This window comes from Mastigoproctus giganteus, chromosome 5 (genome assembly GCF_048544385.1).
Source record: "Mastigoproctus giganteus isolate SK-2022 chromosome 5, ASM4854438v1, whole genome shotgun sequence".
NCBI classification, from domain to species: domain Eukaryota; kingdom Metazoa; phylum Arthropoda; class Arachnida; order Uropygi; family Thelyphonidae; genus Mastigoproctus; species Mastigoproctus giganteus.
In genome coordinates, this window is record NC_143579.1 from 156,618,097 (window position 1) to 156,762,275 (window position 144,179).

At 38.9% G+C, this 144,179-nt stretch overlaps 1 protein-coding gene across 1 annotated transcript; it reads left to right on the forward strand.

Annotated features, from left to right (window-relative positions):
- The first annotated feature begins 328 nt into the window (after positions 1 to 328).
- On the forward strand, positions 329 to 76,082 carry LOC150085783 (cytochrome P450 3A6-like). Its single transcript, XM_090374691.1, has 14 exons — positions 329 to 468; positions 17,904 to 18,000; positions 18,928 to 18,980; positions 20,947 to 21,043; positions 24,305 to 24,421; positions 26,258 to 26,495; positions 35,978 to 36,117; positions 42,153 to 42,294; positions 44,633 to 44,711; positions 45,576 to 45,684; positions 68,659 to 68,747; positions 68,901 to 69,041; positions 74,440 to 74,605; positions 75,991 to 76,082. Exons 1-14 carry the CDS (start codon positions 329 to 331, stop codon positions 76,063 to 76,065), a joined length of 1,683 nt encoding a protein of 560 aa, XP_090230817.1. The 3' UTR covers positions 76,066 to 76,082.
- Positions 76,083 to 144,179: the final 68,097 nt, after the last annotated feature.

Below are 144,179 nucleotides of genomic sequence, written 5' to 3' on the forward strand. Positions count from 1 at the left end.
ACGACATTCCTCAATAGACCTTGATGATCTCATTAAGCAATTGCCGCTCTCTTTTTCTACTTCTAGGGGATTTCAATGGACATCATACTCTGTGGGATAGCGTTGATATCAATGGATAGGGTCGATCTACTGAGCGTATTCTCGAAGGCAATGACTTTGCCCTTTTCAATGTGGGACATAGTACCTTATTCCACATACCTACCCATACATTTACTCCGATTGATCTATATATATATATGCTCCACTTCTCTCCTTCCTGTTTGTACATGGGAGGTTGAAGACAACCTTTATGGTAGCGATCACTTCTCCGTGATATCCACACTTTGTAATGGGAGACCATGCCACCCGTTTAGGATACCACGGTGAAAGATGGTGTGCTGACTGGAATGCCTTCAAACATCTTTCATCGTTTAATATCGCCAAAGTGAGCAAAGAGCCGATTAATGACGCAGTGAATTACATCACAAAGTATTGTCTAGGCAGCGGTAATAGAAATTCCGAAGATATCGACCCGGTATTTCCAAAACCATGGTGGAATGCCGAATGCACATCATACATATATTAACAGCGTCATCCTAAGCGTGCCTCCAAGGCCGAGGCCCATTTGCACTAGTTCTCAAGGTCAAAAGACCATGTATACAGCCTTATGTATTCATAACCAGTTGAATAATAATTAAAATAAATAAATTAAAATAAACAAATGCACAACAACAAGAAAGGTTCAAAACAAGGTGTGAGGGATATTTCGTCGTTATCTCACCTCAGATCATCTAATCGCCTTCAAACGTGCACGCGCCACAGCCTGTTACATTAGACGTCAGAGTCAAAGAATCACGGATCCGCTTCGTCTTCCATCGCGGAGAATACGATCCCTAAGGTCGCCTGGGATAAAGTCCGGAAAACGAAGGACATATATTAGTCGCAAGCTACATCGATCCTGGAACATAATGGATGTGCAATTGTGAAGACTAAGGGAGACATTTGCTGAAGCATCTCCCTCCCTCTGAGTTTCTGGCGTTCAAACAAAAAGGTGAAAAACAGCATTTGAAGCTGTCCTCAAATAACTCTGAGGCATGCAATCAACTTTTCACACAGTTGTAACTGAAAACTGCACTATCTCAATCGCAGGCAAGTGCCGTCGAGCCAGATGACATCCATTATGAGATGATTAAACACCTTTCAGTTGAATCTGTGGATCAGTTGCTCATTCTGTACAACAGGATCTATCTTGAAGATCAATTTCCGGATTCCTGGCATAAGGCAATAGTACTTGCCTTCACTAAGTCAGAGAACGATCCTGAAATTTCGACCAATTACCTCCCAATTGCTCTGACAAGCTATCTGTGCAAAATCCTGGAAAGATGATCAATTTCCGCCTTACGTGGTATACTTGGAAGCAAATGACCTCCTTTCCAGAATTCAATGTGGCTTCTGCAAAAGCAGGTCAACACTCGACCATTTAATAAGATTGAAAACATCAATCCGAGGTGCTTTCCTCAAACGCGAGGAAAGCACCTCGCGATCTGGTGTCGATATTCTTTGGTATTGAAAAAGCGTATGACACGGCTTGGAAATTTGGAATTTAAAAGATATATATAACCTTGGTCTTAGGAGTCATAGAGCCCTTTTTATTAAAATTATTTTGTTAAATAGCACATTCCAAGTTCGTGTGGGGTTCTCTCTCTCTCTCTCTCTCTCTCTCTCTCTCTCTCTCTCTCTCTCGACCTTTCTGCCAAGAAGTCGTACCCGAAGGGTCAGTTTTTAGTGTTACGCCTTTTGCTATCAAAGTTAATTCCATTACTGAACAACTTCCTCCAACTGTAAACAGTGGCTTCTTCGTTGATGACTTTAGCATTTTTTTTTTGTCGTGCAACATAAGGGTTATCGGAAAGCAATTGCAAAACGCCGTTGACCATGTCAAGTCTTAGCCAATGAGTAATGTTTTCAGGTTCTCGTCTCAGAAGACCGTTTGCGTACACTTTTGTCGCAAACGGAACCTTCATCCTGAGCCAGAACTCAAACTTAGATAAAATATCATTCCAGTAGCACCCGAGTCAAATTCTTGGGGCTTATATTTGATAGTAAATTCACATTTTTACCGCACCCATCAACTACGGACAAAGTGCACAAGGGGGACTGAATCTCTTGCGTTCCATCTCCTCTAATAACCGGTGGAGCAGACCGTTCTATTTTACTGCGGTGATTAGACCCAATTCTCCATCAAGCGATCCGCACTGCAACGGAGCATTTAGAATATTCACTGTCCAGTGTTTGTATGTCGAAGCAAATGAACCACCTTTGTCGCTTCGACGAAAGCAATTGTCGCTCAAACATATTTTTAAACTGAAGCACCTGCCACACAACCCTAGGTGGACATCCGTTTTCCAATCACAATGGGAAAATCTCTATAACAGCTGTCAGACTGCTAACCGTCCCTTTGGTATTCGTGTCCAAGAGCTGCTCAGAGAACTTAACATCACGGTAGACAATGTTGCCCAGACACCAAGCAACCACTTCCACCCTGGCATGCCCACTTTCCATCAATCAACTTTTTTTTCCATCATTAAGGGGAGAAAGTCAGTCACGCCACCTTCTGTCTATCTACAACTCTGTGCTACCCATCGACCATCCTACTCTGATTTCCTGCCCGCCTTTACGGATGGTTCGAGGTCAGAGTTATCTTAGGATCAGCTGCGGTCTTCTACGCTGCACAATATCTAAGAAGATTCCCTTCGACTACAGTACATAAACAGCTGAGTTGTATGCCACAGAGCTAGATTTGTACCACATAAAAACTAATAATTATCAAAGTTGTATACGCAGATTCTTTAAGTGCATTGCAGGCTGTATTAATGATGAGATACGATCCTCATCTAGTCCTGTTCAGGGTTCACCAGATGTTGCATTCTCATACTGAATCTACATTTGACATCTGCTTCTGCTGAATCGCGAGCCACATTGGGATCAGGGGTTATGATCTGGTAGATACTGCAGCCAGATTAGCACAATCCAAAAGAAATAGCAGCTTGATGGTTCCATATACAGACTACAGGCAAGTGATATGAAACGTACTACATTCCCAATGGCAGCAATCATGGCATGGACAGGCCAATAACAAGTTGTATCAGAGTAAGCCTGTAATCCAAACATTGCAGTGTAGTCTGTGCAGGAACCATAGAGAAGTTGTTCTTGCTCGCCTCCGCATAGGACATGGCCATCTTTCACACTCTTTTCTGCTGAGGGCGGATGACCTTCCTATGTGCGAGGATTGCGATACCTTTTTAACAATTAAACATATTTTAACCGAATGTCCACATTTCAGACATGAATGGGGCATATAGTTCACAGCTTTTAACCATCTAACTGTCCCCTATACACTCAGTGATATACTATCTGACAACAACCACGTGTCGGTTCGTATTTCCTATTTCAAATTAATTCCCTTGTTTCCTTTTATTTAAAATATACCCCTTTTATTATGTATACTTTTAACTGTATTTATATATCACTTTTACTCTTATGATCATTTTATATTTTTATATATGACTTGCAAACTTTTATTGGACACAGTGACCAATTTTAATGGGTCACTAATCTTTAATTTTATTAATCTTTAATTATAATCTTTAAATGTTTATTTAATTCTGCGATCTGAGTGTTCAACAATGCTGAAGTCAAATGCAGAGCTTTGTTGAGAGTATCGAGCAAGCCAACCTAAGAAACTGAAGACGGAGGTAGCAATGAGTGCGAGAGAACGACAAAGACTATCGAGATTGCGTAAAGGACAAACAGAAAACCAAGAGTCTGATTTAGCAGTGGTTTCAACCAGTAATGCCGCTCCATCTAACAATGATGTACCCGAAGTGAGTATTAATTATGTACAATGGAACATTTCTGCAATTGAGGAGCAGATGAGTTTAAATGATCAAGTTCCTTTTATTTACACAGACTACTTACATAAGAACGCCCATCGAGAGTTTGAAAGGATATTTATGAAAAACGATTTCTGTTCTGTATGCTACATTTGCGATCATCCATGGTTCGAAAACGACACAAAGAAACCAGCTGCTAAAGATACACCATTGATGCACATTGCATTTCCCGACTTTGATGTCGACAGGATCTTGTGTGTAATAGCTGCAGAGGATCGCTTAAGAACAATACCATTCCAGCACCATCTAAGTCGAACGGCTTTGTCTACCCAGAACTTCCATCGCATTTACCGAAGTTGGATTTAGTGACAGAGAGCCTTAATTTTCCTCTCTTACCGTTCGTGCAAATAAGGCGCCTGGGACACACATACGGACAATATGGAATTCTGGGCCAAGTGCTCAATGTGCCTGTTCGTGCACTGTGCAAAGCACGTTTATACAATGATGACGATCATTGTATAAACGTGCATGTAAAGCGCAAGAAAATACACAAGTCCAGCAATTTGATCGGGTTAGTAAGAAAGCGAGTGGTTAAAGCGAGGCTTCAATATTTGGTCAACATGCCTCAATCGATTGTATTAAATCACGGTAGATCAGTCATCCTTTGGTGACGGTCACACGGAGATTAATTTGGCTAAAGAAGACAAAAGCGAAGCGGTTCCCATCGAGGAAAGTCTCATTGCGCAACAGCAAATGTTGTTGTGGAGCGAGGATAAATATCTTAGAATCGCCCCAGGAGAAACTAAAGAACCGTAGAGCATACTGTTTGACGAGCACACAGGAACTGCCCTATCCCAGCATTTATCTTGGACAATTCAGAACGTTTAGAGAGAATTTGTGCGACTCCATTCATGATGGCAACCAACGAACTTAGACGATCTGACGGACGCGGTGTTACACCATGTGATCTCCTTTACATAGCAAAGAATGAACTCAAGCTCATGAGTTGGAGTTTCCAATAGATAATATTACATTTGTCTAAGATTCTGGCTTATGGATCGAAATATTTTTGACATAAGCTTTTTAAGGTTGCGATATATATTTTTTTAAATACTCAGTTTCTTGCAACCGGTGTGTTAAATGTTGTTATTTGCTTCGAGCACTACGAACTTCTTTACGAAGGATGGTTAAATCTTGATTCCCACCAGGGGCAATATTTCGGTGTTATAATTTTCTTTTTAGTACGCTTACGAGTAGCCTTGATTAGAGAATCCTATATAAAGGAAGCAAGGTGAGTGGCAGAAAATGAAGTCAAAATATCAGTATGTTCTGGCGAAAAATCTTTAATAGTGGCCTCAAAATGTTCCCATTTCATATTCCTAATAGAAAGTATATGAGCTTGGGCAAAATAAAATGATTATTAAACAGTTTAGAGGTACCGTTGGGTTGAATTTGATTACCCTGTGATCACTCAGTCTCAAACCAACATGGTGTTTAAAAATACGAAGAGTACAACTTAAAACCCAGTTTTCTAAATTCGATGAACTTGTATTTGTTTTAAATGTAAAAGCGTTTCCTGTTTTATTTCTTCAAGTGAAAATCCAAAGTATAAATTCTTATTATATTGATATAATATCGTTCTTAGATGCTGTCTCAAGGATTACACCCTTTTTTTCTAGCTAGCCTTAAGAATTTAACTTTGACATTTTTAAAATTCTTCTTTTGAGTACTCTGAACGTGGGTACCTGTACGTGGTGAGAGGGCCTCCCAGTGACGCGGCTGATCCCCCAGATTAGCATCACTGGGATCCAACGCCGACATTCTAGGTTCCAGGCTAATAACATAGGAATCTGGGGTGTTTGCCATGCGCTGCGACTCGTGGAAATTCGGAAAGAGGGATCCTGGTGGTTGAGGGGGCCAGCTTCAACACACCACTTTTCCCCTGTTTCGACAAGACGGATGGTCCTGGATGGATCGGCCAGGATCAATCGGCTTGTGGGTTCGCCCGCGAGGGTCAACCCACTCAATGCCATGTCCTTACCCTCGTGGTCCGAGGGACAGGATTCAGCGCAACGGGTATAGTGTCTGGGTAGCCCTGGCGTCTCTCTCCCGAGCGCATTTATTGCTTGCCGAGTAGTGAGCGTCCCATTTGGGCACAGCGGTGTGTGGGGAGCCAGAATTGTGAACCAGAACAAATTCTTCATGAATACTGAAATTCTTTTCTTCTGTGGCCCCAAGCTGACAGCTAATTCTGCTATGACTGATCATTGCTCCTTGGCTGCCTGTAAAAAATTATCCACCTCCTCTGAGAAAACAACTTTTGTATTTGAAAGACGAGCTTGATATTTCACGTCCTCCTGTCATCAAATTGCTTGATCAATCACTTTCCACGGTCAGCTTCCTTAAAATTTTAGGTTACACGTCAAATCGCAAATGAAATTTTTAACGGCATGTTCTCCATGTTTATGAAAAAGTTAAGTATAATTCATGTTGCTATGAATTTCAAAACACTTCTGGGGCCATAATTAAAGAACTTTACTAAAATTTTTTATAAAGCGGTATTCTTGCCTATTTGTTCAACCCTGGAGCGTGATTTTGGTTCTGCAGTAAGATTGTCATCGGAAAGATGATTTTCTCTATACAAAGAAGCATGTTACACACACACACAATCTTTATTGCAACTAAATGAATACTGTACAATGTACATAGATTTAAGTGAAGTTGCAATTGTTCCGTCAAGGCCACGGACCTCGTATCAGAATTGATAATAGATAATGCACACTGCTGTATCTATTATGTTGACAAGACAATTACTTGTCTTGTCAGCTTGCCGAACCGATCCCACACCTGCTTTACAGGTGGTTAATGTATCTTGCTTACAGGAGACTCTACTTCTATATCCGACACGAAACTTCAGTTGGTAGTTCATATTCTGTCATTACCATTGATCCACTAAATATCTGGACCGAGCAAAAACGCTGCTGGAACCTATTATTTCAGCAATGGCAGATTGCTGGTCTGTTACATTGTTACCTCCAAATTCATTCCTTAAATTTTTATTTTACACTGTTCCGTGCAAAATGGTTTTCACCTAGTTTATTCTCAGGAACACGTAACTGGGAACATGTCCTATATCATTGTCCGTACCGCCAAGACCACCATCCGCTGGCTACTTCCTGCAATCTCTTCTCTCCTGGTCATGACGCTGCACTTCTACAATCCAAAGATGTCTTCGGCCAATTACAAATCTTGCGGATCAGCCTTTTCCAGATGACATGCACTACTGATGTCATCTGCTGCGTCTGTTCCTGCGCCTGAAATTAGCCCTCCTGTGACGCCCTCCACTGCATCTTACGATTACCACTGTTCATTGCCATTATATTAGCTGAGCTGGCTCTGAGCGCAATTTATATTTCTTCTTTGCCTCTTTTCTTTTTCTTCCTTTCTCTTTCTTTTGCTATCCTATCAAGCGTGATAGCCTATTAATTTTTGTTAGCCCTTTTGAGGACAGGTTTCTGTGGTCCATCTTCCCTTGGTGTACAGTGCATGAGCTGACTTTCCAGGTGTTTCCTTGTTGGTGGTGGCAAAGTGACCAGAACCAAAAAAAAAATAATAAATAATAATAAAGATAATAACAGACATACTGCACTAACATAGCATTATACATATTTGTAGAATCCTCTGACATCACAGTTCAACTAAGGAGGGGTTGAAGTAACGTTCTGGTGCTGCCCTACATAAGATACTATACATGCCAACCTATCCTCAAAAGGGAAACAAGAGTTGGGAATCTAGATTTGGGAAATCTCTTTATTTTTATTACTAATTTTTATATTTTTTATTTTTCTTATTTATTTTTATGTATATATTTATTTATTTTAATTTAGTTATTTATTTTATTAGTGGGAAGCAGATAGTTAAGGTTGAACATGTTAACTTCCCTATCATTACTGCCATCTATGAGCACATGTAAACTTTATTATTTTCTGTTAACTCGCCAAATCGGTATCGTTTCTACTTCTCTGGGTTGTTGTAAAATATACGTCTTGTGGCTAAACACAAACATCTGCAGAAACTGTGCCGAGATGTGAAATTTTAAGAATAATTTTCAAAATATACGTATAAATATTGACTGCAAATAGCCGATAATATTAGTGGGTGTAAAAATCATATTGGCCAACGATGGGAATCATTTTACTGTGTGAAACGGAAGACGGTACAAGAAATTTAACGAATGATGTAATCTGTGTTGCCTCTCATCGTCACCATAAACGTCCTTTCCTGTCGTGACTTGCAGATTTTAAACGTTTGTCGCTTATATATCACTGCGAATAAGTGTTTGTATGATAAGCAACTAAAAGAAAGCTGCACTATTCCGATTCGATATTATTGACATTCACTGGAACTAACCAGCAGTTTTATTCGCCGCAATGCTTTGGACTATAACGTGGTGCCTTTTCGTTATTCTTATTACTCTATGGGTAATGTGAGTAATCAATTTTTAAAATTCTTTTTGTTCATATACTGATATGGTATCGACTTAAACCTAATTTATTATACAACAATAATAATAATAAAAAAAATGGGCGCGATGGCGCAGCGGTTACGACACTAGATTACCAGCATGATTCGAACCCAGACCATTTTGCACAATGGAAAAGGTCTGGGTTCGAATCCCGCCGATAATGCGAGGAACTTTAATGGCCTTTTTTCACTCCTTGACTGAGTTAGTTGGTTTAAGGCGTATATAGCAAGGTGTTTTCGTCCAGCAAAACAGGCAAATCGATCAGAGAACACACGCAATTTATAGACACAAATACGGGTTTATGTAATCAATTACGGGTAACCCTAATATAATAATTTTTTAAAATACTGTAATTTGATCTCCACCAGAAGAGGAATCTCCGAGGAGATGCCCTTAGCCACTGTGCTTTTGTCCAGCATTCAACCAACTCAAGTACGGATATATCCTGAAGGAAGAACCTGGACACCCTCTCTCTCACCTAATGTAAATGGTTTAATCAAACTGTATGCGGCAACCTAGAATCAATTCCAATAGTTACTCCGGATCCTCGAAGAGTTCAGCATTGACATTAGGATGCAATTTAGCCTAAAAAATGGAAGACCAATGGATTACACCAGGGAAATCAAATCATCCGTAACTACCAGTTGAAGACCAGTGAAGACTGAAGCCATGACAGAGGAGAGGCCTACAAATATCTTGGGATGATGGAGGCTCACCATTTAGAATACCAGATCAAGACACACCGACTGACAAATACCATTAGATTCTAAGAAGCCTGCTCAAAGCAAAACTGAACGGCGGGAACACTGTTAAAGCCATAAACATCTTTGCAGTCCAGTGCTAAAATACTCCTTCGGGATCACAGAATAAACTAACACCGAGCTGGAAGATATTTTGAGAAAGACAAGGAGAGTAAAGGCCAAAAGTCACCAACACCATGAGAAGACAGCTGAGAGCCTGCCCATAGTTTGGAAATAAGGAGGAAGGGGATTGATAGACCTCATCTAGCAACAGAAGAAAGCGATTGAGAACATGAAGTTCACTTTCAGAAAACCACAGCGCCACTCTATCAGGCCATAATGAAGGTAGAGAAGCGTCATCCCACACTCAACCTAAGTGACAAGACCCTCTCGCCCAGACGGAAGCTAGAAAGATTGGGAAAGATGACACTCCACGGAAGACACTACAATGACTACAGATAAAATGGTTTCTAATGCATGGCTCACGAGTGGGGTGCTCTTTCCTGAGACTGAAGGATTCATGCTCTCCATCCAAGACCAGGTATTCAACTCCAGGAACTATAGAAAATGCATTGCCAAGGACCTCGTTGGGAACCCCGTGTGTCATCTGTCCGTAGGGACATACGATGATGCCACCTGCCCCCTGAAACTAGTACATTAGGGTCACCCGGAAAGTTATTTCATATAACCATGTGTATTGTGTCTGTAAAATTGCTTGTGTTCTCTGGTTGATTTGCCTGTTTTGCTGGACGAAACACCTCGTGTTCCGACGGGGAAACCTTGCTATCTACACCTGAGACCGACAAAGACGATACCACTGTGCTACCACGCAGACACCATGAACTACAGAAAATACATCGCCAAGGACCCCGGAGTAACAGATAACACATGTCGACAATGCCATAGTGTGCATAGTGTTAGGGTCGGGCGCCACCTGTGGTTTCCCACATCTGCGCCATATGTACACTGTGAAGAAATACAGAACACTGTAAATGCCAGAAAAAGTGTAGTGTGTTGAGTGTGTAGTTTTGTGTTGGGTTCTGTTGTGTGTCCTGGCATTTGGCCGCAGGGCCCCTGGTGGAACCCCACGTTGCCCGCACACACCACTAGGAGGTAGCCAGGCTGCCCATTATTCTCTGGCAGGTCTCCGTCAGGGTCGCCTGAGCTTCCTGAACGGAGACCAATTAAAAAAAAAAAAAATAATAATAATAAAAAAATAATAATAATAAAAAATAATAATAATAATAAACAATAAAAATAAAATAAAATAAAAAAGTAAATAAAAAAATAATAATAAAATATAAAAATAAAAAAAAATAATAATAACAAATAAATAAAAAAAAAAAAAAATCGATGATAATAAAAATAATAATAAAATAAATAAAAAATAAATAAATAAATAAAATAAAAAAATAATAATAAAAAAAATAATAATAAAAAAATAAATAAATAAAAATAAATAAAAAAAAAATAAAAAATAAAAAAAAAATAAATAAATAAAATAAAAAAATAATAAATAAAAAATAAAAAAAATAAATAAATAAATAATAAAAATAAATAAAAAATAAGGTAGAGTGCGGCAGTACAGGGTGTACGGAAGAAGATGGGGGATGAAAGTAAGAGTAAGGGGATGTAGGTAAGGGCATCCCGTAAATTGACAGTGGAGCATATGCCCCACCAGGAGAAAAGGGGGAGGGGTTAACTCCAGAAGGGTAGAAAAACCACTCAGCGAGAGTGCTGAGTGTGACTTATATTTTGCAGTGGAGTGGTCAAGACCACTGGAGCCTACAAAACCATATGAAAAGTTAGCAGGTAATCCTACTTTGGATGTTCCAGGGTTAGCAAGTCGATGCTGGTAAAACAGTCAAGTACAGATTTTGTACTTCAAGTTTGAGTAAGTCCTTTACAGGTTTCTACCCTGGCTTGAGTTGGTTGTAGAGTCCTGCGCCTAGAAAAGAGATTCTGTGCATACTCCGTTAATGATTTATAATATTGTTCTTCAGAAATTAGCAGGTGCTCCTGTCCTTGAGGTATGTGTTGTAGCCTGGTGTACAGTGTTCCTCGAAGATCGTTATAAATTGGGCAGTTATAAAGAAGATGGTCCCAATCTTCAATTTCTCCACATGTACAGTAGGGATTATTGATGATTCCCAAGGTAGTCAACTTATGATTTATAGAGCCGTGTCCAGTTATAATATATGTACAGTAGAGGCCAGGAGAGAACCAAGGCGGCGGCTTTGGATAAACTAGTTTGACATCCGGGATGAATTTCTTAGTTATCAGACCCTTGTCCGTCTCCTCCCATCTTGTCTGCCAGATTTGTAGTAGCATGGCAGCTAGTTTTTTCTTTTCTTGCTTGCAGTCAGTGCGGGTGTCGATGGTATGTCCAAAGATGGTAGCTGGGATTCCCCGCGACAGGCAGTAGTGCAATCCTCGACGGATAACCTCCAAGTCAAGGGGGAGGACACCTGCAAGAACCTGTAGGGCCGGAGAACTTACTGTGCAACAGGCCCTTGTAATGGCAAGCAGTATACTTCGCTGAATTGTTTCCAGTTTGCATTTATTGCGAACAATTATTGCTCTATGGTACCAAATCCCGGATCCGTATGTAATAACAGGGAGGAATATAGTGTTATACAGGAGTTTGAGTGTTCTCCGGTTCAGACCCCAGTGACACCTGCTTACTCGGACGATTAAGGCTGCATAACTTCTGATTTTTACTTGAAGGTATGAGAGGTGCGGGAAGAAGGAGAGCTTTGAATCCAGGATGATACCCAGGTGTTTTAGGGAAGTTACCAGCTTGATGGTTTTTCCTTGTACCTTGATCTGAGGTGGCCTTGATATTTGTAGGGTGCCTTTGAGAAGTATGGATTGTGTCTTCTGTGGAGAAATCCGGAGCTTGTGTAGAGTTGCCCAGTCCTGTAAGATCTGTAGTGCCTGATTTCCAGCGGCCTCGAGAGCTGCTCTGGTGTCCGCTGCGATGGAGATGGTAATATCATCTGCGAATGCTTGGATAGTAACAGGGCCCAGATCCAGACCAAGTAACTCATCAAGGACGATGTTCCAGAGGAACGGGCCGAGGACCGAACCCTGTGGGCAGCCTCTGTAGATAGATTTGGTGAGCTTCTGGTATGGTGAGGAGATGGTGATCTTTCTGTTGGAAAGGTAACTTTCTATACACCTGTATAAGTTGGCTGGTATGCGTGCCAATCTTAGCCTGCGAAGAATGCTTGGCCACCAGAGCATGTCAAAGGCCCCGGCAAAGTCAATGGTTATGAGGAGAAAGTACTTGTAATTAGTGTTGGCTGCAGCTTGGGTTATTTGGTAGAGAGCATCCTCTGTGCAACGTCCTGGGCGAAATCCATACTGTGAATTGGATTGTAGGCCAGCTTCTGTGTAGTGTGTTAGGAGTCTGGTATGGAGGAGGCGTTCAAGTAGTTTGCTCAATGTGGACAAGAGGGCAATGGGTCGGTATGAGTTAGGCTGTTCTGGAGGCTTCGATGGATTTTTCAGTATTAACTTTAATTCAGCTATTTTCCAGCTTTCTGGGAAGGATCCCTGGGTTAGGCATTTATTGAACAGGTTAAGCAGAAATTGGGGATTTATCTGGGCGACCTTTTTTAGTATTTCTGGTTCAATGCGATCTAGTCCTGGGGATTTTTTATCCTTCATTTTGCCAAGGGCTTGCTGCAGTTCTTCAGTGTTAAATTCTTCCTCCACAGAGTCAATGTGGTAATTGTCGTTATCTAGGCAAATTTGCTGCTGTTGTGTTGTGAGATGATCGGCGTCGCTGATAAAGAGAGTATCCAAGATATTCATCATGGATTGCTCCCATGACGTTGTCATGATTCCTTGTGGTGTTATTGTGGAATGGACTACTTCTCCTCTTGGCAATTTGTTGGTAGTAACTCGGTACACCACTCCCCAAGGGTCCGAGTTACCAGTGGTGGTAACCAGCCGCTCCCATGTAGTTCTTTTTCGCTGCCTGATCATGGAAGTGTATTGGTTCCTGGTCCTCTTGTAGTCTTCACGAAGGGCTTCTACATCAGTAGCTGGCCAAGAGGTGCGAGCTCTCTGAAAAGCTTTCCTCTTGTTATGAACAGTCCAGCGTAGACGTTCGAGTTCCTGAGACCACCATGGTACAGCACTTGGAAGAGGTTTTTTCTTGGGCATAGATTGATTGCAGGAGAGGGTGATGATGTTAGTTACAAGCTGTTGATGCTGCTCGGGATTCAGGGAGAGGATATCAGAAGGGTGATCCATGATTGTTGACTGGAGAGAAGTGGTGAACAGCTCCCAATTAGCTTTGCTGATGGCATAGCGGTTGATATCGTAGTGCGGAGTAGGAGTTGATTCTATATTTCTTGTGAGGCTGTATGTAATTGCTCTATGGTCGGAGGTGGTCCAGGCTTCATTTACCTGCCACCCCGACACCTTACTTGAGATTGATCTTGTAGCAATTGTTATGTCTATTGTAGACTCCCACATAGTACTGGAGAATGTTGGGAGGTTATTGGGCCTGTTTATTATATTAAATGGTGAGGTGGCTAGAAAGTCTTCCAAAAGCCGCCCATTATGGCAACCAGGTCGGTCAGCTGTGAGGCTGTGCCAAGCAGGAGAACGGCAGTTAACATCTGCCCCCAGGATGATTTTAGCGTTAGGTAGAGTAGTGGTAACAGTTCTTAGGTAGTCAATAGCTGGGCCGATGTTTTGACTGGGTCTACAATAGAGTGATATTAAATAGAAGGCACCTAAGGGGCCAATTACATGGGCACACACTGCCCAACCTGTGCAGAGAGAAGAGATTTTGGTGACCATTATGTTTGGATTCCGGATGACTATGGCAGCCCAGGGAGTATCTTCTTCTGCTTGAATTATTTTATATGTGAGAGGATAGCCTCTAACTTTCTTGGAGTGGGTGTATGGTTCTTGCAGTAGTAATATATCAATGTTTTCTTCATCTGCCTTTTTTCTTATTTCCGCTGCTACTGCACGTGCTCGCTGAGCATTAAGTTGTATAAATTTAATAACACTGTTATTGAATAGCTTAGGCCTCGCTACCATAGTCGGTCTTCAGTTGTTGGTTTCGCTTTGCCTTGATGTAAATAGGACATTTGTTGTCCCTGATTGAATGGGATGCATCCAGTTTTACTGCTTTGCAGTTTGCGCACGTCGGAGCAGATGATTTGTTTGGGCAGCTGCTATAATGATGCCCTTTTTGGGAACAATGCCCACAGGTAGGATCCGTCTGTGTGCATGTGTGGGTGGTGTGCCCAAAACGACAGCATCTGAAGCATTTAGGAACAGCCACATGTTCCTTGAAGCGGTGGCTGCTCCAACCAATAAAGATCCTGTCTTGAAGTTTTAGCTGGTTCCACGCTTGTGGAGAGAGATCCACTACCCAATTGCAAAGGTTGGGAGACTTTGACTTGGTGCAGTATTTTGGTTTTATGTGCTCCTTGTCTCTTTTTTCTTGGGTCGAGTCTCGAATGTTCCTGTGTAAAATTTCGTCAGCGATGCTGTCTTGAGTAATTTCCCGGTCCAAGTCAAAAATAAGAATTGATGGACCTTTCTTCTTGGGGTATTCTGCTGTTAGACTGTCGACAATGCCACCTGTGCTCAGAACCAATCCAACACAGCACAACAGGTTGCAGAGTGATCGCCCAGACGAAGTACACTCATAGACACCACCAGGTCGCCAGGATAGTACATCGAAGCTAGCTTGAAAACACCAGCTGAACAAAAAGTTTACCGTATTACAAGAACGAGCTTCAGGCCGTACTACAGACTCCTATTCAGAAAGTAAACTGGGACTGTACCATAATAACGAAATGGCTACTTACCTGATCGAGAAAGAGGTGCCCAATATCAGCAACCTCAAGAATACATAAGAGGAAAAAATCAGAAAGTATTAAGACCTAAGACAAGAAGTCAAAGAAATGTGGCATATGGAACAAAAACGGCCATCCCGATGACCGTGTCAATAACCGGCATAATACCGAAGAATTATGGTATTATGGCCTCCCAGAGAACATTTTAGATGGAACTCCAGTAAGCAGCAATCCTGACCACCTGCAGAATAGTGAGTGAGTTTCTCGACCAATAACAATAATAGTAATTGGATACAATCACCCCCCTCCCCCATGTGCTTGGTACCAGTACTCGTCACTGGGTAGGAAAAATCCCATAAAGGAGTAACTTTATTTTTTTATAATAATAATAATTACCTGAAATATATACTATCCGCAAAGCCATTTACTGTGCAACTGTAGCAGCCCCCAGGACAGGAGGAACAGAAACCAGAGAGCAAAACGGAAAGACGGGGAACCAGCGGCCTGGGAATGGAGAAGAGCTAAGAGTAAAGATAGGCAAACTGACCCAGTACTAACGTGGTCACGGAATTAAGAAGCTGATCGGAAAAGTCAAGACCATCTTGAAAAAAGAGAATATCCACAGCAAACCGGAAACTTATGGTCGGAGAATTGAAAAATACGTGGAACCCATCAAGCAGAAACTTCTCTCTCATCAAGAGATTTTGCCGATACAGGGAGAGAGTGCCAGGAGGAAAACTCCACGGCAGACACTAAATCTCCAATCAAGACCACGTAGATAAGTTAGCTTCGAACGCATGGATCATGAGCGGGAGTTTCTTATACAAGACTGAACGATTCATGCTCGCCATCCGAGACCAGGTAATTAACACCTGGAACTTCAGAAAATACATCGCCAAGGACTCCGTAGGGAACCCCCGATATGTGTGATTTGTCCGTAGGCACAGATGAGTCATGTTTATGATGCCACCTGTACCCTGCAAACAATCCATCACAACACTGCGGAGTGCAGGGTTATCACCCAGAAGGCGTACACTTATAGACATGACCAAGTGGCCTAAAATATATCACATGAAATTAAGGCAGCGAATTGACACAGGTAAAGAATTGTAGTTTGCTCCAACACAATCATTGCATTACCAAAGTTTACAGCTCTCACGCTGGAAAAAATTATGAGGGATGACTCATGGAGAGGAACCCTACTCATTTCTCTTTAGATTAACTAACTGTTGAAGAGGACTTTGGAAATTCATTTAGTCGACGGGAATTGAACCACACCTCTCGAGTGGCAGACCGGCGATGTATTAGGCTATAAGAAACTGGAATATATTTGATATTATTATAGTGTTTAAATGAGACGTTTTCTTCGCGGGCGATATTTATCAATAAATAAACAATTGTGCACCACGATAATTTATACCCTACGATAAATAATTTAAAAAAAAATGAGCATCACCTTACCAGTTCTTGTTTGACAATCACACGTACTGGGAAGGTTGCTTCCTAATAGCGGGCCAAGCCAAAAGGAGGTGAGCCAGAAATATACGTGTACTCTTCTTAGTGAACGAAAATGCAGCACCCTAATTAGGAGCCCAAGTCTTGTGAGTGCTAGCAAGTAACTCTCATGGCTGTAAAACATCCAGATGAAATATGTTGCCCTATTGCAGGAGCAGTTGGTCCAGATTTTCGTTTCATTGGTCCAGATTTCCTTGAAAGGAAATCTGGACCAATCTTTCCTAGTGACAGGGGAAGAGAGACATGTATAGTATCTTATGTAGGACGGCACCAGAACGAAAGTTCAACTCCGTAGGGGAAGAGAGAGAGCGCACACCCGGAACTCAACCAAATAGAGTATACCTGGAATGATTTAGGCGGAGAGGTGAGTTGAGATTCATATCAAGCCCCGCCTCCATCTCAGAAACCTCACTGAGCTTGCATCAGCCCTTATTCAAGAATGAGAAGTCATTCGTCCAGCATTGATTAGTCTTTCTCAGCATAAATAGCCAGTATGCAACGCGGGCTATTTATGCTGGGAAAAAGACTTTGGAGTTCGTCCACCTTATTAGGGTATACAGTAGTTCAATGAACTATTCACGTGCCATTTTGGGCTGCCTATAAATTAATTTGCATAATGAAATTTCAAATGAAACTTTTAGTCTTTCTGCATTATTAAAACATTAAAACAAATGCCTCCCTATCTTTTTGTCATGATCTAACGTAGATTTTTTAAGTGCCAAAACAACTAAGGCTATGAGGCGACAGTTTATGTCTGTAAGTTGTGTGTATTCTTTGGTTAATGAAGCAACTGACTGACATGGGTTTTCTGGAGAAAACCCATGCAACCTTCGCCTACGGCTGAATAACTCTGCTATTGCTGTAAAACAAAAAACCTATAAACCCTCGCGTCGTTGATGGGATTCGAACCGGGCATTTTCCACTATTGTCGGGACGACATTGATTATATTTACTTGCTACCTGCAAGGGCCATGATTTAATGAAGAGGTTTTCATTTATATACATTTCTGTGTTTGTTCCCTAACTTTTGATACCATGCCATTTTGTTACGCGCACCAAGTAGCATTTTGTAGCAGCTAAGTTTGCCAATCTGTAGTAAACTCCAATGGTTTGGTTCATAAGTGAGAGTGATCGTCGAGATAGCTGCAAAAGCATTAGTAACAGAACGTCGCTTTTGGAGGTAATGAAAAACTCATTTTTCAAAGTTAGGGCTTGCTGATTGCATTTCTGCTTTCATCTTTTGATGTGAGTGCATTGATTTAAAGATTAAGGAGTCTTGTCGGTGTTTAATATAATAGGGATTGGATCAACAAGCAAAATGAGACTTCCTTTTTCAATTTAAAACTTTTTTAAAAGAATATTTGTTGAAATTTACCAATAAAGAAGATTTTTTTTTTTAAATCTTGTTATTTTGTTACAGTTGGAGAAGAAAGAAATTATCTGTGTTTAGAGAACTAGGTATCCCTGGACCAGAACCAAGTTTCTTATTTGGGAACATGCTCGAGATAACAAAAAAGGTTGGTAATTTTGTAAAAATAATTTTTGCATATTTAATTTAATTTAATTAAATGTGAAAAAAAGCATGTGATTTGTTTAAGTTAATTTTGTTGTGTTAATAGTATTACATAATAAAATTCACAATGTCGACCTCGTTGAGTGGGATTTTTGCTGGTAGCACTGGCCATCTTCTTCTCTCTGCTTGGTGTTCCAGGATCTTTTTTTTCTCTTTTTGAGGTGAGATTCTTCTGAAGATTTGCATATTTTTTTTCTATTCTTCGCATTGAGGGATTTTGGTGATTCTCTATTTTCGCTTTGTCGCTCATGGGGGATTCAGGACATGTGGATCCCTCAGAGCATCAGCAACATGCACTTACGCTCTTCTATCCACGAAGCAACTGTCCTATAACCTTGAAGTTACAAAACTACTTTTATACACAGCCTGTAACACCTGATTCCAGCTTACGAATGCCAGTAAACGGAAGTGTCGTCACTACCTTTAGAACATCCTTCATATTATGGTATTCGAAAGGGTATTCTTAGTGGGTTGGCAAATTTTTGAATCCTAGATCCTTTCTGAAAGAGAGGAGTCCTCCAGTGTTCTGCACTTTTATTTGAAAGTACAAAACACTGAAGGTCTTGCCTTTCGCAGGTGATATTAAAACCTTTTAGGGTCAATAATCAGAAGTACTTCTGTCCCTTCAGAGAGCGATTCAGAAGTTCAATGAATATCTTGATAATTAATATGCGATGGTTTTCAGCAGAATCATTCCCAGAAATGGTCGCAGAATAATTGTTCAAGTAATGTATAAAATGAATGGAAGTAGTGTACTTTACGTTATAAAGATTAATAATTAATTTGATAATTTAGCATTATAATTCTTTTATGAATAATTTGGTTATTGAATTAAAACGAAGTTAATTCTGATTTTTTTTTTCCCTCGCAGGGAATGCTTCAGTGTCACAAAGAATGGGTGAAACGATACGGTCGTGTTGTAGGGTAAGTGCATGGATAGGTAATTACTGAAGGAAAATGATCACACAGCGAAATAAGTTATTTAAATATGAACGCACAGATTTATCACAGTTCTCAGAAGGGAATTGAGTTAGTATTAGGAAGGCCAAATGATGCAAGCATTGGTGTCGAGAACTAATCTGCCGCTGTGCAAAGTTCACATAGCCTCCCTTCTGGGCTTATCTGTGGATAATTCGGGCCCTAGGCAAAATGTTTTTTGAGGGCCCTACACTTTACTTTAATAATAATAAAAATTACGCTACAATCCAAAATCAGGATTTCTAAGGAAATATATGCAAATCTGAACATATCGGCGGCACGCACCACTTTACCATAATCTACAAATCGCAATTTGAAAGTATATTTTATTTGCAAATTTTATAAGGAACATGAGCGCTTTTTTTTTTTTTTTGATTTGGTAGTTGTTGGCGCATCGGCTTCTGTGGCCATATTGCACCTCCCAAGGTTTTTGCAGTACTTTGATCCAAGCCCGAGGCGAGAATCGAACCCGCGACCTTTGGGTTGCCGGGCAGGTACTTTACCCACTCGGCTAGCCCGGTCGGCAACATGAGCGCTCATGCTCATTCTACTGGATATAATGGCTGTGTCCATTACCTTTTTAGAGGTTCCCTCAAACAGTGGGCCATAGGCGCATGCCTAGTTTGCTTAGGACTAAGATAGACCGTGCCTCTTATGTTTGCATATGTCCACATGTAGATATGAAATTTAAAAAAAGTCAGTTCTATCATATAAGAAATCAATTTGATAAAAACATTAATAAAATTTTATTATTTTAAATTTGTATAATTTTTTTGTTGATTAAAATTGAGTTGCTTAATATCAAGTCGATCGGACTCTCCCCCTCCTTGAAGAACTGTGGGCTCGACTATATAGACCCCTATTCCTCTCCCATCCCTTCCATCGGGCCTGGATACAGAGAAGCGAATTTAGTAATAATATTACTAATATTGCATCGGATAAAAATAATAAAATTAATAAAATAAGTCAGAATATTCATGCTCTTCCTTTTCCCAAATTCGCTTTGAACTTAGTCAAACGCATTGTCCCTGCCACTTTGCGAGGCGTCTTATTCCAGTGTTCGACAACCCCCTTCCCATAGGCGAATTTTAAGGGATCCAGTGTTCTGTTATCTCCCTGAGATTTTATATTTGCGCCACCGGGTTATTTTCTCACCTACGAAGGAGAACAGACTTTTCTCATTCATTTTGTTCAAGTTGTGACGTATTGGGTTTATTGGCTTAATTCCAATAAATTTCCTTTATTTGCTGTCATTGTGATTTATATTTCCTACCAGTCAGGATGACACGAGAACATTGCACGGAATGGTTATAAAATAGTTTTGTGAATGGGGCCTTGGATCTCTCAAAATAGTTGTTGGAAAGAGATGAAAATGGGGAATATTCTTGTATTAGGTATGTGCTCGAAATATCAGATTTGCATAATTTCATAGTTTGTACTGTAGAGCGATAGTTATTATAACAAAAGTAACACAAAAAAAAAAGGAGAAAAAAAATCTTGCCTAATATTTTATTACAATTGCCTAATATTCTGATATTGTTTTAAAAAGGTAATCTCAAGTCGACCGGGCTCTTGCTCTTTTTGAAGAACTGTGGGCTCGGGTATATAGACTCCTAGCTTTCAGGTGTGTTGAGAACTTGCGTATAAACTCTGGACTTCCAAGTATCAAGAACTCGAAGCCATTTAAAAATTTCAATGTTTATTTAAAATATTTTAGGAATCTTTGTAACAAATTTTCAAATTGGTGGGTTGACTTCAGTATTTTTGTATCTTGTTATATGAAGTTTGTATTTGATATTTTGTTATAAATGATGAATTATTACTATTTGCTAACTTACCTGAAATGCAGTGCACTGCGTACATTAACTAAATTTGTTAGATTGAACAGTCAACAATAGTCTATTCTTTTCAGGTATTATTCTGGCATCACCCCTATACTAATTATAACAGATCCGGAGTTACTCAAGAAGATAGAAGTTCGAGATTTTCATACTTTTATTAATCGTCCGGTAAGTGGCTGTTGTTTAGTTTACTTCTGTGCTATAAACATTAGAGAAGCGTACTGTATATAGACTCAGTGATCATTAAATGATGGCCACCCATTAGTAATGGACTATGCCACCTGGATGGCAGTACATAAAGCCGAACAGCTTCGTACGCTAGAGCAGTGGTAACGTTCATCTGGTCGTGCAAGTCGAAGCACTAAATTAGTAGTTATGAGACGTAATAAAGATATCACGGATTTCAAATCGGCATGATTGTGGCACTCGAGCGATGGGTGTTTCGATATCGGAAATGGCACGTCTTGTCTGTGGTTGAAGTTTTTATTTTTTTATGAAAACCCCAAACACGAGCGGTATTAGAACCTATAGTACATAGTATCATGCTTGGGTTGGAGGTTGGGAAGACGAAAGAAGATATTTGTTGACATTCGACTTGAACTTCTGTAGATTGTAATTTTCAGGAAATACGTATGAAGGAAGATTGTTCCAGAAAACGGCAGTTCAATGAATAAACGAGGAAAATGAAAAGTTTTTAGTTCTGTGAGTTTGAAGTTGGACAGTAAATGGATGTTGGCTGTTGGCTGCACGTGTTCGGACTGTTTTGAAAGAGAGATCGGAATTATTAGAAGCCAATTCAGAAGAAAAGTGCCCATGGAAGTATCTGTAGAAGAGGTATGCAGAAGAAACAGTACGTCTATGAGAAAGCGAGTGGAGAGACTCTGTTAGAGATGAATCATTAATTAACCTAACTTCCCTCTTCTGAATGGAATCAAGAAGCTTGAGAGAGGTTTTGGAGGCACCGCCCCAGATGTGGGAAAAATATTCCATGGTAGGGCGCATTTGCGATTTATATAGAGTTGAGCAGCTGTTTGGAAGAAAACTAACGCCGAGAACGAAAGAGAAAACCAAGTTTTTTAGATGCAGAGGAAGCAATATTTGTAATGTGCTTGTGCCAAGAGAGATTAGAAGTCAGGGTAATCCCCAAAAGAGATATATCATTTTGCCTAGAAATCGGAGTGTCACTAAAGATAAGCATAGGAGCAGAAGAATCCTTTTTGCGAGATATAAGACAAGACTGAGTTTTAGAAGGGTTGAAATCAACTAAGTTGTCTTTGCCCCACTGGCGAATTACCTGGAGATTGGCATTTAAGTAATTTCATAATGAATATTATCTTATAACTTGCTGAGGGTGTAATTATTCGAGGGATGAGATTTTGGAGTAGTAAGTAAGAGGCGCAGAAGATCATATTACTTTCACTTTGTAAAAGAAGTAAAAGCATTCAAAAGGAAGAATTAAATGAAAACAATGTCATTCTTATGGTTAGATAATGTACCTTCACAAACCTCCGATGAAATTTTATCAAGCTGCGACAGCAATATCAGGTGCTTTTTTTTTGACCTTTCAAATACCACAGCTCTCATATCGCAACCATTGTGTTAGGCAATCAGCTGTATACGCTTATATCAAAGAAAACAAAGAGGCTATAAAACAGTAATGTAAACATTTAATAAAATACTCAAATGTTTTTAACTATTTCATTTTACATCTGCTTATTCAACGTGGTGGTTTTGTGCCTCGAAACAAGAAGTACGTCTTTTTTTTTAACTTTTGACAAACTTTCAAACATAATCGCCCGTCAATAACTGCATATTCTTCTGTAAATATTGTTGCCATCATCTCAATGGAGTTAGGTTTCCTAGCATAGACCCTATCTTTTAAATGTCCCCATAAAGAATAATCCATGGCCGTTAAATCGGCAGATCGCGCAAGCCATCAATTGGGCCCCATTCGATCCACCTGTTTGTGAATTTTTCATCCGAAATCTTCTCACCATTAAGGAATAATGGACAGGTGCACCACCGTGCATAAAGCACAAATCATTTTCGGCCAGTCAAAATTCTTGAGCATTTGCAAGATGACCTTCAACATTTCCATCAAAGAAATAGGCCCTATGACATTGCGAGCAAATTCCACCCCATACAGTCAGTCCAAGAAGGTTCAATTCTTGCTCAATAACAACATGGGGACTGTCAGTAGCCCAGTAAACACAATTATGCCTATTCATATGAACGTTTAATTTAAAAATCATATCATCATGTTTCATATGATTGGATTAACGAAATTATTATTATTTTTTAAACATCTTGAGCATGTCTGAAAATTGTAATCTGTTGTCGGGATCATCCTCATTTAAGTGTGTAACTATAGAGGGTTCACTGTATACCGTAAGCCTTTAAAATTCTAATTATTGAGGTCTGAGGAATATTCAGTTCCGATTACAATCTTTTGGATGATTTTTGTGGACTTTTTAACAAGAACTCGCGTACCCTATGGATATTGGTTGCAGAAACAGACAACAAGGTCTGAAACTCTACCTGATTTCTCACATTTCTTCAAAATGCTCGTTTAACGGCCTGGTTCTGGTAAAACAGTTTCACAACTAAAATTCTTTTTTGCAATATCAAAATTGACATGGTTTATGTTAATCTTCGATATATTCTGCACCAAACAAAACAATTACAAAAATATCTTTTTAAATCTTTCAGCTTATGAATATTTAAAATGGTAGAGCGACTTATAACTCACCCTGTGCGATAATAACTTAATAATTAATTAGTAATAATAACTTAAATTTAATAATAACTTTCTTATATAATAGTTTTTAAAACTACTAATTCGGCTGAAATGTGGATTGAAGTACAGAAGAGAATAGTAATGGAAAACCTATTAAAGGTCGACGATGTTCTTATGGGTTTAGATGGAATTAAAGATGAAGAGTGTCAAAATGTGTTGCACAACAGTGACGAAAAGGCTATTAAATTGGGGATAAAGATTGAATGTCATATGAAGAAAGAGCAGCAGCATTTCAAAGGAAAAAAATTAAATTTGCTAATTCTGGCTAAAAACTTAAAATACTCGTTGCATTAATGCGGGCCATCAGTTTGATTAATCTGCAGTGTGTGGTTTGTCTTCCAGCGAGTGGGTAGTTTTAATGCTGCGAAGAAGAAGATTCCAGAGAGAGAACCCCATTTGCAGGACTTACAGGACTAATATTTTATCAAAGTGAGGCAGAAATACTTGTTTATCGGCTATCATTTTGAGCATTAAGGATATTAACTTTAGATTATTGTAAAATTTTAATATTTTATATTATAAGTATGTTCTATTTTGTACTCTTCTGAATTGTTCTTGCTTATTAAAATGCAAAGTGTCCCATCCTGTGTTATAAACCTCAACTTTAGCTTAACTCTTTTTTCGTACATCAGAATCCGTTTTCTACTCCCACGGCTTTCCGAAAAATGTTGGTCCGTCTTCGAAACAAACGGTGGAAGGAAGTCAGAACCATATTAACCCCTTCATTTACAACAAGTAAAATGAAATTGGTAAGTACAATTATTTAACCTCGTTGACTAGTGAATCATTTTTATTTTCTATTTTATTAATAAATTTTCCACTGAATAAAAAGCATTTAGGTCTACTGAAATATTGCATTTTCACTATATATAAATGATAAGGTGATCGGCTGATAAGTTTATTTTAGACGTGTTAGCATATATGCATAAGCGCCTATTGTTTTCTCAATGTTCGTCTGTCCGTCCTCATGTAAGAACTCGATTTCCATTTTACGGACTTTAATGAAATTCTATGTTTCGGCTTTATAGAAAGGTTTGTCGAGCCATTCCATATATCATGAAGATCGGGCATACAGAAATCCGGCAACTATAATTCATTTGTCCGTCCGCCCACATTTAATAACTCTCGACTTCTAGTGAATAGATTTTCACGAAATTTTAAATTTTGCTCTGTTAGAATGAATTGTCAGATCTTCCAAAATTTCATTTAAATCGGACCAATAGAAATCCGGCAATTATTATTATTCCTTTTTTTTTTATATATCACTCGGTTATCCATATACGTAGCTGAATTGAAGTACAAGTACTGGATATTGTTTTTGCGATGAACCGATTGGTTGGAGGAATGAATGAAAAATGTGAAGGATACGCAGATAAGAAATTTTATCGTTTCGCGCATCAAAGTCGATGCTTTTTTGCTCGTGCCTGAAATGCAACGCACTGCGTAAACCAACTAATTTCTTGAGAGAGAGATGTGATTCATCTCGTGCCACAACAGTTTCATAACTCCTTGTCAGATAATAAGACCAACATCGGTATCAAAGGGTACAATATTAAATCTTACAGATAATTCTAGTGTAGATACAGTAATACATGTAATTCTCTCCTTGTGAAAAAAAAAAAAGGTGGAGCGCTAGTACTTTCAACTTTATCCTTCTGCTCTACCTCTGCACTTCTTTTTGATGCTCTTGCTCGAATGAGTTAGCTTCTTTTGCGTATTAATTTACGAAAATAATTTTTTAAATATCAATTCAATGCATGAATAAATTTACATATTTATTTCTTCTTTCATTCACCATAGAGTCCAGATCAGTTAATTCGCAATTGTATGTTGACTAAACGAAACTAGGACAATGGTTGCAGAAACAACAATATACCTTTCTAATCGGCGTAAACAGGTTTAAATACTTTTTAAAAATTTCTTTTGAAGAGTTTTTAATGATGTCAGTAATACTTTTCGTACTATACAACTTGATCCACCTTCATTTAACTCGTTCATATTACAGATTAAAAGTTATACAATCTACAAAACTAAATATTACTGAACTGTCTGTCTACAAATCTTATTTAAAACCAGAAAGTCGGGTTTTCGTTTTAGAAAATACCTCAGTTGGGAAAGGAAGTAGGCTTTCTCATCTACGTTAGCTATTCATCTTCATTGGAGGGAATCAGATTGTTTGGTTGAATGAGTCATAAAAATAACTGAGGTTCAAGAATTTAGATATCCTCCTCGGGGTATATTTATCATTAGATTCATTTGAATTGCCATTTTATTGGGCGATGGAATTGCGAATGTGGGGGGTGGTGGGGACTATCTTTTTAGCCTGTATGTTTAATTTAGTTCACAAAAACAATCCGTGTCTTAAGTGGTTGAGCTATTGAAATCGGTATCTTTTAAATTGAAGTTGCGTTGCGAGGTAGTTTTAGATTTTCTTAAGTGTTCCTTTAGGTAGCAGGTCAGAGGATGTTGGTTCGCGTAGACTGCAACGGTTAAATTTTACGTCATTGTTTATTCTTTTGAGTATTTAATTACTTAAAATATATTTTTTTGTTAGTTGCACTCAGTATAGTATTATTTTTTTAAAGATGTCTCCAATAATCACCGATGCTGTGCAAGTTCTGCTAGAAAACATGAAGATTAAAGCAGACAGCAAACAACCATTTAACATATATCCACTGTACCAAGGTCTGACTATGGATGTCATTGGCAGATCGGCATTCGGTATTAAAACGGATGTTCAACGCAATCCAAATGATCCTTTCTTGAGAACAGCCAGAGTACTTCTGAAACTCGACGTTGAATCTTTGATCGTTCTTCTTACACGTAAGTTTCATGGTAACTTTACTGATTTCTTCTGAAAATAATTGATCATCAACCCTGTGATTAAAAACGTGGTATATTGAATATTTTATGTTCAGAAGAAGTGTACAATTTTCCTTCTGATTTTTATTTCTTGATTGGTCAAGAAATAAAGCCATATTCCGTGATCCCTATGTTTCAATTAACTTTATTGTGTACCCGATCTGTTTCAACATTCCCCAAAACACGCAAGTGCATGGGGCCCAGACGGCAAAAGGTGTCTCATGATTGGCTGACCCTGGGTCACAGGCAGCCATAAAAAAGTGGTCCACATTAACGAAACAGTATACTCAACTCGAAGATGGAGAAAGTTACATGAATCTGTTTTTAACAGGAAAGATGTTAAAATCTTTATATTAAACACTTTCGACTCATTTTTGAACCTGGAAACCTTGATATTCAGATGTAGCACGATGCGTAAATAACCTCATAGGAGTAAAATCATTAAATGAGGACACCAAAAGAGAAGATAAATTTGAAGAAAGAACTAATGTAATAATTCGTTTTAAACTCTCCTTACTACATTAGTTTTTTCTTCATTTGTTGCTGAGGATGCTGAACTGGCGGACTTCCCATCAAAACGTTCCCTAAGAAATGGTTCTATTCTAATTAAACGGAAATATTTGCTCTTGCTCCCCAAAGTATTTGAGTCATGTTGAAAATTGAACGTGATCTTCCAATTTTGAGCAGTTCCGGTATTCGAAAGTGGTAAACGTTGTTTGAAAGTCCGAAGACAAAACTTAATATTAAATTATGTCCGCCCTTGCTTGTGTTTTTGGTCGGTTTGCTGTTTCCTGAAGAAGAAACTGGAGTTTCATAGAGATAAAATCATTAAAACCAAGACCAACTGATCGTTCACCAAGACCAACTACGTAGTTTAAAAACTACGTAGTTGGTGTTTAAAAAAAAAAGATAAAGACCCGTGTTTCTAATCTAAATCTTTTTTTTTACATGCGTGGGAAACGACGCTAACCACTGAGAATTTTTTACTAAAACAAAATTCTTTTTTTTAAATATTTTTTTTATATTGGTTTGTGTTGAAAACCAATATTCCTAGAGAATTCGTGAGAGAATTTTTAAAGAATTAATCATGGAACCTACTAGGCTTTTCATACAAACTAAAATATTCTTCAAAGTATAGGCCTACATGGAAGTGACACGAACTAATGAGACTTGTAGCAGAGAAGAAAAATACCTGGGATGCATATAAATTATTGGGACGACGCAGAAGTCTATGGTAGATATAAACTAGTTGGCAGTCAAGTCACACAGGAGGTTAAGCAAGTGAAGGCAGATTACGGGATATCTTTGGAGAAGGATTCAAAGAAAAACAGCAAACACTTTACTTTTGTAACCACTAGAAGGAAGGGGATGAATCAAATTGGTCCACTTGATATCGATGGCTCTCCTGTTGATGATCCTACTCAGGTTGCTGACAAACTGAATGAGTATTTTGCATCTACAATTCACACATGAGGAATTCTGTAGGGAAGTGGAGGACAGATGCTCATTAAATTCTAACATGGAGCTTAATGATTTTTTAATAACTGAGAGGAAAGTGGAAGAGAAATTGAAGTTAAACATAACAAAGGCACCTGGGGTGGATGAGATCTACTCAATTATATTAAGGGAAGCAGAGAAGGAAGTAAACAAATCCTTAGCCATAATTATGAAAGCATCCTTCAAATCAAGGAGGTCCCCTCGGACTGGAGATGTGCGAATGTCTTCCCAATTCACAAAGGTAGATCAAAGGACGACACAATTAATTATAGACCTGTTAGTTTAACTTCTGTTCCAGGCAAAATAATGGAATTGCTGGTAAAATAAGTAAAGCAGAACCACGTTGACAAAGCTGCAATTATAGGTGAGATACATCACGAGTTTGTTTAGGGGGAAATCTTATTTGAACAGTTTGGTTGGATACTGTGATGTGGTTATATATAAAAGAACTGGTTTGTATAAAAGAACTGGATGCAGAAAATAATTTTGATATCATATACCTGTATTTCAGGAAAGCTTTTGATATTTTTTGAACATAACAATTGCTGTATAAATTGGAGCAGTGTTACCACTAAGGGCAAGTTACTGCTACAGATAACGGGATGTTTAAATAGTGGGAAAAGAGAGATTGGTAATCAATTGGTAATCCGGGTTAAATAATGGCGTCGCTGGTTAAAGATGCATTGCAGGATCATCTAGACAAGATTGCAGCAATAATTCAGACACAGCATGCGTTTGTTAAGGAAAAGTCTTGTCTGACAAATTTGATAGGATATTATGATGTGGTTACAAAGGAACTGGATGCAAAAAACAATTTTGATATCATATATTTGGATTTCAGGAAAGCTTTTGACACAGTGGCGCATGGAAGACTATTGTACAAATTGGAGCAGAATGGTATTAAGGGTAAGTTGCTACAATGGATAAAAGGTTGTTTAAGTGGGAGAAGACAGAGGGTGGTAACCAATGGGTGCTGCTCTTCTTGGACTAATGTTATTAGTGGAGTCCCACAGGGTTCGGTGTTAGGTCCACTGTTGTTTTGTATATTTATCAATGATATTGATGAAGGTATATCAGGCTTAATGTCGAAGTTTGCAGATGATACAAAGGTTGGCAGGGTTGTTAATGACAGTAATAGCAGTGTGCTACTGCAACAGGATCTAGATAATTTGGGCAGATGGGCTAAGAAGTGGCAACTGAAGTTTAACCTTGACAAATGCAAAGTACTGCATATGGGTAGCAGTAATCCCAGAGAAACGTACCAACTGTGTGGTACTACACTTAAGGTGGTAGAAAATGAAAAAGACCTGGGAGTAATTGTGCAGTCAGATATGAAGTTTTCTGAGCAATGCAGACAGGCTGCCAGGGCAGGTCATGGGGTTTTGTCAATGATATATAGGAATTTTTCTAGCAGGGAGAAGGAGGTGATTATCCCTCTGTATAAGGCAATGGTCAGGCCACGCCTTGAGTACTGCGTACAGGTCTGGAGGCTTCATTTTAGGAAGGATGTAGATTTACTTGAGCGTGTACAGAGAAGGGCAACAAGATTGGTGAGGAGAATGAAGGGATCCACTTATCAATAGAAGCTTAAGTTCTGCAAATTGCAGTGGCTGGAGACTAGGCACCTGTGCGGTGATCTGATTGAGGTGTATAAGTCCTTGAATGGGTTCAGCACGCTTAATTCTGATGGGATCCTTCCACTTGTTCAGATTACGAACCTAAGGGGGCATAAATTCAAATTAAGAAAGGACAGATGTAGAATAGATGTGCGGAAATTTGCCTTTAGCCAGCGGGTGGTTAATTGCTGGAACAAACTTCCATCTGTCGTTGTGGAAGTTGATAGATTAAATAAATTTAAGGAGGAACTGGACAGGCATTTGGAGGGAATGGTGTGGTTTTTTTTTTTTTTTTTTTTTGGCTGATGCTGCATAAGCTCATACATTTGCTTTCTTGCATCACATACCACTACTACTACTAAGAGACACTGCCATTCGTAAACTTATGGTTATTAGTGGAATACTCCAGGATTCGGTGTTGGACCCATTGTTGTTTTCTATATTTATCAATGGTATTGATGAATGAAGGTATATCACGCTTAATGTCAAATTTGCATCTCATATAGTTCAGCTGGGTGGTTAATGACGGTATGCTACTGCAACAGGATCTAAAAAAGCTAGTCAAATGGGCAGAGAAATGGCAATTGAAGTTTAACATTGATAAATGCAAGGTACTGCACATGTGTAGCAGTAATCCCAGAGTAATGTACCAACATGTGTTACTACTAGCAATAGTAGAGGCAAATGATGCAAGAAAGCAAGCTTATTCAGTATCAGCAAAAGAAAAAATAAATAAATAAAACTTTACCATTTCACCCATTCATTTGCTCCAAAATGTTGTCCAGTTCTTCGTTGAAAATATTTAAGCTATAAACTTCCACAACGACCGATGGAAGTTGGTTCCAGCAATCAACGAACCACTGGCTAAAAGCAAATTTCCGCGTATCTATTCTACAAATGTCTTTCCTCAATTCGAATTTATCGCCCCGAAAGTGCGTAATTTGAGAGAGAGGAAGAATCCCATCACCATTGAACTTGCTCAAGCCCTTAAAAACCTCAATAAGATCACCACACTGGTGCCTAGTCTCCAGATAATGAAATTTGCAGAACTCGAGCCTTTTTTGGTAAGAGCAACCTTTTGTTCCCTTTACCAATCTCGTTGCCCTTCTTTGTACTCGTTCCAGCAGGTCAACGGCCTTCCTAAAATGAGGCCTCCAGACCTGTATGCCGTTGCTGTTGCGTACTGTTATTGCTGTCATTAACAACCCTGCCAACCTTCGTATCGTCTGATACGAAGGTTTGCAGGGACAGGTGGGCCAAAAGTAGGTATGTTGGCAGGGACAGGGTAGGCAAAAAGTAGGTATACAGTACTGATCGAGTCATGTTTAGTCTCTTAGGTGCTCCAAATGTACTCCATAAACGTTGCAACATTCCTGGAATCTGTTCCCGAAACTGACACACAGTAATACAAATTCTGGTCAGCACCAGTGTTAAAATATCCTTCTTATTACCTGTAACCTAAAAAGAAATAATTAAAAAAATAAAAATGCCATGACCCGATCAGTACTGTATGCCTACTTTTGGCCCATGTTTGTTTGTTATTTGGTTTTTAGGAGCATTAGCAACTAAGGCCATATTGCTCCGGGTATATGCGGTGGTCATTCCCTGACCTTTCCGCCTCCTCCGTATTTGGTGGTCACGGGCTCGAACCCCGGTCTAATCAAGAAGCGAGTGCTACGCACTGCTTCTGCCCACCTGGCTACCATCCTGACTGCATAACACCGACTGTAAAGTTCCCCGCCGGTCAGATGGTTTGGGGTTGCATAGCAAGCAAAAGTGTGAGGCGAATTAAGTTTATTAACGGAACGGTGAATGCAGAAATTTACACCGCCATCTTGGAGGAGTGTCTGAAACCCGTTATAATACACATGGACAGAAGACTGAGCCCAACTAACTCAGCCACGGATTGAAAAGCGTATAAAGTTCCTTACGTCATTGATGGGATTCGAACCTGGTGTGAGGAGGACAGTGATTAAAACCAATATGCTACTTGAACCGGACCGTTCAAGCTGTGTTCGACCTGTTGCTGCTGCAATGCTATACACACAGTGGACATCCTCCTTCCCGCAACGGCATACTGGACAGAGAAGGTCAAGGCGTGTTTGTTTTAATTGTGGTCTCCTGGGCTTCTCCTATATGCCGCTGTAGAATCTCAAAAGACATAAGGCCAGGGCCGGCAAGTGCGTGTTGTGTTGAGTGCCGGCACCTGGCGACTTAGCAGCCAGGGGACAAGGGACACCTTTTCCCCTGACCCCACCCTCAGCCACAAGGAGGCTTGCCAGGGACAACTTTTTTTTTTGCCTGAGACTCTTAATGGGGTTATCAGGCATGTGCTTTAGAGTCCCAAGATTGCTGAACAGACAGATGAGGAATCCTTTTTCTTTAGGAACAACCATAGTTCGATTGATAAAATTCGCTATGCAGTGCGTCGACATGAACATCGAATCAGCTAGGCATGTATTTTGGCTCTACAACTTCTCCCTTAGCGAATTATGCGGTTTTCTTACGGAAGGTGTGATCTGTTGGAGAATGTGCCCTAGGAGATATCGCGACGGATCTAACATGGAGGTCCTTTACATTTTGAAAGAAAGGTTACACGGTGTCTGGCTGTGTGGGGTTCCTCTGATTGACTAAACTCATCGCTTGATTGGTTATTCCTTCGGTTCGGAAACCAGTGGACTTCTTTCTCTGAAGAGGGGGGGGGGGAGGTGTATCTGATGGCGCATGTATATCACACACAGCTCAGCTCACCAGCCTGAAAGATCTTCTGGTCCACTTTCTTGCTGCAGCGAGTACCGTTGACATGCATGTTCTACCGAACCTGCAAAAAATATCTCGAGACGAGCAAGTGATTATTCAAGGATGCGCGGGACCCATTTCGAGCACCTGCTACGACACCATTATTCGTGCACGCCTGTAAAACTCCTGTTACATTGAAATAAGGGTTAAAAACAGAACAGGTCGTTAGCTGTTCGAACTTGTTTCGTTTCGCCAGTTCATTTTGTTTATGCGTCACTTTGCCCTGAACACCGTTCCAACGTCCCACCACTTGCGAAAGGATTTTTGTATTTTTCGTATCCCAATGTGTTCAGTCAACCTGTCCCCAAGGGTACATACCTTCTGTATGCTGCCATTTGCCTGTTCTGTGACTTCTATAATTAAACGTTACTTCCCAGGGGTGACCTATTGAATGGTTGTAAAATTGTATCTGTATTTCTAGTAAATAAATAAATTTGATGCATTTGAAGTGCTGGTTAAGACATCAAAGGCGGATATTGTTGGGATATCAGAGACATGGTGTCACACAGATATTAGGAATGCAGAATTGGAATTTGGGGAGTACAATGTCTACAGGAACGATAGGAAAGGAGGAGGGTTATGCTGTTAGTTAAGGAACACAGAAAATCTAAGGAAGTGCATCCAGTTGACATGGGTGGACAGTGCAACGTTGAGTCAGTTTGATATGACATAAACACTGGGAAAGCAAAAATGAGAGTAGGAGTTTGTTATAGGCCTAATGACTCTGATGAGAACAGTGAACAATTATACAGAGAAATAGCGGACTAGTAAATCAATTATCTTATAATGGGGGATTTAAACTTCCCGGATATATGCTGGAACTTGTGGGTTAGTCACTCACACACTAGCAAGGCTTTTGTGGATTTATTTGATGATTGTTTTCAACAGCAGCATGTTCGGGAGGCAACTAGAGGGAGTAATACTTTTGATCTGATTCATGCATTAAGAATTTACAGATAAAGGAACCACTAGGTGGCAGTGATCACGGTGTACCCCTGATAGTAGTTACATCTTTAAGTAAATTCCACATTAGTAAAGGGAAGAGGGTTTTTTTTTTTTTTTTTTTTTTTTTGTTTTCGTAAAGGTAACTACAGTGGTTTCAGAGATTTTAAGTTCTATGCAGTGAGACCAACTGATGATGTTTAAAACAGCAAATTCCAAATGAGAAGCATTCAAGGAAGTAATTTTGGAAGCTACTGGGCTTTATGTTCCAACTTAGAAATACTGTTCTAGGTTTAGACCCAAATTGATGTCAGATGAATTGAGGCTTGTGGCAGAGAAGAAAAATGCATGGGAAGCATATAAAATGTCAGGCGACACAGAAGCCTATGGTAGATACTAGTCTATCATCAAGTCACAAAAGAGGTTAGGCAAGCGATTATGAGAAATCTATGGCAAAGAAAAACAGCAAAGACTTTACTTATAAACTCTAAAACTAGGGGGTTAAATCAGATTGGTCCACTTGATGATATCGATGGTTTCACTGTAGATGATCATTCTCAGATAGCTGCCAAACTAAATGGGTATTTTGCATATACATTCACATATGAGGAGTTATTCAAGGAGGAGAGGGCCAGATGTTTATCAGACTCTAACAGGGAGTTAAATGATTTAGTAAAAACTGAGAGCAAATTGGAGGAGAAATTGTTGAAGATAAACATAAGACAGGCATCTGGGGTGGATGGAATCTATCCAGTTATATTAAAGGAGGCGGCAAAGAAAGTAAGCAAATCCTTAGCCATAATTATGAGAGCTTCCATGGACTCAGTGGAAGCCCCACGGATTGGAGATTTGCAAATATATCCTCAATTCACAAAGGGGATCAAAGGGTGTCACCCTTTGATCCCCATTTGTGAATTGAGGATGCGGAAGGTCAAGAGTTGACCACTGCATATCCCCGGAGAAATATGGCCTTAGTTGCTAATGCTTCTAAAAACCAAATAATAACAACAACAAAGGAACTGGATGAAAAATATAATTTTGATATCATGTACTTGGATTTCAGGAAAGTTTTTTTTGACACTGTTGAACATGGAAAACTATACAAATTGGAGCAGTAGTGGCATTAAGGGCAACTTGGTACAATGGATAAAAGGATGGTTGAGTGGGAGAAGACAGTGGTAATCAGTGGATACTGTTCTGCGTGGAGTAATATTATTTTTCGTGTCCCTCAGGATTCGGTGTTGGGCCCGTTGTTGTTTTGTATATTTACCAATAATATTGATGAAGGCCTATCAAGTTTAATGCGAAAGTTTGCAGATGATACAAAGGTTCGCAGGGTTGTTAATAACAGTAGTGATAACTTTTCCAGATCCTGTTGCAGCAGTAACAGGATCTGGAAAAGTTGGGCAGATGGGCTGAGAAGCGTGAACTGAAGTTTAACATTGACAAGTGCAAAGTACTGCATATGGGTAGCAGTAACCCCCCAGAGAAATGTACCAACTGGGTAGTGGAGCATGAAAGACTTGGGGGGTAATTGTGCAGTCAGATATGAAGTTTACTGAGCAGTGCAGAGAGGCTGCCAGAGTAGGTCATGGGATCTTGTCAATGATGTACAGGAATTTTGCGAGCAGTGATAAGGAGGTGATTATTCTCTTGTATAAGTCAGTGGTCAGGCCACTCCTTGAGCACTGCGTACAGGTCTTGGAAGCCTCATTTTAGGAAGGATGTAGAGTTGCTAGAACGAGTACAGAGAAAGAGCAACAAGACTGGTGAGAGGAACAAAGGTGTGCTCTTACGAAGAAAGTCTTAAGTGCTGCAAATTGCTTCGTCTGGAGACTAGGCGCCTTCGAGGCGATCTGATTGATGTGCATGAGGCCCTGAATAAATTGAACGGGCTTAATGCTGATGGGATTCTTCTCTACAAACCTGAGGGGGCATGATTCAAACTGTAGAAAGACAGTTGTAGAATAGATGTGCCTAAGTTTTTGCCTTTAGCCAGCGAGTAGTTAATTGCTGGAAGAAACTTCCATTTGTTGCTGTGGAAGTTGATAGCTTAAATAAACTCAAGTCAGAATTAAACAAATATTTGGGAAGGTGGTTTTTTTTTTTAACTGATGCTGCGTAAGCTTTCTTTCTTGCATCATATGCCTCTACTAATTGGAGTATATTATTTTAAAAGGGTAGAAATACGCACAAAATCTTGCAATATTATACATCTGTGTGTATAACAGAATTATCATGAAATCTCTTTTATAAGTTTGTTTCAGACATAATGTTATACCCTATTACAATATTTTCCCAACTTCTCTAGTTAACACAGTCACACAGCTCAACCCAAGAGAATCTGTGGGCCGTCATGCACAAGACCCATTTCGGTCCACAATCTAGAGACTTTATCTTTTCTGATTATTTTTCTGTTGTTATCCATCCATTAACTCATTTACTAAGAGATGGTATTAATAAGCTATTTTACCATTTAATAATAAGAACCTCTGTTTTTTACTGTGTTCAGTATTTAGGGAAGGTTATCCTTACTTATCACTTTAATGTGTGTGTCTTACTTTTATTTATTCTTTTTAACCCCTACAGTTTCTTTTCCGGAGTTTTCGCAGGTGTTCCTTCTGATTCGCGCCGTTCAGTTAACTATCAAAAATAAATTCAGATATCCTGTGACAGAATTGGCAGACTCCTGCAGGGAAGTCCTCAGGTCAAGAAGAGAAAATCCGACGGTAAGTATTTATGAGTAGTGCTCACTTGTTCGTTCAATTGGGGTTCAAATCCGCCACCGTGAACAGTTCAGCCGCCTAGATCAATTCAGTTACCAATAAACAAAGTTAAGTGACGTCACCTTGATGTCGCTTCACCTGTGAACGCCCCTTTAGAATCTATTTATTACTAAGTTAAATTCACGAAAAATAGCCAAATTACTTTAATGTGTATACTGTCTGTAAATTGCGCGTGTTCTGTAGTCTATTTTCTGTTTCACGGGCAAAAAACCCGAGTTTCCGGGAGAAAAAACTATGCTAACCTCACCGACTAACTGAGCATTGTGAAAAAGATCCATAAAAATTCCTCACGCCATCGATGGGACTCGAACTCGGGTCTTTTCCACCCGGTTTGGGGAGGACGGCGATTTTACCAACTGTTAGAATTAAACATTACTTCTATCAACGTGGAAACTCCAACAATATCCTTAACAAAACTAAATCTAAACGAAAAATTTATATGGTCATTATCAGAGAATTAACTGGCATTTGTCAGTTGATTCTGAATTTCATGTGACTTTTACCACCAAGTTCCTTGTATAGCGTAAGATTCAATAATAATTGAAAGTAACTTGGTTTCCTTTCGTTAAATAATTCAAATGTTTCTCTTAAGCTTTTTTTTTTTTTTTTTTATAGATTCGAGTATTTTTTTTCAAGCAGTTATTGCTATTTATTTAAAGTAAATGATGCCATTCCTCATTTTAAATACATTATGCATCCTCTTGGTTGACGTTAGTTAAAATATGTATATATAATAATAACCCGAATTTTATTAATAATAATAAAACTGTGACTAACTTTATTTTTCGCGAATTTAACTTTAGCAAATGACACTGAACAACAAATTTTGGTCATATCTTGTTACGGGCATGAGTGTGAGTTTACTTTAGAGATTTTGGGATGCTAAACACAGAAATAGTGCTTAAAATGGCAAGTTGTCTCTTGTTTTCGAAAAAAGTAGGTTTTTTTAAAAATATTTTTACAAGGTATTTCTTACTTATATGGCAGTAAGATGTAGCTACGAACATACCTGTAGCAAACATGGGACCCTTTCGCTTGTATTCAACTTGGGAGCATCCATTTTCACCATCGAGCAATAATCGGCTAACATGGTGGCACTCCATTTGCTTTTGTTTGTTTGTTCCATCGGTGGGATGTCTTGATGGAAGCGCTCACCACGTTTGTCGCTGACCGACCACAGTTTTGCGGTAAGAAATCCAGGTGTGAGCGCAAGAAATGCATCTTCAATGATGTTACGCTCTAGTTTTTCGTAAGATATAATGAGATCTTCCATAAGCTTCTGTTGTTCCCTTGGCGCCTCCGTAGCCAGGTGGGAAGGAGCAGCAGTGCGTAGCACACGCTTCTTGATTAGACCGGGGTTCGAGCCCGTCACCACCAAATACAGAGGATGCGGAAAGGTCAGGGAATGACCACCGCATATCCCGGAGCAATATGGCCTTAGTTGCTAATGCTCCTAAAAACCAAATAACTAACTAACTAACTGTTGTTCCCGGGTTTAACATTTCCTAGAAAACGAGTCGAAAGGCTTTACACGCTGATCTCTCGCTATCACTAAGGTCACATTCGAACTGTTAGTCTTTGAAAAGTTTCCTTATTTCTGGACCATTTTAAACGCCTGCATTTAATCTTCTCTGTACTGTCTTGGGAATTTCTCTTGCAAGTATATGAATGCAGGACTGTTCACATTCGAAGCCTTCACGAAATTTTCATGAGTCCCAGTTTGATGTGGAGTGGTGGAGGCAAAATTTTATTTGGATCTACCTACCAGAGGTTCAAATGTTACGTTGTTCATTCCAGGTGTTAATGATTTCGGTTAATAAAATGGTGATTACCTTTAAATCATCACATATCTACCACTGATACTTCTGGTAGTGTACACCTAAGAGGATGTTCTCCATGTTTGCATGTTTTTTTTTTTTCTCTTTAGGACGACTTGCGCAAGAGGTATCGAAGGCAGCATATTTCCATTGTGTGATAACAGAGCTTTAAGGCTAACCTTAGAAGCGTCTATAAATAGTCGCCATTCGTGCCTCATGTTCATTGCTGCCAATAGGTCACAGCATCCTTAACAACGTGAGCTCACTTTCTGTTTGATAGAATTTATCATAGTCTTTATTTCCAAGTGGAATCTTCTAGAATGACCTAGAAGATTCCACTGTTGTAGCCTCGAGGGCAGAAGCTCTGTCTTATTCTTCGGCAGTTCGAGAAGGGATGAGGTAATTACTTTCTGTGATCTTATGTGGTTCAGAAGGATAAAGGTTTGGACAAAATGGTGGATCCCTTGACGTAGACTACTGCTGTACTTCGTGTATATCAAGTTGATGTTCATGAGTGTTTTCATCTTCAGCAAAGTGTACATAAAAAACGGTCGGGTGGTTCAGGAATACTTCTTTGGACGAATTGCAGAAGGTATATCTGGGCACTCACTGCCCACCTTTTCTTCATTATCATCCCTTGACTAATAGGAGGCATCATACTGAAGTAAGTTTGTGACGTGATTTGTTGGCTCCATCCGTATCATGGGCACTACGAAAGGCATAAAACGTCCCTTTCCATTCACCCACGCGTTAACACAAAGATAATTATGTATTAAATAATTTCTTCAATCTGTAAATACCCAAAGTCAGTTATTGGGTACAGACTTCAGTTTAAGTTGATAAACATGTGCTATTACTTTAGCAAAGGGTAATATATTTTTTTGAACTGCCCGTGAGGTAGAGCATTCCCAATTTGTACCTGTTTGGAATTGAGTCTGTTTGAATATTCGTGGATGACAGATACAATTTCATAAAGTGCTTTCATTTGTGCAGAATTTCCAGTATATATTTTATTTTTTTACTGTTTTCCAAATAATGAAAAATCAGACTTAAAGTTTATTAATTACACACAAAGTGAAGGGGTTTTAACTCTTGGGAATTGTTACGATATCGACTCATTTCTAATCCACCAAAAGGGCTGTTCTGGTAGGTTAATCCTCGCTGTTGATGACATCCAGTGGGATATTTCTCATATTGAAGATTTTACTGTTCCTGGTTCTGATACCCACTCTGCTCTTTTATTCAAGAAAAGCAGTGCTTGTGTAGCATCAGTTCTTACAGACTTCTTCAATTTCTGTCTTCTGTACGGTTGTTACCATCAGTCTTCAAAGAGGTCTACGTTATTATCCATATATAGGGTTAATGAATTCCAATCCTGTCTCTATTCTCTTTCACTCTGGCTTAAAAAAATAACTTGTTTCTGACTCTATTGAAATGTAAATTATGTCGCTTCCGCTAGAATCCTGCAATTTCATCCTCAGCATTTACTAATTATGTTGGAAATTCTGCTTTTGTAAGAACTGACACATTCAAGGACTTGGTATAATAAAGGAATAAGTGTCTTATTTCGATCTGATCTTCGTCCCTCTTGCCATATCGGTCACATTATATCTTAACTATCCAAACTTCTCGACTTAATTAAGCATTCTTCCTCGATATTTAAGATTAGTACTGCAGAAAAAGATAGCATGGGATAGTTACTGAAGCCTACAAGATGATCTGTGATATTACCACAGATAAGGTTAGAGAGGACAAGATTTCGCGTGAGAAAGCAATCGCTAAGAGAGCAAAGAATGTAAACATGAGATTTTTTTCATGTATGTGAATACAACAAGAAGAAAGCGAATCAGATTGGATCCTTGTGTACTGGGCGAGTCAAAGCCTTAGATAACCTTGCTGATGATTTGAACGGGTATTTTGCTGTGGTCCTTACTGACGAAAGACCCTTCATGCTGAAAAAAGGCTATGCAGGTGAGACTGATCCATGTGAAATTAGTGATTTCGAAATTACATTTGACCATTTATAAGAAACCTTCGAACGTAAAGGCAAGTAAGGCTCCCCTAGTTGATGACATATACCCAGTAATTTTGAGGGAGGTTTCCAGAGAGTGTACTGAACCGAGATTAATTATGAACAATCTTTGGACTTGGAAGAAATTATTTTGGATTGGAGGAATGTCAACGTATCGCCATACAAGTCGGATCTAAGAGTGAAGTTGAAGTCTAACTACAAACGGGTTAGTCTAATTTCAGTGGTAGGGAAAATCTTAGAGGCATCTAAGAGTGCAATCCAGAGACATTTAGACAGAAATAGTATTGTGAAGGAACATGGTGTTTTAAGGGAAAATCATCTTTAACTAACCTAGTACACTATTTTGATATAATTACTCATGAGCTGGATTGTAGGGAAAAATTTTGACATAGTGTATTTGGTATTTAGCAAAGCATTTGGCTCAGTCCTTAGAGATTACTGTATGAGAGGGAACGTATTGAAATTACAACAGTATGAATTAGTGTAATGGGAGAAGTGGGGCTCCAAGAATCAGTTCTTGGACCACTATTGTTTCTCATTTTCTTAACGACATCGATGAAGGGATAGAAGGCGCGATGTCAAAATTTGCGGTCTTCGTTAAAGATTGGGAGAGTCGTTAATGATCAATGTCAAGTAGCGCTCCTTCAGGATGATTTGAACAGGCTTCAAGAATAGTCAGAAAAAATGGCAGTTATGTTTTTAATGCAGCAAAATACAAAGTCTTACACATGGGGAATAGCAACCCCAAAATAAATTATACACCTGGTGGGGTTGAATTAAAAACAGTGGAGGAAGACACTATTTTGCTGCATTAAAACATAACTGCCATTTTTTTTCTGACTATTCTTGAAGCCTGTTCAAATCATCCTGAAGGAGCGTTGCTTGACATTGATCATTAACGACTCCCCCAATACGGTGAGAAGTTTTTGAAAAGGGTAAACAGGCGACCAGGAAAGTCAATGCTGTCCAATCGATGAATTATCGAACATTATCTTCTAGAGATAGGGAGGTTATGATCCCACTGTATAAGGCAATTGTAATTTGATTTGGAATACTGTGTCTGTGTGGAGGCCCCATCGGTAAAAAAGAGTGAAACTCGCAGGATGAAATCGGCAAAAGGGCGACCGTACCAGGAAAGTCTTATGTGCACTGCAGAGCTTGGCAACTAGGCACGTCAGAGGGGGAACTAATTGAGGTTTATAATGCTCTGAGAGGGATTAAAACGAATGGATGCGGGTTTTTTTTATAAAAAATTCCACAGCTAGGGACATAAATTCAAATTACAGGGAAAGAGGATTAGATTGAAAGAAGTTTTCTTTTAGCTAATGGGCCGTTTATTGTTGGAACAAATTTCTGGTTGAAGCTGATGACAGTTTGTTGAAATTCAAAGGTCAACTAAGTAACTACATGATAAAAAGATAAGAAACAAATCTAATTTTTGTTTCTTATGTATTTGTTTTTGACTCTTGCATCAAAGGCCTTTCTTGCACTATTTGGCTAGTACAAATACTAAGTAACTAAGTTAGTTCTCTACAAGCACCTTATATTTCCTGATTTTGATTACTGTGATATTATTTGGTCTCCACAACTGGAATATCTTTCTCACAGACTTGAGGAATTCAAATCAAATTCATTAAACTCCCGTGCTATCGAATTTTCCGGCCGCTCAGCGTCGAAACAATGATGCACTTTTCCCTCGTTTCTGAATCGTTCCTCTTCGATCGACACGACAACCCTTTCCCATCATCTCTTTTTCTTTACAATATTATAAACTCTGTTACTGATTGTTCGTCTCATCTCGAACAAATACCTTTTACTATACGCTCCCCCATCCACTTAAATTCACCTTCTAACAATCCCCTTGTAAACCTTAAGGGAAAAGCTCCCGTGGCAGAGTCGTAATTCGTGTGGGTAGATTAGAGGGTAGTACACGCTTTGAGTTGACTGTTTAAACCACCGTATCTGCTAAATATGACATTCTTGTACCCCTCCGACCCTATGCGGCCGTCCCGATGTATAAACAAAAATTTATTTATTTTTTATTGCGCGTGATTTCAGGGTTACTTTTAAGTATGAGTAACTCCGGTTTCGTTGCATACTCATAAAAAAAAATGGTGTTTGAATTTTAGAGCAATCGTCGTGTGGATCTACTTCAGTTGATGATCGATGCGAAGGTATCGGATAAAGACTTTCGAAATGTAAAAGGTGAACAGCTGACTGCAGGAGAAGAATCTGAAATACAGTTTGAGAAGAAGGAAATCCTGAAAGATGGTAAGTTAGGTATTAAATAGTTTAGCTAAAATAAAACTTTATGCAATAATTAGTCAGGGCGAAGTCAGCAATAATTATTGCTGACTTCGCCCTTCTAGCCAAAGTAATCACTGGAACTTATGAAGCGTCTGATATCCTTGGCAAAATCTTGTAGACAAGTCAGGAACCTTACACCGTTTCGCGTTGACTCTGCCACCACGGACTTTATGGTCAGTTCACTAAACAGAATCAGCAAATGACTCTTTCATTGATTTCTTTGACAACTCCCAATCACTGATGAATCCACAAGAGGCAATCCACAAGTTTGCCTCTTCTCTTAAACTGCAAAGTTACTAGCTCTCATCTAATTATTGTAGTTTATTATTATTATTTTTTTTAATTTTCTTTACTCTAACAAATTATTATTATTATTTGTTTAGTGGTAACTTAATGCATACCTCTTTCGTATATATGATTTTAATGTTTAAATCTATATAAATGTTTATCTTCCTGTTGGATTTCATATTATTGTTATAAACTCTGTTCATTATTCTGCTCTCAGACACTTGTTAATGGTTACCTGTTGTGTATCTTGTTATAAATAAAAAATAAAATCGCAAGAACAATTAATGACGAAACATGCTGTTGGTTTTAGGAACATCGACGACTAAGTCCGTCTTGCTTTGTGTATATGTCTGTAAATTGCGTGTGTTCTGAGGTCGATTTTCTGTTTTTGGACGAAAAAACCCAAAGTTTTGGGAGAGAAAACCATGCTAACTTCGCCTGAGCCCGACTACTCAGCCATGTTGTGGAAAAGACCCATTAAATTCCTCCCGGCATCTACGTTATTCGAACTCGGGCCTTTTCCACCCGGTGTAGGGAGGACGGCGATCCTACCAACTGTGCTACAAAAGAGGGTGACGAAACATGTAAACTGATGTTAATTTTTTCTAGATTTCATAAAAAAATTAACTCTGTTTCCATGAAACTCCAATTTAAGCATTTCATGAAAATACTACAGCGGAAAAAAAAGACTGACATGTTTCAAGCAGCATAGCTTGCCAATTATTTTAAAGCTGTACAGTAGATTACTGTAATTTTCCTTTCCTCTTATACGTATATAGAAAGTAAAATGACACCCTTTTTCTGTTCAAAACATGATAATAAAAAATAAGTCTCTTCCTCCTTCTTTGTCTGTTGGCGACCTATTCTAAACAGTCGTTTAGTGTTCAAGAAATCTTGATAAGACGATAACATATGGTTCAAGGTTCTTCCAGTAACTTTGTCATCACATATGTCTGAGTTGCTGTATCAGTAAGTAAAAAAATATAGTGTAAATGCATCATTCTTTTACTTGCAAATTTCCGTTTTTACATAAAAAGCATCATTGGGACAATAACAATCCGTCTGAATAATGCATTCACAGAATGATTAATATTAGTTATTAATAATAAATTAACAATTATTAATTTATATGGAAATTATTAGTATTAATAAATTAATACTAATAATTCTGTCGAGAGTACATTATACTTATTTTTTTCCCTTTATGGTGTTCCATCACCTTTTTTACTTTAGTGTTATTCTCAAACATTTGATTTTCAGCCCTTTTTGACAATCCTTCGTAGAAACATTGAGGCTCGCAGTGCAACCTCACTTACTTTATGCTGTGGGTCTCGTGATGCCAGTTCGAATTGCTGATTGTTGTTATTATTTTTTTTGTTGATAAAATATGTACATTGGGCAGAATTGTGTATATCTCAAAATAAATTGAGGCTGAAGCACAAAATAAAATAAAGCACATTTATTATACAACAAGGTTAATTACATAATATACTGCGATTGTTTTCTTTATCACAGAACCTGAAATACAGTTTTTAATGCGCCGTTCATTATAAAGTACGGCATGAATTTCTTTTTCTACGATTAAGAGGAGCAAGGGAAAAGTAGAGAATTAAATTAATTGGAACAATATACTTAGTTATCTACTTTTCCCTTGCCCCTCTTAATCGTAGAAAAAGAAATTCATAGCATTTTAAACGTAGTTTTAATGCAGTATTGTTTGCTTTAAACATACGTAAGACTCAAGAACTTGAGAGAGACTTAAAAAGCTTATGTGAGAATAGTGATAAATAATATACAATGGTTTAAACTGAACGACTAAGTTTAGAAAACGTAAAACTATTGAGTTTTGTTATGTGTTCCATGAAGTTATAATCTTAGCAGCTAATTGATAACTTGATAGCTATATTTACTTTTCATTTCTGTTAATCACAGAAAAAGAAAAAAAAATCGAAGGCACCTGAAATGTAATACATTGGTACGTTAACTAATTTGCTTCTTTTTCCTTTCCCTTTAGGTACTGCAGTAAAGGAAGATGACCACGTAATGACAGATGATGAAATAGTTTCAAATGCTATTCTTGTGTTTCTAGCCGGGTACGTATTTGTTGTTATTCTCCGATGCTTAACCCCATTATATCTTTGTGTTGTCTGTTTTCCATGGGAAGGACGGTTTTTTTGCGCATAGATTACTCTGATCGTAGTGCGTCCATTAATATGGCCTCTTTATTGATTTTAATGTGAGGATTTTTTAAAATATTAACTTAGTAAATGATCTCCAAATTTGCGGCTACTAAATATTTTTCTATTTTATGTAATAAACAAAAATAGTGGCCAGAACTTTGCTTTTTCACAATTTTTACATCAGGTGGAGGCGCATCTAATCGTATGATTTCAGTTTATCACCGCTTTTTTTTTCCTTTAATAAATTCCTTATGATATTCATTGCGACTGGAAACTTGTACAAGCGATTCATGCTTTGGATGATTCAGCCATCGACTGGTAAGAGAAAACCACCTAGTTGTCGTTTCCCTAGGGCACGGATTATTTGCTATATGTAATCAATGAGAGCTACTTTTAGAGTGATACGTCGCTCCGTTCTGTTAACTTATGAGTACAACTACATTAAACAATATTTAATCAATTATAGTATCAAATGTATATAAAAACGAGTACAAATTGATAGTATGAATAAAAATCAACAATAAATACAAAATGTATTTCCTTTATTTTGTGTTATTGTGGCTCAATAACACAAAATAAAGGAAATACATGTGTCTTAATAGGCACCCACTTAATAGCCACTGGTAAATTATTATAAACGAGGTCTTTAAGAAAATAAGTTATTACATTTGATTCTCGCAAAACAATAGTGTATTGTATTTTATAGCAGTGCATTTTGCATGTCAGTTTTCTCTTCTTAAAGGTAAGGAATTTATTTCTGAATTTTATTAATTTCAGATATGAGACGACCAGCACAGCTCTCGCATTTACTACACACTTCTTGGTAAATCATCCCGATGTACAGGAAAAGATTCGAAATGAAGTCATGGAGGTTGCAAAAGATCAGGTAATTAATTAAACTTATTGAATTGCATTGTACGTTTCAAATAGAAAATATATATTTCGCTATGAGGCACTGTTTATAAAATAACTTGCGAGATCTCACGTGTTCTCTCAAAGTAAATAAATAATTATGAGCTTAAAAGTTTTTTTTTTTAAAAGAATTTGTCCAGTGCATCTCTCCAATACAGCATACCCCGAGGGGTTTAACAATAAAGAAAACAAAGTCCTGCATACAGTGTAAACTTTCAAAGGTTACACTGATCCATGCAGGGAATTTGAGGACTCTTCAAACAGATAGGATTAATTCCATGCCAGTTTTATATTTGTTCATTTCATTCAGTAACGATATCATCGGCAGCTTCAGTCGCTTTGTCACGTCTCAACAGAACCATTTTGGGTAAATTGTAAAGTGCAATGAATTTCTTAATGTTGACACCTTGCAGAAAAATGGATAAATTTTTGACTCGTTATAAGAGACAAGATGGAGATTCTGACCTTAGTTCCAGTAGAACCAAATTAATAGTTGTTCAATTTCATTCAGCAGTTTTGAGCTAGATGGGTCAGGACCTCGAAGTTGGACAGGGAAGGCCAACTCTAGGTGATTGCCTCGGCAGTCTTCCAACAGAGGGACAACCCATACCTTGTAAATTGTGAGATACTAAAGAAAGAAGGTACTGTACTCCAGCAGTACTGAACAGAAAACTCGTGAGAACTCGGCGCACTCCAATTATCAAAACTGCTTTGTCTTTTAACGCGTCTTCTATTTTTATTTATTTATTATGGTTTATTAATCTGACACAAACAAAGGATGCCCAGTTATAAGCGTGAACGCCACAACGACGTGTTGTAGTCAACGTGTTTATATGATTGCAATACCTAAAATATAATCAAAAACAGTAAAAATGGAAATTGCAAAGCGCGAATTTTCCCTATTCGAGACTTAAGGTGAGCACTTTCAATTTAGGCTATGAACCCCCCCCCCTCCCCGTCACCACTAATAACATACGTATTAGTATTATCGCTACAAAAATGTTACAAATGTGCTTCGTTGCTTTATATCATGCAAAAACGCTTTGATCTCTCCTGGCAAAATTTCTGTATATCATTGGTACTAGATCAAAGACCTTGTATTTTCTGGTAAACTTGGACCGTCATTTCTCAATCCATCCGCGTAATTTATCTAATTCTTGTTTAGGTGGCGCTAATCACCTTGGTCACTTATATCCCATCAGAAAATTTAGACGTTAAACTTGAAATAACGATGTCCTTAATAAATATTAGTAACAATAAGGGGTAAGCAGCACCAGATCCTGTGGCATTTCACTGATAGCGTTAGCATTGTATAAAAAAAAAACATTGATAACATTAGCCTGAAGAATGGTGGTCATTTATAACTACTGTTTTAAACCTCAACCTCGAAACAAACAGAAGATGACGATTACTTCCTCCAACTACCTAAATACTTTGATGCAGCAATTTACATTTCTTTGTCCTTTCTGTATCATGATGGCAAACTACTTTTGGTTACTTGCTTTGTAGTTGAACTCACTGACTATGCTGCTTCCAGATAAAGAAAATTTATCCTCTTTTTAAGAGGAATGGCGACACTTGCATTTAAAAACTCCGTTCTTAAAATCTACAAATGACACGGATACTTTTGACCAGGATCGTAGTGTTCTAAAGCGCTGTTTTTTAATCATCGTTCTATGAACATTTTAACCGGATTGTGGTGCATTGATCAAAGATCAGTAAATGGATTCTATGTTTGAAAAATAGATTACTTTCATTTACTTCCATAATAAATGTGTTTCACAGATCAATCTCTCTCATAATCTGTGCTGATAATACGTCAATCAATAAATTAAGGTTTTATATTTTAATAAAGATGGCGTGCATGAAATTTTTAATGGTTGGTCCATAGTGTCGGAAAGGTTAAGAAAACCGCTGCTCTAGAACGTGTGAGAGTCGTAAACTTCAAAGAACATTTTAACTTCCTGACACCGAGTTGGTTTCAGAAGAGGGTTGCACCAGTTCTTTTTATTTACTTCCGAAAACAAAAGAACACCAGTTTACAGTCACGATAAATTGACGCCTGGTGATGCCATTGACTGCATCAGTGAATTGTAGCTACTGCGAAAGAGGAAATCTTCCTCTATTGTTTCTAATCAAGAGTACTCACTTGACCTCGGATAGATGAGTACTCTTGATTAGAACTTCACCTTGGACGTCATTGGAAGGTTTTCGTCTTTCAAAGAGAGGCGGTTCACTGTTTACTGTAGAGATTTATATTGATGACAACTGATGAGCGTGTTAATCTTATATCACTGGGCCACGAGCGCAGCAGGTACTGATAAGGTGTTGCAATTTATTATGAAATGTCTAAGCCAGTCGCTCGTGTTACTATTCCTTTATGTTTTCATTTCTCAAGTTAGAGCAGTTTTCACCTAGGTGGAATATACTCTTATGAAATTCTACACCAATCTCGGACAACAGCATTCTTCAAGCACTTTAAGTGCTGCAGTCACGCTGCCCTACTTACACTAACGGAGAAGATACAGCTTTAGTGCTGACGAAGTAATTTCGTTCACATCATTCAATTCAGTTTTATTGTGCTCTACGCGAGGAACGCTGCAGTCCACCGGATCTTTCTAAATTTGTGGCAAATGTCATAGTCACTATCCTACCACGGAAGTTACTGAGACATCCAAAGTGACATAGATCCAATCTCTTTTTTTTTGTGGGGTCAGAAAACATGTATCCTGTTTGAGGCTCTCGTAGGTAGCACAGTTGGTAGAATCGCTGTCCTTCTCACACACCAAGTGGATGGAAAGGACTTGAGTTGGAGTCTCGTCGATGACGTGAGGAAATTTTATGGAATTATTTTTTCACAACATGGCTTAGTTTCTCCGGCAAGGGGTAGCATGGTTTTTTTTTTTTTTTTTTTCCCTGAAACTCGAGTTTTTCTTCCAGAAAACAGAAAATTGACCACACAACACAAGCAATTTACAGACAGTATAACGGGGCAATATGGCCTTAGTCGCTGATGCTCCAACAACCGCGTACCATTTGAACATGAAATATCCGTAAATATGTTTCTGTCAATATTAGTATTAACAACATTATAGAAGGAAGCAAATCTTATAAAACATCAGAGAGAAAAAAAACACTTAATTTTCCCATTTCTGCCAATAATTTGTACAAACCTTCCATAAATGTATTTGAACTGTTCACTACCATAATCCTCGATGTAAGTTTATTCCAACGAGGAATACTTTATGAATGCAAGTTTCCGTACATTTGTTTTTGCAATTATTTTATTTTTTTTTTTCAAATTTAAATTTAGGTCCCCGTGTATGTGTGTGTCCTCTGAGAAAGCGTATAGATGCCATCACCATTTAGTTTACTTAACCCTTTTTAAAGCTGTTAAGCTTCAGTTAGGTCTTGATTTCCAGGGACTGCAATTTACAGACCCCCATTCTTGCCAGATAAAAATATCCTTTTCTGCTCCCCCCAACTAATTTTGTTTCTGTTCTCTGCACCCTTTCCAGTAGATCAAGGTCCTTCCTAAAATGAGTTCAAACCTATATGCCGTATTCCAGAGAGACAGAAAATTAACCATTATGTCACATAATGGGCCAATCACTTCTGTCCTTGCTGGCAACGCTCCTGTATATTATTGACTGAACCCCGTTAGCTGTTATAACAGCCTGTTTGCACTGCTTAGAGAATTCCATGCCAGCTTCTACAATTACACTCTAGATCTTATCCTTATTATTTTGAATTTAGTGCTAGTTTGATGTGACATGTTATTCTGAATTAGTGTTATCCAAATGGAGTATTTTGCTTTTAAGACTGTTAAAGCTCAGTTGTCACTTTTCACTCCATCCACTTACTTTATCTAGATCGTCTTGAAGAAGCCTACTCTAATTAATCATTAACCACCCTACCTCTTTTTTTTTTTTGTAAAATATGAACTTCAGAAATGCCAAGTAAGTCCCCTTAGAAAAGAGGGGGTATAGGGGTCCTCCCCCGGGAAAATTTATTCCCAAATTCGGGATTTTTTACCAAGTCTTAAATAGTTAGTTCGAAATGATATTTTTCAGATTTCGAGGAAGCAAATTATTTTATCATTTTGACCTCTTAAATAGTATAGTATCACGCAGTAAAGGTAAACTGCAGCCATTATCAATCCACTGTAGGATGGAAGCTTCCTCAAGGATTCATGTTGAGGGAAATGGACCATAATCTGCCACGCTAGTCCAGTGCGGGTTGGCAGATCGACTGTATTTAGCTGTCAGGGGCTTGAACCCTTGTCTACTCAAAGAGTGTGTGCTACTGCACTCCCGCTCCTGACCACTCGGTACGGAGGATCACATGATACAGTATCAAAGGTTACCATGTCTTACAAACAGTATCTGGAAATAAAACCGTCCATCACAAGACATTGATTTGCTAGCCCACTCCATTTTTCTGTGTAGTTATTGTTATATTCTTCATAGCCATTTAGTCCATAACAAACTTTTAGTCTCATCTTTGTTTTTTCAGTGTTTATATCACTTTATACTGATTTATCATTACGCATGCCTGTGTCTAATGATCGTACTGTTCAGAATCTACATGCTTCTTAACCAAAAGCATAATTCGTTCTCCTTTCTTCCTATCATGTTCATCATTTCTGTTCACATTATAATTGCGATATTCAAATTCTGTATCCACCGTATTAGAGTGACACCATATTTCTGTAACATTGCCTTACCTAGACTTCTGTCGGCCTCTGGCGAAATATTCATCTGGGCTCCCCGCCTCGCAAAAATTTAAGGCGAAATTCGCAAAACTGAAAAATAAAGGAAACGCCCAAAAATTATTCAAATCATAATTATTTATTTAAACTTTAACGACTATTACATTATTTCTATAAACTTAAGTCTTCACATTATTTTACGATATTTCATCATCATCATCATCAGCCATTTTCAATCCACTGCAGGATGAAGGCCTCTCCAGCAACTTTCCAGTTGCTTCTGTTTTGAGCACTGGACATCCATTTACTACCCACAAACTCATGAATTTCATCTATCCATCTCCGCCTTTGTCTTCCAGGTTTTCTTCTAGCTCCTCTTGGATACCATTCTGTTATTTTCTTAGTCCATCTGTCATCATGTCTTCGAGCTATGTGTCCTGCCCAAGACCATTTTAGTTCTTTAGTTTTGATAAGAATGTCCTTTACTTGAGTTTGTTGCCTAATCCATGTGTTTCTCTTCTTATCTAACAGTCTTATTCCCAATATGATTCGTTCCATTCTTCGCTGTGTGGTTCTCAGCTTCTCTTCCATTCTTTTGGTGAGTGCCCAAGTTTCACTTCCATAAGTCATGGTGGGGAGTATACATTGGTTCATTATTTTACGTTTCAGACAAACTGGGATATTGCTCTTCAGTATGTGACTATATTTCCTGAATGCTATCCATCCAAAATTTATTCTTCTCTTGACTTCCAGCCATTTATCATTATTACAGCTAATAACTTGTCCCAGATAAGTATATGACTCCACCTTTTCAATTACTGCTCCTTCAATCATTATTTCCCTTTCTGTGGCATACTTGTTCATCATTACTTTTGTTTTAGCCATATTCATCTTTAGTCCAAAATCCTTACTAGCTGTGCATAACTGATTAAGATTTTCCTCTAATTCTTTGGGATCATGGCTTATGACCACAATGTCATCTGCAAATCGCAAATGGTTTAGGTACTCTCCGTTCACATTGACTCCATTCTGCGACCAGTCTAATCTTCTGAAAGCTTCCTCAAGGGCAGCAGTAAACAGCTTCGGAGATATTGTGTCTCCTTGTCGAACTCCTTTCTCAATTTTAAATTTCCTACTGTCTTTGTCTAGTCTAATAAAGGAGGTAGCACTCTCGTATATTTTCTTCAAAATCATAATATATGGGGTATCAATGCCTTGTCTTTCCAGTGCCCGAAACATTGCCTTATGCTGTATGGAGTCAAATGCCTTTTCATAATCCACAAATGCCAGGCATAATGGTGTTTTATATCCATTTGCTTTCTCCATTAGCTGTGATATTGCATGAAGGTGATCCATAGTTGAGAATCCTGTCCTAAAGCCAGCTTGCTCTTTCGGTTGATTCTCATCCAGTATTCTTTCTAATCTGTTAGTAATGACCCTTGTGAACAACTTTTAGATGTGGGATAACAAGCTAATTGGTCTATAATTTCCAATTTCTGATTTATCTCCTTTCTTATGCAGCAAAACTATGATTGCATTATTCCACTGCTTAGGCGTCACACCTTTTCTAATGCACTTTGTGAAGAGCCTTGCCAGTTTTTGTGTTATGTCTCTTCCTCCCAATTTTAACAACTCTACAGTAACTTCATCTTCCCCCGGGGCTTTCTGATTCTTCATTTTCTTCAATGCATGTTCTACCTCATCAGGAAGAATATTGGGTATGTCGTATGTGTTGCTACTTTGAAATCCATCTTCCCCACTGCTGGCATCATTCCCCTGCTCCTTGTATAATTCTATATAGTAGTCTTCTGCTATTTGAATTATGCCTTCTCTGCTGTTTATAAGTACACCATCGCTATTCTTCAGTTTCAGTATCATTTGTCTTTCTGTATTACTGCTCATGGCTGCTGATTTAAATCCTTTGTTTTCCCTTAATGCTTGTTCTACTTTTCTTGTGTTAAATCTTCTTATGTCCTCTCTGAGTCTCTTTCTAATGGCTTTGCATAACTCAGTATACTCCATTTTCTCCCTGTCAGTGTTTTTCTTGCTTTTCATTTGTCGTCTTCGGTTCATCATGACAAGTGTTTCTTGACTAATTTTTTCTTCTTTGGATTTCTTTTTCCCTATAGGTTTCTTGGGCTTTATCACTTTCAAAAAGTTGTAATATTCCTCGTCGATATCTTGCTCCTCAGCAGTCTGCAGAAGCTCAGACTTGTTCTTAAGTTCCAGTACATACTGCTTTTTCTCCTCTTCTGTTATCTCAAAGACCTTTGTATTATTTACTCGAGTCAGTTTTTTCCTTTCCTTTCCTACATCTATATCAAGTGTACATCTTACCATTCTGTGATCACTTCCAACATTTACCTTATTCAGGACGGTGACATCATTCACAATATATCTTCTATTAGTGAGGATGAAGTCGATTTCATTAGTAGTTAATCCATTTGGACTCTTCCATGTCCACTTTCTGTTCACCCTTTTCTTGAAAAAAGTGTTCATTACTGACAGTCCTTGAGATTCTGCAAATTCCACAAGTCTTTCACCTCTTTCATTTCTTTCACTAATTCCAAAATTTCCTATAGTTCCCCTTTCTGTGCTGTTTTGTCTTTTTCCAACCTTAGCATTGAAGTCTCCCATAATAATAGTGTAGTGGGTTTTCTGCTCATCTAGAAGACTCAATTTCAGTGTACATTTCTTCAACCTCTTCATCATCATGGCTCGATGTTGGTGCATAAATCATTATAATCTTTAGCTTGTATCTCTTAGAAATCTTGAGTATTAGTCTTGACACTCTTGGTGATGTACTTTTGAATTCCAAAATGTTGTTTTTAAAATCTTTATGGACCAGAAACCCAATTCCACCTTCACTCCTTTCACTGTTTCCATTCGTGTACAGCAGATTTCCACTTGATAAACTTATAAGTGATTCATTTCTTCTTCTTGTTTCAGCCAAACCGATGATATTCCAATTCACATTTTCTAATTCCTTTTCCAGCTCTAATATCCTGTCTTCACCGATGAGTGTTCTTACGTTGCGTATAACGTCTAATATTTTTTGGTACATCTTGTTCTATTGACATAATGGCCAATCCATTATTTCTTTCTTGGCCAACTGCTGCTGAATGTTTTAATCATTTTGAGTCTTAAACTCAGTATTTCACCAAACAACTACACTTTTAATAAATTTAAAAGAAGTAATTTCTGTTCACAAACCTTGTGTTTTAGACTGCCATTTTTGCATCTTTTTCTTTGGCCTGTTCCTTGAGTTCATTTAATGCAGTTGTAATATCCCATAACTGATATCGTACTGCTTCAACAGCTTTTATCATTCCTTCCCATCTTGTTTCTGGTAGACATTTCATAGTCATTTTCATGTGCCTTTTTAAAATATCCCACCTACTTGGCAAAGCACGTATAATCTATATAATGTTCCAAAAAATAATTCTACTGTTGTTGAAGTATGTGCTGCATCAGATACAACTAAATTTAAATCATGTACCACACGCAGAACATAAAAAGCTCTTCTATTTTTTTTGTAAAATTCTTGCTTGTTCTCTGTTTGTCCCAAATATTTTCCAATATTTGGTTCAAATAATTTTTCATTGATTCCTCTCAATGCCACATTTCGTGAAGCTAAAAATTTATCTTACTCGTTCCAAAATCATTCTTCAGTTTTTTTTTGTCTTTTTTCTCTATCAAATTTTGATTTACAACATCCATAATTTTATTAGACTCTAACCATACAGCCAAAACACTTGGTCTTTTTCTCACAAACAACCCTTCTAAGTACACGGTCGAAGTGAGTGGTCCTTTAGGCACCTCAGATCAAAACTTGGTGATTGTCCCTTCTCCAATGGAGCCTTTATCTCATGGTTATTCACAACCTCGTGTTTGGAATTAAAAGAATGCAAAATGGGATGACCTGCAAGATTTCTTTTCCTTGGTCGGATTACTGTTTCAAAACTTCTGATGTCAACGTTTGTTCAGATCGTGTCAGTGAAATTATTCTTGCAGGAATGGAATTCTTTATCCCACACTCCACTTTAAAATTTCGTCCTTTGTCTAAACCTTGGTTTTCCAATAAATGTGCTAAGGCCGTTCAGGAGAAGAATGTTGCATATCGTAATTGGCTTGTTTCCAATTCTTCAGTTTCATTTTCTGCCTACACCAAAGCTCGCAACAATTGTAAAGCAGTTATTAATCAGTCCAAACTAGATTTTGAACAGGCTAAGAGTAGAAAACTTGCCTCTTGCCAAAGCTATTGGCCGCAACTTTTGACCATCTCTGCCCACCTCTGTCAAAATCAGATGGTTCTGTTGTCACTAAACAAAGGCTAAAGGTGACCTGCTAGCATCCCATTTTTTTTCCAACTCGTGTATTAATGATCTTTCTAAAACATCTCCCACTATTCCAAACACGCTCTATTCAGTGCCTCCTGTGGTCTTCCGTCAAAAGGATGTCAGAAGGATTTTGACGAATCTTCATGCTAAGAAAGCTCCAGGTCCTGATGGCATTTCTCCACTTGTTCTCAAAACCTGTGCTCCTGAATTTACTCCTGTTATTTGCTGCCTTTTTTGACTTTTTTGATATTTTTCCTTCTGCTTGCAAATTTGCTCATATCCAGCCAGTTCCTGAAAAGGTTGACAAATCCCTCCCATTCAATTATCGTCCCATTGCAATTACTTCTACTCTTTCTAAAGTAATGGAGAAATCAATTAACCGTCAACTCTTAAACTACCTAGAAACCTTCTGTCTGATCAACGATCGCCAGTATGGATTCCGTCAGTGTCGATCCACAGATGATATTCTGGCTTAAGTTATTCATTTATGGACAAATTGAATAGAAAAGTTTGGTGAAACACAAGGAGTTGTTCTTGACATCTCAAAGGCTTTCGATCGTGTTTGGCATAAAGATCTTCTAAACAAGCTTCATTCATATGGTTTGCCAACTGTTTTTTGTAATTGGTTATCCAGTTTTCTCTGTGATCGGTCACTGAGGGTGACGGAAGATGGCTCTCTGTCTTCTAAGTTCTCCACTAATGCTGGTTTCCCCCAAGGTTCATTTCTTTCTCCCACCCTTTTCCTATTGTGTATTAATGACCTTCTTCCATTGACTGGAAATCCTATCCATAGTTTTGCCGATGATAGCACATTGCATTCCACTTTCCATTTTGAGAAACCTTGCCCTGCTCAATCAGTGTCAACTTTTCGAATATCCGCTACCAATTCCTTAAATGCCAATCTCCAGTGCGACAAGGATAACTTAGGTGATTTCAATCTTTCTACAACTGAGTCTTGTCTTATATTTCACAAAAAGGATTCTTTTGCTCCAATGTTTATCTTCGGTGACACTTCGATTTCTAGGCAAGATGATATCTCTTTTGTGGAGTACCCTGACTTCTAATCTCTCTTGGCGCAAGCACATTACAAATATTGCTTCCTCTGCATCTAAAAAACGTGGTTTTCTCTTTCGCTCTCGGCGTTACTTTTCTTCCAAACAGCTGTTCACTCTTTACAAATGGCAAATCCGCCCTGCCATGGAATATTGTTCCCACATCTGGGGTGGTGCCCCCAAAACCTCTCTCAGGCTTCTTGATTCCATTCAGAAGAGCGCAGTTAGGTTAATTAATGATTCATCTCTAACAATGTCTCTCCACTCGCTGTCTCATAGATTTACTGTTTCTGCTGCATGCCTCTTCTACAGATACTTCCATGGGCACTGTTCTTCTGAATTGGCTTCTATAATTCCCGCTCGCTCTTTCAAAACAGTCCGTAAACGTGCCGCCACCAGTCAACATCCATTTACTGTCCAGCTTCAAACCCACAGAACTAACTTTTCATCTTCCTCATTTATTCATTCAACTGCCGTTTTCTGGAACAACCTTCCTTCATACGTATTTCCTGAAAATTACAAACTACAGAAGTTAAAGGTCAATGTCAACAAATATATTCTTTCGTCTTCTCAACCTCCAACCCAAGCACGGTACTAAGTACTATAGGTCGCAATACCTCTCGTTTGGGGTTTTCATAAAAAAAATCAGCACAATTTGTTTTGTATTTTCATACTATTTGTAGGACAATTTTTAAATTGTTTCATCTATGACATTTTCGTTTAACATTCAAATAATCTTATTATGCTTCCTTCACGCCTCTTTTTTTTTACATCTTGTTTTTATATTTGTTCGCTTATCTATATTTTCTTAACAATTGTTACTTTACCAAAGGTTGTCTTTCCAGTTTTTTAGGTTGACATTCGGCAAATTCCTTCAGTTCTAATGCTACCTTCACAATAGTAAAGGTCTCTTAATTTACTGAATTTAACTTTTCATTTTCAATTTACATCATTAACACATGATGATTTTTACAATTTGTTTTTAATCTTGATGCAGTTTCCATTTGGGAACATTTATCTCGTCTTACTTTCTTTGGTTTTTAATGCGCATTCCACTTTCTTTCACTACATTTCTTGCTTTTCATTTCTCGATTCATTTACAGAGAAATAATTGTGCATCAGTTTGGGAAATATATAATTTTCATTGTCATAATGGTTAAAGACTTCTTTTGTTTAAGAACTTTTCGTGTTTTATATTTATATGATATTATTTTCATTGGCTCCCACTCTAGTATTAGGTATGTGAAGTTTAGGTGAAGTGCTGTCTTAGTGCCTGTTTCCTCAATTCAAACAGTTTGAGGAGCACCAGAGGTGCTCATTCTCACTCTTGGAAGAATGTTTCCAGTCTGTTTGCCAAAGCTGAGTAAAGCAGTGGCAATTCTTTTCTTCTCTGTATTAATTTGGTTGGCTAAATCGGGCGTTACAACCTGATATTCTGTGGGTATGGTCTTTTTAAGCCTGTAGTACAGCCATCGGCATACTATCTCTAAGTCCAGCGATGGAGTACCTGCCACGACTTGTAGAGCGGGGGTGCTCACCATGTGGCAAGCTTTAGTGATGGCCAGTAGGATGACTCACGGAATACCCTCTAATTTTCTTTTATTTCTCGCAATTGCAGTCCTGTGAAACTAGATGCTAGCTCCATAGGAGATGACGCGGATAAATATTACTTTATAGATTAAGTTTTATTTAGATTCCACTAAGCACACGACAGATCCTCGCATTCAAGGTAGCATAGTCTGATTTTGTTAGCTATGTGGTCTGTATGGGGTGCCTTACTATTAAAAATTATACCAAGGTACTTTAATTCTTGAACTCTCCTGATGGAAGTGACGTAGATTTTAATAACTGGAGCTGTTATGAGTTAGCCCTTTAATAGTATACTTTTGGTTGTTTTAGTGCAATTTTTGGTTTATGTACCTACGCCCACTCCTGTAATTTCTTCAGTGTGAAGATTAGCTGATTTTTTTTTTTTTTTTTTTTTATTTCTTTGCGGTTATTTTCCCTCCCACTAATAATAAGGTCCTCTGCAAAGGCAAAAGCATCCGAAGAATTTAGATCTATTTAGATAAATTAAAAATTTATCAAGTACTATAGTTCAAAAGAATGAACCCAGTACTGAACCCTGTGGGCAGCCTTTAAAAACTGGTCTGCATATTTCTTGGATTCTGGTTCTGACTGTGGCTGGTTTGTCTTTGAGGTAGTTGCTAATGATGTTGAAGAGGTACATCGGCCTGGGGTAGCCTTCTGAGAATGTTAGGCCGCCACAAGGTGTCAAAGGCACCAACAAAGTCAATAGAAATGGCTAGCATGTCTTTTTTCCCGCTGTGGGTCCGTGCGGGTGGCATAGTGGGATCGTCATCGTTCTTCCCACACCGGGTGGAAAAGGCCCCGGTTCGAATCTTGTTGATGACGCGAGGAACTGTAACGTTTTTTTTTTTTGTTTTTTTTTTATTCAGTGGCTGAGGTAATAGGTCTCAGGTGCAGGTAGCAAGGTCCCCCTCCCAGAAACTGGAATTTTTTTGGGTGACTTTAATAAAATAATTTTAATTTGTGTCGTTAGATTCATTAAGCAGGTGCTGCATAACATCCTCTGTTGAGTGGCCAGGTGTGAAGACATATTGTTATCTGAATACAGAGCTGCTTCCTGGTTGTGATCTAGTAGCCAGGAAAGTATGAGTCTCTCCCAGATTTTACTAAGCACTAGTAGCAAAGCTATACGCCGGTGAGATCTGGGCTCGGTAGGTGGCTTCTAATGAGTTTTGAGAATAACCAGTAGGACAGTCCGTTTCCAATGGGGAACACACCCAGGGCAAGGTGGTTGTTATACAGTTGGGAAAGGTGATCTGGGAAGGCTGTGGATAATTTCTTCATCACAACTTTCAATTCCAAAAATCCAGTCCTGGGCACTTGTTGTTCTGAGTGCGGTCCAAGGCGACCGTTATCTCATCCTGGAAGAAAAGAGGTTCTGTTTTAGCAGCTTGATATACGTTGTTACTGTTGTAGGTTTCTTGCTGTTCGGGCGATAGAGCATGCCTTTCACTTGGGAATAGTGCATTGGAAGACATTAATCATGTCTTCCAAAGTGATATAGGTGTCATCTATGGTGGTGGATGAGTTTACCAATTTTTCTGTGGGAAAGCTTATTGGTGACAATCCGGTAAACGACTTCCCATAGGTCGGCGTTCCCGGTCGTTCCAACCAGCTATTGCCAGGATTCCCTCTTCCTGCCAATTTTAACATTAGGCGTGGAACTGCTTTTATTATTCGTGATCTTGAGTTGGATTTGATCCCAATAATGAGGCCAAGCGAATCTTTGATATCTTAATGACTCTTTGGAATCATAGATGGGCTAACGCTGCTAAAGGTGAAATAACTCGTAGGCTCTTTCCCTCTGTTGTTGATTTTCCGCTAGAAAAATGGTTTGTGACTAAGCTACAAACTGTTTTAATTTACCGGTCATGGCTCATTTCTAGCAAAGCTGAATCAGCTGGGTGTTTCGGTAAAGGTCGCAATGTCACTGTAAGGCTCTGGAGACATGGAGTTATATTTTATATTGTCATGAGTACTTGGATCTCAAAAAGGAATTTTTATGTGCTAGATCTAATCTTGCTCATCTGACTGAGGGCAATGAGGCTCAGTTAATTAAGACTGAGCAGGATTTTCAGGCTTTTCAATAATTTTTCAGGAAATTATTCCAGAGAAGATCTGTGTTCCTCTAACTTGAGGAAAGAATAGTAGAAGGCTTATAGACTACTGAAATGAATTCTGTGTGATAGTTTAAGATGCTGAAATAAACTGTGTAGTTTACTTTGTGGTTAATGATTACCGTGTTCCTTTGTAGACAGGATAATCTTATTGGAAAACTTTAGTTACTTGTAACCATACTGTTATTTGTCATTATCATGTTGACTGCATAAGATCAGTGGCTCCTTATCTCTCGTTTGTGTCTTATTGTGCCATGTGCTTGTCTTGTGGTTCTTTGTGCCACAATTTATATTTCTAACTCTAATAGGTCATGTGATTTGTCTGGAAGTGTATTATGTTGATTGCGATTGATTAATTGAATTCTCCTGGCTTCCTTTATGACCTTGTATCTGTATACAATGAGTGATCACTGAATTATGACCACCCCTATGAAAACTGAATGCGTCGCGTTGACTACGTGAGGTACGACAGTGCGGAGTTAGTCGAACTACGTAGCATAGATAAGGTGTCACTGGTTCAGTAGGTAGTAAAATTCCGACCATGATGGGCAAAAGGAAGGATTTATCGGACTTTGATAAAGGACAGATTATGGGTGCTCGACGAGCTTGGTGCCTTGACTTTCCAAACGGCTGAACTGGTGGGGTGTTCGAGAGCCGCCGTAGTTAGCGTAACAGGACTGGCGTCAAAATGGTCAACCCGAAGGCAAAACTGCAAAGGTCAGCGAAAGGTTCACGTTAGAGGTGAGCGTCGGGTCCGACGACTCATACAGGCAAACAGGCGCAGCACTATTGAAGAGTTTAATTACCCAATACAACATGCCCGGAACAATATCTGGCATGACCATGCGTCGCACGCTGGCACGTATGGGCTATACCAGCAGACGACCCCTACGGCATCCTTTCCTAACCATCGACGTAAAAGACTTGTTTGGTCCAAAGAGCATGCAAGTTGGACGTTAGAAGACTGGAAGAAGGTGTTGCTGGTCGGATGAGTCATGTTATTTACTCACACCGTGGATGGTTCGGTACGGATTTGGTGTCAACAATATGAGACTCTTCATCCATCATGCATGGTATCAAAAGTGGAAGCGGTTGTATGCTGTGGGACATGTTTAACTGGCAGGAACTTGGACCCCTGGTGCATGTGGAACAACGTATCAGTGGTCTCCGCTATCGTCAACTGCTTGCTGACTGTGTACACCCCGCTATGTTACATTTTTTCCCGAATGGCGATGGTGTCTTCCAGGATGACAATGCGCCGAGCCATCGGGCACTTGATGTGCTGGAATGGTTTGAGGAACACAGTTCTGACTTCCGGCATATCGATTGGCCTCCGAACTCCACCGATATCAATCCCATAGAGCATTTGTGGGACACTGTGGAAAGGCATATCAGGCGTCTGGATACACCAATCACCTCCATACCTGCACTGCTAACCGCATTACACATAGTTTGGTTGGCCATACCTCCAAAACGCTTTCGACATCTTGTCGAATCAATGCGACGTCGCATAGCGGCTGAACCTACGAAGTAGTAGGTAGTTGGTTATAATTCAGTGATCACTCAGTGTATAATGTCTGTATACGATGTGTGTGTGTATAGCGGATTTTTCAATTTTTTTTGTTTGTTAATAAAAATGTAATGTAAAAAAATGCGCCTTATAAGAGTGGTGTAATTTCTTTTGCTTCTGAGGATCCTATAGGTTTCCCTCAGATCAGTCATCTCATTTTCAGACCAGGTAGCTCTTGCCCTCGGGAAATATATTCTAGCCCTGTTTACTCTTCGCTGGAGGGATTCCAGTTCAGGGATCACCAGAGGTCTGCATTTACTCTGAGATGCGCCTGGATACACCAATTTCCTCATGCAGGAATTACATGCATTTATTAGGACTTTGGTAATTTTTTCATAGTGAATTTCAGGTTGTTGGTTCAGGAGGTCAGGTTTTATTTTGCTCATTTCTGTTCTGAGGGTTTGCTTAAAGGCATTCCTAGTCAGCTTTTTTATATCGTACATTGTTATGTCAAAGTTGGGGAGGAAAACCTCCAGTTGACGGACAAGGTTGAAAGTTATCGCTTTGTGATCCGACGTGGTCCAAGCTACTTGGATACACCAGTTGGTTATTCTAGGAACTACAGAGGCTGTGGCTATGGTCACATAAATATGATTCCCCAATAGCTGAACTGAAAGTTGGCAGGTTGCGGAGCCAGTTTAGCACTACAAAGGATGTGATAGAAAGTCCTCCATTGCATGGCCATTATGAGTGCCAGCATGGTCCTCCATTTGGCTGTGGCTGAGTTTGGATCGGCAATTGGCATTCATTACCACCAGGATTCTCTCGCATGGTAGAGACGCAAGAGCAAATTGTAGGAAGTTAGTAGGAGGTGTAATGCTACTCCCGGCCTGCATTAAGCTGAAATAAATAATCTGGACGGATCCGAGGTGACTGATATGTGCGTAGGCTGGAAAGCTAGTGCCAAAGGTGTTCACTTTAGTTCAGTTGGTATTTATGATCATTATAGCAGCGCAGATGGTGTCAGAGATGGTTTCCACTATTCTGTAGTACCGGAATTAACCCCTGTCCATACTCATGTGTGTGTATTTATTCTAGATTTGTACTGTTTATCAACGACTCTTCTCCTTCAGGAACCATACTGCGTCCGTGGAAGGGTCTCTGGTTACCCCCTGGCTTTCAGGAAAATCCAGACGACAAATCAATTGTGCCTCACTGCTATCATCGTCCGCAATCCAGACCTAGTAGTAACACAGATAGAATCACTCTGCATCCCCCACCTAGCCGGGGGCTACAATAGAAGGCAGCTTCGGCCGTATTGCGGTCCTAACAGCATATTTCCAATTTGGTATAGATATCCTCCCGCACAATAGCTCGATTGGAACAAGCTCTTGACCTCCTGGAGAACACTGATGCCATTATAGCAGCAGATTCGAATGCCCGGTCGACACAATGGTTCAACACCTCTACCGATGCAAGAGAATACATGTTAGATGAATTCATTGCCTCACGCGGCTTTGAAATAATCAACAGACCAGAACAACCAACCACCTACTCTTCGGGAACTGGAGAGTCTAACCTGGACATCCCACTGATTACTTCTTCTCTTCGCAATAGACTCCTTCATTGGCAGGTGCGTGACACGGCCACTACTAGCGACCATCGCCTCATCACTTAGTGTCACCGATTCTGCCCTCCCTTGCCAAGTGTCTATCCAGGATATTGTAAGATTCTCTACTAAAACACCGAACTGGGACCAGTTTGACAATGTAATTCAAGATGTTCTTCATGACCCAGCTAGCAACTTCTACCAATCAATGAACAGTGTGCAGAGTCTGCTTCTCAAAGCTTCAGCGGCTTCCATGAAAAAATGTTTCAGGAACCCAAGATCTGTACCATGGTGGTCGCAGGAACTCACTAACCTGCGCAATTCTCTGAAGCGCGCTCGCAAAGAGTACCAACGCAAGAGCAGGACTGAACCTGCTCACATCGTAGAACAGTATAGGGATCAATTCAAAGCAGTCCGCCGTGAATATACTAACAAAATTTACCATGCCAAGCAGAGCTCCTGGCGTTCCCTTGTGGAGACTGAGGGGAACCGAAATCCGTGGGGTTTAGTCCACAAACTCGTGAGCAATAAGCTGGGATCCATGGATGTCATACACTCTGTCCGCTCTTACCCATTCCAGCGAAGTGCCCACACGCGCTATTCTTTTGTGTGCACATGAGCAGAATGTATCCAAAGTGTTGACAGTGAAAGCACCTCAATACGGTATAAAGCTCTCTAAACCTATGGGAGTTTGCTCAGAGTATATGCGCTCTTGAGCCTGCAGGAAGTTTCATACTTAAGTAGAAAGCTTAAAAATGCAATTAATAAGTGAAGGTGACTTAGTTTTGGAAACTCTTTTTAGGACCATTCAATTGGAAAATTCTTCAATTGTTAAGGTCGCTCAAAATTCTTAAAATAGATATCTCCCATGAGAGTACGGATTGTGGCAGCCATTTAATTGACATCAAATGATATGATGGAAGGTCCCCTAGCTTTAGGGGCCTCTGCTTTTAAACCAAGTTTACTAATCTCGGGAAGGTCTTTGATAACATTGGCATCAGTGGGGGGAGAAGCTTCAATAATCACCCGAATGCTCCTAATCTTTTTTTTACAGATTACCTTTATTTTCGGCAGTAGTGGGGCTAGGTCGTCAGTCACAGCCCTATGCACAGCCTCGCTACATTTGAGCTGTGCATCGGAAGTGGGTCTCAGGATGATAAAATTCTCATTTTTGTATTGGTTTGTCTCAGTATGCTTAACTTTGTGGGTTTTGGATTTTTGTTTGAGGAGTCATGAGCAGTGGGCTGTCTTAAGTGCCTACAAATAAAACTTACTTGGTCTTTTCGCTTTGTGGTCATATTCAGCTTTGTAAGGAGAATTTTTGGTTCTTTACATGCAATTATTATTTCTAGTTGGGTCCACTAATCGATGATCTTTTGCCTCAATGGCAAGGTAATTTTCTTAGAATTGATTGACATTAGTTCTTCAAGGACATTTTTGACTTTGGAAATAGGACCTAAACTTAGCATGTCATTGTCAGAAGTAGTGTCATGATTAGGTGCATTTTTTTTCACTTCTATGAGTTCCTGTGAGTCACCCTGTTCACGCCATTCAGGGGAGTTATTGGACGACTTTGTGGATGATTTCTGTCTTTTCATCTTCCTTTTAGTAGGACGAGGATTTAGAGTCACTCTCGCCTTACCAGATATTCCACTAGTGTGGTGGGAGTGGTCAGAAGAGGGATACAAAACCACCCAACGTGCCGGGACGGGAGATCACCACTAGTTGAGAGTCCAGGTGAGCAGCTGCTGGCACTGTCCAGGAAAACAGGATTCTCATAAGATCTCAATTAACGGCATACTCCAGGAAATCAAGCTACTCGTGATCTCTCAATTAACGGCATACTCCAGTGAGCAAGAAACGTTTCCGATGATACCATCCAGCGGACGCTTTTATTCATGTGCCATGTTGACCTGGCTGTTGAATTGGGCCAGGCTGTTGCAAAAATTAATCTTTCTAAATGCCTAGGATTAGTCTTTGTAGAAAATACAGTTAAGAAAATGTTTCAATTGCATCCTCAAATTTTTCTTAATGTATTCAACAAGTGCCTTCTGAAGGATATTTTCGGTGATTTCTTCAAAGTTGCTCTTCTGAAAATCTTAAAAAAAACAGGTAAACCTTCGACTGACCCAAAAGCGTACCATCCCATATCCCTCTTGGATAATAAAGGTAAACTATATGAAAGACTTCTAGCCGTATGACTACTGCAATTACTCTCATATGATAACTTGATCTCCAACTCACAATTTGGATTTAAAAAGGGCACCTCAGCTGAGGACGCAATATTAAACTTAATTAATCAATGCAAGAATGTAACAACGAAGTATATGATGGTTATCTTCATAGCCTTCGAGGGCGCGGTTTCAATTTGTTTTGGTGGGAGACCATCCTCGATTCTTTAAGACTTGTAAATTGTGAAAAAACTTCTGTATCAAGTAATAAGCTCATATTTCAGGAACAGGCAGATAAAGATAATACTCAAAATTTGATACATATTAACATATTATATCAATGGCTCATCAAAGAAAATCCTAACTGTAAAAAATAGCGTATGTTGATGACCTTGTGCTCTGTATTCCGAGGAATTCAAGACTTACATTGGAAAACAAAGGAAATGAGGTTTTGGAGGTCATACAAATTTGGACCAAAAACAATAAACTTAAAACAAACTCAAAAACAAAGATTATGATCTTCCAAAACAAATTAGACTGTAACTGGCCACCATCAATCAAAATTAAAAATGCTCAGATACCGTTCGTCTCCCAGAATAAATATTTGGGAGTTTTACTTGATGATAGGCTTTCCTTTATTCCCCATGTTAAAACCTAGTGGAGAAAATCAAAATATTTTCTGCTAACGTGATTTGTCTATCACAACATGACTGGGGTGTTAAAGGCCATGTGTTGGTGTTTTACCATAAGGCAATTTTTTATGCCCATTATTTCCTACACAGCTAATGCATGATTCCCGAGAGTTTACATTCGTGAAGATGAGGGCCAAATTATTATGTATATAGAGAACCATGATCTTAGCTACAGATGCTGTAGGACAACCTCCACAAATGCGCTGCAGGTTATATCGGGCTGTATTCCTCTCGATCTGTACGTGACATTTAGAAGAATGATTTCATATCTAAAAAAAAAAAGAAAAAAGGCCAATCAGTTAATCTTCGACATTGAAAGCAATCCTTTGCTGCACCTTAAACAAGAGAAAACAAACCTATGGTCGAAATTCTTAACGGTATGGAGGAATAGATGGCAGCTAAGTGACACTGGCAATACTACCAGGCTATATATACAGGATGCTGCTTTTGTTACCAACAAAGACATCAGGAAATGGTTTTACCCCTCAATAACTACATCCTTCCTATTGACTGGACATGGGCCGTTTAAAGAAAACCTTTGTTCTTTTGGATTTGAGTCCGATCCCTACTGCACTTGTGGGGAAATGGACGATTGTAAAAATGTGTTACTGTTTTTTCCATCATATCAACACTTAAGACTGGAATTAGTTCAACGAACTCAGTAGATCAATGAAGATAATGTGCACATTTTTGTACGAAATGCCCAGAACTTTATAGCCTTGCAGATTTTCTGTGATCGCGTCTTCAAGAGAAGACCTGCTCTAATAAACAACGCAGAAAATAGGACTTGAAGGAGTCACGGTTCATTGAGGGATAAGCTCAATAAATTTGGACTGGAAACTGATCCGACCTGTTTGTGTGGTGATATTGAAGACTGGCGACATGTCCTGCTTACTTGCCCACTCTACGAGGACCTTAGACATGAATTGGATATTCTCAGACAAAGTTTTCAGAGAAATCTCGCCTTCTTCAGTGCTGTAAATAGGTGATTGTATATAAGTGACACTGTTTGTGAAAATAAGACAGAATATTTTTGGGGCCATATTGATATTTAATTAATTCAAGTTGCTGATTTGTTAATTATATGTAATATGTAAATTGTTGTTAATATATGCAAACTGCAATGCTTATTATTCACCTCTTGTGAAGAGTGGTGTTAACGGTCTTAAGATTTATGTTTAGACCTTCAGGTTGTCTAAGATTTAGATTTATTTTAATCTTAGTCAATATATGTAATAGTTTTTTTCTTCTCAGGTTGGGCAGCCTGAGAAATTGTCCATTAGTATTGTACTCCCTCCAAAGGACAACCTGTTTGTGCATAAAGCACTAGATACTGGTACCTGGCCAGGATATACGTGTTTAGGGATGGGCACCAGGTAACAGATGACCAGGTGTCGCTTTCATCTTCCTTTTGGGGGCAAAAAAAGGCCTGTAGACAGGCATATTGTTTTTTAGCACAGTTTTTAAAGGTGGAGTTTGACTAACCCCTAGGGGTCACCCAAACAATGTTATAAATATTTACACATATCCATACATATTGCTTTTCATAGTTTGTAAGTGAAGCTTTATAATTGGAAAGAGTTCATTACACAGAATCGGATGCTTGTAAATAGAAAGTGTTTGTATCTATGTATATTTGTATATAAATGTAATGCAAAATGTAAATGCCCATGTTGACCGAACGTTATCGACACCTGCAATGAGCACAGTAGCACCGTTCCTAGAAATTGCATGACTGAAAAAGAATTACCTGGTCTGATGAATCAAGATTCCAGTTCCATCATGTCAATGGACGATTGCATCTTCGACGCCGAGCGGGTGAACAACTGAAACTAGATTGCACGGTTATTGGAAACAGGTCGGCAGCGGTGGTGGTGTCATAGTTTGTGGGATGCTTTCGTGGACATCACTGGATACCCTCTTCCCTATTGAAAACACCCCACTGATCCTACCTCAGCATTCCTTGTACTGCATTGTAGGAGATATTGTAATCAGCTATGATGCAGTTCCTTGTGCTGCAATTTAGAGGATTATAGACTATAACTAACTTGTGTATGGTCAACATATCAGTCTGCTATAGAGACAGAATATGGATCTAAAATTAAAAAACTGTCTTATTTTCACGCCACCAAGCGAGTCATTTTATTTGCCCACATGTATTATGTCCGTAAATTGCATGTGTTCTCCCGTCGATTTCCTTTTTCCTTGCTGGACGAAAAAACGAGTTTTCGGGGGGGGGGGGCAACCTTGCTGTCTACTCTTGAGACCTAGCCACTGATTGAAAAAAAAAACCAATAAAAGTTTCTCGCGTCATTGAGGGAATTCGAACCTGGACCTTTTCCTACAGGTTTTGATTCGGGAGGGCGGTGATTCTAACCACTGTACAATCCCCGCAGACTAGCAGAATGCGGATGTGTAACGCTACACAATGGATACAGTAATGTACGTAAAACAATTGGTGGGTTTGCCATAGTCTGGCTTGGGACCGCCCTAATTTATGAAATAAATTTTAAAAAAAAGTCGGCATTGCTTCCGACCTACATGATGACCGTGTATCCAGATGGCACTCGACTCTTTCAACAAGGAATGCTCCGTGTCACAAGGTCGGCATTATGCAAGAACAGTTCAAGGATCTCATGTCCAAGCAATTCGTGTGCTCCCTTGCCTGCCGAATTTCCTCTGACTTCAACTCCATGGAACAACTGTGGGATTGAGTGGTCCACTCCAGTGCCGAACTCTGGGACGTCGTTCTGTCCATCTGATCCAAGATACCTTCTACAGGTCTCACGGAGTCGATGCCAAGCCGGATGCAAGTGGTTATCACGGCGGAAGTCGGCCCAGCACGCTTTTAGGCGGGTGGCCATAATGTTTTGGCTCATGAGTGTGTGTATATATAACGTTCATGAAGCATTATAATGAATTTATATTACTACTACAGTATAATCTTAATACTGTATTATTTATTACGTAATTAATTAATTTTTAGATTTATGTGTTGCCGTAAAGCAATTGTCTTTATCCGTTCCAGTTTTTCAGTACTGCATTCATTGACAAGCAAAAGAATTCCTGTTTGGTTTTTGAGATTTACCTATGCTTGCTAGTAAATAAATTTCACTTATTTTCGCAGGTTATAATGTTTACTTAATTTCATTGCAGAAGGTACTCGATTATGATGCCGTTCACAAGATGAGATACTTGGATCAGGTGTTTACAGAATCTCTGCGAATGTATCCGCCAATTTACTTGTAAGTTCATCATTGCTTGTAAATTTAGAAGCATTTTTTAGTTTTTGTCTTATATCTTTTGCCGTTATTTCCAAACACTGCAGTGTTGCACAGTATTTCCGTTTTTCTTTCTGTTGGTGAAATTGCTTGATTCAGTTTAATATTCCCTACTAGGTTTGTGAACAGACAAGCAGAAGAAGACGTTCAATACGGTGATATAAAAATCAAGAAGGGAATGACAGTTCAGGCACCTGTGTATTTGTTGCATCATGACCCAGAATTCTGGGAGAATCATGACAAGTTTGATCCTGACAGGTAAGTTATTTGCAAAATGTTAAATCTAAAGCAAGCTAGTGTTATAATTTTGCACTGTATTTTCATCGACGATTTTTAAAGTTTGCACAAATTTTTCTTGACAGCAGAGCGGTTACACCAATGAGAACTCGTTTGGACAGGTTTGGGTTTGAATTCCATCATTATTCTGGCAGAATCTCTAAAATGCCTCTCTTGAATTAGGGTTAAATTAACTAATTTTAGAACGAATAGAGTTTTTCCACTTATAGCCTTTCCTTGCGACTTATTTTTGTTTTTGTGGGCACTCTTAAACAGACGATATACGACGTTTCATGACGTGTGGGCTGTGATTTTAACATTGATTCAAGTTCTGAAAACAATGAAAAAAAAATAGTTAAACAAATGTCGATTCTGAAATGTGGTTACAGAGCTATGTCTGTTTGAATTAAAAGAAAAATAGTGGAGTTGTCAATGCTAAAAAATAACAATAATAAGCAGGTGTACCTAATATGAATAAGCATTTTTACTAAGGATGTTTCAACTCTTTCTTATTTATTATTTTTATTTTTTACCATTGACAAATCCAAAGCTACTTTTTCCTTAATAATTCAAGTATCTACTCTTCCATAAACATTCAGAATCGGGCCATATTTATATGAACTTTATACTGTTTGAGGGTTCTCAATCGACGCCAAAAATTATGGCCCACATTTTATGAAACGCTCTGTATATACAGTACAGGCGTGGAAAGCAATTATGGCGTTAAGTCTGTACAATCTGCTTAGGACAATCTGGGTGCTTTGCACTCCGATGCTAAACTTCTGCCAAACAGTATCGCACCAGAAGCCAGGTTTCTGTTGTAAGTAGATTGTGCTCGCAATACGGTAAATGACACACTAACTAGGAATACTTTCTCATTACAAATAGTTATAAAAACTGGTTCTCAAAATCATTTGAAAATATTAATACACACAGAATTGCACGAGTTCTGCCAAATCCCTGATAGCTATTTAGAAGAATTGAATTCGACAAGTCCTTCGAGAATAGGGCACACCAGGACAAATTAATATGGGTCTGAGTTCAGAAAGGCCTGAAACTCAACTCCATAGAGGACAATAAGGACTCGAGGCTCATTTATCAGTTATGGAAACACCGATCACGATATGAAAGCAGCAATTTAGCGTAATGAACACTAAAAGTTCCGTTATTAGTGAATAACCATTTTTGGGGGATAACGCAAATGAATGATCGATAAGGTTGACTTTATCTTCTTGGTTATAAAACGTAGACATGTCTTATAACTAAGACTGCTTGTTCCGCAGTTCCTTTGAGTCATTTTGTCAACTCTAAAAATTGCATATAGGCAACCCACCAACAAGGAATTGACTCAACTACTGGGAGCAAAATGTGCAACTGTCTAGCGCATAGTTCCGCCTACGGTTAAACTTTAAAGTTGAAAAATATTTCGTGTTTTTATTCGTTTATTATTGAAATGATTACTGGAAATAGTTGTTTCCCATGAACCAAAGGCCTCAGGGCCTGGATGGCCCGGGTTCTGTTAAATACTTGTATTAAATAAAGCAATTATTTTTTTATTTTTTAAAAATTTTTTTGATTATTGGAAATAGAGGATGAGTATACTATATGTGGAACCTGTTAATAAAAATATTCATTGCGTTAACGGCATTGTTCTTAACAAAATTTCATATAATTCCGTTGACTATACTTAGAATTAAAAAGCTGGGGGTGCTGCAATTCCGTAGTTCCCACCAACGTGCCGCCCCTGGGTATTCTGTGTTTGTAATAGCATTTGTTCCTTGATTGGTCTGCTTGTTATGTTGTACGGAAATCCCGAATTACAGGCGTGGGGGAGGATAACATGCTATCCTCATCCGATAAAATGATTAAAGCATAATAGCTTGATGCGGTTGATATTCGTGTTGTGTACTTATCTGTAGAAGTATGTGTTCACATACTGAGAACCTCGAAATAACTCATGTGAAAAAAACAATCTCTGCTCCAGAGATCGGTTAACTAGCCTAAATTGAAGAACACTTTAGAAATCCAGAGTCAGAATCGAAACCACACCCTTCCAAACCAGTGATCGTCTGTCACTGATTTGGTGGAGTCAGAAGAAAAACAAATCTTCAAATTACGAGTTGTTTCAGCTCATAGAGTAACCTGCAATTCGACCTGGAGTCAAAATGCATTCGACTGCAGTTCATGGAGTCAATTACCTTTTTTTTTTTTTTTTTTCTGTAAATTGCATTGTACTACTCCCAATGGTCAGATTGACTGTTTATTGGATGAAAAAACGGAATGTCTGGTAGAAAAAAAGGCGCTGCGCTGTGCTGAGCACGCACAGTAGATGGTTTTATGTGAAACATCCTTGGGGGCATCTACAATGGATTTATAACTAAAGTAAGATGTGTACTTGCGATTGTAACATATATAAATGTCTCAGGAAAAAAAATCGTCTATTGAGGTATCCGATACCTTACGACCTTTGTCTTTATTTTATTAGGATTTGTCGCTTTCATTCTTGCTCGTACTGCAAATTCATGTCACATTGAGAACCCAGCACGCAGAGTACACGCCAATCTACACGGACGGATCTAGAAGTGACGCCCATGTTGGTGCAGCAGCAGCAGTATTTCCCAACTTTACGATAGCCAAGAAACTCCCCATTGAATGTAGAACTCTATGCTATCGACATAGCATTAATTTTCACCATTTCAACAAATATTTTGCACAGCGTTATCTACACAGACTCAGTTAGCGCTATCCAAGCTATACAGCAGAACAAAAATCATCATAACCCTTTAATCGTACTCATTTGGAATACTATGGCCAAGTAAATAAGAACAAACAACAATTTCTCTTCCTGGTCTTGCTGGAAATGAACGTGCTGACCTAGCTACCAAAACTGCTACAGATCCTGTAGATCACCCCTTTAACATATCACTCTCCAATTTCAAGTTAATTATAAAGAACAGCTGTCTGGGGCAATGGCAACACATCTGACAAAATCAAGTTGGTAACAAACTACACCGTATAAAGAAAGATCTCAAACCTTGGAAGTCGAGTATACGTGAGCACAGACACGAAGAGGTAGCTCGACTAGGCCCTACACATCTAACGCATTTCTATCTTCTTGCAGGCACTGATCCACCACGCTGCACAGGGTGCAACACTCAGCTCACTGTCCAACATCCACTCATTGATTGTTCCAAATACAATACTGAGCGACAAGTTATATTTACCTCATTTTCCACGACGAACGCATCTTTCTTTCTCTCTGACCTTCTAGCAGATACACCACATGTGACCAAAATTTTTAGTTTCCTCAAACAGATAAAACTTTACAACACATTATAAACTTAAATAATATCTATACATATATAACTAAGTATTTAACAGCACCATAGTTATGCGCATTATGGCCTTGCGCCGTAAAGCCTACAAACAAACAAATAAACATTCTTGTTCGATACTCTCGAGAACGCTCTGCACTTTACTTCGGCATCGTTGACTACTCAATTTTAATTTCTAAAGTTTTTGGTGAAAATATCTATAGCGGCACCTAACAATTCAACGTAACGAAAATGTGAGACGAGAAAAGAAAAATTGTTGACAAATATTTGTATTGTTGCAATCATTCTTCCTGCAAAAGTAACTGGGAAGTATGATTGTGACGTCGTACTGTTCAACAAATGGCTACAATCAAATGGATAATTAGGCTAGGGCGTGGATTTCACTTGTAAATCGGCTCACGAGAACTCGAGATGTCGTATCGGTCACGAAAAAATGCGTCACGCGCTCTAATCACACAACTAGTGAGTGCGCGATACAGACTAGGGGTGGGAGCGTTGGAAGTGCCTCTGGCGGAATTCGCGGATGACATAATCACTTGACGAAATTTTCGTGACCAGTCGGATTTACTCCGTTGAAATGTTTGTAGGTGCCCCCAATGATGTTTCACATTAAAAACATTTTAGCTTCGCTCGAGACCACTTAACTCAGCCCCAGTTTGAAAAAGCTCTTGTCATTCCATTGAGGAAGAAGAGAGACGTTACCATTATGTTTTTTAGAACTACTCCCACTACATTTAAGCGCGATGGCGAGGTGCACTGATTGAGATCAGTTGTGATGGCAGTTATTTTCAGTCACTGCTGGAAGTAACTGCCATCTGAGGTGTAGTGGATCAACATGGAGTACACTTTAGCCCACCAGAATGCTTAAATACGAGAATCAACTGATCTGTCGACTTCAAACGAAACATCCTACAGGTTATGTGTGGCGAGCCCAGGGATTCGCGTTGTTCTCATATTACTCCACTCCACTCCACCCCACCCCAACACTCGCGATAGCATAGTGGCTATAATTACAAACTTCCCGCACCGGGTGTAAAAAAAATCAGTTCTAATCAGGTAAATGACTCTAGGAATTTTTTCTTGTTTTTTCACCATGGTTGTGTGAGCCAGTCTTAGACGAGGTTTTTCACTCTTTTTTCATAGTTTTTCTCTACACAAATTTGAGATTTTCTTTCAGCAAAGCAGAACGCCAGCTGAGGAACACACGTTATATTGACACTTCTTAGGCATTAGTTGCTCTGGCTCTTAGAGGTCATTTTCCTGTTAAAAAGTTTTTAATAAAAACCGCTCTCTCCTGGCCCTTTTGCCAGAGGGAGGGGTACCGCAAGGATCTGTTTTAAGTGTTACGCTTTTTGCCATTAAAGTTATCTCTATTACTGAACACTTTCCCTAAAGAGTGCATTGTATGTTGATGATTTCAGAATTTTTCCCACTCGTGCAACGTGAGATTTTTGCCAATAGTTGTGTTATATTTTAACACATAACACAACTACAGGCCTATAACACACAACAGAGAAACAACTAAAGTATACAAACATAACATCACACACTTCTGGCCTTTCACAGAGTTCAGTATTCATCACAGGGTACCAAAGCTGAGTTGAACTGACGTTCACGTGTCATCCTACAATAAGATACTATTTATGTTTACATATAGCATTAGTTTGGCATTTAGTAATTAATTGGTAACAAGACAATTAGTTATTTACTTTTCGCTTCTGTTAATCACAGAAAGAAAAAAAAAAAATCAATTTAAGAGCAGAATTTAACGCGCCCGAAACTTGTTTAATTTGTTGATAATAATGAATGTGTAAACTGTTTTGGCATCTGCTTTTTTTTATAATTTATTTATAATTTATTCAAAGATTTATTTATAATTTATTCAAAGATTTATTTATATTGTTTCACATCTCTGTTTAGACGACAAAATTACACGAGACTAATTTTATTAAATTAATAATCTTTCAGTTATTCGTGATGCCAGTAAATCGGCATGCCACGTGCTTTTATACGATCATATTAATTGTATCGCTTTATTTTTTTAGATTCTCTCCAGAGAATAAGTCGAAACTGAATCCTATGATGTTGCAACCATTTGGATTTGGACCAAGAAACTGCCTCGGAATGAGGTTCGCACAGATGGAAGCGAAGCTTGCGATAGCAATGTTGCTTCAGAAATATCGTTTAATTGCGTGCGAGGAAACAGAAAAGGTAAAAACTTGGAATAGTCCAATTTCGGAGCAGAATATGGAACTTCAATATACAATTGTTTTAATTATTTTTATTAATCACAATAACAGCATTAAGCCTTACATTTGTAATTTACGATTTTGCTATACAATTAATATACAATTAATTAATATAATATTGTATGTGTAAAACATACGACGTTAAATATTTATAGAATAAATAAAAAACATGTATAATCTTCAATAAATAAAATATTTAAAAAATAAAAGCAAAACTTATATAATTTTTAGTTGATAAAGAAAATGTTAAACGTAGATATTATAAATAATAAGCTAGTATTAATAAATTAAAAAGAATGATATAAATCATTGAATAACAAGAAAAATTTTAAAAAACAAATAATTTTACTTCATTATCAGTATGATAAATGTAATTTTTTTAATAATCGATAAAATAATACATAAAGCCTAATTGATGAAGAAACCTTAATTATGAACTATAAAATCGGATTATAATATTCATTTTTAACACTGATTTTGCTAATAAAAATATCAGTTTTATTTTCGTTAAATTCAAATTTAAAATGTTTTGTTTTAAATTTGATCATATGATTTAAGTTACGTTCCCTCTAAGGCCTAGGTGGACAGTTAAAATTGATACACAAAATAGCAATGGAGCATCGATTTTGCATTGAAGTATCGAGTGTAGTAGGATACAATCAAACATTCTTTCTGTCCGTTAAGGTTGAAAATTTTACACCAATTTTAAAAATCTGATGAGAGATTTTTGTACCCTTTCTAACATTAATATCCTTTTTTCCAAAAGGGGTCCACACCTACGTTGCATACTCCAGAATTGGTCGAACAAGTGATATATATATATATATATATATAAGCCAATTTTGGGATATCCAGGGCTAACAAAATCAGAACAAGCTGTTTTGATTTAACCAAGGATTTTAAATACTCTGGCAATTATTTTAATAATATGAAAAGTATAAGAGCCATTATTGTTCTTAAAATCGCTAAATCCTGATTTCATGTTTCATGAATAAGGAAGCCAGAACGAAATTAGTTACCGGTAAACAAAAATTGATTATTAAATGCAACCTCAATTTAATCTAATCTGATATAGGGCACTGATCACAATTTCTTTAATTTCAAGAGACCATATTTTATGAACTTTTTTTTTTGTAAACTCTTGCTTTTCATCCAGCCAAGTTCTGTGTTGGTTTCAAATAAATGATTTTTCAAAAGAACGTTCTTTGTGTGGTGTGTATTTTGAGATAATATTGAGATAAACGTACGTATCCCTAATATCAAATATTAGAAGGATCATAATTATCCTAATTTGATAATATCCCATTTTATGTACCTGTAAGTTGATTTATTACTTTTATTTTATAGGAAGTTGAGCTTAATGTCGCACCGGCAACTTTAACGCCCAAAAACGGTGTTATTCTCAAAGCGGAAGAGATCTGAAGAAATGTTACCAAGACAAATACCTGTAGATTGTTTATATATCAGAGATAATTCTTGATAATCTTAGAAAACTATGAATGTTACAACCATATCGAAATTTACAGAAATTATTTGTTGGTTTTAACTGTATATAAATCTGTACATAAATATGTTTTCAAATCGTAATTCTGTATGTACAGAATTAATTACGATTTTATAAATAAAAGTATCTAAAGTAGACTGGAAGAATCTGGGGACTCTTCCGGTCTACTTTATAGAATATAATATAAAATGGGATTCAACGATTTTATTCCAATAATAAAATAGTACAAACAAAGTTCTAAACACAGATTTCTAAGATAAATTCTTTCTTCAGCTCCTTGTTTGCAAAATCATTAAGAAAATCATGAAATTAGTGATGATGAAATAACTTAAACCAAATTTAGAGAAACTTTTTCAAATTTCCTTAAAAAGAAAAGATTAGATTTAATGAAAGGGCATTTTAATATGTTTGATACAGCATAATGTAGTAAGCTTGCGAAATGAACAGTAGCTAACTCCTTACCTGCCATTTCCAATGCACAGTCAAGAGCCTAGCTTGGTTTAATATTGAACAATTCTATTTTGGAAATGTCTCAGCATTTTTTTTTAACTTTCGAACATGGTGTTCTAATTTGGAACAGGCTCAACTGTTGCAAAGTGAAACCGTCCGAGAGTGGAACGCGATGTTCCAAAATAGAACCAATTGAAATCTGATAATTTGTGCCACTGGCGTTTAAGTTCCTCTGGCTGACAGAGCAGACTGCTGTGTGGGACGTTGCTAACCTCAACCTGTTTGAATGATTATCCATCCTCTGTCTGCACAACCTGTTAGCAAGCTCTTCCCTTGCATCAAAGAACGATGCATAGAAAATGCAGCAGCATTACCAAAAATGGTGAAACGTCTCCAACCCGGGGATTTGCTAATAAACTTCTCATCCAACACACTCTGAACTACCGTTAAAACTAATTTCTTTAAGCGGAATTCCAATTCAAGTCACCCCACATAACACCCTGAATTCTTGAAGGGAGTGATCACTGAATGGGATATATTAAACGTTTCTGAAGAAGAAATAGTCCAGGAACTAAATGAACAAAATGTAACTCGGGCAAAAAGAATCATCTTACGAAAAGATGACATCTTAGTCCCAACACGTAACATAATTCTAGCCTTCAATACACCGAATATACCAGCTTCAATCACAGCTGACTATTTAAATTGCTGTTCGGTCCTTTATCGCAAATCCTATAAGATGCTAGAAATTTGGTCACTCCCAGACAGCATGCCGTGGAGTTGCAACATGTCCATTGAGCACGAGTTGCGCAGCCATTCAGTGGCTGCACAACTCATGCTCAATCAGAATGCAAGGGTCAGACTCTTCAGTGTTCTGTTCTTATTATACTCTAAAGAATGTGAACTCTGGAAGCTAGGGAAAAAAATACAAGAAAATAAAATCCCATATAAAGAAGCTAGAAAGAAAGTTAAATTAAGCATGACAAAAAGCTTTTTATGCTTTGGCTATCCACTCACCAATCAGTAGCAAGTCAGACAGAAGTGTCGCTCTTTCCAGACAAATCGATCGCAGACTGGGCTCGATCAGTACTATCGACCCGGCTTACATCTAAACCAAAGACAGTAGACCAAAGTAACAATGCAGCAGTCATAGTTCCACCTCAAAGCATAACACTTGTAAAGTAGCAGAAAACTGTAAAAATCAGATCCTGTTGAGGTTAAAGCACACCCAACAAGGATGGATACCGATGTGACCAATCAAGATCTTCTTGAATTACATGCAGATGGTGATATGGAAGATAACAATGAATCAGCACCCCCCCCCCAATTTTCTCAGAAAAGAAAAATATAAACTTGATCGTTATAAAAAGCAAACGGATTCATCTCCCTCTTACAAAACCAAATAATGGAACATATCTAATGGAACTGTAGAGGTCTTCGCAGAAACATCGATGATATCCAAGAATTAATTCACCACTACAAACCTCTTGCAATGTGCTTGCAGGAAACGAATTTGAAACCCCAGGTCTCAATTACAATAAAAAATTATACGATATTCAGGCAAGACAGAGCTGACACTAATAATGCTCACGGAGGAGTAGCAGTACTCATGGATTCAAGCATTCTCTCCAGACGCATCCCATTGAAAACCTCCGTAGAAGCCGTTGCCACACGCTTTGTAAATGGTATTACTCTGACACTGGTTTTAATCTATCTTCCACCTAATCATCAATATTCTATTAAGAAAATTGAAGATCTTGTTTTGCAGTTACCATTTCCATTTTGTTTATTAAGAGACTTTAATGCACACCATCAACATTTGGGTTGCCCTACGTCAGACAGACGAGGAAAGCTTATCGAAACGCTGATCGACAAGCAGAATTTAACGTTACAAATACTGGCTCTCCTACGTATATCCATCTCCTTACAGGTTCAACATCTGCAATAGACCTTTCCATTTGTTCCCCAATTCTCTTTCCAAGTATGGATTGGGTATCTCTGAGTGATCCTTATAGCAGCGACCATTATCCGTTAATCTGCAAAATTCAAACATCCTGTTCTTCCCAACAGAAAATCCAATTAAACTATTGACAACTGCAAAACCCGGTAAAGATCATTCTATTCCTCAAAATTATAGGTCGATATTTCTTAGCAGCTGCCTGATCTAAACCCTCGAGAAAATGATACATCGCCGTCTCACTTGGTTCCTCGAGTCCCAAAACTTAACAAAAACCAATTTCGATTCTGGAAAAACCGATCTTCATTGGATCTCATGATCGAAGCCGAGGCAAACTCAAATGCTTTCATCAAAAAGGGACATCTCGTCAGGGTCTGTTGACGTTGAGAAAGCCTTTTACCCTACGTGGCGTTTCGGCATCTTAAAAGATCTGCATTCTCTTGGCCTAAGAGGTAATTTATCATATTTTATCGAAAATTTCCTACAACAAAGATCCTTTAAAGTTCGTTATTGGCGAACCCTCTCTAAAACTATATCCAAGGAGATAGAATTCCAAAAAGGTCTGTTAATTAATTTGCGTGAAAACTTAAATTACAAAATACCAGTAGATGCACATTACCAAATTCTGATAAATCAAGAAAAAATAAGATGACAATCAGTATTAAAGAGAATTGTTCTTTGCATTCGATATTTGGCACAACAAAATTTGGCTTTAAGGAGTACTAAGTCTAAATTATTCGATAACAATAACGGAAACGTTTTTCAATTAATACAAATGATTTCCAAATTTGATTCCACTTTATCGGAATACTTCCAGCGTATTCAGATTGATAAACTTCACATGTTTCATTATTTAGGATCCAAAATTCAAAATGATATTTTAAATATAATAGGAAATAGCATAAGGACAAAAATTTTAGATAAGTTACAGGAAGCTAAATATTATTCTTTGATTTTAGACTGTACATCTGATGCCAGTCGTCAGGAATACTTGACAATTATTTTAAGATTTGTAATTTATAACGATGAAACACAAACTTTTCTGTGAAATTGAAAATACGACCGATAGTGGGCTAACTTACATTCATTTTAGACGTTTTGGAAAAAAAATATAACATTAATACTCAAAATATGCGTGGACAAGGGCCAATAACGGTCTTCAGGAAAACATTTTAGATTTTAACTCCCGAGCCCTTTTCCGTACCTTGCGCTGCACATACTTCGAATTTAGTGGTGAATGATGCGGTCAAATATCTTTTGAGACAATTTGATTCTTTTGGAATTATACAGGAACTTTATAATTTTTTTTTCTAGTACTACTAAACGGTGGGCAATATTAAAAAACAAAGTTTCAAATTTTTCGCTGAAACCTTTGTCAGACACGCGTTGGGAAAATCGAATTGACGCTATAAAACCTTTAGTATACAATTTACAACAAATTGATGATGCTCTTTATGAAATATATTCGGATTGTGATAATAAATTAGATTTAAAAACAAAACATCAGTCATTGTCAAATAAAATTAGATCTTTTAAATTCGTGTGCTCTACTATTATTTGGTTTGAAATTTTATCTAATGTAAATTTTCTAAGCAAATTATTACCAAATACACAATCGGATATATTAACATCACTAACGCGTTTAAAAAAATTAAAATTAAAATAAACGATTATAGGCTTTAGAACAGATGAGCATTTTGCCCATGTACTTGAAAACGCAGCAAAATTGTTAACTCGTTACACATTGACACTGATTTTCCGAAAGAAAACTTAAGAATGGGAAGGAAACAAAAAAAAAATTCATTATGAATCTGGAGATGAATTTGAACCAACACCAAAAGATAAGTTTAAAATAAACTTATTTTTTGCCATTTTAGATACTACAATGAACGGGTTGAACAACTGGAGGCCCCGGGTGCCAAGCGTTATTGTGATCGAGCGATTCTCTGAGCTATATATAGAGTTTTCGCACTGCGACAGTTCTTGTTAATTTGGAAAGTTTTTCTTACGTTTAAAGTAATTTATTGTTAACTTACTCTTACGAATTGTAAGTTATAGAAAGGAAAACCACATTTCTTTTTTCTTTCCTTAAAACTAAAAAACTAATCTACACCGCTTGGTCACTCTAGCGGCACTGCTCCTGCCTCCCCTTGGCGGGGCCGGTAACCTTGGCAGAAAAGGTTCTCTGCCAAGGGCTAAAAGGAGCTAACATGGATCACGAAGACCGTTATCCATCTGTTGACACTCATGCCTCAACCTGTTCAAGGACACACCAAACTGACTTTGACACTTCCCATCCTAAGAGACAAAGAACAGAAGGATCCAAAAGGGAATCACCTCTGTTTCTTATAATACATTCTCAAAAAAGTCAACCGATAGGTGCACTTTCTCCATTTCTTATCCACAAATGTCTCGAGAATGCTGTCGGACCACCTAAAATGGTGAAAAGACTCCACTTCGGAGATCTACTTATAGAGATTATGAATAGTATGCACTCTGAAGCCCTACTAAGAATCTCAAAATTTGCGAATACTCCAGTCACAGTAACTCCATATCCCACCCTAAATTCATCCAAAGGAGTGCTGTCTGAGTGGGACTTAATAAATGTTACTGAAGAGGAATTAGTCCAAGAGCCACAAGACCAAAAAGTCGTACAGGCAAAGCGAATTAAAATAAAAAAAATACGGTGAACTGACCATTTCAACACTAATCCTTCCAGCTACAGTTAAGGCTGGATATCTGAACTGCCATATCCGACCTTATATCCCCAATCCTCTCAGGTGCTTCAAGTGCCAAAAATTTGGCCATGCTCAAACAGTGTGTAGAGGGGTTTCAGTGTGCCCCAACTGTGGATCCAAGGAACACACACAGACAGACTACCCAGCACAAACACCAGTATGTCATGTCCAAACTGTAAGGGTAGCCATCCAGCTTACTCAAATCTGTGAAACCTGGAAAGCAGGAAAGAAGATACAGAAATACAAAATAGAAAACAAAGTGACTTATCAAGAAGCAAGAAAACAAGTTTTGCTCACAATACCGAAACTTTCATATGTAGCTGCAACACAAAAATACAAATCTTAAGGAACTCACTGAAGTATCCATACCACCAGCTACATTCATTTCCGACTGGGCTCGGGCTGTTCTAGCGAGTCCACAGGAGTCCCGTACCACCAACCATTACTCCATCACGTTCAGATACTAAGTCTGAGAAATCTTAAACTGCAAAAGACTCTAACCGCAGATATAGAAACCAATGACACGACTAACAATGAGGAAACAGTCTTAGAAATACATGCTGAGGAAGACACGGATACTGCACGACCCACTTTCCCGAGAAAAGATAAAATAAAATTGGAACGCCATAAACAGATTAGCTCTAAAAAACAGTCAGAAATGCTTTTTACATCAAAAGCTAAATAATGGACCAGTTGATTCAATGGAATTGTAGAGGCCTTCGTAGCAACATAGACGATATTCATCATTTGATAAATCGGCATCATCCAGTAGGCATCTGTCTACAAGAAACAAATCTCTCTCCACAAGTGACACTTTCAGTTAAAAACTATACCTTAAAAACTATACTTCAGGCAAGACAGGATCACTTACCCATGGGTCACATCGTGGTGCAGCTATATTCACTGACAGTAAAATCCCGTCCAGACGCATTCCTGTACAAACCATTTTAGAAGTAATTGCAGTACGCCTTGCTCTTGGCACAACACTTACTCTTGTATCCATATATTTTTCACCAAATCGGAACTGCTCGATAACTGAACTAGATGATCTTGTCCTACAACTACCCTCTCCTTTCTGCATATTGGGTGATTTTAATGCGCATCACCAGTTATGGTATCTTTACATACAGACAACCGCGGAGGCTTTTCTTGTAAAGCATAATCTCACACTGCTGAACACAGGCTCCCACACTTATGTCCATTTTCCAACAGGCTCAACCTCTGCTATAGATCTCTCCTCATGCTCACCCACGTTATTCCAGATTTCGATTGGAGAGTTTCAGACAACCCATTAAATAGTGACCATTTTCCTATAATCTGTAAGCTCTGCACAAGCCAAAACTTACCAGTAAGTGGACGAACTAAATGGAAATTCTCAAAAGCTGACTGGAATAAATATGCATCTAGTATTACACCAGATGATGATGTTATCCAATATCACTCAATAGATGACGCCGTTAAACACATCACAGAACAAATGTTGGCGGCAGCTGCTACTACCATTCCTAAAACTACAATTAAAGGATCCAAACACAACAATTACTGGTGGAATTCGGCATGTAACGCTGCTAAGAGGGAAAAGAAAAAGGCATGGAATCAGTTCCGAAAAAATCCAACCACTGCCAATCTGATTATCTACAAGAAACTTAAAGCCCAGGCCCGCTACATCTGGCGAAAAGCTAAAAATGAATCTTGCATTCGTTTTGCTTCATTTGTCACTAAAGTCAAGTGCAGGACTGATCTGGCGACAAATAAGATGCCTTACTGGAAAGTCTCCATCAGTTCCTTCCTCAATCATCGTCTATAAAGGACATGAGGTAACCCTTCCTGAGAATATTACAAACGTCCTCGCGGAATCTTTTGCTCACTATTCTGCATCAACCGCATATAATTCAACTTTCTTAAAATCCAAATCAAAAGCTGAAAAATATAAAATAAATTTCAGAACGAAATCAGCCCTCTCTTACAATGAAACACTTACCATATATGAATTAGAAGAATCTTTTTAAAAAATCAGCCAATAGTGCACCTGGTCCAGACAGCATATACTACTTAATGTTAAAAAATCTAAATGAGAGAACTCGTTACTCTCTCCTAAAACATTTCAATCGAATATTTTGTCGCAAATTACTTTCCCCTATCGTGGCACCATTCCGTGGTTCTACCCATTCCGAAACAAGGAAAAGACCAATCAGACCCGCATAATTATAGACCAATCTCACTTACTAGTTGCTTAGATAAGACTGGAAAAAATGGTACATCGTCGCCTCACCTGGTATCTGGAAACAAGCTACTGTGAACAACCATCAGTTTGGATTTCGTAAAAACAGATCTACCATAGACCTTATGATAAAGGCCGAGGCAAATGTGCGAAATACATTCATAAAAAAAGAACATTTGGTTATGGTTAGTTTAAATATAGAGAAAGCTTTTGAAAACACGTGGCGTCATGGCATCCTTCCTGACCTACATGCCCTAGGATTAAAAGGACATTTACCAGCATTAATTCGGAGCTTTCTCGAATATCGAACTTTTCAGGTCCGTTATCGAGGTACACTCTCCAAAATCTCCATACAGGAGTCGCACAAGGGTTAGTCCTCAGTGCCACACTCTTCGCAGTTAGAATACTCTCTAACAACAACCATCCCGAATTCAGTAGAAACTTATCTTTATGCCGATGACCTCACTATATTCTCTCACTCACAAAATATGTACTCTATTGAAAGGCAACTGCAACTATCAATAAATAAATTACAAACGTGGATGTTACAAAATGGTTACAGACTGTCACCATAGAAAACTGTCGCTATACATTTCTGCAAGAAACGAAAACTGCACCCTGATCCTGAATTGCGCCTGGGAAATCATGCTATTCCAGTCAATGACAATATTAGATTCTTAGGTTTAATATTGGATAAGAAATTAAACTTCCTGGAACACATGCAACATGTACGAACTATTTGTATGAAGAAAATGAATATCCTTAGAGTGCTTTCTGCGATGTCATGGGGAACTGACCGACACTCCCTTCTTCACCTGTATAAAACTATAATCCGATCCAGACTAGACTATGGTGCACCCGTATATGACTCAGCTAGAAAATCAGCATTACAGTCCCTAAATACCATTCAACATAATGCACTTAGAATAGCTCTAGGTGCTTCCGACCGTCGTCAGTCCAGAGTCTTTATATTGATGCACATGAACCTCCATTATTTTTTCGGAGACAGATGCTGCTGCTTAAGTACGCAGCCAAACTTCGGAGTATGCCCTCACATCCCATCTGGCCTTTCATGTTTACTCCGTCTTTCCAAAATTTCTACAGAAATAAACCAAATGAAAATAAACCTGATGGAATCAGATTGAAGGATGTTGTACAGAATTGGAGTGTCCCACTAGATAATATCCATCCAGACACCGGAGAAATGGAGCCTCCATGGTTCTCTTTCAAACCTTTATCTGATGAATTTTTTCAAAAGTGGGGAAAACAGGCGTTAGAAAATCAAAATATACAGCAGCTACATTCAACTCGTGCATCAGCAAACACACACTGTCTGCATGTATATACTGATGGATCCAAATCTGATACAGATGTAGGCGCTGCAGTAGTTCTTCCCACTTGTGCAATCTCTGAAAAACTTTCCCCAAGTTGCAGTATTCCTTGAGCGCAGTAACTTCTTTACAACATAAATGTCCGAGCTCTCATCCTATTCTGAAAGAAATCAGAGCACAGTTAATTAATCTCACAGAGCATAACACAGAGGTAAGGTTCTGCTGGATCCGTGGGCATGCTGGAATCCAGGGAAATGAAAAAGCAGATCAAGCAGCAAAAAAATCCAGTCAAATCCGTGTCTTCACTTGCCTCAATTCCTTATATGGACTGTAAACTCATCATAAAACAGCTATGTATCGACCAATGGACATCAGTATGGCAGCAACAGACCCATAATAAACTTTTCCAAATAAAGAAAAAGCCACAGTACTGGAAATCTAGTTCACAATAAAACAGACGAGAAGAGGTTGTCCTTGCAAGGACACGTATTGGGCATTCCCATCTCACCCACCTCCACTTGTTGACAGGGAATGAACCTTCTCACTGTCGTCATTGTTCCGCCCTACTTACAGTGAAACATATTCTCCTTGAGTGTCCTTATAATCATGCTGCTCGATTAACAAATGTTAAATCGGTTTTAACCCAAAACAATTTATTAGAGATGAACCATATTCTCAGTGATGACGCAAATTTATCTGATTTATTTAATTTTTTAAAACAAATTCATTTATATGAACTTATATGATATATGAACGATAAAAAAAAAAAAAAAAAAAACATTGGCAGAATTACTGTGACAGGCACAATTTTGCCTTAGTTGCCCTTGTGCTAATAAACTTCCATTTAAACCAACAACTGCAACTGGAGGTTTATAATAATAATTTTAATTTTTTTACAACGTTTTAGCGAGCTAAGTGAAAAGATAATTTTAAAACATTGTTCATATTTCGAATTACAGTTATGAGATGCCATCAATGAAGGATGTCCAAAAGATATTGTTTCTGTTAATCTTGCAAATGAAATACAAATTTTTCAAAATTTTATGTCCATGAACCAGACTCCACAAGAAATTAAGTTTTATATTGAAAAATAATTTAACCACTCTGCTTCCTAATATATTTATTTCATTAAGAATAATGTTAACAATGCCCGTATTAGTAGCTAGTTGTGAGCACTCTTTTTCGAAATTAAAATTTAATAAAAAATTACTTCCATTCTTCAATGCATCAACGAAGATTAAATAATTTGGCAGTAATATCTATAGAAAGTGATATTTGTGATTTTTTAGATATAAAAAAAAAAATATTATGACTGATTTTGCTACAGCCAAAGCAAGACAAGTTAAATTTTAAATTTATATAATGTATTGTTATACATGTATTATTATTTTTATTATTTACATTTTAATTTTACGTTTATATATAATTTTATTTTATTGTCTGTAGCCAAAGCAAAAAAAATGTATTTTCTTTTTTTTTAATTTTATTTTTAACATATTTACCTCATGTATCATACTATGTGTTATTTTGTGTTTAAAAAATAAAATTATATATTATTTTGGAAATATATATATATATTTAATTCCCATACCACAATTAATATAAGAAAAATGACCGTCTCTGGGGACGACAATAAAAGTTTGCACCAGGGTGACTATATAATGCCGCATGGCCCTGTCCACGAAGACCATTTTGAATTCAAAATGCTTTCCAAAATATTTACATAAATTCATTGGGATAATAACCAAAGTCGGAGCCGCATTAATGTTCAATGTTTGAACACACGGGTTTAAAACGTTTTTTAGAAACTCAAAAAAAAAATCATATCAAAACACATTCCTCTTTCGGCACTTATGGTTAAAATTTTAAATTAATCTGTGGATTAAAATTTTCGAAATGTGATAAGTATTCTTTTATTATCTTTCACAAAGTCGGATCCAATAATAAAAGTTGGCCAGTAGCAGTCGTTGCTGTAGACTCACTTCTGCAAGGTTTACAGAAACTGTTTACAAGGTTTGCTCGATTCAGAGAAACACAAAGTAAAACTGTTATTTATCAGCAAATTGTGACTCGTGGGTGAATAAAAGAGCTCGGTGATAATTATAATCATATGCGTAGATAAAATTTACAGATGTTTGATGAAGCGCAAAGAGCATTTTCCCTTTATTTCATTAGATTCTGATGACAGAAAGCTCTTTCTGTACCGTAAGTCTTAGTCACGCCTTTGCTCGTGAACACGTTTTAGCAACGTCTGCTTGAGCTGAAATTTGGCAAGAAATTAAAACTGTCTGGATGCTCCGCCCAACGCTGTGAAACCAAAACCAAAACTAAAGGCTCTTTTCTGTTTTTACGTGAGTAGAGGAAGTTTACCGAACAGTCTACAGAGCATATGCTTGACTGACCTTTGACTATCTGTGGCGTTGAAGGGAAATCTTAGAACATAAGAGGAGTCAGTAATCCAGAAACCGCACCAAGAGGTGGGGATTAGGAATTAATGCGTAAAGGTTAGATAGTAGGTAAGTTTTTTATACTATCTCTGTTTTTATGTGTGCACGGTATTTATGAGCTGAGTGTGCTGTAAAATGTGTTCTGTAAATGCCTTACTGAGGGTTTCGGATTTCAGAATTCTTTCCCGCATGCTAAAATGCTTGGAAAGTCATTGACCATTGGGTCCCAAGTGATTTTATTTGCATTTTTATTACTTTTGTATCTGCCATATTGTCTTTAAAATCATATGCTATATATAATTTTATTGTAATATGTATTAGTCCAAACAGAATCACTTTTTTTTTTTTTTTTTTTTGCTTCCGAGGCTGAAATGACAATAAAAAAAGTCGGAAATCTAAAGTTCAAGAACATGCCTCCCAACTGCTTGTGTTAAAGAATGATATTAATTAAAAATAGGTTGGATGTTAAAAACTAGTTAAGATTAAATTGCACAGAGGAAGTGCAGCTTACTCATTATTCGCGCATTACTCGTTATATCTCGTATATAGAAATGGCTGAACGTAACTTGCATATCGATTTATTCGATTAAGCTCATCACTAGTTTCTGTTCTGCCGTTCATTTATCTTTTTTTATTTTACTCGATCAAATATCGCAGTTTGCTGTGGGGGGGCGGCGGGTAGAAAAACTAAGAAACACCTTCGAACCAACTAATTCATTCTCATTGTGAAAAATTCTTATAAAATACCTTGTATTTCAAACAGCATCAATAGATGGAAGAATTTTGAGTTCCTTGGAACGATAAGTTTTTTGAAAAATTTTGCCTTTTTGGAATTAATTAACATATTAAATTGTCTTCAATGAATACTTTAATAGTCTTAGTTCGTTAGCTTATTTTTAAATTTAGCTATAGAATTTGTAAGTTACGACTTATACTAGAACCTTTGAATCGGTGATTTGGCGCGAATATCGTACCTTGTAACTAATAGTAGGTACCTTGTAACCAGTTACCGTACCCGCCCAAGGTAGGGTGGGTAGGGGAATTGTAGGATTTTAATTTTAGTAAATAGGTATCTCGATAGTTCGAATCAGAAGGATGGCGTTAGATAATTTTTGTAACTTTACAAACGTAACGGTATAGCATAAGACATATATAAAGTAAACTTGATAGGCTAGTACGTATTATTGCTAAATAGATTATAAGTTATTATTGCATTTAAGTATACTAGTTCAATGTAGTATTCTCAAGTGGATTGAATTTAAATGGAAATAATGTCCAAGAGTATAGCAGCAATGCAAATGGACTCAAAGCAGTGGGGAGTGCTTTGGCTCGGGGTAGAACTGAAGAGGTCGATTCTATTACGAATCGTGGCCTGAAGAAATGTGCTGTTTGCGAAGCGTTGCCTTTGTCTTTGTGAAATGGGGTGCCAACTCAGTGTTCTGATGGGCCTTTATGAGGAGTTTGAAGGGTGGGTACACTGGAAAATATTAAAATGAGGCCCATCAAACCTTCAGCTTCCAATTAAATGCTATTGCTCACAGCTGAGCATCAGGCAACACAGTGGTAACCCAAGGCACAATGCACTTGTTCTACAGTAGGTAGCTATTGTTGGTGACTACTTTTAGGGAAATAGGAAATACATTGTGCAAAAAAAGGATCGGTGGAATAAGACCAGGGTATGTCTTCCATTATCAAAAGTTGAAGATGTAGAGCGGATATAATCTTTTAAGACACAAATGGTGATATTTTTGTACATGTTGGCACTAACGACGTTAAGAGTCGGAGATCTGCTGATTTACTTAACAAGTACAGGGCAATGTTGAGGCAAAGTCGCAAGGTTTGGGCTGAATTAAAAACAAAAACATCGTGTTTATACTCCGCCACGACCAACAGGTCAGTGGAGTTCACAATAAAACAGCAATACAAATATTAATCGTATTTAGCAGTCACGGACTTGAACCCTGGTCCACTCAAAGAGCGAGAGGGCTGTTGCAATCTCGCTCCTGACCAGTCGGCAATGTCAGTGTCTGCAATTCTTCGGAGGCATAATAGGAGGGAGTATATGATGAGAGCCTTGTCAATCAATTCCGTCCTGGAGTATGACACGTAGCCCTTGTGTCATTAAACCCAATAACCACAACAACATATCCGACAACGACCACGTGTCTGCCGTTTTTTAATTACTTAAAAGCTTTAAATCTTTTTCGTGTTATTTAAAAATGTACATTTTTTTTAACTTTGACATACATTTAGTGTAATACATTTTTGATTTAGTGAGCTAATTCGTTTAGTCACTGAAACGTGTTTAACTGTTTTTTTAATTGGCAGTACATTTTTGTTGTTTTATAGGACATTTAATTTGGAAACAATGGCTGCAGTCGCCAACTTGTTTCAAGGATTTGTTGAACGTCGAAGCAAAATTCTTGGTAAGAAAAGAAAAGGAAAAATTGTAAGTGCGTACAAGAGAATCAAGAAAATATATAAATCTAAATACTTAAATTCTGGGAAGGAACCTTGCAATTTCATGCTTCCTGAGGAAAGATTTGCATATATCATTGGTTATGGAGCAACCCATGCTATGCTGGTCGAAAAAATAATGAGCGAATTTCGCCATAAACATTTAAAAAAATTAAATAAATGGTTCAGTTCAGTAAAATCCAAGAGGGTCCTTAAGGTGTGTTGTTTTGGTGGAGGATCAGGTTGTGATATTATAGGTTTGTTCAAGTTTCTAAGTTCGTCCTTTCGCCTGAAAGATGATTTAGATGTTGATATTGTAACAGTAGACAAAAGTAATGGATGGAAAACAACATCTGAATCCCTTCTGAACTCTGCATTCGATAATTGTATTAAATGGAAAGGAGGACACTTCTACACTTTCCTGCAGGCTGATTTGTTACAACCCCTTAGCAGCGATGTTGTGAAAACAATTGAAAATGCCGATATGGTGATCTTCGCAAGAATTCTCTCTTCTGCCATTGTGGGTAAAGAAGCTTTTCACAAGGTGTTGGAGGTAAGAACTAATTATATTTTTGATTTCCTTATTCTTTAATACTTAAAATATAAAATCCTGAAACCGCTCGTTTAATTACGCCACATTTGTAAGAGTAATATAATTAATAGTGATTGTATTCTTGTAATTTAAATAATAATTCTGATTTTCTTACTACAGAACAGTACAGCATGACAAATAAACAATTAAACTCAACTGAATGAAGAATATTAATAATATGAAGTTTAAACTAATCCGAGTTCCATATCTGATTTTCTAATCGTTCTATAAAATCGTCTCCACCTCGCATTCGGTCCAGCAGCTCGTGCGCCATTAAACCCCCATAACACACACACACACACACACACACACACCTCGCAATATGATATTAATTTATTTTTCTGTCAGTACTATTTTCTAGAGACACACGAGACAAATTAAGTATACATTTAAATCTGACATTAATTTATTTACAGGTTATTTATAAATCTGTAACATCTATATATTAAATGTACTCTGTTTGTTTTCAATATTGATTCAGTTCAGAAGAAAATTGAAAAAATGTTTTTCATTAATGTGGTTTTATTGCAGTGATATAATCAGTTTTCTAAGACGATGTCTTCAAGTTGGATTTTTGGAATTTATTCACTGGATCATAAAAATCTCATCAAAAGTCATATGTTAACTTAGACATTTTAGAAGGCTTTATTTGAAAGGATGGATTGTTTGAGATTTTAACTGCATGGCCTTGTACTATATCTGTCAAGGCTGTCATTTAAACTTGACAAACGAAACATATCTGAGGAGCCTACCATGAAGTCCAAGGTTAGTAGGTATTGTCAGTTGGATATTGAAAATCACTGTTTCATTCTTGAGTTAATCATGATCTCATCATTTCGAATAGAATGGGAAACAATGTTAGAAGGAATAATCCTCTACACTATAGTGAGTTGTTCAGCTGCTTAAACAAAGTAAAGTTTGAGTCCCTCCCCCTTTACCTCCGCAGAAAAACGCTGCTTCTTAAGTATGCAGCCCGAATACAAAATTGCTGTCATCATCCTATTCAGCCATACCTCTTTAATCCTCCACTTCAAAACCTCTATAGAAATAAACCCAGTAAAATAAGACTGGCAGGCTTACGCCTCATTGAATTAATGCAGAGTTGGAATGTTCAAATTTTCAACAGGCAACATTTAATGAATTACTCCCAACCGCTATGGATTCCCCCTCCTTAGTTATATTTCGATACTTATCTTGACACGTGGGGAAAGAATCGTCTACCAACACTCGATGTGAAACAACTCCATGCAAGCCGTATTCAGAAATACGCTGATTTTTTGCCCATATATACTGATGGTTCCAAATCACATTCAGCCGTTGGAGCAGTGGCAGTATTTCCCTCTACTATCATCCCGGCTGCCCTTCCACTTGAGTATAGCAGCAGCTTCTCCGCAGAATTTCACGCAATAAAATTAGCTTTAGACAACCTGAATCTCAACCCATCTATAAAATATGTTGTATACACAGACTCTCTCAGCTCAATAACTGCAATGCAAAACTCCTCCTACAAGGCTCATCCTGTGTTAAATCAAATCGGAAGACTCCTATTGCAAATTGAAGAATGTCATCAATCAGTGACCTTTTGCTGGATCCCAGCACATTCGGGGATAAAGGGTAACGAACTTGCTGATGAAACTGAAAGAAATCCCTCAACTTTTGATTTAACCTCCATTTCGGTTCCAGCCTCTGACTACTGTCACATCATACAAACAGCATGTTTCGCGAAGTGGAAAGAGCTATGACACACCCAAACAAATAATAAACTCTACCAGTTGAAACACGATCCAAAGCGTTGGCACTCTAGCACCAAAACAGTGCGAAGAGAAGTGGTTCTTGCACGGGCACGTATCGGACACACATATCTGACCCACCTCCATCTGCTCCGTGACGAAGATCCTCAATGTCCATACTGTTTAGAAAATTTAACAGTCAAACATATTCTGATTGACTGCCCTCAATATCAACAGGACAGAACATCCGTCCTGAGTTCCCTGAGAAATCTACGAGAACCAATGACATTACAACATATTATTGGAGATGATGCAAACATCAACGAGTTTTTCTCTTTAATTGGACTTTATGATAAATTCTAAAATATCTCTGTAAACGCAACCAAGTTGTTATGCCTAAATTATGTTTTCAGTTACGCTTAAATTTTGTTTTTAGCATTTTCCTGTGAATAGGCGCATTATAGCCACAGCAGCTTATGCGCCGTTAAACCCCCATAACACACACACACACACACACACACACACACACACAATATCATGCTGATTTGACTCTTTGCCTTGTTTTTTGTCCTCGGTTTCTCCTGCAGGCAGCATGTCTGTACAGCGCGGCACTCTTAAAAGTTCTGGCCATCAATGATATACACTTTTCGGACTTCTGGGTCATGTCTTGGAGATGGCGATTGTTATGGCCCAAGTAAATTATTTCTGTACACCCGCATGATCTGGTAATTACCAGCGATTCAAGATTACTTCAGTATGATATGCGTAGTGTTTAGCAATTTCATGATTTTTTTCTTTTTTTGTCTTTAACAGGACGTATTCGCCAGCATGAAAACTGAAGCCTTTGCTGCTTTTATTGACAGTACGGACTTGTGGAATACGGTGCAAGAAGTCGCTTCTTTAAGAAACATGGGGGTTATGAGTTACCTTCCAAACTCGACCTACAAAAGATTATTTGGAAAAAATTCCGAAAAAATTTGTAGACGATGGATATATAAATTTGGCATTGAATTACGTCCGAGTGCAGTTACCACAGCCATCGTCCTCGTTAAAGGGGACGCTCCTTCCCTTGCTCAAATGGACATTAAGGACATCGGCGATGCCACCGAAGAAGTCGACTTTCCCTCGTTACAAAAGCTTTCAAATAGTTCTACAGCAGATGCAGCAACCAACAATCACGATTTATGGATTAATCCCTTGTACGAGAGGTGGCTGTACAATTCACGAGTGTTCTGGTCGCTTGTTGTCTTATGTATAGGCGTGATGATAGGAATTCTCCTTTACTACCATTGTTTATATGCCTGATCACTGCAAAATCTCAAAATGACTGAGATATACTGTATGATGAGATCATCAACTAATAAATTTAATTTTTACCGCATTTAATATGGATTCTGTGTTTGTTTTCTTCTTTCTACCCATAACAGCTTACCGTAAATGTAACACAACATCATCTATATTGGCTACGGGTGCCAAGCGTTCCGTGGCCAAGCGATTCTACACGCTATAGAGTTAGACTTGGATCACATTAGTAAATGCCAATACCAACGGTTCATTTTATATTCCGACTCTCTCAGCGTGTTACAGGCTTTAATAACTGTGAGATATAATCCTCATCCGGTTCTGTCTTGTATTCAGCAGAAGATTCACTTTCTCCATGAACGTGAATATGATATCCGCTTCTGCTGGATTCCGAGCCACATTGGGATTAGGGGAAATGATTTGGCTGACACCGCAGCCAAATCAGCAATTCCCAGTAATAATCGCTGCCTGTCAGTCCCCTATACAGACTACAGGCAAATAATACACCAAAAGATATACTCCCAATGGCAACATTCGTGGAATAGACAGACTGGGAATAAACTATATCGTATAAAGCCTGTAATTGAACCGTGGCAGTTTAGTCTGCGCAGGAATCGTAAGGAGGAAGTTGTTCTTGCCCGGACCCGCATAGGATATAGTCATTTGACTCATTCGTTTTTGCTGAGGGCTAATGACCCTCCTATGTGTGAGTCCTGTGGCACAATTTTAACAATCAGACACATTTCAATTGATTGGTCAGATCCGTTAGTCATCTGACTGAGCCGTATACACTCAGTCAGATTTTATCCGACAATGACCATGTGTCTGCTGTTTTTAGCTATTTTAAATCAATAAATGTTTTACTTGTATTTAAAATTGACATGTTATTGTTATTTCTTTATTGATTTATCTTTTCTACATTTTATACCGTTGTTATTTTATATCTTGGCATGGTGACCTAAGTAATTAGGCCCCGAGTGCCAAGCGATAGTTCCCAAGCGATCTTTCTAGTGCGATTTTCTAGCGATTTTCCTAGGGCGAGTACTAGTGCTTAGATAATCCCTCCACCGCTCGCAACGTTACTGCTGACCGCTCGCAACGTTACTGCTTCCCTCGCTGAGCAACTTCACTGCTTCACCGCTAGCAACGTTACTGCTAACCCCGCTTGCAACGTCACTGCTATCGCTAGCAACGTACTGCTCTCCTCTTCTGCTGATCGCTTGGTCACTGGTTGGCACCGCTCCTGCCTCCACGTGGCGGGGCCGGTAATCTGGGAGAAGGATTTCCCTCTTCCAGGGCTAAAAGGAGCAACGATGGATTGTAATGAATATCCGTCTCTGGAGCCCGCAGGCTGCAAAGTTGTTAACTCTGTCTCAGAACATGAGTCCAATCGTCTGAAGAGACTTCGGACGGAAAAACAGATTGCAGATATGCCAGCATTTCTTATAATGCACTCATTGTCCACGCAACCTGTCGGCAAGCTATCGCCTTTTCTGATACAGAAATGTTTAGACTCGGTTGTTGGATCCCCTAAAATGGTGAAGCGTCTCCAATCTGGAGACCTTTTAATTGAAACTTCAAAAACATCTCATTCAGAAAAATTGTTAAATTTAACAACATTCAACAATATTCCAGTGTCAGTTACGCCCCATAACACCCTGAACACGTCTAAAGGCGTTATCAGTGAATGGGACTTACTAACTGTTTCTGAAGAAGAAATAGTACAAGAACTTAGCGAACAAAAGGTGACACATGCACGGAGAATAATGACCAAAAATGATGGCAACCTAATTCCAACAAGGTCCATTATTTTGACGTTCAGCACTCCAAATCTTCCATCTTCTGTCAAAGCAGGTTACTTAAACTGCAAGATTCGACCTTACATCCCGAATCCCATTCGCTGCTTTAAGTGCCAGAAGTACGGCCATGCACAGACTGCATGCAGAGGCGATGCTGTGTGTCCTATTTGTGGCTCCAAGGAGCATTCACAAGGAGAGTGTACAGCTTCCACTCCCACTTGCCCAAACTGTAAAGGAAGCCATCCTGCATTTTCTAAAGCGTGTGACCTTTGGAAAACAGGGAAAAAAATCCAGAAGTATAAAGTGGAGCATAAAGTCACATACCCTGAAGCAAGAAAGCAAATAATGCTAACCATGCCTAGCCGATCATATGCATCGGTCACAAAAAATAGCCGATCAGCTGCAACCCAAACAGATGTCTCCATAGAACCGAATATTTCCTTTGTCGCCTGGGCCAAAACTGCGCTAACTTACAATAAGAAAACTACAGTCAGTAAGACCAGCAACACCCCAATCAGCATCCCAACTGATGCTATCTCAACCTTGCCCGAAACAACAAAATCAGCTACTATTGAAAACCAGAAGAAAGCGAAACCAAGGATTAGCAACATGGAAATGGAGGTTCAGTCCGAGGAGGAAGAGACAGTACTAGAGTTACATGCTAATGATACCATGGATACAGGACGCCCAACATTTCCCAGAAATGAAAAATCAAAACTAAGCAGACAGAAACCTTCTCAGAAAAAACAGTCAGATCAATCTTCCTCCAATAAATCCAACAAATGAATAAATTTCTTCAATGGAACTGTAGAGGATTACGCAGTAATATAGATGACTTGAATGATTTACTAATACAAACTAAAGCAATAGGTGTTTGTTTACAAGAAACCTTTTTATCACCACAAGTTTCTCTGAAAATTAAAAATTATACTATGTTTAGGCGAGACAGGGATTCCTACACTCCTGCGCGTGGTGGGGTGGCTATTCTTATCAGAACTAACATACCGTCAAGACATCTCCAACTACAAACCTCTTTAGAAGTTGTAGCGGTTCGGATAGCAATGGGATTATCGTTAACCCTTGCATCCATCTATATCCCACCGAACTATCCTTGCTCCCAGACTGAACTTGATAATCTTATCACACAACTGCCCCCTCCAGTCTGCTTACTCGGCGATTTCAATGGTCACCATCCATTGTGGGGATCTTCCACCATGGATAGGAGAGGCCAATTAATAGAAGTATTTCTGGATAACCATAACCTGACTCTGTTAAATTCTGGCTCTCCAACTCATATCCAACTACCTACAGGTAGTACATCAGCCATAGATTTATCAATATGTTCAGCATCTCTTTTTCCAAGCATGGAATGGTTAGTGCTAAATGATCCATTCCACAGTGACCATTTTCCGATCATCAGTTCAATTCAAACACAGACGGTGTCATGTCCTAAAGCCCGTACTTCTTGGAACTTTCATAAAGCAGACTGGAAAAACGATTCAACTTGTGTTCTACTTGACAAACTATATGTACAACAAAATCATACTGATGAGGTAACTGATCACATTACAAGCCATATATTGTCTGCAGCAGAAATGTCCATTCCAAAATCCAACCAGAGCAAGCGGGTACACCAAAATCAGTGGTGGAATGAAGAATGCTCCAAAGCGAAACGAGAAAAAAACCGTGCCTGGAACCAGTTTCGCAAATTTCCAACTACCGCCAACCTAATTATGTACAAAAAACTCAGAGCCAAAGCAAGACAAATAAGGAAGACAGCAAAACGTGACTCCTGGATTAAATTCGCCTCAGCTATTAACAAAAATACTGACACTCGAATCATTTGGAAAAAAATTCAAGCTCTCAATGGGAAATTTCCACCGCAGCAATCTCCGATAATACAGTGCAATGGGCAGGACTTATCCTCTCCTACTGACATTGCAAATGCTTTAGCCGAATCTTTTTATAACATTTCTGCCTGTTCCTCTTATGTGATCTCCTTTCAACGCAGTAAAACTGATTCAGAACGTCATAAGTTTAATTTTGCAACAAGACTTTCACTTCCATATAACCAGCTGTTTACTGTATCTGAACTGAGAGAATCTTTGAGCAAATCTCCGAACAGCGCAGCAGGACCAGACGGCATTCACTACAGTATACTGAAGCATCTGTGTGAAGCCGATCTCTGCACACTATTACTCTATTATAACCGGATCTTCTCTGAAAATACGTATCCTCTGTCATGGCGTCATTCCTGTATTTGTGCTGTTCCAAAACCAGGCAAAGATCCTTCTCTAGTTGAGAATTACAGGCCAATATCATTGACAAGCTGTCTGGGCAAAATCTTTGAAAGGATGGTACATAAGAGGCTCACCTGGATTCTAGACTCCGAAAATCTCCTTTCTGATCACCAATATGGCTTCCGTAAAAACAGGTCCACCCTAGATGTACTTGTAAAAATTGAATCCAACATTCGTAATGCCTTCGTGAGAAAACAACATCTAGTGATGGTCAACCTGGATATTCATAAAGCATTTGACACCACATGGCGTCATGGTATTATTAAAGATATGAATCAGTTGGGGCTGAGAGGACATCTCCCTTTAATAATTCAGAACTTTTTAAAATTGCGTACATTTCAGGTCCGATATAAAAACATGCTGTCAACATCTCACATTCAAGAAGAGGGTGTCCCACAGGGTTCCATATTGAGTCCAACCCTATTTGCGATTAGGATCAACAATATTTTGGAAGAACTTCCAAAAACAATTGAAGTATACATGTATGCTGACGATCTCACCATATCCTGTCAATCGCAAAGCATGAATACTATCGAAAGACAGCTACAAATTGCTTTAACGAGAATTCAATCCTGGACCTTACGAAATGGATATAATCTGGCTGAACAGAAAACCACTACCACTCATTTCTGCAAACTTCGGTCACTTCATCCTGATCCAGAGCTAAACCTAAATAACGTGCCAATTCCTCTTGCTCACAATGTCCGTTTCCTTGGTCTGATACTAGACAGGAAACTGAACTTTCAAGCACATGTGGCCTATCTTCGTACCATCTGCTTCAAGAAGTTAAACATCCTCAGGTGTGTGTCATCCATATCATGGGGCGCTGATCGTCATACCCTCATCCATCTTTATAGAGCTCTCATCAGGTCTCGCTTGGACTATGGCTCTCCAGTATATGATTCAGCGAGGAAAAGTACTTTAGAACGACTAAACACCATCCAGCACTGTGCTTTGAGAGTCGCTCTAGGCGCATTCAGAACCTCCCCGGTTCAGAGCCTGTATATCGAAGCTCATGAACCTCCCTTACATCTTCGCAGAAAATCATTACTTCTGATGTATGCTGCAAAAATCCGTAGTCTGCCCTCTCATCCTTGTTGGAGATGTCTCTACAATACTGAATGTGAGTCATTTTACATCAGTAAACCGAATGAAAATCGACCTGCTACACTTAGATTTAAGGAACTGGCTCAATCATGGAATATAGAAATCAGCAATATACTTCAGGACAAAACACCACCAGATCCACCCTGGAAAAATATCTGTGCAATATATGATGACTACTTTCAACAGTGGGGAAAGAACACGCTGTCTCCTTCCAATATCGCACAGTTACATGCAGCTTACACTCTTTCTAATTCAAATGCATGTGAAATCTATACAGATGGATCAAAAACCGAGACCCAAGTAGGTGCTGCTGCAATCTTCCCATCATTTAGCACTTCTGTCTCATTGCCAATAGAATGCAGTATCTTCAGTCCACTTTGTAATATAAATCTGAGTATTAAACACATTCTCATTGACTGCCCTTACTATGAACAAGACAGAACTTCAACCCTACTATCACTGGTTAATCTTCGTAGACCAATAACTTTAGAGAATCTCATTGGAGATGATGCAGATATTTCCGAATTTTTCAACTTCATAAAGCAAACAGGACTTTTTAATCAATTCTGAATTTATGGAACTTTTTCATCTCTTTTTATAATAAATGAATAGGCGCATTATGGCCAAAGTAGCCTATGCGCCATCAAACCTCCATATCAACAACAACAACAACAGCAGTATCTTCACTGCTGAGCTCTATGCTATAAACTTAGCTCTGGATCACATTATTGAACATCTAATTCCGTCTGCTTTAATATACACTGACTCACTCAGTGCTGTCTCTGCCATAAATACTAATACCAACTCCTCTCACCCTGTAATAAAACAGATTCATTCTAAGTTACTTGCCTGTAAAGAATTGAACCAAACTGTGATATTCTGCTGGATCCCCGGACATTCTGGAATAGCCGGCAATGAAAGAGCAGATCATGCAGCCAAACAACCAGAAACCACTATTTCGCAGACTTTTCAAGTTCCATATACAGATTACAAACACATTATCCATAAAGCATGTCATAACAGCTGGTCATTAATCTGGAGAGGTTATCCGAAAACAAATTATACCAAATAAAACCAGAACCAAAGCTGTGGCCCTCCAGCTTCCAGAAAAGCAGACGAGAAGAAACAATTTTAGGAAGGCTCAGGATTGGGCATACTCATCTCACTCACCTGTATCTATTAACTAATGACAGCGCTCCACAATGTACATCATGTCAAGTACAACTGACCATTCGCCATTTGTTAGTGGACTGTCCCCACCTTCAGAACATCCGCTTAGATACTTTTAAATCAATTGCTAAAACACAGTCATCAATAAATTTATTGCAGATTCTGGGAGATGATTCTAATAAAAAGGAACTGTATACTTTCCTAAACCGGATACAAATATATCATAAAATATAGATATTATTTCATATTCACCATTAGAAGACACAATATGGCCCAAGTAGCCTATGTGTCGTTAAACCCAACAACAACAAACAACAACAACCTAAGTAATTAGGTCAGTGAAATTTAAAGTTTTGGCGCATTATAGCATTAGTTGCTAATGCTCCGGCCCCGGGTGCCAAGCGTTTTTCGAGGCCAAGCGACATTACTGCGACTTAGAGTGCTCTTGATAAGAGAATAACGTTATTTTTAAGTTCCTGTCTTTCTCCCAACAGTTTCATTTAAAAACAGTTCCATACTTGAAAACTACAAGTTTCAAGTATGAAAGGAAACTTGAAAGGAAATTCACCTTTCTTTTCCTTTATCATATATTTTTAGCAACACTAAACAACTAACACTAACCGCTTGGCCTCCTAGCGGCACTGCTCCTACCTCTCCGTGGTGGGGCCGGAAATCTTAGCGGAAAAGTCCTCCAGCCAAGAGCCAAAAGGAGCAAACATGGCAAACACAAACCATGTTTCTGCTACACAAACTAGCAGAAAACTAGATCAAATGGATTCATGTACAGCTAAGGGACAAAGGACAGAGGATCTCCCTCTAGTCGCACCACTGTTTCTAGTTATTCATTCAAAGAATGAACAACCGATCGGAAGTTTGTCACCATTCAGAATTAAAAAAACTCTTGAAAGTATAGCTAGTTCCCCTAAAACAGTCAGAAGACTAAAATCAGGCGATCTACTAGTAGAGATGACAAATCAAAAACAAGCAGAGCATCTAATAAAAGCGAGATATTTCGGAGAAATTCCAATAACAGTTACTCCTCATTCCACCTTGAATACTTCGAAAGGAATAATTACAGAGTGGGATCTTCTCAATGTTCCCGAAGATGAAATAAAAGAAGAGTTAAAAGATCAAGGAGTTATTCAAGTGAAAAGAATAACAATTAAGAGAGAAGGAGAAATTATCCCAACGAGGAATATAATTCTGACTTTCAACACTCCAAAACCACCAAAAACAGTTAAAGCTGGATATCTAAACTGCCCACTGAGACCATATATTCCAAACTCTGTCCGATGTTTTAAGTGTCAGAAGTACGGACACTCTCAAGCAGTATGTAGAGGCTTTTCTATCTGCGCCAAATGTGGATCACGAGAGCATACACAACACGACTGTACAGCACAGAATTCAAGATGCCCAAATTGCAGAGGAGAACATGGTTTGGTTTGGTTGGTTGGTTTTTAGGAGCATTAGCAACTAAGGCCATATTGCTCCGGGATATGCGGTGGTCATTCCTTGACCTTTCCGCATCCTCCGTATTTGGTGGTGACGGGCTCGAACCCCGGTCTAATCAAGAAACGTGTGCTACGCACTGCTGCTCCTTCCCACCTGGCTACGGAGGCGCCAGGAGAACATGATGCCTACTCAAAAGAATGTGAAGAATGGAAGAGAGAAAAAAGAATACAGAAATATAAGGTAGAAAACAATGTAACATACCAAGAAGCAAAACAAACAATACAACCACAACGAACAAATAGACCAACATATGCACAAGTAACGTAAACTTATAGGACAATAGAAACACAGACAGATGTAACTATCCCACCAAAAAGATCCATGTCAGAATGGGCACGTTCTCTTCTTATTGAACCAAAAGAAAAGCCTGAGCAGGCAATAAACACGCCCATCACGATACCACCAACTAGAGAAACCACCAAATCTACAAAACAAGTCAGAACCACTGAAGCAAACAGAAATAAAATGGAAGTAGAAGTAAAGGATCAGACAGATGAAACAATACTAGAAATTTTTGCAGAAGAAGAAGAGATGGATACCGGAAAGCCACACTTCCCTAAAAAAGGAAGACAAAAAACAGAGAACTCAAAGGCAACAACCTCAAGAAAACAAGCTGAAAGTACTAACAAAACCAAATAATGAATAATTTTTTACACTGGAACTGTAGAGGATTCCGCAGCAATTTCGAAGATATCTACGATCTCATATCGGAGTACAATCCGATTAGTCTATGTTTGCAGGAAACATATCTTAAGCCCCAGAATAAAATAACACTAAAACATTACAATATATATAGAAAATACAGAATTACTAGCGGTACAGCACATGGTGGAGTAGCAATCCTAGTAAATTCCGGTATACCAACTAACCAGATCCCTTTGCAGACTAATCTAGAGGTTATAGCAGTACGGATTGCAGTAAACTTTCATGTGACAGTTGCCTCCATCTACCTACCACCAAACGAAGAAATAACCTATACAGTACTAGAAGACCTAGTAGTTCAATTACCAACTCCTTTATGTATCATGGGAGATATGAATGGCCATCATTCTCTATGGGGAAATGAAAATATAGATAAAAGAGAGGTCAAATTCTAGAGAAACTACTTGATAAGCTAAACCTAATACTCTTGAATGACAGGACACCCACATATATACGTCTAACCACAGGAACTAGCACAGCTATAGACCTTTCTATATGCTCTCCGTCAATATACCCTCTACTGGTGTGGGCAGTTCATAACGATCCCCTGAGTAGCGATCATTATCCAATAAGGATTACTTTAAAAGAACCTACCACTTGTCAACCACAAAGAGCTCCAAAGTGGAGATTAGATAAGGCAAACTGGGCAAGGTACAAGCAGCTGGCAATATTAGAACAGAAACAAATCCAACAGGTATCAATTGACTCTGCAGTTAAATATGTGACTGACAAACTCCTCCAGGTTGCAAAATTAACAATACCAAAAACTTCATTAAAATTTCCCATACATCCAAAGCCGTGGTGGAACGATGCATGTTCCCTAGCAAAACGCGAGAAAACCAAAGCATGGAATATTTTCCGAAGACACCCTACCACAACCAACTTGATAATTTTCAAAAAGGCAAGGGCGAATGTCAGACGCATTACTAAGATTAGTAAGAAAAAATGTTGGATCCGTTTTGCATCTACGATTACTAGGAAAACAGACAGCCGGAAAGTTTGGGACAAAATAAATAAAATGAACAACAAATACCAAAGAATTTCTCCTCCTTTTATAAAATGGAATGGACAAGATATAGCTAAACCTAAAGACATAGCAAATGCTCTTGGTAGAACCTTTGAAAAAATATCAGATAGTAACTCCTATAAGGCAGCTTTCCAAAAACATAAAGCCCATGCAGAAACATATAAATTGAATTTCTCTAGTGAAAACAAAGAATGCTATAACCAACCTTTCACCCTCAGAGAACTTTATAAAGCCATTTCACAGACGAAGCAAAGTGCAGCAGGTCCAGATGAAATAGTATACATGACGGTACAAAAATTAGATGAGAAATCATTGACATCGTTGCTCCTCTTATATAACAGAATGTACCTGGAAAATTCCTTTCCGAATCGATGGCGCCACGCAATAGTCTTAGCCTTCCCAAAACCAGATAAAGATTCCACAAATCCAAATCACTATCGCCCAATAGCCCTAACTAGCTGCCTTGGAAAAATACTTGAAAAAATGGCAAATGCCCGACTAATGTGGTTTTTAGAAACCCGTAACTTACTAAATACAGTTCAATGTGGTTTCAGAAAGAACAGGTGCACTCTAGACTTAATGATAAAAGCAGAAAACAACATAAGAAATGCCTTCTTAAGAAAACAGCACTTAGTAATGATATTTTTCGATATTGAAAAGGCGTATGACACAGCATGGCGATATGGAATACTTAGAGACATTTTTAACTTTGGAATGAGAGGACATCTACCAATGTATATCCAAAATTTTTTGCAACAACGAACTTTCCAAGTTAAGATATTAACCACACTATCGGAAGTCTTTGTACAGCAAGATCCCTGTACCACAGGGATCGGTACTCAGTGCTACCCTGTTCGCCATAAAAATCAACTCAATAGCTAAACAAGTACCAAATACCATAGACGCAGCGCTCTACGTTGATGATTTCAGCATTTCTTATCAATCACAAAACATGCGAACAATAGAACGTCAATTACAAACAGCAATTAATAAAATAACTGCATGAACTCAAAACAATGGCTTTAAAATCTCTAAAAAAAAAGACAGTAGGAATACACTTTTGTCGGAAAAGAAACTTGCACCCAGACCCAGAATTAAAGCTAGAAGAAGAAGTAATCCCAATAACATCCAGCACAAATTTTCTCGGATTAACCCTAGATAAGAAACTGACCTTTTTAGATCACATAAAGCGCCTTAGGATAAACTGTCTAAAAAAATTAAATATTCTTAGAGTCATATCTGCAACAAATTGGGGAGCAGACAGGTACACCTTATTACATCTATATAGAAGCTTGATAAGATCCAAAATCGATTATGGGGCACCTGTTTACAGCTCTGCAAAACCAAGTGCATTAAGATGGTTAGACCCTGTACACCACAGTGCACTCTGCATAGCCTTGGGAGCATTCCGTACTTCTCCAGTTCAAAGTCTCTATGCTGAGGCTTATGAACCACTACTTCACCTCAGAAGACAATAACTCCTTCTATCTTATGCAGCTAAAATAAAGTGTTTTCCAAACCATCCTGTGTTCAAAACATTATATACACCAATATGGGAAAATATATACAGAATACACCCAACAGTGAACAAACCAGCAAACGCATCAAAGAGCTACTTCCAATTTGGTCTCTTGATTTCAACAAACTAGCTATTATACGAAACGCGCCAAAACCCCCTAGAGAAATAACATCACCAAACTATGATACCTACTTTCAATCTTGGGGAAGACATTCCCTACCAGGAAGCAGCTTTCAACATGCTGCATATCTAGAGAAATATCCACAATATGCACAAATCTACACAGATGGATCGAAAACCGATACAAAAGTAGGCGCCGCAGCAGTTTTCTCTGATACTACAATAACTCAAGTCCTCCCAACAGAATGTAGCATCCTCACAGCTGAACTGCAAGCAGTGAAGTTAGCAATAGACCAAATATGGAAGCAAAAGCTACCCCATAGTCTGATCTTCACAGATTCCCTCAGTACAATGCAAGCAATACAATGTGACACAAAGAATTTCCATTCAACTCTAAGACAAATCCAAGTTACCCTAAACAAAATTCTTAAAAGAAAACAAGACGTCACTTTTTGTTGGATTCCTGGACATATGGGAATTAAAGGAAATGAACAAGCAGACCATGCAGCAAAAATGGCAACCGGCACCCTTTCTTCAACCACCAAAGTCCCATTTACAGACTACAGACATAGTATCAAAGTGAACAGCAAAAAACAGTGGCAAAGAATATGGAGCGAGCAAACACATAATAAACTTTTTCAAATTAAACCAGTTTTAAATCAGTGGAAATCCAGTGAAAGAGATGTCCGAAAAGAAGTAACCCTTGCCAGGTTACGAATAGGGCACACATATCTAACCCATTCCTATCTACTTAAATCCGAAGAACCACCTCAATGCAGTCAGTGCCGTGTACAACAAACAGTAAAACATTTACTACTAGATTGTCCAGCCTTTATAAATGAAAGAAAAATAGCTTTTAGGTCAGTAACTAAAAATCAAGATGCTCTAGTTTTGGAAAACATTCTAAGTGAAGAAAATAATGTAAGAGAAGTTTTTCACTACCTAAAATCAATAGGCTTATATAATCAGATTTAAACCACAAAAATCACCACAAGTCAATGAATCCATTTGAACTCCATCCAGTTTGAACTCCAAATTGGAGTTTTTAGTCATTTCTGATTTCTGCCTTTTTTGACGTGACAAGAAATTCTCATATATTATTACAATAAAGGAATAGGCGCATTATAGCCAAAGCAGCTTATGCGCCATAAAACACCCACAACAACAATTATTTCACAGATTTTAACTCGTAATTACGCTACTGAATAGAATCAGGCACAATATGGCCCTAGTAGCCCTTGTGCCATTAAACAACATAATCACAAAAAATAACAATAACAATTTTTTTTTATAACCCAAGATACATTTCCATAATATATGGAAATATATGCGCACATAATAAGTAATGGTTATGGATAAATGTCGTTCTGAATAAAAGAAAACCAACTGGTAGTTTTGGTCATCTGTAGAATATTATTTAAAATAATTAAATGCACGTGGCATAATACTTTAAGAGTTTAGTATCTATATAATATCGGTGTTTAGATACACCATAGACACTCTTAAAAAAACTACAAAGTAGTTGTTGTGGGCATCATTTGCTCTTTCTCATATTGTGCTCCGCCTTCACGACGAGTTGCCATGATACTGCACTACCTCAAATAAGTAACGCTTCACTAATAGAGAAGACTATTGTTACTTATTCTCAGTGAGTACCACCACCCAGACATGTTTCAAGGCTATTTGTATATGTGTGGGATAATAGCTCTACTATCCACTTGTCCCTATTAGACTTAGAAAGCAAAAAAGGTAGAGGGAAAGTAATAGTAGGAGTGGAAGAGGCAAAAGAAACATGTAGAAGAATGAAAGGGACTAACTCCTTCAACTCACACCACTCAAAAACTCATAAACTCCTCGAATAGGTAACGCTTCTCCAGTAGAGAAGACTGTTGTTACCTATTCTCGGAAACTCCGTAAATATCAGGCTCCCAGACATGTTTCAAGGCTATTGTGAATTTAATGTGAAAAAAAAAAACCCATTGGACCAGATCTATGAAGCCAAACAAATGAATTATAACATTCAAACCTAAATCATAAAAAATCTAAATCTAGACGATCGTCTCAAAGCTATTTGTGAATTAAAGGTGAAAAAACCCATTGGACCAAAGCTATTTAACCAAACAAATTGAGTTATAAAATTCAAACCTATATCATGGAACTGTTTTGATGAGAACCTAATACGTCCAGATTTTTATCAAGAAAACTGAATTTTGTAATAAACGAAAAAGAAACCCAGGTGCTGCTTTTTTTTTTTTTTTTTTTTTGCAAATAACTAAAACCAGTACTTTAGATGAACCTCATCTCCAACCAAACTGCACAGAAGAGGTGGCTCTCCCCACCTTTTCAGAAACTTATCAGACCCTAAACGCCATTTTTCCAACTGTAAAAACCTTTGCATGGAAGCAGACATTGTTTGTTTCAAGTCCCAAAGAGATCCCCTGAAGGTTCCAAACCTTTTCCGTTTTCGGAGCTTCCACACATGATATTTTGCCTCTGTAATTAAAAATATAGTGAACATTTTTTTCTTGCCCAAGAGATGATCGAATTGCAAGTAAATTACCTCCTCCAGCGTGAACTGTCTTATCCTCAAAAATCGACAAATTCTCTTCCAAACTTCCTGCGCGAATCGACAGTAATAAAATAAATGGTACACTGTTTCATTTTCGGTACAAAATTCGCATGATCTGTTGCCTGTCTGACTAAATCTATACGTGATATCGTTCACTGGTATATTTCCATAACCAACCCTCCACGAAAAATCAATACGTGATGGGTAGTTTCCGCCAATTTTTAGATTTTTAAAAAACAACTGCGCATTAAGGTTTCCTAAATTTGGTTTTTCTGGATTTTCCGAGTTAAACAGTGCCCAGTAGAGATGTTTTAAACCACCCTTAAAAGGATCTATATCTTTCTCCCTGAACTGCGTGCACATATCCCGAATTTTTTTGTAATATATAGGAATTGTCTCTGCTTTAGGCCCTAGATAAGTGCCTCCTTTAATTAAGGCTGTATTAAATCCCATAAAATATTTTATCAGTACCGCTACTAAATGGTTAGATTGCACCATGTTAGCCACATCCAGCAGTCTCTTACAGCTACACCTCAAATTAATTTTTGGAATACTTATTCTCCCCTCTTCCCACGGTAAAAATAAAAATTTCTGCGCTATCTCTTGCCGTTTTCCTCCCCATAGAAACTGAAATGTTGGAACGTAAAATCGTCTCATTGTCCTAGCTGTGATTCCTGTTATAAACACCGTGTATAACATTATAGGAAGAATTACGGTCTTAACGATAATGGATTTGTTCTCAAAAGAAAATTGTCCCACTTCCCACTCTTTTAAACTTTCCCGTATTTTAGTGGTGAGCCCTCCTACAGGTAGCATGGGACTCTCTCTAAACGGAACTCCCAATATTTGGATCGATTTATCTGACTCCACTTCTCGTTGTGGTAAAGGGCGATGTACCCATTCCCCTAACAATTTTATCCTAGTTTTATCTTCGTTTATGTTTAACCCCGACTTCTTACCAAATGAAGTAACGAGTGACATAAATTCTTCCACCGCATAACTCGTAGTGAGGGTGGCGGTAACATCATCGGCATATGCTATACATTTACACTGCTCTGCCGGCTGTGGCAACGATATCCCCTGAATGGCCTCAGTTCTGTCTATTCTTCCCAGTATTCGTTCTAGAGCTAACGTAAATAATAAAGGACTAAGCGGACATCCTTGTTTAACTCCCCTTTCAATTTTTTTCGAGATTTCTCCATTTATCAAAAGTCGTGTGTTACTACGTGTATACAGATTTCTGAGAACTGTAAACAACTGAGATCCTATGTTTCAAGGCTATTGGCCTATCATCAGTGGGTGGGCAGGTACCCTAGTATTGCAGACATGACGACCCAGTTGTGAAGTTAATCGCACAATATGAGAGATGCCAAAAGGTGTATAAGATAAAATTTAAAATAATTAAATGCACGTGGCATAATACTTTAAAGAGTTTAGTATCTATATAATATCGGTGTTTTGATACACCATAGACACTCTTAAAACACAAGAACTACAAAGTAGTTCTTGTGGGCATCATTTGCTCTTTCTCATATTGTGCTCCGCCTTCACGACGAGTTGCCATGATACTGCACTACCTCAAATAAGTAACGCTTCACTAATAGAGAAGACTATTGTTACTTATTCTCAGTGAGTACCACCACCCAGACATGTTTCAAGGCTATTTGTATATGTGTGGGATAATAGCTCTACTATCCACTTGTCCCTATTAGACTTAGAAAGCAAAAAAGGTAGAGGGAAAGTAATAGTAGGAGTGAAAGAGGAAAAAGAAACATGTAGAAGAATGAAAGGGACTAACTCCTTCAACTCACACCACTCAAAAACTCAAACTCAAACTCCTCGAATAGGTAACGCTTCCCCAGTAGAGAAGACTGTTGTTACCTATTCTCGGAAACTCCGTGAATATCAGGCTCCCAGACATGTTTCAAGGCTATTGGCCTATCATCAGTGGGTGGGCAGGTACCCTAGTATTGCAGACATGACGACCCAGTTGTGAAGTTAATCGCACAATATGAGAGATGCCAAAAGGTGTATAAGATAATATTTAAAATAATTAAATGCACGTGGCATAATACTTTAAGAGTTTAGTATCTATATAATATCGGTGTTTTGATACACCATAGACACTCTTAAAAAAACTACAAAGTAATTGTATTATATAGATATTATATATATCGATATTGTATTATATCGATATTATATAGATACTAAACTCTTAAAGTATTATGCCACGTGCATTTAATTATTTTAAATATTATCTTATACACCTTTTGGCATCTCTCATATTGTGCGATTAACTTCACAACTGGGTCGTCATGTCTGCAATGCTAGGGTACCTGCTCACCCACTGATGATAGGCCAATAACCTTGAAACATGTCTGGGGAGCCTGATATTCACGGAGTTTCCGAGAATGGGTAACGACAGTCTTCTCTAGTGGGGAAGCGTTACCTATTCGAGGAGTTTTTGAGTGGTGTGAGTTGAAGGAGTTAGTCCCTTTCATTCTTCTACATGTTTCTTTTTCCTCTTCCACTCCTACTATTACTTTCCCTCTACCTTTTTTTGCTTTCTAAGTCTAATAGGGACAAGTGGATAGTAGAGCTATTATCCCACACATATACAAATAGCCTTGAAACGGTCGCTAGGGGAGCCAGATAATCACGGAGTTTCCGAGAATAGGTAACAACAGTCTTCTCTACTGGAGAAGCGTTGCCTATTCGAGGAATTTATGAGTTTTTGAGTGGTGTGAGTGGAAGGAGTTACTGTCCCTTTCATTCTTCTGAATCGTTTCGTTTCCTCTTCCCCTCCTACTATAACTTTCCCTCTACATTTTGCTTTTCTAAGTCTAATAGGGACAAGTGGATATTCGAGTAGATATTCACATACATACATACAAATAGCCTTGAAACATGTCTGGGTGGTGGTACTCACTGAGAATAAGTAACAATAGTCTTCTCTATTAGTGAAGCGTTACTTATTTGAGGTAGTGCAGTATCATGGCAACTCGTCGTGAAGGCGGAGCACAATATGAGAAAGAGCAAATGATGCCCACAACTATTATGTAGAATATTATATAAATAACATAAACATTTTAAACTGCAACTAAGACCAATAATTATCAGCCTGAAATATCTGATTAGCTAACATCGAAAAGCAAATCAATACTATCGCTTTGTTATTCATTTAGTAGCGCGTTTTATACTATGATAATCATCGATGGCAAATATATTCTAAAAAGTGTAAAGCGGCTGTCAGTTCGTTGAGCAAGTGGAATAAGTTTGTGTCCTCTTATTTTGGAAGGGTTAGTATACTACCGAAAAGATACTCCAAGATGTATGAAATCTTCAGACTCTTTTTAAACCACGCAAATAGTGAGGGTGGAAATCACAAGAAAATTAAGCGCGCATTTTGCAAATTTATGAAAATAAAATCTTCGGGAATAATCTATTACAGTGGCAAATCCCGTGAAGAAAACTTTGCGATTATGCTCCGTTATGGGATAATGCATGCCATAGTGGCAGAAAGATGCATGGAAAGCTTCTTGCGTGAAGATTTTACAAAAATGAAAAAACTTTTTGATTCGGTGGAGTTAACGAGTGGCCTGAAGATTTGTTCTTTCGGTGGAGGTCCAGGATGTGACATTGTAGGATTGTTCAGATTTTTACTTACGCCACCAAATGCAAGATGCAGAGCTGATATTGATGTTGTTATAGTGAATAGAAAAAAGGGATGGCAAACGATATCCGAGTCTCTTCTGAGTGAAGCTTTTGATAGCTTTAATCGTTCAGCTGTTAAATATTCTTGCAGATTTTTGTACGCTGACATTGCAAAACCCATCAAATATGAAGTTCTACAGAAAGTCGAGGATTCGGATATTACTTTTGTAAACTTTGTCTCTTCTATCGTGCATGACGAAGATGCTTATGCAAGGATATTAAAGGTAAGAAATATGAGAGCTGATTGAAATATTGAAATAGCCTCTATGTAGCTTTTCAGTATAATTCTATGAAAATTTAAGCGATAAATGAAACTAATAATTATGTTATTTGCCAAAATTCATACAGTACAGGTACATCCCATTGAGACTATATGAAATAACTTCCGAGCCAGTAATATTAAAGGCCCCGGGTGCCAAGCGATTGTGACTGAGCGAATTCTCTGTGCTTAAAGAGTGATTTTCCAAAAGTGATATTATAGTTCTTTTACGTTCCTGTCCTTAAAATAATTTATATTTTCAATAGCAGCTCTTGTTAAAAAAGTACTTTACAGAGCCGGAAAGGAAAGTCACCTTTCTTTATTTCTTATATATATATTACTAACCCCTACTACTTCTCGCTTGGTCACACCAGGCACTGCTCCTGCCTCCCCGTGGCGGGGCCGGAAATCTTGGCAGAACAGTTAATCTGCCAAGGGCCAAAAGGAGCAATTATGGAACACAATACGTTTCCTCCACTAGAGCCGACAAGCTCTCGGCCAGACATAGAAAATGAACATGACATGTCTCAACCGAAGAGGTTTAAGACCAACTCTTCAAACTTAGATTTTCCTGCATTTCTCATAATGCATTCACTTACGGATCAGCCTCTCACCAAATTGTCTCCGTTTCTTATCCAGAAACACCTCGAAAGTCTTGCAGGATCTCCAAAAACAGTCAAGCGACTGCAATCAGGAGATCTACTAATAGAAACAATCAGCAGGAAACATTCGGAGCATCTACTAAAAGTTACAAATTTTGCTGGAATTTCGGTAAAAATCTCTCCCCATGGTACCCTGAACACTTCTAAGGGTGTTATATCCAGCTGGGACCTACTGAATGTCTCGGAGGAGGAGATATGTCAAGAACTTCAGGAGCAAAATGTAATTGCAGTAAAAAGAATCATGATTAAAAAGGACAACACACTGGCACCTACAAGGAATATTATACTTACTTTTAATACCCCAAACCTACCTTCTTCCATAAAAGCAGGTTATCTTCTTTGCCGCATTAGACCCTACATCCCTAATCCATTGAGATGCTATAAGTGCCAAAAGTATGGCCACTCTCAAACGGCATGTAGAGGAAACCCAGTCTGTCCCAACTGTGGCTCCACCGATCATACTCAAAATGACTGTTCAACAACAGAAATGAGCTGTCCTAACTGTAAAGGAAACCATCCCGCCTATTCTAAGACATGCGACAGATGGAAAACTGAAAAGAAAATTGTGAAGTATAAAATTGAAAATAAAGTAAGCTTTCAAGAAGCGAGAAAAATAATTGCACCCAGTATAACAAAACGTACATATGCCAGCGTCGCACAAAAATATCAATCAGTGGCCACCCAGACTGATGTTACAGTCCCCTCAAACAATTCAATCTCTGACTGGGCACGAACTGTTCTATCCCAGCAACAGTCCAATATCCCGAAACAGTTGAACCAGGCAAGCAATACTGCTCTTACAGTACCAGCGAAATCTCCTTCTCCTACTCCTCCAACGAATGCTGCTGCTCCATCAAAGAATCGAGGTCCAAACAACAAAATGAATATTCAAGACACATCCATGGATACAATTGACTTATCCAGACAGGAAGACCCAGTCTTAGAAATACATGTGGAAGAAGAAGATATGGACATCGGTCGGCCATTCTTCAAAAAAGACAAACCGAAACCTGAACGCCATAAAACAGTCACATCAAAAAAACAGTCAGATACAGCTTCTTTTACTAAACACCAATAATGCCTTATTTTCTTCAATGGAATTGTAGAGGATTTCGTTGCAATTTTAATGATATTCAAGACTTAATTAATCGCTACAATCCAGTTGGTTTCTGTATACAAGAAACCTATTTAACTTCCCAAATTTCTGCCAGCATAAAGAACTACTCTATCTACCGACAAGATCGTAATACTTCCACTTCCGCTCGTGGGGGTGTGGCCATCTTGGTCAATTCAAAAACCCCAACCAAGCAAATTGCTTTGAAAACTGAAATTGAAGTCATTGCTGTGCGTTTGGTAACCGAAATTGAGATAACATTAGTATCAATTTATCTTCCACCAAATCATACCTTCTCTTATCAAGATCTTGAAAACCTGCTAATACAGCTACCTTCCCCTATATGTCTCCTGGGAGATTTCAATGGCCACCACCCCTTATGGGGATCTACCAAATTGGACAGGCATAGACGACTGATAGAAACCTTGATAGATAAGCAAAACCTTACCATTCTTAATACCGGTGCACCTACTCATATACAATTACCAACTGGACAAACTTCTGCAATCGATCTCTCGATATGTTCCCCTATTCTGTATCCAATCATGGACTGGTCTGTTATGGACGATCCCATGGGCAGTGATCATTTTCCGATTATTTGTGATTTGCTCACTGCACCACCACCAGTAGCCAAACCCTGCAAGAAATGGAAGTTCTCTCGAGCCAACTGGGCCAAATTTCAGTCAGCTGTCAATCTGGATGAGAAATTTATAAGAACACAGTCGATAGATGAAGTCACTGATTATATTACTTCACAACTACTATCTGCAGCTAACTGTTCAATTCCACTGTCGAATACCCAGTTCCGAAGGCACATTAACTATTGGTGGAATGAAGAATGCACCAAAGCAAAGAAGTTAAAAAATAAAGCATGGAATTTATTCCGTAAATCCCCAACCACAGCTAACCTTATCAACTACAGGAAATTAAGGGCAAAAGCACGCCGCATTCAGAGGCAAGCCAAGAAGAATTCTTGGATTCGGTTTACATCTACCATAAATAGAAACACTAACTCCAGGTTAATATGGAAGAAAATTAGGCAGATTTCTGGCAAATTTCCAACCACCCCTTTGCCAATACTTTCGTGGAATGGGCAAGAACTCTCTGCTCCTGAAGACATAGCAAATGCTTTGGCCAAAACTTTTGCCGAAGTTTCGGCGGCATCAAATTATTCTCCGGATTTCCAGAAAATAAAGACCACGACTGAACAATGTGCCATCAACTTTCGAACCTCAGTTTCTCTCCCGTATAACCAGCCTCTTCAATATTCTGAAGTTTTACACGCCATTAAAACAACACGCAACAGTGCCGCTGGGCCAGATGGAATATTTTACGTCATGTTAAAAAACCTTAGTGACAAACACTTAGAAATACTGCTGATCTATTATAACCGAATATTTCTAGAAAACATTTATCCCAGCTCTTGGCATCATGCAACAGTTCTTGCCTTTTTGAAACCCGGTAAAGATCCTACCAGTCCATACAGTTACAGACCAATTTCCCTCTCCAGTTGCCTTGGTAAACTACTCGAAAAAATTATCCATAATCGACTCGTTTGGATCATCGAGACAGAACACCTAATGAGTAATCACCAACATGGGTTTCGTAAGAACAGGTCCTCCTTAGATCTCATGATCAAAGCTGAGTCTGCAATTCGTAATGCCTTTGTAAAAAATGAACATCTAGTTATGGTTTCCATAGACATAGAGAAGGCATTCGACACTACCTGGCGTCGTGGCATTCTCAGTGACCTTTATGCTCTTGGTTTTCGAGGCAACCTGCCCATATTCATTAGGAACTTTCTTCAGAATCGTTCATTCCAAGTTCGATATCAGAACTCACTTTCTGCGACATTTTCACAGGAAGAAGGAGTGCCACAAGGGTCTGTACTGAGTGCAACCCTTTTCGCCCTTAGAATCGATTCCATCACAAAAGAACTTCCAAATGCTGTTCAGACCTACCTTTACGCCGATGATCTCTCTATTTCTTGCCATTCCCAGAACATGAGATCCATTGAACGGCAATTGCAGATATCCCTGAATAAAGTCCAAAGGTGGGCAAGGCTAAATGGCTATCGTCTATCACAGAAGAAGACTGTTGCCATCCATTTTTGTAATCAACGAAAAATGCATACAGACCCTGAACTTCATATATCAAACTTTACCATTCCAGTGACTAACAACATCAGATTCTTAGGATTAATCCTTGACAGGAAACTAAATTACCTTGAGCACATTAAATTTGTACGTACTTCCTGCCTCAAAAAACTAAACATACTAAGAGCTTTATCTGCCTTGTCTTGGGGAGCAGATCGTACATCTTTATTGCTCTTATATAGATCACTGATTAGATCCCGATTGGATTATGGTGCTCCACTCTATGATTCTGCTCGTAAGAGTATACTACGATGGCTAGATCCTATACAGCATAGTGCATTGCGGATTGCACTTGGAGCGTTCAGGACCTCTCCTATTCATAGTTTATATATTGAAGCTAACGAGCCACCTCTGTACCTCCGCAGAAAAACGCTGCTTCTTAAGTATGCAGCCCGAATACAAAGTTGCTGGCAGCATCCTGTTGAGCCATATCTTTTTAATGCACCACTGCAAAATCTCTATAGAAACAAACCCACTAAAATAAGACCAGCAGGCTTACGCCTAATTGAAATAACACAGAGTTGGAATGTTCCAATTTTCAACAAGCAACAAGTAATGAATTACTCTCAACCACCTTGGAGTCCGGCTCTAAAATTAACCTGCGATACTTATCTTCATGAATGGGGAAAGAATCGCCTACCAATAATCAATGTGAAACAACTCCATGCAAGCTATATTCAAAAATATGCTGATTTTTTACCGATCTATACTGATGGCTCCAAATCACATTCAGCGGTAGGAGCAGCGGCAGTTTTTCCTACTTCAATCATTTCGGCTGCTCTTCCAGCTCAGTATAGCAGCTTCTCAGCAGAACTCCATGCAATCAAATTAGCCTTAGAAAATCTGATTCACTACCCATCTGTAAAATACATAGTATACACGGACTCGCTCAGCTCAATTACAGCAATGCAACATTCCTCCTTCAAGGTTCACCCTGTGTTAGATCAAATCAGAAGTCTCCTACTGCAAATACAAGAACGTCATCAATCAGTGACCTTTTGCTGGATCCCAGCTCATTCGGGGATAAAGGGGAACGAACTGGCTGACAAAACTGCTAAAAACCCATCAACTTTCGATTTAACCTCCGTCCATGTTCCAGCCTCTGACTACAATTGCATCATACAAACAGCATGTCTCGCGCAGTGGAAAGATCTATGGAACTCCCAAGCCAACAATAAACTCTATCAGTTGAAACAACACCCAAAGCTTTGGCACACTAGTACCAAAACAGTGCGAAGAGAAGAAGTGGTACTTGCAAGGGCACGAATAGGACATACGTATCTCACTCACCTCCATCTACTCACAGGAGAGGATCCTCCTCAGTGTCCACACTGTTTAACACAGTTATCAGTAAAACATATTCTAATCGACTGCCCACAGTATCAACAAGACAGAACATCCGTCCTTTCTTCCCTGAGAAATATGCGAGAACCGATGACACTAAATGACATTATTGGCGAGGAAGCAAATATCAATGAATTTTTCTCTTTCCTGAAAAAAATTGGACTATATCATAAATTCTGAAAGATCACTGTAACAAAAATCACGTTATTACAACAAAAATTTATTTTTAGCAGTTTCCTATGAATAGGCGCACTATAGCCTCAGCAGCTTATGCGCCATTAAACCTCCATAACACACACACACACACACAGTAATATTAAAAATACATAAAATAAATTACGAACTAAATAAATTAGAAAGAATAATTTTATAATCATTTACTTATGACTAAAGAAATAGATATAAGAAAAGGGATCACTAATGTTACTATATAGTATTCTTATAATTAGTGCTTTGATTGTATTCATATATTTTTTTTGACTCGCACTTAATTCAAATTGTTTAAATTATTCAAGTCCCATTAATCAGTGCATTGATTAAATCAAACTTTCTTTGATTTTTGATTAAAATTTCATTAATGATTTGATTAAAACTTTCTTTCGTAGGTACTGGGTAAAAATAATAATAATTACAAAACATAATAATTATCACCATGGGTTCCACTGCCTATACCGACCTGTAACACTTACCTCTATCAATGGGGAACCCCTCGACGTGGGCACCTGTACGTAGTGAGGGGACCTCCCAGTGACGCTGCTGGACTTACACATTAGCATCACTGGGATCCAACGCCCACAGCCTAGGTTCCAGGCTAACATCAATGGAATCCAGCGTGTTTGCCGTGCGCCGCGACCCGTGGAAATTCGGAAAGGGGGATCCTGGTGGTTGAGGGGCCCAGCTTCAACACACCACTTTGGCCCCTGCTTCGACAAGACCGGTGGTCCTGAAAGGCCCGGCTAAGATCAATCGGCTAGTAGGATCGCCTGCGAGGGTCAACCGTGTCAATGCCATGTCCCTACCCTCATGGTCCGGGGGTCAGGATTCAGGCTGGCGGCGGTGCGGGTATGGTGTCTGGGTAGCCCTGGCGTTCCACTCCCGAGCGCATTTATTGCATGCCGGGTAGTGGGCGTCCCTTTGGGCTCCGTGGTGGGTGGGGAGCCCGGGCACTGAACCACTTCACAAACTCCATGAATCCTGATAAACTTACTTCTTTTTTCCCCTCGACGTGGGCACCTGTACGTGGTGAGGGGACCTCCCAGTGACGCTGCTGGACTTCCAGACTAGCATCACTGGGATCCAACGCCCACAGCCTAGGTTCCGGGCTTACATCAATGGAATCCGGCGTGTTTGCCGTGCGCTGCGACCCGTGGAAATTCGGAAAGGGGGATCCTGGTGGTTGAGGGGCCCAGCTTCAATACACCACTTTGGCCCCTGCTTCGACAAGACGGGTGGTCCTGGAAGGCCCGGCTAGGATCAATCGGCTAGTAGGTTCGCCTGCGAGGGTCAACCGTGTCAATGCCACGCCCCTACCCTCATGGTCCGAGGGACAGGATTCAGGCTGGCGGCGGTGCGGGTATAGTGTCTGGGTAGCCCTGGCGTTCCACTCCCGAGCGCATTTATTGCATGCCGGGTAGTGGGCGTCCCTTTGGGCTCCGTGGTGGGTGGGGAGCCCGGACACTGAACAATAAAATAAACTCTATGAATCCTGAGAAACTTACTTCTTCAGGGGCCCCAACCCGGTCCCTATCTGAAAATTTAGACGGAGAATCAGATAGCATTATTGCTAATAAGAGGCAGCGAACTGAATTACCATCAGGTCCTATCCCGCGGTTTTTAATCATGCACTCCACCAATGAAAAACCGATTGGAAAAATGTCACCTTTCTTTATACAGAAAGGATTAGATGGGTTAGTAGGTTCACCCAAATCAGTTAAGAGGCTCCGCTCTGGAGACCTCTTAATCGAAACTAAAAATGACAGGCAATCCGAACATCTACTCCGAGTAACATCAATCGGAGGAATCCCTATAACGGTGACACCACACAGAACACTCAATTCATCGAGAGGTGTCATTTCGGAGTGGGACCTTCTCGACGTCACCGAGGAGGAAATCTGCTCCGAATTAAAACCACAGGGAGTCATTGCCGTCAAGAGAATCACTGCGCGAAGGGATGGAAAAATAGTTAAAACCAGGAGCGTTATCCTGACTTTTAACTCTCCTAAACCTCCTGACGAGATCAAAGCTGGATATATCAACTGTTCAGTGCGTCCATACGTTCCGAACCCTTTACGGTGTTTTAAATGCCAGAAGTATGGACACTCTCAAATGGCCTGCCGTGGAGTCCTTGCATGCGCACGATGCGGTGCAAAGGACCACGAAACAACAGCATGTTCAGCCGCAAAACCCACCTGTATTAACTGTGAGGGCGAACATCCGGCCTACTCACGAGCATGCCAGAGGTGGAAAGAAGAAAAAGAAATTCAACGGCTGAAGGCAGAGCTAAATATATCATACCAGGAGGCAAGGAAATCGGTCAAACCCCTGAATATCAACAGACCTACCTACGCCCAGAAGGTAGCAGGGAGATGTTCCGTCGGAACTCAGACGGACATGACCATTCCTCCCAAGGAGTCTTTCACTCCCATCGCGCGGTATCTCTTAAGTTCGCAAAAACCTACACAGAAGGACCAATCAGCTGCCACTCCTATATCGGTACCTCCTAATGCTCCACAATTAACAAAGGTAATTACGAAAGAAAAGAATAAGAAAGGGGAAGTCCCCCCTACTACCCAAGAAAAAATGGATGTCGAGCAAAAGGAGGTACCCGAAGAATCAGTCTTGGAACTCTTTGCGGAGGAAGAAATGGACACGGGACAGCGTCCATTCTTCCCCAAAAAAGATAAATCCAAGACTGATAAAAGTAAGCCCTCAGCACCTCGGAAGCCGCCAGATGGACCCACCAAGCCAAAATAATGGCTAAATTCCTACAATGGAATTGTCGTGGATTCCGGCAAAATATGGATGACATCAAGGCCCTCCTGCAAAAGCACGAGCCGGTTTGCTTTTGCTTGCAGGAGACATATCTAAAGGCAAATGATGATCCCACCATGCACAACATCACATTTTTTCGAAAGGATAGAATTGCGGACGGCCCTGTACATGGGGGAGTGGCTATCCTTGTGGGTAACCAGACCCCAGTGCAGCCTTTGCTAATTACAACCAGCATAGAGGCTGTTGCAATTCGCCTTTCAGTGGGATTTCTATTAACTGTGTGCTCCATTTATTTGCCACCTGGGACTGACATCCCCCAGGCAGACCTTGATGATCTCCTTACGCAGCTGCCACCCCCTTTCTTACTTCTCGGGGATTTTAACGGACATAACACCCTGTGGGGTAGTGCTAACATCAACGGAAGGGGACGAGTCATAGAGCATATGCTCAATGACAATGACCTTTCCCTTCTAAATACTGGAACAAACACCTTCTTCCACATGCCTACCCGTACTTTTTCTGCCATTGATCTCTCTATCTGCTCCCCTTCTCTACTCCCTTCACTCACTTGGGAAGTGGAGGAGAATCCGTACGGAAGCGATCACTTCCCCGTGATAACCTTGTTACACAGTGGGAGACCATGTCTTCCTTTTAGGTTGCCACGGTGGAAGATTGATCAGGCTGACTGGACTACCTTCCAACATCAGGCACATTTTGATCTTAGCACAGTCAGTCAAGAGTCTATCAATGTTGCAGTTAAGTACATCACAGAAAATATTGTCCAAGCAGCTGCGAATGCTGTTCCAAAAACATCTGCCCGGTTTCCACCATTTCCTAAACCTTGGTGGAATTCCCAATGCACAGCGGCAAAAAAGGCTCAAAACAAAGCGTGGGGGATATTCCGCCGCTATCCCACCACAACGAACCTTATAACCTTTAAACGTGCACGAGCCAAAGCCCGATATATCCGTCGTCAGAGTCAAAAGGAATCGTGGATCCGTTTTACATCATCTATTAACCAGTCTACCAACTCTAAGGTAGTCTGGGATAAAATCCGGAAAATGAAGGGGAAAATATACATCCCACCCTTCTTCAATCCTAGATTATAATGGATGCGCTATTGCAGATCCAACTGCAATAGCCAATGCTCTTGGGGAAACATTCTCTAACATCTCCGCAACATCCTCGTACTCCCCAGAGTTCCTGGTCCTGAAAAATAAAATGGAAAAACAAGCACTTAATTTTAAGACCAAGGGCCTCTATCCCTACAATGGGGCATTCACTATAGAGGAACTGAAAAGAGCCCTCACTCTTTCCAAAGCCAGTGCTGTTGGACCAGATGGCATCCACTATGAAATGATTAAACATCTTTCACCAAAATCTATGGATTGTCTGCTCCTTCTGTATAACAGAATCTTTACTGAGGGGCAGTTTCCGGATTCCTGGCGAAAGGCAATCGTTCTTGCCTTTCCTAAGCCAGGAAAGGATCCGAAAATTACCACCAGTTATCGTCCTATTGCTCTGACTAGCTGTCTGTGCAAAATCCTGGAGAGAATGGTCAATTCTCGTTTAATATGGTATTTAGAAACAAATGACCTTCTCTCCAGCATCCAATGCGGCTTCCGAAAGAATCGGTCCACTTTGGACCATCTCATCAGATTGGAAGCATCCGTCCGGGATGCTTTCCTAAAACGCGAACACTTGGTGTCGGTGTTCTTTGACATGGAGAAAGCGTATGACACAACTTGGAGATTTGGCATTTTAAAAGATTTACATAGCCTAGGCCTAAGAGGGCATCTGCCCTTTTTTATTCAAAACTTTTTAGCCAATCGATCGTTCCAAGTTCGTGTGGGATCCTCACTCTCTCGCTCCTTTAGACAAGAGGAGGGAGTACCACAAGGATCAATATTAAGTGTCACGCTTTTTGCCATCAAAATTAATTCCATCACAGAACAACTTCCTCCAACTGTAAACAGTGCCCTCTATGTTGATGACTTTAGCATTTTTTGCCAGTCGTGCAACATGAGGGTTATTGAAAGACAACTGCAGAAAGCCATTGATAGTCTGAATTCCTGGGCACTTGCTAATGGCTTCAGGTTCTCGCCGGAGAAGACCGTTTGCGTACACTTTTGTCGCAAGCGTAATCTTCATCCTGAACCTGAATTAAGGCTCGGACAAAATGCTATTCCAGTAGTAGCGAACGCAAAATTCTTGGGACTCATCTTCGATAAAAAATTAACATTTTTGGATCATATTCGTCAACTCCGCACAAGGTGCACAAGAGGCCTTAATATGCTCCGCTCGCTCTCTTCTTTATCTTGGGGTGCAGACCGTTGCACCCTGCTACGGCTTTACCGTGCACTTGTGCGATCCAAATTAGATTATGGGTCCCAAGTATATAGTTCAGCCAGAGACAGTGCCCTCCGATGGCTGGACCCTGTCCATCATCAGGCTCTACGTATCGCTACTGGAGCATTTCGAACATCTCCTGTCCAGAGCTTATACGTCGAAGCAAACGAACCACCGTTATCGCTTCGTCGTAAGCAGTTGTCTCTAAAGTACGCCTTAAAACTAAAATCCCTGCCAGACGATCCTACGTGGCCATTCGTTTTTGAGCCACGATGGGAAAATTTATACAATACTCGAAAGACTGCCAATCGTCCTTTTGGTATTCGTTTCCAAGAGCTACTCAAAGAACTTAATATCAAGGTAGACAAGGTTGCCCAAACATCAAAGCAACCCTTTCCACCCTGGCATGCTCGTGTCCCGGCATGCGACTTGTCGCTTAGAAACTGGGGAAAGTTGGACACGCCATCATGTGTCTACCTGCAGCTTCATTCAGCACACCGAACTGAATATTCCGAATTCGCGCCAGTCTACACAGACGGTTCGAAGTCGGAATCATATGTGGGATCTGCTGCTGTCTTCACAGACACCACTATGTCAGAGCAGATTCCATCTGATTGCAGCATATTTACTGCAGAGCTGCACGCTGTAGAGTTAGCCTTGGATCATATTAGTAAATGCGAATACCAACGGTTCATTTTATACTCCGACTCTCTTAGCATGTTACAGGCTTTAATATCTGTCAGGTATAATCCTCATCCAGTTCTGTCTAGCATTCAGCAGAAGATTCACGTTCTCCATGAACGTGAATATGACATCCGCTTCTGCTGGATTCCCAGCCACATTGGGATTAGGGGAAATGATTTGGCTGACGCCGCAGCCAAATCAGCAATTCCCAATAATAACCGCTGCCTGTTAGTCCCCTATACAGACTACAGGCAAATAGTTCATCAAAAGGTACATTCCCAATGGCAGGATTCGTGGAATAGACAGACTGCGAATAAATTATATCGTATAAAGCCTGTAATTGAACCGTGGCAGTCTAGTCTGCGCAGGAATCGTAAGGAGGCAGTTGTTCTAGCTCGCCTCCGAATAGGACATAGTCATCTTACACATTCTTTTCTGCTGAGGGCAGATGACTGTCCTATGTGCGAGAACTGTGGCACCATTTTATCTATTCATCATATTTTAATTGAATGTCGAGATTTTAGCAATATCCGTTGTACCGCTTTTAACCATCTGACTGAGCCATATACACTCAGTCAGATTTTATCCGACAATGACCATGTGTCTGCTATTTTTAATTTTCTAAAATTAGTTAACCTTTTTACTCATATTTAAAAAATCTTATTATTTTTTAAGATTTACTACTGTTACAGTTTATACTTGTTTTTATAATGTGACGTAGTGACCTAATTCACTAGGTCACTGACATTTACTTTTTATAACTAGGGTTTGGCGCATTATAGCCATAGCTGCTGATGCGCCAAAAAAAAAAAACTCAATCAATCTTACTTCTTCAGGGGCCCCAACCTGGTCCCTATCTGCAAACATAGACGACGACACAGACAGCACTATTGCTACAAAGAGGCAGCGAACTGAAATACCATCAGGGCCTGTCCCAAGGGCCCCGAGTGCCAAGCGTTTTCTAGTGATCAGGCGATTTCTCTGCAATTATAAAGCGATTCCTAAAGTAAAAGAGTGTTAGATATATCAAGAGTTTAAAGTTAATTCTCTGCTGTAAATATATATAGTTGCTGAAAAGTATCAATGCAAAGGTTTCTAAGAAAGGAAAGTCACCTTTATTTTATTTATATTCTAGTCCTACTAACCACTAATCTACTACCGCTTGGTCACTAGGTGGCACCACTCCTGCCTCCCCGTGGCGGGGCCGGAAACCTGGGAGGAAAAGCTCTCACTTCCAGGGCCAAAAGAAGCAAACATGAATGACTCAAACATTACCACGAATCCCAAAGATCTGACTCCTTTGAGTCGGAAAAATTAGGACAATGAGACTATTGCAACCAAAAGGCAAAAAAAGGAAATAAAATCGCTTAATGCACCTACCTTTATTGTCTTTAATTCTACGACAGAACAGCGTTAGGAGGCCCCGGGTGCCAAGCGTTTCCGTGGCCAAGCGATTCTCGTGCGATAGAAAAGCGTTTTTTGTAAGCGACTAGGTTCTATTTTGTTTTCTCCCTTGATTATTAAACTTTTTCTTTAAGTAGCCCTTTTTCTTAAAAGCACTAAGAAGAGAGCCCAGAAGAAGGAAAGAACCTTTTTCTTTAATTAAATTAGTCTTACTAATTGTACTAACCTATACGCTTGGCCACAAGCGGCACTGCTCCTGCCTCCCCGTGGCGGGGCCGGTAATCTGGGTGGTAAAAATATACCCCCAGGGCCAAAAGGAGCTAACATGGATACGAGTAATTATCCACCTTTAGAGCCATCAAGCTCAAGGTCAGAAATTCCTGACAATGACCGTGACACTAACCAGCCCAAAAGGTTTAGAAGGGAACCTGAATGCCATGAAGAATTACCAAATTTCTTGGTGATTCATTCCTTATCCTCCCAACCTGTAGGCAAATTGTCACCATTTTTGATTCAGAAATATTTGGAATCAATTACTGGATCACCAAAAATGGTGAAAAGACTACAATCCGGAGATCTCCTCATTGAAACTGCCACCGCTAAACATTCTGAGCGGCTCTTAAACACAACATCATTTTGTGGGCTCACAGTATCAGTAACTCCACACAGAACCTTAAATTCATCAAAGGGTGTAATCAGTGAGTGGGACCTAATTACAGTCTCCGAAGAAGAGCTACTTCAAGAACTAAGTAGTCAAAAAGTTACAAATGTGAAACGGATTATGACTAAAAAAGATGGAAATCTCACTCCAACGAGATCCATCATTTTAACATTCAGCACGCCAGACTTACCATCCTCAATTAAAGCTGGCTATTTGAATTGTCGTATAAGACCATTTATCCCAAATCCCGTTCGCTGCTTCAAATGCCAGAAATACGGGCATTCACAGCAGGCATGTAGAGGTGAGGCCATATGTCCCATCTGTGGTTCTAAAGATCACACTCAAGCGGATTGCTCTGTCAAAACCCCTGTTTGTCCAAATTGCAAAGAAAGCCACCCAGCTTTTTCCAAAACATGTGAGCTATGGATTACAGGAAAGAAAATTCAAAAGTACAAAATAGAAAATAAAGTCACGTTTCCTGAGGCACGTAGACAAATTATGTCGACCCTGCCTAGTAGTCGTTCCTATGCAGCTCGCACTCGGAACTTCGTTTCTACCGCAGCTCAAACAGATGTATCAGTTCCACCTAACACCTCTCTAGCGAGCTGGCTCAAATCTACGCTTTCAACCTCAAAGAAAGATAATCCTCCAAAAAGAACTAGCGAAGCCACAAACACTCCAATCAGCATTCCTACTCATACCCCATTAGTCCCAATTGGAAAAGAACAATTAAAATCTGAATCAGTCTCTAAAAAAACGGAATCTCCCTCCAAAAGCATGGATGTAGATGAGCTGCTAGACAATGAGGAACCTATTCTAGAACTCCATGCAGAGGACACCATGGATACTGGACGCCCCACATTCTCAAAAAAGGACCGGAAAAAATGTCCCACGTACAGAAAACAGTCAGATGAATCACCCTCAGGTAAACCTAAATAATGAACAATATCATACAATGGAATTGCAGAGGACTAAGCACTCATTCTGATGACGTAAGAGATTTAATAGCTCAATTTAATCCCATAGGCGTATGCTTACAGGAAACATTCTTGTCACCTCAAGTTTTGCCAAAATTTTCAGGTTATACCATTTACAGACGAGATAGGAACTCGGTATCACCTGCACGTGGAGGAGTTGCTATTCTTGTTAACGCTAGCATACCATCTAAGCCGATTCAATTGAGAACTACCCTAGAAGCTGTGGCAGCTCGCCTTGCAGCTGGTACGTCATTTACCATTGTTTCTATTTATATTCCGCCATCTGCACCACTTCTGCTTTCAGAACTTAACAACCTAATTGCACAACTGCCAACTCCAATTTGTCTTTTTGGTGACTTTAATGGACACCATCCAATGTGGGGATCGGCCACAATGGATATAAGAGGCAAATTGATGGAGGAATTCATGCATAATAATGATCTTAATTTATTAAATTCTGGATCTCCTACCTACATCCACTTAGCAACCGGATCTGCTTCCGCAATAGACTTGTCAATTTGTTCACCATCCATATTTCCAATCATGACATGGTCGGTATTAACCGATCCCTTCAACAGTGATCACTTTCCAATTATTTGCTCTCTACAAACAGGGGTAACTTCAAATCCTGACCAACGATCCACTTGGCAGTTTAAAAAGGCAAACTGGGGTGGCTATTCTGCCCAGATACGTTTAGACAGATTTTATGTTCAAAGGCAACATATTGATGATGTCAACACTTACATAACCAATCAGATTCTGACTGCAGCTAAGGCCTCCATTCCAAAATCCACACCATATCGAAAACACAGAAATAACTGGTGGAATACAGATTGTTTAATTGCCAAACAGGATAAAAACCGCGCCTGGAATCATTTCCGCAAGTATCCCACCACTACTAACCTAATTGCTTTTAAAAGACTAAAAGCAAAAGCTAGACAAGTTAGGCGGAAAGCGAAACGGGATTCATGGATTGCTTTTGCCTCCACCATTACCAAAGACACGGACACACAAGTCATCTGGAAAAGAATACAGGCACTAAATGGCAAATTTGCTCGGCCGCCCTCTCCGATACTTCATTGGAAAGGGAAAGACATTTCTACTCCCGAAGAAGTGGCAAATGCATTAGCAGAATCATTTGCAAAAATATCAGCTTCTGCCACCTATGCCTCCACCTTCCAGATAATCAAAGCAGGTGCAGAACGGTATAAAATTAACTTCTCCACGCGCCGTTCATTCCCGTACAACCAACCGTTTACGTTAACAGAACTTCAAGAATCATTAAACAGATCTTCCAATAGTGCTGCAGGTCCGGATGGAGTTCATTACATTATGTTAAAGCATTTACTTGAAGAAGACTTGAGAACCCTATTAATTTTTTACAATCGGATCTACTCTGAAAATGCCTATCCATCTTCATGGCGCCATTCGTTCATTATCGCCTTACCAAAACCAGGGAAAAATCCTTCCTGTGTTGAAAACTACAGGCCAATATCTCTTACAAGCTGCATGGGAAAAATTTTCGAAAGAATGGTTCATACTAGGCTCACTTACATCCTAGAGTCAGAGAATCTCCTTCCAGATCACCAATATGGCTTTCGAAAAAATAGATCAACCCTAGATGTGCTCATTAAAGCCGAGTCTCATATCCGGAATGCCTTTGTCATGAAACAACATCTAGTCATGGTAAATTTAGATCTTGAAAAGGCATTTGACACTACATGGCGGCATGGTATTATTATGGACCTTTACCATCTGGGGCTTAGGGGTCATTTGCCAGAAATAATTCAGAATTTCCTGCAATTGCGCTCTTTTCAAGTCCGATACAAAAACGTCCTCTCTACATCTCACATTCAGGAAGAGGGAGTCCCGCAGGGATCAATACTCAGTCCAACACTGTTTTCAATCCGAGTTAGCAGCATGACCCGAGATATCCCAAAAACTGTTCAAACTTATATGTATGCAGATGATCTTGCCATTTCCTGTCAATCCCAAAGTATGAATACCATTGAACGGCAGCTACAACTTGCCATAACCAAAATAGAATCCTGGACTTCACGGAACGGTTACAGACTATCAGAAAATAAATGCACTGTCACTCACTTTTGCAAGAAGCGAGCTCTCCATCCTGAACCTGAATTACAAATAAACAATACTCAAATCCCTCTAGTTAATACCGTTAAATTTCTTGGATTAATATTAGACCGCAAACTAAATTTCCAAGCTCACATCACTTATTTGAGAACTTCTTGCTTAAAGCATTTGAATATACTTCGTTCGGTCTCATCTATGTCATGGGGAGCTGATCGGTGTACTTTGCTGCATCTTTATAGAAGCTTAATCCGTTCACGGTTAGATTATGGTTGTCCAGTGTATGACTCTGCCAGGAGCACTACTTTAAAACGGCTAAATATGATCCATCATAGTGCTCTGAGGACTGCGCTGGGAGCTTTCAGGACTTCTCCGATCCAAAGTCTATATATTGAAGCTCATGATCCCCCATTACACCTGCGTAGAAAAACACTACTGCTTCACTACGCTGCTAAGATCCAGAGTCTACCATCGCACCCAAGTTGGGAATATCTCTATAATACTCGTTGGGAAGCCTTCTTTGAGAGCAAGCCAAAAGAAAATAGACCCGCCTCCCTCAGGATCAAAGAGCTTGTTCAGACTTGGAACGTCGATTTAAATGAAATCTTCCAAGACACAACTACACCTGTTGCTCCTTGGACATATGTGTCTGTCTCTCACGATACATACTTCCTCCAGTGGGGGAAAAATATACCTTCCTGCAACATCAGACAGTTACATTCAGCTCATGCTACGGACAACCATGCCTGTAAAATTTATACCGATGGTTCAAAAACTGAGAGTATGGTAGGTGCTGCGGCAGTTTTTCCTTTATGTACAATTTCAGCCACACTACCGCTTGCTTGCAGTGTCTTCACAGCTGAATTATATGCCATTAAGTTGGCGCTTAGTAAGGTAATTGAGCTTTCCATCTCATCTGCCATAATTTACACAGATTCTCTTAGTGCTGTCTCTGCCATAAGTAAGAATTCCTCCATTCCTCACCCTATATTGAAACAGATTCATTCCCAGCTATTTGCTTGCAGTGTGTCCAATCGGTCAATTAGTTTTTGCTGGATCCCTGGCCATTCAGGCATTCCGGGAAATGAAAGTGCCGACTTTGCCGCTAAACATCCTCAACCCGCTCTCTCACAACATCCTCAGGTTCCTTTCTCTGATTTTAAGTCTGTCGTACGCAAAGCCTGCTACAATAAATGGTCACAGGCCTGGAAAAGTGACCCTAACAATAAACTTTACCAGATAAAAGAAGATCCAAAGCTGTGGCTGTCTGGCTTCCGAAGAAACAGACGAGAGGAAGTGGTACTGGCAAGACTCAGAATTGGTCACACTCACCATACTCATCTCTTTCTATTATTGGGTGAAAACCCACCCCAGTGCCCATCCTGTAAGACGCAACTTACAGTCCGTCATTTCCTGGTTGATTGTCCCTTACATTCAACCATCCGGTCAAACAATTTTCAGTCTCTCTCTAAATTGAATATATCACCTGATTTATCTCGCATCTTAGGAAATGAAGCAAATATTGAAGAACTTTTATTATATCTGAAACATATTGGTTTGTACGGAAGCATATAATGTAATTTCTCTAACAATATGCTTTTTGCCAATTAACGCTGAAGAGACACAATTTGGCCTTAGTAGCCCTTGTGTCGTTAAACCGAACAACAACAACAACAACAGCGTTAGGAAAACTGTCGCCATTCGTCATCCAGAAATGTTTAGAAAGTGTGGCTGGAACACCAAAAAATGTTAAGCGACTAAAATCAGGCGACATTCTAGTTGAGACAGCAAATACCAAACATGCAGAAAGACTGCTTCAAATGAAAACATTTGGTGGGATCCCAGTAAAGGTCTCTCCCCATAATACGCTAAATACATCGAAAGGAGTAATTTTTGAGTGCGACCTTATCAGCGTCTCTGAAGAAGAAATTAAAAATGAACTTGAAAATCAAGGTGTTATAGCTGTGAGAAGGATTAAAATTACAAGAGATGGGACACTTATCCCAACCAGAAATATCATACTGACGTTTAACACTCCTAAACCACCTACATCTGTGAAGGCCGGATATCTAAATTGTAACATCAGACCATACATTCCGAATCCTCTTCGCTGCTTTAAATGCCAAAAGTATGGTCATTCACAAATGGCATGCCGTGGTGTAGTTATCTGTTCCAACTGCGGGTTCCAGGAGCACAGCAATCAGAACTGTTCATCCGAGAAACCGAAATGTTCAAACTGCAAGGGAGACCATCCCGCCTATTCCAAGAATTGTGAATATTGGAAAAGAGAAAAGCAGATTCAACGGTATAAAGTGGAACATTCTGTCACATACCAAGAAGCTAAGAGAACTATTCTCCCGACTATCTTAAACAGACCTTCCTATGCGCAGGTCATAACGAATCGGCGTACAATAGAAACCCAAACAGATTTTACAGTTCCTCCAAAGAAGTCCATCTCAGACTGGGCACGAGCACTACTTACAAATATTCCAGCCAAAACATCAAGAGAAACTCACCAACACACCACTTTTCGTACCTCCAGATGTAAAATACTCAGAAACGAAAGCCCCTCAAGGAAAACATAATGTCATAAGTCAGAAGTCAACAAATGGAGACAGAAGCGACCAACCAAGCAAATGAATCAGTATTAGAGATTTTCGCGGAAGAAGAGATGGACACCGGAAAACCATATTTCCCCAAAAAGGAAAAACCAACGTGTGAAAGACTTAAAACAGCATCTAGGAAACAGTCCGAAAACCTCTCCAAAACCAAATAATGAAAACCATAATCCAGTGGAATTGTAGAGGACTCCGAACTAACATAGGTGATATATATGATCTGATTGCACAGTATGCACCGCTATGTCTTTGCTTACAAGAAACCTACCTCAGACCTCAAGACTCTACCTTAATAAAGAACTATACAGCATATCGAAAGGACAGAGTAATAGGCGATACAACCCATGGTGGTGGTGTGGCAATACTAGTAAATTCTCGCATTCCTTCCCAGATTGTCCCGCTAAACACAACCCTTGAAGCGATTGCAGTAAGCCTAGCCACTAGATCCCTCATAACAGTAATAACAATTTATGTTCCACCAAACCAAAATTTATTACAACAGGACTTAGACGATATAGTAAGGCAGTTACCTACCCTCTTTTGTATACTAGGCGACCTCAATGGGCATAGCCCTGTGTGCGGTAACACAACCACAGATCGGAGAGGAAAACAAATTGAAAAATGGATAGACGAGAATGATTTAACTTTGTTGAACGACGGCACACATACACATCTTCCATCAGGAAATACTACAGCTATAGACCTGTCTGTATGTTCTCCAATACTATTTCCAATACTTGACTGGTCAGTGCACAGCGATCCTCTCAGCAGTGATCACTATCCAGTAATCATCACCATGGCATTAGGAACCACATGCAAGTCACGCAAAACTCCCAGATGGAAGATAAATGAAGCAGATTGGGAAACTTATAAATCATTAGCAAAACTAAATGTTGATACTATCAAGCAAAAACCGTTAGATGCAGCAGTACAATATATAACAAATAAAATAGTTCAAGCTTCTGAACACTCTATCCCAAAAACATCGTCTCACTTTCCAACACATCCAAAACCATGGTGGAATGCAGAATGTGCGCAGGCTAAGAAAGAGCGAAACAAAACCTGGAATATTTTTCGAAGATATCCAACTTTAGAGAACCTCATATTGTTCAAGAAGGCACGGGCAAGAGCCTTCGGCAGGCCAGTTGGAAAGCATCCTGGATAAAATTTGCATCTACATTAACAAGTTCCACACCATCTAAAACTGTCTGGAATAAAATTAACAAAATGAGTGGCAGATACCAGATTACTCCAACTCCGATCCTAAACTGGAATGGACAAGTCACTGCAGAGCCGTCAGAAATAGCCAATGCACTGGGCGAAACCTTTGCCAGAATATCAGCGACCACTTCATATACTCCCAGTTTTCAAATATACAAGGCAAGAATAGAAAGACATAAACTGAATTTTTCCACAAGAAATAATGAAGCGTACAACCTACCTTTAACGTTCTATGAATTGAAACATGCTTTATCACAAACAAAGCAAAGTGCTGTAGGACCAGACCAAATCCACTATATGATGTTAAAGCAACTAGATGATCAATCCCAAATAGCATTACTAGAACTATATAACAGAATCTGCCTAGAAAACCAATGCAATAATTCTTGCTTTCCCAAAACAGGGGAAAGACCTCTCTGACCCACGCAACTACCGCCCAATTGCTCTGACCAGTTGCCTGGGAAAAGTTATGGAGGAAATTATCAATGCTCGTCTAACATGGTTTTTGAACAGAAATAACCTTCTCAATCCAGCACAGCATGGTTTCAGGAAAAATCGTTCAACACTAGATTTACTTATCAAATTAGAAAACAGTGTGCGGAATGCCTTTATCCGAAAAGATCACCACGTGATCTGTTTCGATATAGAAAAAGCTTACGATACTGCATGGCGTTATGGAATAATTCAAAACCTATGCCACATCCTGGGGGAGAAAACAAATCTCCCGAGAACAAACTACCAGCAACTACATGCAGCATACAAAGAAAAATATGAACATCACACTTTCCATATACACAGTTGGCTCAAAAAGAGAGACTTGTGTAGGAGCTGCGATTCACTCTGAAGACTGTACCCTCATCCAACAACTCCCAAAAGAATGCAGCATCTTTACAGCGGAATTACAAGCCATTTTGATGGCCGTAAACAAAATTAAACATGAACAGATAGCAGACAGCATAATTTTCACTGACTCGCTTAGCTCTGTCATTGCCTTGCAGAATGCCAATACTAAAGCACACCCAGTTTTACAACAGGTCCAATATTCAGTATCAAAGCTATTACAAAATAATCACAAGATCAGATTCTGTTGGATTCCAGGTCACACAGGAATAACTGGAAATGAAAGAGCAGATAAAGCGGCAAGAGAAGCTGCTACCTCTTACTATGCCATCCGCTCAATACCATATACCGATTACAAGTCCTTAATCCACCAAAGCAGTTTAAAACAATGGCAAAAACACTGCAAAGATCAAAATAACAACAAACTTCGTGTAATTGAACAAACACTCCGAACATGGACTATCCAACAGACATGAAGAAGTGATCCTTGCTCGATTGCGAATCGGGCATACCCATATGACTCATTCTTACCTACTCAGAGGTGAAGACCCTCCTCAATGCCAAAACTGTCAAGTTCCGCTCACTGTACATCACTTCATGGTGAACTGTCCAAGGTTTAATCCAGAACGTATAAGTGCCTTTCAAACAACCATGAATGCCCAAAACAACCTAACGCTCAAAACAATTTTAGATAACCAGCCAAATATTACCGACGTTTTCTATTTCCTTAAGTTAATCGGATACTACCAAAACATATATAAATTAATAGTATAACATTAACGAAAAAGCTACGTAATTATAAAATAAAATCTTGGCTTCCTTCTGAACAACATAATGAAAAATGTCGAAATATGAAACTCTCTAACCTAGACTAGGCGCATTATAGCCTAAGCTGCTCTTGTGCCAATAGCTCTCAAACAACAACAACAACAACAACAACATGAAAGGGGATATAATGGCCTTAATGAGGAGACCAGAGAGGAGACCACAGTACCACAGGGGTACTCCTGTAGATATTTGCTTGATATAGTTTTTTTTGAATGATGGAGTGATCAGAGGAGTTGCGCATGTTTCGTTCTGTATGTTGATATGCGCGTGGAAGTTAATTGTCATCGCTGCCGAAGTTCATCCTGATGAGAGAGGAAGGGAACATCATATTTATTGTGTTAATTCGTCGAAGTCACATTTGCCACCTTCTGTACTTTCTGTTTTGCTATACAATTCAACATGACCATCATAGTGGGTCTGGACATGATAAACCTATATACTCGTAAACGTAGATAAAAAAACACTTTTTAACCTGCAAAGGTTAAAAACCTGCAAAGGTTTTTAACCGTAACCTGCAAAATGTGGCTATTGTTTTCTTGTGATAATAAATCTCCGCTTCAACAAACAGCAACCGTTAAAAACATAACGGCTATACATTTCCCGAATTTCTTGAATCTATCCTCGCACACTGCAGTTGTACTGTGTTAGGGGTGAAAATTGTAAATATGTGTATTAAAGATCTGTAAATTTCAATTTGATTAAGATAAATAAAGAGATAGCCTCCTGGATTGTTTCAAAAAATTATTAATACTTTTCATAAAAGTATATTAATTTATATTAAAAAGTATGTTAATGCGGTATGACATACAAAGACAGTAGGAAATTTAAAATCGAGAAAGGAGTTCGACAAGGAGACACAATATCTCCGAAGCTGTTTGCTGCTGCCCTTGAGGAAGCTTTCAGAAGATTAGACTGGTCGCAGAAAGGAGTCAATGTGAACGGAGAGTACCTAAACCATTTATGATTTGCAGATGACATTGTGGTCATAAGCCACGATCCCAAAGAATTAGAGGAAAATCTTAATCAGTTATGCACAGTTAGTAAGGATTTTGGACTAAAGATGAATATGGCTGAAACAAAAGTGATGATGAACAAGTATGCCACAGAAAGGGACATAATGATTGAAGGAGCAGTAATTGAAAAGATGGAGTCATATACTTATCTGGGACAAGTTATTAGCTGTAATAATGATAAATGGCTGGAAGTCAAGAGAAGAAAAAAATTTGGATGGATAACATTCAGGAAATATACTCACATACTGAAGAGCAATATTCCAGTTTGTCTGAAACGTAAAATAATGAACCAATGTATACTCCCCATCAGTACTTATGGAAGTGAAACTTGGGCACTCACCAATAGAATGGAAGAGAAGCTGAGAACTACACAGCGAAGAATGGAACGAATTATGTTGGGAATCAGACTGTTAGATAAGAAGAGAAACACATGGATTAGGCAGCAAACTCAAGTAAAGGACATTCTTATCAAAACTAAAGCACTAAAATGGTCTTGGGCTGGACACATAGTTCGAAGACATGATGACAGATGGACAAAGAAAATAACAGAATGGTACCCAAGAGGAGCTAGAAGAAAACGTGGAAGACAACGGAGAAGATGGATAGATGACATTCATGAGTTTGTGGGTAGTAAATGGATGGCCAGTGCTCAAAACAGAAGGAACTGGAAAGTTGCTGGAGAGGCCTTCATCCTGCAGTGGGTTGAAAATGGCTGACGATGATGAAAGAGATAGACTCCTGGATTGTTTCAAAAACTTAATAATACATTTCATAAAAGTATGTTAATATATATTAATTAATATTTAAACATAATAATTAAAAATTTAATTCCTTAGAAGTAAAAGTATTGTTCTTCTACTACATTTGCACGACAAATCTCATTCTCAGAGAAATTGTTTCTTTTCTAAATCGAAGAACGCTTTTACTTATGGTTCTGCGAGTTGAATAAAGGACAAAGATCTTTCACTATAGTTCAAAAATATTTTTATTTTCATAATAATCTGAATTTTTCTATGCTAAATTAAATTATTAGTAATACGTTTTTGTATTTATCTTTCATTAACAGGAAATTTTCTCCTCAATGAAAATAGGAGCTTGTGTGATCCTAATTGATAACAAAAATAAAGATTTCTTCAGGATTTTCAAGGATGTGATATCTGAACACGGCATCATTGTTGTTACTTCTAAAGAACTAATGTGCGAGAAATGTTTTGGTAAAAAAGTACAGAGGCTCTGTAGAACTATTAAATTAGAATTCGGTGTCGTACCACTTCTAAATATCACAGTTTCGACTTGGGTCTTCATCAAAGGAGACTTTCCTCAACCTCGTAATGAAGACCGATCCGTGCTCGCAACAGAACATATCGAAGGCACCAGTTATTCGTCAAATCGTTCGTTCAGTGATCCAAGTAAGCTTTTTGTTTCCGATGAAGTTGCACTTTCCCCAAATAATAATACGCTCAACGAAGGAGATGGTGATGATCCAAATACCAAACAGTGGTTTGTATCACGGACAAATGTTATTTGTTGTGTGGAGATTTTATTTGGTCTCTGTCTATTGGGCGGGTGTATATGGTCTGCAAGAAACAAAAAATGAACTAATAAGGGGTTTCGCAAGTTCTATTAGACCAATTTCAATATTTTAAAATTGGGCCATGCAAAACGTAAAAGGGCTAAATCATGTAAGAAGTGATTTAAAATTAAGTTTCTTCCTCTTGCCTTATTTAAATATGGCTTAAGTCAGAATTATTAAGACTCTACTTCCATACAGAAGGCATCCATGATGTTTGTTTAAAGTAAAAGTCATCTGTTCAGGGATCAAAGTAAGCTTTGTGTTTTTCAATGATGTTTGCACGTTACAAATGACATTGTGATCATCCAAGGACTATTCAAGAATGGGAGTTTTGAATACTGAGATATATTATTCTTTATGTTATGTTTTCTTGCTCTGTTGGTTAAATGAAAGTGGTATTAAGGAAATGATAATTGAATCAACAAGATCTTTTCATTAAGATTCTAGAGCAGTTCTAATCGAAGCAGATATTTAGACGATGTAAAAAAGTTAAAATATTTACTTCTTTAATCGACTAATACAAAATTAAACTCGTTTTTCTCTAATAATTTGAACTGACGTTAAAACGATAATTTCTGAAACAGTGTTTTTCCTTTATCTTTTAGACGTTCTGCAAAACGAAACCTTTTTGAAAAGGATTTTCAGTGGTATAAATATAAATTTCCCATGAACTTTATACCTGTACTACCGCTTTAACTTTTGTTTTCTAAAAATAGTCGACTGTAAGTGCAATTATTCTTGTATAATAAATAATATGTAATAGTTTGCAATGGCTTTTTACATGAACGTCATCAGTTGGCTTTTTTTTAAGAAAGAGTGTCACAAAATTTAAGAGAAAGAAGAGAATGTGCGGTAAGGAAAAACTGTAAAAAAAAAAATTACTCAATTAATATTTTGAAAATCGACTTATGTTTCTATTTTCTTTAGGCCCGTTATAGTGAAATTGCCAATTTATGAGGATTCATTTAAAATTCCCATTAGGGTATCGCTTCATGAAAATTAGTTTGCAAATTTGTCTTTTCGGTCCATTTTTTGTAGTCAAGTGAAACGGACATGGACATGAATTGCGCATTTCTCTTTTGATAATTCTGGTTTTTCGTCAGGCAAAACAAGCAAACTGTCTTTGTACGTATGCAAGTCATAGGTCTGGCGGCACCAGGAACGCTTTTTCAACTCCGCCGTTTAAATCTGTAACTTTCGTACAGGACACTATGAATCAATTACAAACCGAGTCATCCAATAACAGTTAGTTAAACTAAAAATATTAAAGCTAAAACTAAAAAATAATATAGTTACATAAATAAACTGAACATATTTACACTCAGCATAAAACATAATACTAGAACTGAAACTACACTCAGCATATAATACAAACAGTGCAGCGGTTAAGGCCCCTGGTGCCAAGCGATTGTGACTAAGCGATTTCTAAAAGGTGAATTCTAGTTATCTTTTACGTTTCTCTCCTTAATATATCATTTTATTTAATGGAAGCTCGTTTATCAACAGTACTGGTAGAGAGCAAGGAAGGAAAGTAACCTTTCTTTATTTTTCATATTTTATTAGACTAACTCCTACTAATTTCGCTTGGTCACACCAGGCACTGCTTCTGCCTCCCCGTGGCGGGGCCGGTAACCTTGGCAGAAAAATTCATCTGTCAGGGGCTAAAAGGAGCCAATATGGAATAAAACATGTTTCCAACTTTAGAGCCGCCAAGCTGTTGGCCAGACACAGAAAATGAACATGATTCGTCGCAGCCAAAGAGTTTGAAAACCAATCCCTCGGCGACAGACTTACGTGCATTCTTAATAATGCACTCACTATCAGAACAGCCTATCAGTAAGCTATCCCCCTTTCTAATCCAAAAACATCTGGAAAGTATTGCAGGGTCTCCCAAGACAGTTAAAAGATTGCAATCAGGGGACTTACTTGTTGAAACTCTAAACTGTAGGCACTCTGAAAAACTGCTAAAAATAACAAATATTGCTGGTATTCCAGTGAAAGTAACTCCACATGCAACCCTAAATACAGCAAAGGGTGTAATATCTAGTTGGGACCTGATGAATGTGACGGAAGAAGAAGAAGAAATTAAAGAAGAGCTTCAGGAACAAAATGTAATCGCTGTAAAAAGAATTATGGTCAAAAGAGACAATATACTCATACCTACCAGAAAAATCATTCTTACCTTTAACAGTCCAAATCTGCCCTCATCAATAAAAGCAGGATATCTACTTTGCCTCACTCGTCCTTTCATACCCAATCCGATGAGATGTTATAAATGCCAAAAGTAGGGCCACTCTCAAACAACATGCAGTGGGAACTCAGTTTGTCCCAACTGTGGATCCTCCGATCATATTCAAAGTAAATTTTCGGCGAAAGAAATGATCTGTCCCAACTGCAAAGGCAACCATCCTGCCTACTCTAAGATATGTGAGAGGTGGAAAACGGTGAACAAAATTGTGAAATATAAAGTTAAAAACAGAGATAGTTATCAGGAAGCAAGAAAACTAATTGCACCCAGTATACCTAACCGTACATATGCCAATATTGCAAAAAAAATATCAAACCATTGCCACTGAAACTGATGTTACTGTTCCAACAAACACATCAATCTCCGACTGGGCTCGGGTTGTCCTCTCTCAGCAACAGTCCATTGCCCTTAAGCACTCATACCAAGCAAGTAATACGCCTCTCACAGTCCCATCAACATTCAGCTCTTGGAACAGCATTAGGTGCGTTCAGAACACCTCCAGTACAAAGTTTATAAATTGAAGCCCATGAACCTCCTCTAAATATCAGGAGAAAGATGTTGCTGTTAAACTATGCAATCAAGATCCAAAGCCAGGTAACCCATCCTAATTGGTTAATACTTTATGATACACTGTATATGACCCTGTATAGAAACAAACCACAGACAGTTCGGCCTGCTGGTATTAGGCTAAAACATCTAACAGAAGATTGGAATATACACTTCGATAAAATCTTGCAAGATCTTATAGATTCCGACCCTCCATGGTCTATCATCATGCCATGTTGTGACAATTATTTCCACCAGTGGGGTAAACACTCTCTATCAGACTTTACCATCCAACAGCTACACATTTAACATACTCAACATTATCCCGACTTCGCTAAAATATATACAGATGGATCGAAGTCTGAGAGTGGATCGGGTGCAGCAGTCGTACTCGCTGATAACATCGTTTCTCTATCTCTTCCGACAGAGTGCAGTAGCTACACAACTGAATTATATGCCATAAAGCTTGCATTATAAAATGTCTTCCATATGTCAATTCAAAAGAGCATAATATACACAGACTTGCAAGGTTCCGTATTAGCATTGCAAAACAATTCCCCGCCTACTCACCCGTTATTAAAGCTCATCAAAACACAGTTGATACGTCTTAGAGAACATCAGCAAAAGGTTATCTTCTGCTGGATCCCAGGCCATACCTGAATACCAGGAAATGAAATTGCAGATGATGCTGCAAAAATCCATCCAGCTCAGCCCCAACGAATTCGCTAGTACTCGTCACAGATTATAAAATGAATATACAAAGAATATGTAAAGATCAATGGACTCTTCAGTGGCAAACGCAATTTCATAATAAACGACTCCAAATAAAACCTTTACCCAAATTATGGGCTTCTAGCTCCATAGCAAACAGACAAGAAGAAGTTCTAGCCAGAGCCAGAATCGGCCATACTCATTTAAGCCATCTGTTTCTTTTGTCAGGAAATGATCCTCCCCAGTGTAGTCATTGTCATACGCCATTCACAGTCAAACACATACTTCTGGACTGGCCCCGGGTGCCAAGCGAATTCGAGGTCAAGCGATTTTTTCTGCGAAAACAGAGTGCTCATCAAAAGCGATTAAAGTTTTTTCTAATTTCCTACGTTTCTATTAGCTTTATTTCTATATTGTTCTACACTTAAAAGCCATAAGTTAGAACAGAGAAAGGAAACTCACCTTTCTTTATTTATCCATATATTTCTATTTCCACTAACGAACTAACACTTTAACCGCTTGGCCTCCTAGCGGCACTGCTCCTGCCTCCCCGTGGCGGGGCCGGAAATCTTGGCAAGCAAGTCCACTTGCCAAGGGCTAAAAGGAGCAAACATGGCAAACACAGACCATCAGCAGGATATTGAGAACGAAAATCCAAAGAGACAAAAGACTGATCGGATGGAGCAACCTTGCCCATCGTTCTTAATTATCCACTCTCTTACTAGTCAGCCCATTAATAAATTGTCTCCGTTTGTCATACAAAAACATCTGGAGGGTATTGCAGGATCTCCCAAGATGGTGAAGAGACTGCAATCAGGAGACTTACTAGTAGAAACCACCAACCACAGACATTCTGAGAAGCTGTTACAACTGACAAGTTTTGCTGGAATTCCAGTTAAAATATCCCCGCACACAACCTTAAATTCATCTAAGGGTGTGATATCCAGTTGGGACTTATTAAACGTTACTGAGGAAGAAATAACCCAAGAGCTGCAGGGACAACACGTAATTGAAGCAAGACGAATAATGATCAAAAAAGATAATGTACTTACACCTACAAGAAACATTATTCTCACCTTCAATACACCCAACTTACCCTCCTCTGTAAAAGCAGGTTATTTACTTTGCCGAATCCGGCCTTACATTCCAAACCCTTTAAGGTGTTACAAATGTCAGAAGTATGGCCACTCACAAACTGTATGCAGAGGAGTTCCTGTCTGCCCTAATTGTGGTTCTGCAGATCACATACAAAGTAACTGTACAGCTACAAAAATGACCTGCCCAAATTGCAAAGGTGACCATCCTGCATATTCCAAGACATGCGAAAAGTGGAAAACCGAGAAAAAAATAGTAAAATACAAGGTTGAGAACAAAGTAAGTTACCCAGAAGCGAGAAAATTAGTTGCTCCAACTATAACCAAAAATATGACCTATGCCAATGCTGTGAAAAAATATCAGACCGTCTCCACTCAAACTGATGTAACAGTTCCCACTAACAAATCAATTTCTGATTGGGCTAGAAATGTTCTTTCTAAGCAACAATCCAAGTTCTCTGACCAAGCCAATAATACTCCTCTGACAATACCAGCGGCCTCACCTACTCCGGTCATAGATACCATATCTCATAGTTCAAACGCAAATGTAGTAAAAAATTTTCAGGACACAACCATGGACACAGATGGCACATCCATACAGGATGATCCCCCTCTAGAAATCCATGCAGAAGAAGAAATGGACACAGGTCGACCAGTTTTCTCTAAAAAAGATAAAACTAAATTAGAGCGTCATAAGCCAGTAACCTTCAAAAAACAGTCAGATACAGCTCCTTCAATAAAACACAAATAATGCCTTGTATTTTACAATGGAACTGCAGAGGCTTTCGTTGCAACACAGATGATATCCGTGATCTAATTAGCCGATATTCTCCAGTTGCCCTTTGTCTTCAGGAAACTTACCTAACCTCGCAAATTTCTCCTTCAATAAAAAACTATTGTCTTTATCGAAGAGATCGTAACACAGCAAATGCTGCCCATGGTGGTGTAGCAATCCTGATAAACTCAAAGATCCCAACTAAACATATTCCACTTCAAACTGAAATAGAAGCTGTTGCTGTTCATATAACTCTGAATATTTCAATAACAGTTGTTTCAATATACCTACCACCAAACCATGCTTATTGTTTAAAAGATCTTGAAGATCTATTCCTACAGATACCTCCACCTCTCTGTATATTAGGGGATTTTAATGGGCACCACCCCTTATGGGGCGATCCTAAACTAGACACACGTGGTCGACTCGTTGAAAGCTTTCTAGAGTCACAAAACCTCACCTTACTCAATACTGGTACGCACACTCACATACAACTCCCAACTGGACACACCTCAGCAATAGATCTCTCAATTTGTTCTCCAATACTCTTTCCAACCATAGAGTGGTACGTTTTAAATGATCCAATGGGCAGTGACCACCTTCCAATCATATGCAATGTTTTAATGTCACAGACTCCATCAAACAAGCTCCGCAGGAAATGGAAATTTGTTCGCGCAAACTGGGCAAAATTTCGATCATCAATCTCTCTTGACGAGGAAAAAATCCAGCTCCAAAATATTGATAATGTAACAGACTACATCACATCACATCTCCTAAAAGTGGCCAAGGACACAATACCATTATCAAACCCCCCTGATCGCAAGCATTATAATTATTGGTGGAATGATGAGTGCACAAAAGCAAAGAAAGCAAAAATCAAAGCCTGGAATTTATTTCGGCGATGTCCAACCACAACCAATCTCATTAATTATAAGAAGCTAAGAGCAAAAGCACGATTTGTACAAAAGCAAGCTAAGAAAGAATCCTGGACCCGTTTTGCATCGACCTTTAACAGAAACACTGATCCGAAAACTATATGGAAGAAAATTAGACAGTTATCTGGTAAGTTTCCTACTATACCATCTCCAATCCTCTCCTGGAAAGGGCAAGATCTATCCAATTCCTTAGACATTGCTAATGCTTTGGGCAATACTTTTGCTGAAATATCAGCGGCATCAGCATATCCTACATCATTCCAACGAATTAAAAACACTAGAGAAAAGCATGCCATAAAATTTCAAACCGCATGTACTCTTCCATATAACAAACCTCTGCAATACTTTGAACTTCTGCATGCCATTAGAACAGCCCACAATGGTGCAGCCGGGCCAGATGGGATTTATTATGTCATGCTTCAACATCTCGATGACAAAGCTTTAAGACTGCTTCTGGTTTTTTACAATCGTATATTTTTAGAAAACGTTTTTCCAAATTCTTGGCACCACTCTACTGTTTTGGCATTCCTAAAACCTGGGAAAGATCCAACTAACCCCTATAGCTATAGACCGATCTCTCTCTCAAGCTGCCTGAGCAAAATCCTTGAAAAAATTGTCCACAGAAGACTCGTATGGATCATTGAGTCACAACATCTAATGAGCCATAACCAATATGGCTTTCGTAAAAATAGGTCATGCTTAGATCTTATGGTCAAGGCTGAATTCGCCATTCGAAATGCCTTTGTTAAACGGGAACATCTTGTAATGGTTTCAATAGATATCGAGAAGGCTTTTGACACTACCTGGCGGCATGGCATACTTAGTGATCTTTACTCTCTTGGTTTGCGAGGCAACCTTCCTATTTTTGTTCAGAACTTCCTACGTACTAGATCGTTTCAAGTTCAGTACCAAGATGCCCTTTCCAAAACGTTTATACAGGAAGAAGGAGTGCCACAGGGATCAGTACTGAGTGCCACTTTGTTTGCTCTTAGAATACATTCCATCACCAATCAGCTTCCAAATACAGTCCCCTCGATGTGGGCACCTGTACGTGGTGAGGGGACCTCCCAGTGACGCTGCTGGACTTCCAGACTAGCATCACTGGGATATAACGCCCATACCTTGGTTTCAGGGTTACATCTTTGAAATCCGGCGTGTGCAGCCGTGCGCCGCGACCCGTGGAAGCGGAAAGGGGGATCCTGGTGGTTGAGGGGCCCAGCTTCAATACACCACTTTGGCCCCTGCTTCGACAAGACGGGTGGTCCCGGACCGGCCCGACTGGGATCAATCGGCGGGTGGTTTTATACTGCTAGGGTCAACTGCGTTCCAATAAGTCTCCCTCCCTTTGGTCCTGGGACGGGATAAAGACTTATTGGTAACGTGGGTATGACTCATCCATTTCTGCAGATTTCCCTGAACAAGACTTTTCGTCTCTTCACTCTTTTACGGCTGCTGGAATTGCTGCCTTATTACGCCAGTCATTACTTAAGGCCTCTTACAAATCGGCCAGCAAGAAAAAGATTAGTTTAAAGACCTGTTCCTGGTGGACCACAGAATTGTCTTCTTTAAGGAAAGGCCCCGAGTGCCAAGCGTAGTGATTCGAGCGACCTTTCAGCGAATTTTCTAGCGTGCCAGTTATTATAAAGAGCTTATTTTTTGTGTGAGTTTTTGCAATCTCCTTAAACTCCTACTGTATATATTAATAACATTTAGCACATTAAAACTTACTAATACAGAAAGGAAAGTCACCTTTCTTTATATTAATCACCTACTAACCTAATTTTTTTCCGCTTGGTCACTAGGTGGCACCGCTCCTGCCTCCACGTGGCGGGGCTGGAAACCTGGGAGGAAAAGCTCTCACTCCCAGGGCGAAAAGGAGCAAACAGCATGGATTCTGACAACAAAATCACAAAATCCTCTAACATGGCCCAGTCAACTCAAGAACATGAAGAAATTTGTACAAACATGGCCAAAAGGCAAAAAACCGATATATATGAGATACCCGCTCCAAAGTATCTCATCATTCATTCTACGGGCGAACAGTCCACTGGAAAATTATCCCCTTTCCTGATACAAAAATGTCTGGAAAGCATAGCTGGAACTCCAAAAGCAGTAAAAAGATTAAAATCAGGCGACCTATTAATTGAGACAGCCAATATACGATAGTCAGAGCA

What these genes read in the sequence shown, in the direction of transcription:
- LOC150085783 (XM_090374691.1), top strand. Translation starts at nt 329, where the DNA reads ATGGGAGACCATGCCACCCGTTTAGGATACCACGGTGAAAGATGGTGT. An exon ending in CGATACGGTCGTGTTGTAGG is followed by an intron (nt 18,981 to 20,946) that starts GTAAGTGCATGG and finishes TATTCTTTTCAG; the next exon opens with GTATTATTCTGGCATCACCC. An exon ending in CAAGAAGAGAAAATCCGACG is followed by an intron (nt 36,118 to 42,152) that starts GTAAGTATTTAT and finishes TTTGAATTTTAG; the next exon opens with AGCAATCGTCGTGTGGATCT.